The sequence below is a fragment of the Oncorhynchus clarkii genome, chromosome 20 (assembly GCF_045791955.1).
Source record: "Oncorhynchus clarkii lewisi isolate Uvic-CL-2024 chromosome 20, UVic_Ocla_1.0, whole genome shotgun sequence".
NCBI classification, from domain to species: Eukaryota; Metazoa; Chordata; class Actinopteri; order Salmoniformes; family Salmonidae; genus Oncorhynchus; species Oncorhynchus clarkii.
Genome location: NC_092166.1, coordinates 26991905 through 27118600, shown reverse-complemented (window position 1 = coordinate 27118600; position 126696 = coordinate 26991905). Strand labels below are relative to the sequence as shown.

Sequence of the window (126696 nt, the reverse complement as noted above, 5' to 3'; positions counted from 1 at the left end):
TAAATAACTGCAGAAACCATGAACTATCCTTTCGGGTGTAATATGCAGCTAGATTAGGCTGATGCTGGGCATTCCACGGAATAAGCAACATTTGAATGAATTAACTTGTTGCTGTGCTCCTTTCATTGGCCTGTGCCTATGGAGAAATCCATATCAACTTACAATTGACAAATTCGACAGAAGCATAACACCTCACATAATTCCACTAGACATTAAAAAAGAGCTACCACTGGATCATAATGGTTGCGTCTCGGGACGTGTGTCACGTTCTGACCACAGTCGTTGACCTGTCACTATCCTGGCTGTAGCCATCCGGCCCTCCGAATTCAGAAACAACCGAGTCACCATGAGCAAAAAGAACACAATATATCAATTGTCGATAATCAAGCTAAAATTTAAGCCAGCTCTAAAAGAAACACAGAGAACACATTTGATGCACTTTTCAGTTATCACAGTGGTCTGCTGAAAGTGTCACTCCTGGAAAGGAACTTTCTAGATTCTATACATGAGGGTGAAGGAGAGAGAACCTGCAGGCTGTGGAAATTCAGAAATGCTCCATTTGTGACAAGCCGGGAGAACAAAATACAGCCTAGAGGGACTGAAAGTGCAGTTTGATCTAGCCCTACAAGGCCTCAGTGTGTCTCTTAGACTCCGGTGGAACCGCACAGTGAATACAGGGGGTGGATCAGGAAACAACATAGCGTTGGACTTGAACTACAAACACACCATGTGGCCTGCCAATCTTCAGTTTAACATGGCACAGAACATCAGCAGGACCATTGGAGAGCAGACAGACCTCATGCAGCGATTTGATAAAGACTGTGAGATGAAGCCAGAGTCTGGAAAACACTCAATCTCAAGTAGATCTGAGGACATCAACTATATTGTACAGTAAGTGTGCTTGTTGGAAAGAAGGCGTTTGCTTTGACGCCTGGCAGGTACTACCCAAGCTTCCAGAACTTCCAAGTAGACCTGTTGCACAAATTGGACTATGAGGAACTAGTGTTGTGGATCAACAACCACAAACTGAACTTACACCGTGCGAATAACAAACATGGCGAACAAGATGTGGCCTCACACCAGAAGTTTGCAGACCGTATACAGCAGAGCACGGTGCAGTGGAATGCCAAACGCTTGTTTCATATTCTGAAGAAGAGTGCTGATTTTCCTCCTCTTTACCCAGTCTGAGTTTTTTTTGGAAGGGGGTCTCTCAAGCACCTGCAAATAGTCTGCATAGCGCAGGAGGAGAGCATTGGGCATGGGAAGTATGCTGTTAGAGGCTTACCGGTGGAATGTAGTCCCGCAGCCAGCCACTCAATAAAGATGGCGTGTGAAGAATGTGCTTTTTTACCGACACAGGATATTGCTGTACATGTGTTTAACATGCCCCGCTTTCAGAAGCAATGTCAGCCAACCACAACAGTCTGTCAAATCCTAATCCCAGGCAATTTTCCACCGTTTTAAAACGATTTGGATGATTCCGGCTATGGTTTTTAGAATTGCCCCCATTTCCTACTGGAACCACTACTAGCAACTGTTAGAAGATGCAGTGGATAGCAGCCATCTAATGGGCTCCTGACCAATTCTGATATCTTAACTCTTTTTGCACTTAATGGATGTGTCCCAATCCAAAGGCAGCTGCATGCTGCCTACCTGCCTCCAAAGGCACATTACCTTAGTAGGCAGCACTTTAACAGTAGGTAACTACCATTTGGGACGGGATTCGAAGGCAACGTCACTTGACAACGCATTCCACCGAGCAGGAGACATTTGTTTACATTGTAGCCACTGAAGCAGCATGATCAACTAGCGCTAGCAATTCAGTGAACAACTATCCCAAAATTTAAATATTGAATATAAATAACAACTTAACAAGCAACAGAATCGATCTCCACAGTGCCTGTTCATGAATAAAGTTGACACCGACCAGAATAGTTATCCTACAGTATAGCGTCCTCCTCTTGCATGTTGCTTGGTCTGCAGCTCCATCGATGTGGATAGACAAGAAGCCTTGCATGCATGATACAGGATAAACATTTTTGAAATGATTAAATAAGATATTTTACTGATTTTTTAAGAATGATTAATATCCAGAATAGTGGTGTTTTACTGTGAAGCTAATATTGCATTAGAGCTGAAGGGTTTTTCTATGAGTAGGCTTACATTGTGATTAGTTTATACAACTATCATGCCCGTGCATAAATTACCCTGATGATCAGGATCTGAGTTTGGAGGGTGCCAGGAGAACACTACCTGCCCGAATGCCAACTGTAAAGTTTGGTGGAGGAGGGAATAATGATCTGAGGCTGTTTTTCATGATTCGAGCTAGGTCCCATAGTTTCAGTGAAGGGAAATCTTAAATCTACAGCATACAATGACATTCCAGACGATTCTGTGCTTCCAACTTTGTGGTAACAGTTTAGGGAAGGCCCTTTCCTGTTTCAGCATGACAATGACCTGTGCACAAAGCGAGGTCCATAAAGAAATGGTTTGTCGAAATCTGTGTGGAAGAACTGCATAGAGCCCTGACCACAGCTCCATCGAATACCTTTGGAATGAATTGGAACGCCGACTGTGAGCCAGGCCTAATCGCCCAACATCAGTGACCAACCTCACTAATGCTCTTGTGGCTGAATGGAAGCAAGTCCCCGCAGCAATGTCCCAACATCTAATGGAAAGCCTTCCTAAAAGAGTGGAGGCTGTTATAGCAGCAAAGGGGTTACCAACTCCATATTAATGCCCATGATTTTGAAATGAGATGTTCGACGAGCAAGTGTCCACATACTTTTGGTCATGTATTGTATAAATGCATATCAAACAGGAATATATATATATATATATATATATATATATATATATATATATATATATATATACATGTATATATATATATATATATATATATATATATATATATATTATATTTTTGAATACAGCATTGTATACTGAACAAAAATCTAAACGCAACATGCAATAATTTCAACGATTTTACTGAGTTACAGTTCATATAAGGAAATCAGTCAATTGAAATAAATTCATTTGGCCCTAATCTATGTATCTTACATGACTGAGTGCATCAAAAGGCAGCATCCTTGTTGATTGGTACAAAGCCAATGTCTCCACCATCATTTCCCATGGTTGAAAACAGCTTCTGGACATCAGAACAGCAATCACTAACCTACATTTGGAGGAAAATGTAAACTTCAATGAGTCGGCAGCTCTGGATGTTCTGCTTACTCTGGACCAGGCCCTTTTCCTCAGGACTAAAAGGGGAAGCGGTGGCGAAACAGGCAGGCAAGCCGGCATCCTGATAAGTCTACGTCGGCGAGCAAATAGAATGCCATTGCCCTCAGTTCTATTGGCGAACGTGCAATCACTGGAGAACAAACTGGATGAAGTCCGTTCAAGACTATCCTACCAACGGGGACCTGAAAAACTGTCATCCTATGTTGCTCAGAGACATGGCTGAACAAGGACATGGATATACAGTGGGGCAAAAAAAGTATTTAGACAGCCACCAATTGTGCATGTTCTCCCACTTAAAAAGATGAGAGAGGCCTGTAATTTTCATCATAGGTACACTTCAACTATGACAGACAAAATTAGAAAAAACATCCAGAAAATCACATTGTAGAATTTTTAATGAATTTATTTGCAAATGATGGTGTAAAATAAGTCATTGATGTCCCACGAGGTGAGATCTTGCATGGAGCCCCAGACCGAAGGTGATTGACCGTCATCTTGAACTTCTTCCATTTTATAATAATTGCGCCAACAGTTGTTGCCTTCTAACCAAGCTGCTTGCCTATTGTCCTGTAGCCCATCCCAGTCTTGTGCAGGTCTACAATTTTATCCCTGATGTCCTTACACAGCTCTCTGTTCTAGGCCATTGTGGAGAGGTTGGAGTCTGATTCAAACAATGAGTCTTTGAATGGTCCCTGACTCTGCTTGTCTGAAGATACAATATGGACAGTCTTGGAGCGAGTATGGTGCTGTGCTGGGTGCTGAATGGGATTACTGCAGAGACAGTAAAATCCCAGGAATTTGCAAGGTGCGCCAAAGCTCACAGAGAGAAAAGCACATAGTTAAATCAGCTGGAGGTCGACTGAGTCAAACGTGTCTGAGTTTACCCAGGAAAGGGTAGTTTGTGTGTGTGTGTGTGTGTGTGTGTGTGTGTGTGTGTGTGTGTGTGTGTGTGTGTGTGTGTGTGTGTGTGTGTGTGTGTGTGTGTGTGTGTGTGTGTGTGTGTGTGTGTGTGTGTGTGTGGCGGGGGTTGTCCTGCAGAAAGGAGACGGTAGATCACATGACATGTCTGGTACTCTCTGTTTTTCTTTTCCCCTGACCAATCTCGTGACGGTCTCAGACGTAGGATCATTTACTCTGTCTGAGTGCCTTTTAAATTCTCTCTCTTAAGTGAACAAAATGTATATCTCTCTTACAACTGTACAGTACAAAACTGCAGAAGAAGATAGAAACGGTTAATCTAGGTTGATGTGGGCTCATTCCTTGATTCCTACATTCCTACATCATTTGTTATAATGTTACTGTATTTCATTGCAGAGTTTTCATCCAGCCAACCACTCCCTTTCATTTCAATCTCAGACGCACTACTAGTCTCAATATTCAATCATCAGCCCAGTCCGACAACGGTAAACAAACAGACCGACGACATACATCTATTTCTGGAGGCTCTCCCTTCCCTCCCGTCTCGTTTTTGGAGTAGCCCATTTGTGTCGTGCGAGGAACAAGGACCCTGCAAGCCTGCCTGGTCCTGGTGTAGTTACAGTAGTCTGTTGTAGTTGTTCGCCCCTCTAGGAGGCCAGCCCAGGCCCAGGCCAGGATGGAAGACCAGCCCAAGGCTTCAATTAGCCCAGAATGATGGTGGAAGACAGAGGAGAGCATTTGTGTGTGTGTGTGTGTGTGTGTGTGTGTGTGTGTGTGTGTGTGTGTGTGTGTGTGTGTGTGTGTGTGTGTGTGTGTGTGTGTGTGTGTGTGTGTGTGTGTGTGTGTGTGTGTGTGTGTGTGTGTGTGCGTGCGTTTGAGTGTGTGTGAGCGATATGGGAAGACGGGGAATAGAGAGTGCAGCTCTCAGGACCCTACCTGATCGATTGCAGAGCTGCAAGGAAGTGAGCTGAGAGTGGTGCCGACCAGCTGCCCCGTCTTCATATGTACTGTACATGCACCCATGTATGCACACACGTGCACTGAACACTTACAGTAGCCTGGATATGTCGTTTGGCATAAATAATCATACACACTTACAGTATGTGTACTTTGCATGCATGTATGCACACACTCATGCGCACACATACGTATTTTTGCGGGAATAGTCACCTCACGCACACACACACTCATACTAATGCACATGAATTCCTAGCTCCTTGTGCGTAGCCTTCGTTCTGTTGGTGACTTGCAATACACGCAACCACACACGTACAGTTTTCACACAGACACACAAAGACAGTGCTCTGCTGGTGGACAATGACATGTCAGGCCCCATGCAAATCATAGGTGGTGGATGGAATAGCTCCACTTGGCAGTCGTAGGCCAGTCAATGGTTCACTTATTTTAGATGTGTCGGTGGTGTGTGGCTGCGAGATGTGGTGTATTGCCTACGTGGAAAGGAAAGAACCAGAGTTATAGAGTAATCTTAGTGGGGAGCAGAGAGTTTTATAAAGAGAGTTATAATCATCTTTGACAACTTCGGCGATCTGCTAAATTGTTGAGCTTAATTTCTATGAATACTTCTTTGACTTTTGTTTTATTTCGGCATCACACCCTGAAGAAGGCACAGTGATGCCAAAATATTACTGGGAGTTTATATATGGAGTGTGCGACTCTCTTTATTTTAATAGTTTATTCGCTGTTAGTCAGCACCTCCACACAAACACATTTTTCTGGATATACTCATGTTTTTTATGGCTTTTGTTATGTGACATAAACTGCTAAAGCTACTGTAGAAAGGGAACGGTAACTTAGTCAGGAGACAAAGCTTAAACACCAAGGAAACTGTGGAGTTTAGAAAGGGAGGCAGAAGACACAGAGAGAGTGCACATCCAGGTTAAATGGCACAACCACCAAACTACCTCTGATACTAGTGGAGAGTTCTATCCTTTGGGAGGGAGCTAGAATCTCTACACACACACACACACACACACACACACACACTGCTCTGCTATTCCTGCAGTGTCCACTTAATGTAAGCTCAGTCATGGCTGAGCTGATCTATATAATAGTGGCCTGGCCTTGATGTGACCCTGAGGGCAGTCACTCAAGTCCCATACAGGGTTTGTCCCAAATGCACCCTATTCCCTATAGGCCCTGGTGGAAATGAGTGCGCAATGAAGGGAATAGGGTGCCATCTGGGACGCAAAAACAGTGTTGTTGAGGTGGAGTGTGAGTTAGAGCGAGAGACTGGTAGTGATTAGCAGTCTCTGTTGTCTGGCCTGTAACACACTCCCCCATGCATACAGTCAGTCTAAATGGGTCACCTCCTCCACTTTTAGCACAGTCAAGTGTTACACAGCAGCAGGCCTGCAGAACTGCAGAACCTCACCTTCAAATGACCGCAATCCATCAGATACCTTCCCAGCCACCTCCCTCCTTCCTAACCTGCTATATGTTGTAACTGTTGATCCTTGTTGTTCTGTAGGCAGGTCGGCAGGGTACTGATGAAACATCGTATGGGTTTCATATGTAATGGTAAAAAATGTAATCTAGGTCATTTTTAGGGGGGCATGGTTATTGGTTATATATGATTAGTTAAAGCTTCTGATCTCTACACCCTGCCCTTTTACATCCATACAACCTCTAGTATGTAGGGTCATGTATAATCAGACAAGATCAGGACAAAGGATGCAGGTTACCACCAGGTATAGATGGGGCTACTACTAATATACTGTAGCTGCTGCAGAGTAGGGTAAACGGCCTCCAGTAACCCTAACAAGGTATTTACGTAGGCGCTGGGTGACAAAGACGGCCCAAAATCAAACAGTGCGTGGCATTGTGCAGCGATCCCAAAATTGAACTTTCTATTTCTGCGCCACTACCTTTGTTCTTCCTACAAAATGGGATCTCCCCTCCCCTCCCCTCCCTCCTCATCTCCTCCTTTCCTCCCTAATTAAACAACAAGTGAATGGAGGGAGGGAGGAGGGGAGCAGGCAAGAGCAGAGTTCTATAGAGAAGCTTGCCTCTGATGGCCGAAGCCTTTCATTCGAACATTGTTCCTGACACTCTAGTGGCGGGCCAAGGGCCACCACCGGCCAATCCAGACTTGAAGAGCTCCTACTCGAAACAGCCTTGTGTGAACTTGTGAAATTGTTTGGCAGAGCTGAGTTTTTTATTACTGTACGTGTGACAGCCCTAATCAGTGTCTGTTACGGGCCCTTGAGCAGATCAGAAAACATGGGACAATTGCAGCGTTTATGCCCTGCCCTGGTTGAGACTCCCCACATGAAAAAAATACTGTAGTATATTATGGTATAAATACGGTATAAATTATGGTATAAACACAGCAGTGACTACTAGATAGGTCGTTCAGCGGTTCATTCAGCGCTGATGCTGTTTTCTGTAACATTTATGGAGCACAATATGGTCTATACATGGCATGTAGGTTTCTCACTGACGAGTGGCACAAATTGGGATATAGGTGAGGGGAATGTGTATATGCAATTTAAATACTGTAGTATTTACTAAGGTTTTTTTTAAAAGTGTTTTTGCAGACTGTGGTGTTTTGCGAGATAATGCTGTAGTATTTACTATTGTATTCTACAGGATAATACAACATTATATAGTAAGTACTACACATGGTAAAGGGATACTACAGTGTGTAGTATAGTATTATAAAGTATACTGCAATTTAATACAGCATGTGGTGTAGTATTCTATAGTAAACTGTAGTATTTTCTTCATGTGGGTCGTCAGTAGGAATTGGGTTTCTGTTCAGGGTCAGAGTAGTTTCAGAATAGTGGTGGTAGTTGAAGAATTCCTTGTCAGTATCCAGTGCACTCGGAAAAATTATTTTCAATAAATCATTTTTCTAGGATAGTTTTTCCTAGACGTTATTATAATACATGTTATTATTTTTGTACAAGAGACTACAGTATCTAATGAATTTATGTTGAATGCATTTAACCCAATATATTATGGACAACATGCTCAGTAGAGTCTATAGGAGTTATCTCTCTCTTTCTCTCTCTCTCTCTCCAGTTTGTTCTGAGAATTTACTGTCATTATGCTGCATGTTGTTCTGTACAAGAGACTATTGGATCAAATTAATGGTGACGCATTGAACCCTGTGATGGAAAGGTATGGACAACATGCTCAATACAATATCTCACTCTCTCTCTCTCTGTTTGTCTGTTAAATTAAACTTGTCTGATACTTGAAATTTCATAATCTCTTCTCGTAAAATGTATTGCTTCTCTGTACTTTCCCCAATTTCCTTTTTCTCTGTGGGCCAGGGGGTATTGGGACAGGTACACCTGGGCCCATACTTCCATTCTTCCCTCCCTGAGAATTCTTCACTTTCACCATCTGTCCAAGGACAATAGGGGGGAGGGGGTTCCTTCTCCTCCTCTCCTCACACTGCAATTTGTGCCTCAGTCTCATCACCGGACCAGCTAAAGATAGACCTGTCCAGACCTGCACCAACCAGAGAGAGCAGAGGAACATGTCTTGATTTCTCCAAGTGTTACATGACATGTTCCTGGATTGTCTTTAGGGTCCATCAACCAATAAACTGCTTTGTGACATCATCAACATTTGCACAATTTGCTGTCATAGTCATGCCAATCCAGGACCTACACAGAGCACCAGACGATCCAGGACCAACACAGAGCACCAGACGACCCAGGACCGACACAGAGCACCAGACGATCCAGGACCGGCACAGTGCACCAGACGGCCCAGGACCGGCACAGTGCACCAGACGACCCAGGACCGACACAGAGCACCAGACGATCCAGGACCGGCACAGTGCACCAGACGACCCAGGACCGACACAGAGCACCAGACGACCCAGGACCGACACAGAGCACCAGACGACCCAGGACCGACACAGAGCACCAGACGATCCAGGACCGGCACAGTGCACCAGACGACCCAGGACCGACACAGAGCACCAGACGACCCAGGATCGACACAGAGCACCAGACGACCCAGGACCGACACAGTGCACCAGACGACCCAGGACCGACACAGAGCACCAGACGACCCAGGACCGACACAGTGCACCAGACGACCCAGGACCGACACAGTGCACCAGACGATCCAGGACCGACACAGTGCACCAGACGATCCAGGACCGACACAGAGCACCAGACGACCCAGGACCGACACAGTGCACAAGACGACCCAGGACCGACACAGTGCACCAGACGACCCAGGACCGACACAGTGCACCAGACGATCCAGGACCGGCACAGTGCACCAGACGACCCAGGACCGACACAGTGCACCAGACGACCCAGGACCGACACAGTGCACCAGACGACCCAGGACCGACACAGAGCACCAGACGACCCAGGACCGACACAGAGCACCAGACGACCCAGGACCGACACAGAGCACCAGACGACCCAGGACTGACACAGTGCACAAGATGACCCAGGACTGACACAGTGCACAAGACGATCCAGGATCGATCCAGTGCACAGATCATCTTCTCATCAATCATTCTTTTAATATTGATTTTGTGCTGCTGTCATCTACTCTCATAATCGGTCACCTGTTTCATGTGAAGGTTAGCCGACTTGTACTTCACCTTCCAATGCTGGTGTAGAAAATGTGTCCAGACATTACGGTACACATCACCTAGAGCAAGCACAACAACAACCATAGAGCTAGGTCACAAAGGATCTTACAGACATGGATGTGTGTGTTACTAGCACCCTCTTCTGGTTTCCTGGCTGAAAAATAGACATAAATCGTGCATACTGTCGAACTCAACAAATCTCCATCATATTCTCTCGAAAATAAATATAATAATAATAATAATTGTAAGTGGACCAATGACATAATTTTTCCCTTTTGTTTATTCACATTCAACATTGAAAATACCATTTCTCATATACAAATGAACTTTTTATGTCACTTGCTGCAAATCAATATGAAACATAAAAAAATATAATTATTTTTTTCAAACATGAGATAGTAAAGGTATTATGAGGTACAGACTGTAAATCATATTAGTACACCATGAGCAAAATGAAAAAAATAAAAATACAACTAAAATGTACACAAACAGTGAATGTATTGTATATAAACCAAGTGTATTGGAATTAGGTGGTCCCTGCCCTGATTATTTGACATGAAGAAATGTGACCGTGAAAAAGTTCATCTACACAGAGAAGTGATTAAAAAGCTGCACTTCATTGAGCTCGCTCGATGCATTGGGTGGGCGGTGTTGACACTTTTGCACTTTTCCATCGAGTTCAATCGAGCCCCAATGATCGCCTATTGTTCCAACACAATATTTATTTCATAATTCCAAATGAAATATATAATACAAAATGTCCTCTACTGAGTATAAAAACATTAAGGACTCCTGCTCCTTCCATGGACATAGACTGACCAGGTGAATCCAGGTGAAAGCTGATGTCACTTGTTAAATCTACTTCAATCAGTGTAGATGGAGGCGAGGAGACAGGTTAAAGAAGGATTTCTATGCCTTGAGACAATTGAGACATGGATGGTGTACCTGTGCCATTCAGCGGTTGAATGGGCAAGACAAAATATTTAAGTGCCTTTGAACGGGCTATGGAAGTAGGTGCCAGGCGCTCCGGTTTGTGTCAAGAACTGCAACGCTGCTGGGTTATTCACGCTCAACAGTTTCCTGTGTGTATCAAGAATGGTCCACCACTCAAAGGACATCCAGCCAACTTGACAAAACTGTGGGAAGCAGTTGTGAGCAGGAGTCAACATTGGCCAGCATCCCTGTGGAACGCTTTCGACACCTTGTAGAGTCCATGCCCTGACGAATTGAGGCTGTTCTGAGGGCTAAAGGGGAGGGTGCAACTACATTTGAATATTAATCAATACAAATGTTTGGTACACTCAGTGTACTGTATATATTTTAACACTGAGACATTTCAATATATAGTTAGTGCCAATAATATACCACCAAATAGTCCATTTAAACACTTATTTGAGACTAGCCAAAGGAAAAAAATACAGAAATGTATCCATTTTAAAACAATCTTCCAGTACTGAACGAAGTAGTAAATGAGTTCAAAGTACATGTAATTGACAAATGATATAAAGGAATCATAGAATATATTAGGGTTTACATATATAATATTTTTCTGTGGTCTGATTCATTCCAACGCTCCCCTTCCAGATCTTTACATGTATGTGTGTTATTGCTTTGATAGTGGTTTTAATTCGCATGCATATCCAGAGTTGAGCATGATCAAAATTCAAGATAAATGATTGGGATGGTGACACATTAGTTTAGGGAAAATATTTATATTTTTTTGTTCTAACATAAAGTCAATAGACTTTACTTTTCAAATAGTATATGATGCATTTACAAAAATAAAGTTTTTGATAACATAAGGAGAAGTTATGATTTACAGTATTTTTTTTAGTACTGTTTTTAATAGCTGGAATAATGCTTTATATAGTTTATTTATTTTTGGTTAAATATTAAACATGACAAAACCCTTACATGCCAGGCTTCTATGCTTCCCTATAGTATAGTATCACACCATACAGAGCATGTTGAGAATAGGAATATGTAACTAACTTGTAAAGATTTGGGATACATAAAACTGTAAGCCCTTTCGAGACAGAAATGCAAACATCTGTATTAGTTCTACAATGATACATAAAAATGAAATACACATCTTATAACGTAGCTGTTGTATATTCTCTTTTTCCTTCCAGACAAACCCCTAATAATCATCATAAGGAAAGAGTCTGTTAGAAAATGATGGCAAAGGAGTTCGGAGTGTTCATTCGACTCAATGAAAGATCTCAATGAGTCTCCTGTCCTGCTGATGGTCCACAGTTCCCTCTGTGTTATAAGCAGGAGATGACTTGGATAGGTTGTGGAGTTGTAACTTGTAAGTCTTTTCATGCTCGTTGCCAATTGTATAAAGGAGAAGGAGAGCCGCACACTCTAGGAGCTCAGATGCAAAAATATTCATGTCCAACGTTTCGACAGACAAGTGATGGAGTGCTGCCCTGATGAAGACAGCTTGTCTGTCGAAACGTTGGACATAAATATTTTTGCATCTGAGCTCCTAGAGTGTGCGGCTCTCCTTTACTTTTTTTAAGTGTTCCACTCCGCTAGCCAGCACCTCGCCTAAATAGGTGTGCGTTTCTTACGCCTCAAGATTATTGTTATCAATTGTATCCCATTCTTAGGTAGTGTAACCACTGAAATAGTATCTCGCAAAACCCATTCTAGTTCTGTGGATGGAACTCTGTTCCACTGCCTTCATGTCCAAGTCCTGGCTCATAACCTTCAGGTTGAGGGTTGTACGGTTTTAAGTTTTAGAAACAGCCCCACTAGCCAATTAGCTAGCAGCGTTGCAGCGTTACTTGGTCTTCTGGAAGCCAATCATCACCTTGGAGACGAAATTGACGATGGCGCTGGCGGGCTGCTCGGGGTCGTGCTCGGCGAACAGGTGGCACACGTTGTCCTGCCCACTGCCCGTCTTCCTCGCCACAAAACCAAAGATCTTTGCTGAAGTGCAGCCATCTTTTTTCCACCTAAGAATGGATGGGGAATAGAACACAGAAGGAACACACAAGGCATCATACAGACAGTGTAAGCTGATGACATTATTACCACAGTACTTTTATTTCAAATTATGTTAATTCTGGCATATTTTACTCACTTCCGATCTTGAGGGTCCAATGCACAGAAGATGACAGTGGTCACTGCATAATGCCTTCTGAAGAACAACCTGGGAAGAGGAGAAGAGAACCTGGGTAAAAGAGAAATACATAGTACAACTGTGTATATATGCAGTGCCAGTCAAACGTTTGGACACACCTACTCATTCAAGGATTTGTATTTATTTTCTACATTGTAGAATAATAGTGAAGGCATCACCGCTATGAAATAACACACATGGAATCATGTAGTGACCAAAAAAGTGTTAAATCAAAATATGTTTATATTTGAGATTCTTCAAAGTAGCCATCCTTTGCCTTGATGACAGCTTTGCACACTCTTGGCATTCTCTCAACCAGCTTCATGAGGTAGTCAGCTGGAATGCATTTCAATTTACAGGGGTGCATTGTTAAAAGTTAATTTGTGGAATTTCTTTCCTTCTTAATGTGTTTGATCCAATCAGTTGTGTTGTGACAAGGTAGGGGTGGTATACAGAAGATAGCCCTATTTGGTAAAAGACCAAGTCCATATTATGGCAAGAACAGCTTAAGGTGAGGATAAGTTCATTACAGTTACCAGCCTCAGATATTGCAGCCCAAATATATGCTTCACAGAGTTCAAGTAACAGACACATCTCAACATCACTGTTCAGAGGAGACTGTGTGAATCAGGCCTTCATGGTCCAATTGTTGCAAAGAAACCACTACTAAAGGACACCAATAAGAATAAGAGACTTTCTTGGGCCAAGAAACGCGAGCAATAGACATTAGACCGGTGGAAATCTGTCTTTAAGTATAATGAGTCCAAATTTGAGATTTTTGGTTCCAACCGCCGTGTCTTTGTGAGACGCAGAGTAGGTGAACGGATGATCTCCTCCTGTATGGTTCCCACCGTGAAGCATGGAGGGGGAGGTGTGATGGTGTGGGGGTGTTTTGCTGGTGACACTGTCAGTGATTTATTTAGCATTCAAGGCACTCTTAACCAGCATGGCTACCACAGAATTCTGCAGGAATACTCCATCCTATCTGGTTTGTGCTTAGTGGGACTATCATTTGTTTTTCAACATGACAATGACCCAACACCCCTCCAGACTGTGTAAGGGCTATTTGACCAAGAAGGAGAGTGATGGAGTGCTGCATCAGATGACCTGGCCTCCACAATTACCCGACCTCAACTCAATTGAGATGGTTTGGGATGAGTTGGACCACGGAGTGAAGGAAAAGCAGCCAACAAGTGCTTAGTACAAGTGGGAACTCCTTCAAGACTGTTGGAAAAGCATTCCAGGTGAAACTGGTTGAGAGAATGCTAAGAGTGTGTAAAGCTGCATTTGCTTTTATTATGGATCCCCATTACTGGGGTCCAGCAATATTGTCAGTTTATACTATTTTAAAAACATTACAATACATTCACAGACTGTGTGCCCTCAGGTGCCTACTACACATATATATATATATATATTGTGGCAAAGAAGGGGGTCGAGTGATAAATGGCAGATATGTGAGAGCAGAACTAATAAACGGGCTCTGCCCGATCACTAAAATGGCCACCCCTGTCAGAACTACAGATCACAAAATGGCCGACCGCCAAAACTACAAGTCCTAGAAGCAAGGGGAACCCTCAGAAGGTGGAGCCGACACACAGATAAAGGGTCAAGAAAAACCAGGAAGAGAGAGAGAGAGTGCTGGAAGGATCTATGAACAATAGAGAAAGAGACAATAGAGATTGGCTGGATTTACCGTGTATGAGCTGGATTGTTTTGGACTTACCTGTTGGCATTTGGACCTGGACCTACCGAGAACCTGATTCGTGTACCGAACCCTGCTATCCTTGACCTCGCCTACGGCCTGGGTGGACCAGGATGGAGAAACAAACACACAGGTACTGTCCTGTTCGAAAGAACTCTCATTCTTGGGTGATTTGGTGACAGTTTACCACTTAATTTGTGACAAACGCTTCTAACCTTGAAGAAGTTATGCCACAATATATAATACAAAATCCATGTGTACATGTGTATAATGCGTATGTGTGTATGCATATGTCTGTGCCTATGTTTGTGTTGCTTCACAGTCCCCCTGTTCCATAACGTGTTTTTTTTTTATCTGTTTTTAAATCTAATTTTACTGTTGCATGAGTTACTTGTAGACATGGCTGTATTTAGTATTGTGCTCCTTCCATAGTCTGTTCTGGACTTGGGGACTGGGAAAAGACCTCTTGTGGCATTTGTTGTGGGGTATGCATATGTGTCCGAGCTGTGCGCCAGTAGTTCAAACAGACAGCTCGGATCATTCAACATGTCAATACCTCTAGTGATTAAGTCTCTTCCACTTTGAGCCAGGAGAGATTGACATTCATACTATTAATATTAGTGTAGCAGTTTAGCTTCTGTCCCTCTCCTCGCCCTGAACCAGGGACCCTCTGCATACATCAACAACTGACATCCACAAAGCATCATTACCCATCACGCCACAAAAGCCACAGCAGAGCAAGGGGAACAACTACTTCAAGGTCTCAGTGACATCACCAATTGAAACGCTATTAGCGCGCACCACCACTAACTAGCTAGCCATTTCACATCGGTTACACACACCCCTCCTTTTCTGCAGCAACCAGTGATCCGGGTCACGGCACCAATGTAACAGTTTAGCTGTCCCTCTCCTCGCCCCTACCCGGGCTCAAACCAGGGTCCCTCTGCACACATCAACAACAGTCACCCACGAAGCACCGTTACCCATCGCTCCACAAAAGCTGCGGCCCTTGCAGAGCAAGGGGAACAACTACTTCAAGGTCTCAGAGCGAGTGATATCACTGATTGAAATGCTATTAGCGCTCACCACCGCTAACTAGCTAGCCATTTCACATTGGTTACATTAGCTCTCTGTACACATCCAAGGGCCAGCCGTGCTGCCTAGTTCTGAACCAATTGCAATTTTCCTATGTTCTTTTTTGTGGCACCTGACCACACGACTGAACAGTAGTCCAGGTGCAACAAAACTACGGCCTGTAGGACCTGCCTTGTCGACAGTGCTGTCTAGAAGGTAGAGTAGCGCCTTATCATGGGCATACTTCTCCCCATCGTAGCTACTGTTGTATCAATATGTTTTGTCCTTGACAAATTACGATCTAGGGTTACTCCAAGCAGTTTAATCACCTCAACTTGCTCAATTTCCACATTATTTATTACATGATTTAGTTGAGGTTTAGGGTTTAGTGAATGATTTGTCATCAAGGCAAAAGGTGGCTACTTTGAAGAATCTCAAATATAAAATATATTTTGATTTGTTGAACACTTTTTTGGTTACTACATGATTCCATATGTGTTGTTTAATCGTTTTTTATTCTACCATGTATAAAATAGTACAAATAAAGAAAAACCCTTGAATGAGTAGGTGTGTCCAAACTTTTGACTGGTACTGTATTAATTTATATATCATTTTATATTAGCTATACATGCATTACTAATGTGACCATGTAGGTGTGCCTCACTGTCTGCATGTTTGCCTGTCTGTGTATTCTCCATGACTCACTTCCTCTGGTTGTCGGTGAGGGTGATTCCCTGTGAGGAGACTTTCAAATGGACCACGGTGGAGGTGGGCAGGGGGTCTGAGCCCAATGTTACACTGGTGGCCTTCTGCACAGCCTGGTACCCTGTCAGAGACTCCATCTCCACTGAGCCCAGGAACCACACATTACACGCTGCAGAGAAACACATGTTACACACAGATACAAACACACACTACATAATGAACACAGACTTCATCCACACAATACACACTGCAAGGCCACAGGAGAGAGGCGCTAACACAACATGTTATCTACACAATTCCTTAGGAACAGAAGTTGTTGTTGAGGCTTACCCAATACTTATTTAGCCTAAAAATGGTATCCACAAATTCATCAGACTGAAGTAGATAACGGACCACATTGCCAAAATCCCGAAGTATCACTTTAAGCCCTACCTGCTCCTTGTTTAAGGAGCTCCGCAGCAGAGTTGGTGACAGATTGTGTAGCAGTGTTCTCCACCACGTCTTCAAGAGGATCTACCAACATAGGAAAAACATTTTTTTTTTTTTGGTATATGATGTAGAAGTAAGATGTTTGAAATGAAGAATTGGAGGCAGTGACATATCACTGAATTAAAATACATCTGATTAAACTCTCCCTCGATCTCTCCTTCCTCTCTCCATTGACCCTCTGTCACTGATGACATTGGTTTATGGCTACCACGTAAAGGCAATTCATCTACGTTGACATGAGTTGCAGGCACAGGCTTATAAATCACGTCACATAATTCGAAACTGCCCTGCAATTTCCAGCCCTGCCACATTTAGTTACACAGAGAGGAGAGAGACTAGTGTTCGTTAAATTGCTTTGGCAGAGGACACAATTATGTTTTATAAATCTAAACCATGTTTACCTTGTTACTGTAACACAATGTTATGTATAAGGACATTGAGATTTGGCATCTTACCTCTGTCAAGTATGATGAGTTTGCAGGGCAGAGCCAAGGGAGTTATGGAGTGCTGACACACCAACGCAGTTAAACTACCTGTAAAAAAACAAACAAAAAAACAACTGTAACCATCCTATTACTCCAAAGAAGATTTCATATTAGCTATAAACATCATCTTAAGAGCTGAAGCACACTTGCAATCATTATCCAGTAGAGGGCACACAGGAACGTTATGCTTTTTTTATCAGTACAGAGAGTCACCAGCAGGGGTCCCCATTGTGTTATCACTGTCCTCAAGGGTATGACAAAACGTGTGCTACAGAGGAGACACTCACCAAAGTAGGGCTCATTGGGACAGCCCTTCAACCGAACTCCTTTCTGTGTACACTCAATCAGGAAGTGACGGACCAGCTCATTGGACAGATCACCTCCAATCATAGTGAGAGAGAGATAACATTATTATACACAAGAATGCTATAAATGCTCATACATGCCTACAACACATTATAACAGGTTTACCTGTTGACTGTAAGTTAAGTGTTAGCGGAGTCTCAGTTACCTTACCCCTGTTAACTCCCATCCCAAATTCTAAGAGATACATACATCTTATCCAATCACAGCTGAGATTAGCGTTATTATGATTTAACAACAGTGTGCCTGAGGGGCATGACGAGAGTGTGTCTGAGGAATGTCCTACCATAGAAAAGCCTTCTCCTGGAGCTGGGTTGGGTTTCAACCTCTTAAGAAGTCACAATGCTCGGAGAGGGAAAGTGTCATGATGTCCCTACAGGTGAGTGAGGGGGTGAGGGGTGTGAGTGAGGGGGCTCCCGACACCGTGTGGAGGAGAAAGGGAGGGGTTAGGACTTAGTGGGCTGTGCTCTGGGCTGGGCATAAGGACACCAGTGTCTTACAGGAATCCCATTTTTAAAACTTCTTTCCACAAATAAATAATGATTGTGGACTATGGGGGCGGTTGGAGCAGGTAGACAGCTTCAAGTTCCTCAGTGTCCAAATCACTAAAGACTTCAAATGGTCCAAACACACATGCACAGTTGTGAAGAAGGTGCGAAAGTGCCTCTTCCCCCTCACGAGGTTCAAAAAGTTTGGCGTGGTCCCTCAAATCCTCGAAAGGTTTTACAGATGTACCATTAAGAGCATATTGACTGGCTGCATCACTGCTTGGTATGGCAATACCACCGCCCTCGATAGCATGGCTTTACATAGGGTTGTGGGGACAGCCCAATAATTCACTGCGACCGAGCTCCCTGCCATCCAGGACCTCGATATCAGGCGGAAAAGAAGGCCATGGGAAATCTTCAAAGACTCCAACCACCCAAGCCATAGACAATTTCTCCTGCCACACGCCAAGACTGGCATGTCTGACACCAACAGGGTCTTGAACAGCTTCTATCCCCAAGCAATACGACTGATAAATAGCTAACAAAATAGCTCACATACTGAGTTAACCTCGTATCTTTCTTGACCTTTAATTTCAATCTTTGCGGTCTCTATGCACAATCACAGGGCCCTACACACTCACTCACTCCAACACAAAGATTTTTTGCTCACTCACATATACATTTATTCAGACTCTACACACCCACTGAAATACAAGCTGCTGCTACTCTGTTTATCTTATATCATGTTGCCTAGTCACCTTACCCCTATACATATTTACCTCCATCACTTCAGTATCCCTGCACATTGTAAATATGGTATTGGAACTGACTTTTTATACATTTCCTGTATATATTATGATTACTTACTTAATTGTGTATTTCCTATTCTTATTTCTAGAGTTTTTTTTTCCTAATAATACATTGTTGTTGATTATTGCATTGTTGGGTTTTGAGTTTGCATTTCACTGTACTTGTGCATGTGACATTGAAGCTTATACAGCCATACCTCAACTACTCCAGTATCTCTGCACATTGTCAATTTGGTACTGGCTCAGAGTACATGTACATGTACAGAGCATTCAGAAAGTATTCAGACCTCCTTCCCCTTTTCCACATTTTGTTACCTTACAACCTCATTAATCTACACACAATAACCCATAATGACAAAACAAAAACATATTTTTTGAAATTTTTGCAAACGTTCCCATTGATCATCCATGAGATTCTTCTACAACTTGATTGGAGTCCACCTGTGGTAAATTCAATTGATTGTACATGATTTGGAAAGGCACACACCTGTCTATATAAGGTCCCACAGTTGACAGTGCATGTCAGAGCAAAAAGCAAGCCATGAGGTCGAAGGAATTGTCCGTGGAGCTCCAAGATTGTGTCAAGGCGCAGATCTGGGGAAGGGTACCAAAACATTTATGCAGCATTGAAGGTCCCCAAGAACACAGTGGCCTCCATCATTCTTAAATGGAAGAAGTTTGGAACCATCAAGACTCTTCCTAGAGTTGGCCGCCTGGCCAAACTGAACAATCGGGGGAGAAGGGTGTTGGTCAGGGAGGTGACCAATTACTTGATGGTCACTCTGACAGAGCTCCAGAGATCTTCTGTGGAGATAGGAGAACCTTCCAGAAGGACAACCATCTCTGCAGCACTTCAACAAAGTACTGAGTAAAGGGTCTGAATACTTATGTAAATGTGAAATTTCAGTTTTTTGCTTTGTCATTTTGAGGTATTGTGTGTAGATTGAGAAGGAAAAAAACTATTTAATCAATTTTAGAAAAAGGCTGTAATGTAAACAAATTTGGAAAAAGTCAAGGGGTCTGAATTCTTTCCAATTGCACTGTATACACATACGTAGCTTACATTCAAGTTTTTTCTTATTTCTCGTGTTTAGTTTTTACTTATACTATTTTGATATTGAATACTGCCCTGTTGGGAAGGGCTTGCAAGTTAAGCATTTCACTGTACTTGTGAGAAACATAACTTGAAACATAAAACAAGGAATGCCATGAACAAAGCGATGTATTGCTTGCCAGGACATTTCTAAATTGAATAGAGGCTGTGTTTCATGGTGCGTAATAAAACAAGCTGCACTGAATGTCACACAGCGTTACATTACTGTATGTAGGGCAAAAAGCACCCATGGAGAAAGGCCTGAAATCTGTACAGGTTTAGAAAGCCTGCTTATTATATTGTTAGTTTTAAAGCACTAGCTGCTACATCTAAAACTACTTAACAAAGAGCACGCCTGTTTGGTTCTATCACAATGCTGCCCAGAAGAGAGACCCAAAGCTAGGAGCTGTTGAACGAACAGAGAGGGGACTATCATGTTCCCTCCATGGAGTTGAATTCAGAGAGTTGTGACAGTAGAGGGCTTTTATAGCTGTTTGGTTCCCAGGATGCTGTAACTCAGTCAGCCAATTCCGTGATACCCCTGTTCTAAATGGGGCCTTCTGGAGCACGGAAAGGTTCTGGAAATGTGTGGAACCTGCCCGTATGTACAGATCTAGGACCAGCTCCAACAATTCTAACCATGACCATGGATGAACACAAAATTGACCCTAGATAAGCATACACTCCCCTACATATTTATTTAGACAGTGAAGCTAAAACTTTGAATTTGGCTCTAAACTTCAGCATTTTGGATTTAAGATCAAATGTTTTATATGAGGCAACAGTGTGTCATCTTTTAATCGAGGGTATTTTCATACATATCTGTTTTACCACAATTTATGTATCTAAGTATTTGGACAAATTCACTTATTGTGTATAACATTTAGTCAAAAGATTAGCATTTGGTCCCATATTCCTAGCAGGCATAAATATCATACCCACCCCAAAAACGCTAACCTCCCCTGTTATTGGTAATGGTGAGAGGTTAGCATGTTTTGGGGGCATGATCTTTGACCCTCTGTAACTTTCTGTAACATTATTCACGATTCATACATGATTATGCGTAACCATGGTAGCATCCACATTAATGTGGAAGTGTTCAGAAACATATTATATTCTTATTTACGTGACTCCAAAATGGCACAATACATTATTTACCATTTCTATTGGGCACAACATAATCCGAAACACAAGCAAAACAAACTGCAAATGCATCCAACAAGTTTGTTGAGTCAAAAGCTTGATATTGTAGGCTTGGAATATGGGAATAAATACTGAACTTTTGACTTCTTTAATACACTATAAGTGAATTTGGCCAACTACTGAAGACACCTTAAAATGGGGGGACTAGATACATAAAGTGCTTTCATTCCTAAACGGTAAAACAGATATGTATGAAAATACCCTCAAATAAAAGGCGACATTCTGTACTGTCACCTTATATAAACCATTTGACTTCAAATCCAAAATGCTGGAGTATAGAGCCAAATTTAAAGTTGTAGCTTCACTGTCCATATAAATATGTGTAGCCTATATGGGCTTCATCAATCATCATCCTACTCCTATGTCCCACATCAAACAGGAACCGGTCTGAACCTAAAGCTCTGTCCCCTTATCTCTCTCAGCCAATTCCTACCTTTCTTGCTCTGCTGCAGGACTGAGGGAGGGGGTGTGGCCACCTTCATGGCCAGCCCATAGGCTCCTTTGAAGGAGTGGCTGTCCCGTACTATGAAAAATCCGGGCTCCTTGTCCTTCAGGACTGAGATAGCTGAGAGGAGGAGGAAAGGAGAAGAGAAGGACACAGGAATACATTTTAGTGACGATGTCACAGAGGAGTGTGGAAACTGTCGAAATGTTGAAGAGCATTATGGAAATTTGGCAGACAAGATACTCCTGGGAAACAAAACACATATTTCCTCATGTTTTTACCTTGGTCCCTGGAGATATCAGGCTTGTACCAGAATTTCGATGTGTCTTGCACAAAGTTTACAGTCACATGCTTGCTGGCCAGGACATCTGGAAAAACAGTATCACAAACACACCAGAGGTTAGTCAATGCACAAAGACCTCAGGCATTCAATCACTGTAACCAAGTTCAAAAGACATCCATATGTGCCAAATCCGAATTGACCAAGAAAACCCACCTAAAGGATACAGTACATTCAGTCACAAGAAGAAGTATGTGAACCCTTTGGAATTACCTGGATTTCTGCATAAATTTGTCATAAAATTTGATCACAATGGACAAACACAGTGTGCTTAAACTAATAACACACAAAGTATTATGTTTCTTGTCCATATTGAATACATAATTTAAACATTCACAGTGTAGGTTGGAAAAAGTATGTGAACCCCTAGGCTAATGACTTCTCCAAAAGATAATTGGAGTCAGTCAGTTAACCTGGAGTCCGATCAATGAGATGAGATTGGAGATGTTGGTTAGAGATGCCCTGCCCTATAAAAAACTCACAAATGTTGAGTTTGCTAGTCACTAGAAGCATTGCCTGATGTGAACCATGCCTCGAACAAAAGAGATCTCATATGACCTAAGATTAGATTTGTTGACTTGCATAAAGTTGGAATGGATTAGAAAAGTATGTTTAAAAGCCTTGAAGTTCACAGTAAGACAAATTGTCTATAAATGGAGAAAGTTCAGCACTGTTGCTACTCTCCCTAGGAGTGGCTGTCCTGCAAAGATGACTGCAGAATGCTCAATGAGGTTAATAAGAATCTTCGAGTGTCAGCTAAAGACTTACAGAAATCTCTGTAACATGCTAACTAGAGGTCGACCGATTAGGATTTTTCAACGCCGAAACCGATACCGATTATTGGGGGACCAAAAAAAGCCAATACCGATTAATTGTCCGATTTTTTCTATATATATATTTGTAATAATGACAATTACAACAATACTGAATGAACACTTATTTTAACTTTATATAATACATCAATAAAATCTATTTAGTCTCAAATAAATAATGAAACATGTTCAATTTGGTTTAAATAATGCAAAAACACAGTGTTGGAGAAGAAAGTAAAAGTGCAATATGTGCCATGTAAAAATGCTAACGTTTGAGTTCCTTGCTCAGAACATATGAAAGCTGGTGGTTTCTTTTATCATGATTCTTCAATATTCCCAGGTAAGAAGTTTTAGGTTGTAGTTATTATGGACTATTTCTCTCTATACCATTTGTATTTCATATACCTTTGACTATTGGATGGTCTAATAGGTACTTTAGTATTGCCAGCCTACTCTTGGGAGTTGATAGGCTTGAAGTTATAAACAGCGCAATGCTTGAAGCACAGCGAAGAGCTGCTGGCAAATGCAGGAAAGTGCTGTTTGAATGAATGCTTACGAGCCTGCTGCTGCCTACCACCGCTCAGTCAGAGTGCTCTATCAAATCATAGACTTAATTATAATATAATAACACAGAAATATGAGCCTTAGGTCAATAATATGTTCAAATCCAGAAACTATCATTTCGAAAACAAAACATTTATTCTTTCAGTGAAATACGGAACTGTTCCGTATTTTATCTAACGGGTGGCAACCCTAACTCTAAATATTGCTGTTACATTGCACAACCTTCAATGTTATGTCATAATTATGTACAATTCTGGCAAATTAATTACGGTCTTTGTTAGGAAGAATTGGTCTTCACACATACATATACCCTGACTCTGCTTGTACAGAACACAAGAGAAGTGACACAATTTCCCCAGTTAAAATAAATTAATGTTAGCAGGCAATATTAACTAAATATGCAGGTTTAAAAATATATACTTGTGTATTGATTTTAAGAAAGGCATTGCTTGTTAAATCACCCATTTTGGTGAAGTAGGCTATGATTCAATGATAAATTAACAGGCACCGCATCGACAAGCTATATAAACTAGAAATATCATCAACCATGTGTAGTTAACTAGTGATTATGTTAAGATTAATTGTTTTTTATAAGATAAGTTTAATGCTAGCTAGCACCTTACCTTGGCTCCTTGCTGCACTCGCATAACAGGTAGTCAGTCTGCCACGCAGTCTCCTCATGGAGTGCAATGTAATCGATCATAATCGGTGTCCAAAAATGCTGATTACCGTTTGTTATGAAAACTTGAACTCGGCCCCAATTAATCGGCCATTCCGATTAATCGGTCGACCTCTAAGGCTAACATCTCTGTTGACGAGACTACGATACGGAAAACAATAAACAAGAATGGTGTTCATGGGAGGACACCACGGAAGAACCCATTTCTGTCAACAACAACAAAAAAATTGCTGCACGTCTGAAGTTCGCAAAAGAGCACCTGAATGTTTTACAGTGCTACTGGCAAAATATTCTGTGGACAGATTAAATTAAAGTTCATTGGTTTGGAAGGAACACACAACACTATGTGTGGAGAGAAAAAGCCAAAGCACACCAACATCAAAACCTCATCCCAACTGTAAAGTATGGTGGAGGGAGCATCATGGTTTTGGACTGCTTTGCTGCCTCAGGGCCTGGACAGCTTGCTATCATCAACAGAAAAATGAATTCCAAAGTTTATCAAGGCATTTTGCAGGAGAATTTAAGGATATCTGTCCGCCAACTGAAACTCAACAGAAGTTGATCTTCAGGACAACGACCCAAAACACAGAAGTAAATCAACAACAGAACGGCTTCAACAGAAGAAAATATGCCTTCTGGAGTGGCTCAGTCAGAGTCCTGACCTCAACCTGATTGAGATGCTGTGGCATTACCTCAAGAGAGAGGTTCACACCAGACATCCCAAGAATATTGCTGAACTTAAACAGTTTTGTAAAGAGGAATGGTCCAAAATTCCTCCTGACCATTGTGCAGGTCTGATCTGCAACTACAGAAAATGTTTGGTTGAGGTTATTGCTGGCAAAGGAGGGTCAACCAGTTATTAAATCCAAACGTTCAGAAACTTTTTCCACCCTGCACTGTGAATGTTTATACGGTGTGTTCAATGAAGATATGAAAACGTAAAATTGTGTGCGTGTTATTAGTTTAAGCAGACTGTGTTTGTCTATTGTTGTGACTTAGATGAAGATCCGATCAAATTTTATGACCAATTTATGCAGAAATCCAGGTAATTCCAAAGAGTTCACATACTTTTCTTGCCACTGTAGAACAGAACTGATGACCTTCTTTACAGTATTGTACCAACCCAAGCCATTGGCTCAGATAAGAAGTGATTGGCTATTAATTGTTTAAGCAAGGGGGTTACCTGGCAGAGGTGAAGCGGTGCCCGGCATCTGTGCAGAGGCTGAGAGATCAGGCAGGATGTTGGGAAATGGGATACTGAGGGAGCTTCCGCTATGTGGGCTGGAGAATCCGCTAGGGGCTGGGGAGGCTGTGCCCAAGGAGTGCTCCCCGTCCGACTCCCTCCTCTTCTCAGGCAGCAGTGGAGGCAAGGCCCCCTGGGCCTGGAGCTGCTGCAGCTGCCGGATGGTGCCCAGCCCATCCATGGAACCCATACAGGACAGGCCCCTCTCCATGCCTCCATTCCCCAGAAGAGGAGAGGCAGAGGGTGGGCTGTCGACTGCGCCATAGCCCCCCAGGCCTAAGTTGTCTTGCTCGTCGAAGCTGTGCGCAAGGCTGTGGGTGAGGCCATAGTGTGCCATGTGGCTCTGCTGGCTGCCCCGGGGGGAGCTGTGGGCGTTGGGCGCAGGGTGAGTGTGGGGTTGGGGGTGCATGGGAGGGGAGTGGTGGCTGTAGTCCAAGGACATGGAGTGGGGATGGAGGGCTCTGTCCTCTGGCCAGGGCTGACCCATGGAGGGGCTTGAGAGAGGAGGAAGAACACAAAAATTAGAAGATCATGAAAAACACCTCTCTAATGAAACTGTATGACCATAATATATTTTCAGAACATGTAGACTATGACCATAATTAGCATCTGCTTAAATGTAAAATGTACATGTACAGTACCAGTCAAAAGTTTGAACACAACTACTCATATTTTTACTACAGTCGTGGCCAAAAGTTTTGAGAATGACACAAATATTAATTTTGACAAAGTCTGCTGACTCAGTTTGTATGAATGCAATTTGCATATACTCCAGAATGTTTTATGAAGAGTGATCAGATGAATTGCAAAGTCCCTCTTTGCCATGCAAAATTAACTGAATCCCCAAAAAAAACTTTCCACTGCATTTCAGCCCTGCCACAAAAGGACCAGCTAACATCATGTCAGTGATTCTCTCGTTAACACAAGGCTGGAGGTCACTCTGTCATGCTGATTGAGTTCGAACAACAGACTGGAAGCTTCAAAAGGAGGGTGGTGCTTGTCAACCATGGTTACCTGTAAGGGAACACGTGCCGTCATCATTGCTTTGCACAAAAAGGGCTTCACAGGCAAGGATATTGCTGCCAGTAAGATTTCACCTAAATCAACCATTTATCAGATCATCAAGAACTTCAAGGAGAGCGGTTCAATTGTTGTGAAGAAGGTTTCAGGGCGCCCAAGAAAGTCAAGCAAGCGCCAGGACCGTCTCCTAAAGTTGGTTCAGCTGCGGGATCGGGGCAGCACCAGTACAGAGCTTGCTCAGGAATGGCAGCAGGCAGGTGTGAGTGCATCTGCACGCACAGTGAGGCGAAGACTTTTGGAGGATGTGCTGGTGTCAAGAAGGGCAGTAAAGAAGCCACTTCTCTCCAGGAAAAACATCAGGGACAGACTGATATTCTGCAAAAGGTACAGGGATTGGACTGCTGAGGACTGGGGTAAAGTCATTTTCTCTGATGAATCCCCTTTCCGATTGTTTGGGGAATCCAGAAAAAAGCTTGTCTGGAGAAGACAAGGTGAGCGCTACCATCAGTCCTGTGTCATGGCAACAGTAAAGCATCCTGAGACCATTCATGTGTGGGGTTGCTTCTCAGCCAAGAGAGTGGGCTCACTCACAATTATGCCTAAGAACACAGCCATGAATAAAGAATGGTACCAACACATCCTTCGAGAGCAACTACTCCCAACCATCCAGGACCAGTTTGGTGATGAACAATGCCTTTTTCAGCATGATCGAACATCTTGCCATAAGGCAAACGTGATAACTAAGTGGCTCGGGGAACAAAACATCGATATTTTGGGTCCATGGCCAGGAAACTCCCCAGACCTTAATCCCATTGAGAACTTGTGGTCAATCCTCAAGAGGCGGTTGGACAAACAAAACCCCACAAATTCTGACAAACTCCAAGCATTGATTACGCAAGAAAGGGCTGCCATCAGTCAGGATGTGGCCCAGAAGTTAATTGACAACACGCCAGAGCAGATTGCAGAGGTCTTGAAAAAGAAGGATCAACACTGCAAATATTGACTCTTTGCATCAACTTCATGTAATTGTCAATAAAGCCTTTGACACTTGTAATTATACTTCAGTATTCCATAGTAACATCTGACAAAAATATCTAAAGACACTGAAGAAGCAAACTTTGTGGAAATTAATATTTGTGTCATTCTCTCAACTTTTGGCCACGACTGTATGTTCTCCATTGTAGAACAATAGTATAATAATAGTATAGTATAATAATAAGACTATGAAATAACCAAAAAAGTGTTAAACAATTTGAGATTCTTCAAAGTAGCCACTCTTTGATGAAAGTTTTTCACACTCTTGGCATTCTCTCAACCAGCTTCATGGGGTAGACATGTCAAATGCATTTAAATTAACAGGTGTGCATTGTTAATAGGTTTATTTGTGGAAGTTAATTTGTTCATTCTTAATGTGTTTGAGCCAATCAGATGTGCTGTGAAAAGGTAGGGGTGGTATACAGAAGATAGCCCTATTTGGTGAAATACGAAGTCCATATTATGGCAAGAACAGCTCAAATAAGCAAAGAGAAATGACAGTCCATCATTACTTTAAGACATGAAGTCAGTCAATCAGGAACATTTCAAGAACTTTGAAAGTTTCTTTAAGTGCAGTCGCAAACTGCACTTAAAGAGGACTGCCACAGGAAAGGAATGAGGACTGCCAAATGAAAGGAAGACGCAGAGTTACCTCTGCTACAGAGGATAAGTTCATTAGAGTTACCAGACTCATAAATTGCGGCCCAAATAAATGCTTCACAGAGTCCAAGTAACAGACACATCTCAACATCAACTGTTCAGAGGAGGCAGTGTGATTCAGGCCTTCATGGTCCAATTGCTGCAAAGAAACCACTACTAAAGGACATCAATAAGAAGAAGATACTTGCTTGGGCCAAGAAACACGAGCAATGGACATTAGACCAGTGGAAATCTGTCTTTGGTCTGATGAGTCCAAATGTTAGATTTTTTTGTTCCAACCACCGTGTCTTTGCGAGACCCAGAGTTGGCGAACGGATGACTATCACAATCACAATCACCCGACCTCAACCCAATTGAGATGTTTTGAAATGAGGTGGACCGCAGCGTGAAGGAAAGCATCCAACAAATGCTCCGCATATGTGGAAACTTCTTCAAGACTGTTGGAAAAGCATTCCTCATGAAGCTGGTTGAGAGAATGCCAAGAGCCTGCAAAGCTGTCATCAAGGCAAAGAGTGGCTACTTTGAAGTATCCAAAACATAAAATATATTTAGATTTTATTAATACTTTTTTGTTTACTACATGATTCCATATGTGTTATTTCATAGTTTCATGTCTTAACTATTATTATACAATGTGAAAAATAGTACAAATAAATGAAAACCCTTGAATGAGTAGGTTTGACTGGTACTGTACATTTTGAATAAACATGAGCTGGGCTTCTAATAATTGTGCGAAAGGGTTGTATTTGATTGGCTGTACCTGTCTGTCCGTTGTGGCATCCCACTAATGAACGCCGAGCGAGAGGAGCTGAAGGACCTATGGCAGCTGGGGGAAGAGTCTGGAAGGCCCTCTTCTGCGGACTGGGGAACATGACCAATCATCTCTAAGTAACCTCTGGGCTCTGTGGGGGTGTGAGAGGGCATATATATTACAAATTACACATATAGGTTATTACATTCAAGGAGTAGGGATAGAATGCACTAAACCTAAGTCTGTTGACAGACACTCCAAAATATATCGAAATTCATCCAGTTTCTCCAAAACATCTGGATATTACATGAACAGAAACGGAGCAGAAATGTCTCATCTGTTAACCATAACTTTAAGAATTTCAGTCACATAAATGTGCTGTCCCCCCAGGTGAGACATATTTAGAGTACATCCAATAGTAAAGAGAGCAGTCAGCAGTGGAGTTAAATGATTCTCCAGTCAGTCTGCTGCTGGCTCAACAGTACAGCAGCCATCCATCGCTCTGTTCAGTACAAAGCCGATTACTCTGCCTAGCAGAGCCCCCCAACATAATTGAATAAATCTTGTATCAATGACATGGAGGCCCTGACAGGTGCCTGCCCCCAAAACCTGAAACCACATGTTTCCAGTCCACGTATTCCACACAGTTTAGTGACTGACGGATGTTTCCATGGGTTACCAGTTATCTCGATGGGAATGTGGAGGGCAAGGCAGACAAAGAGACTAGAGAGAGGGGGACTGGTATCTTTTTGTCCCTCGCCCCTTCTATTGACACTAGCACTTTCACCAAGGAAATGTAAAAAAAATGGTGGGCCACCCGATTTTTCGACCCGCTGTAACCATGGCACGGCTGAATGCGGTGATTCGATATGCAGTGCGTTCTTGGGTGAAGTGGGCACAGTGGGGGAACAGATCAGTCTGGGGATGCTGTCACTCTCACAACCCCTCTGACACAGATCACTATGGCACTATGACAACAGTCACTGTGTGTGTGAGTATAACCCCAGACATCATCACTGCCATTCCTCACCAATGACCCACAGTCACGACAGGGCGGCACAACTCTGTCAACTACTCAACTGAATTTGGAACAAAAACCCTCTTCGTGACTGTTATCAGAGGAAGGGAACCACAGAAGGTACTTATGGCATGTCTGATTATGTCTCTACACTCTAAACTATTGTTTAATAAAATGGGCAAAAGCGAATTAATGCTCCTGAGGCAATTGTAAGTTATATTCTCTGATAATGAATCAGTATATACAAGTAATTTAAAAGTCCAATAATGGATTCAGCAACTGCAGATGGTGCCTTTAAGATATATGCCAGTAAATGATAAATCTCTACATCAGCAAACAGTTCACTTTCATTGCAGCTACATGAAAACAGCATGATCACTTTTCTCATTGTATATATCATTCCTTCTCACAACTATCTATGCGGTCTCCTCCTCTCACCTTTTCCCTTCTCTTGTGGACTTCAGTACACAAAACATCAGCCATTGATGTCAAATTGTGATTGAGAGACTGATGAAGTGTGTGCAGCCTGCTTTCCATTCTAAGAGGATGGTCTCTCAAAAAGGGAAATTCTGGTTGGTTTTTCTTTGGATTTTCTCCTACCATATCAATTGTGTTGTAGTCTCATAAATTTTTTAAAACCTTTCCACAAACTTCAATGTGTTTTCTCTCCAATGGTACCAATTATATGCATATCCTGGCTTCTGGGCCTGAGTAACAGGCAGTTTGACTTAGGGCACGTCAGTCAGGCAGAAATTGCGGAAAAAGGACCCCAGCCTGAAAATCGCTCAACACAGAATAGCCGCATGTGCACACTTTCTTGGAAATCGTTTTGAGAAAATGTATTTTCTATTTTATTCATGCTAAATGTGTTTATGTTAATTAACAGTAAATTACCATGAGACCGGCAGTTGTTTGCTTCACAGTCAACGGCTGTGACTGCCACAGCCCTTATTTATGTCAACTTCTGAAGGACGTCCTCCAACCTATCAGAGCTCTTGCAGCGTGAACTGACGTATTGTCCACCCAATCAAAAGCTCATAGAATTAATCTAGTACTGAAAGCATATGCTACAGCTATCACTGCCATGCATAAAAGGTGGTGAGTAGTTTACTCAAAGAGAAAAAGACAATAGTTGATCCGTTTTGAACAATTTAATTTCTTCCAAAATCAAGGAGAAGCAAGAGAGAGAGAGAGAGATAGTTGCTTGTATTTTTTTTTAAACTTTCACTTAGCTAGCAAATGCAGCTAGCTGGTTTAGCCTACTCAAACAGAGAGGGATGCTATGTTAGCTTGCTGGCTATGGATATCCAACACCGGAACTATGCCAAGTTAAGCTAAGCTTTTGGGTTTATAAATGTATTATAAATTCTTTGGTAGTGCAAACACACAATTTCATCAGCTGTCGGGTGACTGGTCTCAGACGATCCCGCAGGTGAAGAAGCAGGATGTGGAGGTCCTGGTCTGGTATGGTTACACGTGGTCTGCGGTTGTGAGGCCAATTTGATATACTGATATAAAAACAATGTTGGAGGTGGCCTATGGAAGAGAAATGCTCCTCTGACTCACATGGCTCTCTCAGATATCTCAATTCTTATTAGCCAATGCACATCACTTGATGTCTGGGCCTTCTCACAGCTAAGAAGTAGGCTACAAGTGAAGACAGATACATCGGGGACACAAATGCGTGTGTCCCTCTTATCGAATTCCGAGGCGCATATTGATGTTAGAAGAACTGTCCACAATTAGCCTCCTTTTTGTCAGCCAACAAAACGAGTCGGCCAAACTAACAGCAAAAGCACTAGCCTTTGTCAATCAACTATCCCACATGGTACATTGACCTTTTCTATTGGTCAACTTGTCCTTCTGTGCAAGAAATAAATATTCCAAACATTCTCCGGGACAGTTGTGGGATGCGATAGATCCCAAATTCATGCTACTACTCGCATCAAAAACCTTTTTTAAAGCAATGAGGCTGATGCAACACATCAGAACGTTTAGCTTAAAATGTTGATAAACTATTAGGCTATATCTTCACATAATAAACACAGCAATGTGCACACGGCAGTAGGCTAAAAGCGCCAATGTTCCAAAACGCAATCAACTAGCTGGAAAACACTGTTCTCAAAAGTGACCGCAAATGTGATTATGCAGGTAATACTTTATTTTAAAGTTGCATTGTTATGGTGAAAATCATCTCCCCCAAAGTTGAAACTCAAACGCCGCCTATGTATGACTCTTGGGCTCCACACCCGTTGTAAAGCGGATTAATGTGCTTAATTCACTGAGGAGGATGGTCCTCCCCTTTCTCCTCTGAGGAGCCTCCACTGATACAGATGAAGGATCTTAATTTGAGCACCCTTATGCAGGACAACTTTGCTGCAATGCAGGACATTTTAAACATGTATTATACTTTAGGTTTAAAATGGCTTCTGAAGTTTGTAATTTCCACTTTGAAATTTCAGACTTGAAATGTATCAACCCCTACAAACATGTCTATTCATTATAATCAACATAGCAATTCACAATTCCTGTTGCTGCAGAATTATTTTCCTGCTGAAGCAGATTGGCTCACATTAAGAGCCTCCATCTGTATAACTGGGTGAGAAACATCTAAGACCACAACAAAACTTCTACGGTCAAACAAAAAATTTAACTGTTTCAGGCACTGAAGGCTTTGACACAATGTGCTATAAAAGACTAACTTTTCAGGACTGAAACCACACAGACGTTCTCCAAACCAACCATGGGAGGAGAGAGTCTGGTATGGAACCCCCAGGGAAGGGAGGCACTCCCTGGCTTTGTTTAGTGCACTGCCTCCAACCAACACAATGTTCTCAGACATTAGTCATGGAATGTGACCAGCACTGGGTCCCTCTCTGTCTCCTAGAGCTCCTTCTCTCACTCACTATCTTTCTCCATCACCCACTCTCTGTTGTTAATTAAGTGAGAGATTAAGTAAAGAGGGAGAGGGGGGTGAGAGGGAGAATGAGTGGAATAGACTCCATCACTTCCAATGTGTACACCTCCCTACATAGAACACTTACTGTCAATTGTTTCACTGCCCCATGGTCTGGCTCCTTCAATCAAATGGCTTTGTCAAAGGTCAAGTGCCACATTATCTATTCACCTCACAATGGCCTGACATTTCAATATTTCTATTCACTTTATTTACAGACTAGTGGTATTTCTACGAATAATTCTATACTCTAAAAATATAAGTATTTTTTGAGTAACAGCTGTAATCCATTGTGTTAAAGAATATATTTCAACATTTATCTCACTTCATCTGAATTAATGAGAATGTCAGTGTGCTGTGATACACACACAGCTTAGAGCCTACATTCTCCAGAGGTACAGTACACATTGCCACAATGACCTACCGTGCTCCGTCCTGTAAGCTCCAAATGATTGCATGCTGGGAGATGGAGTTTGCCTCAGGTGAGTGAATTCCGCCATGTTTTTCACTATGGAAGCATAGAAGACGAGATGAGGTTTAAAATCCAGTAATTCAGCAACGATCACGAGAGCCATCATATGAACACACACACAAACCCCTGGAAAAGGACACAAGACAATAACGGATGCTCTTACCATAAGGTGTAGGGGGAGAGATGGGGAAGGCAGGAGTAGGAGTCATGTCACCACCAGCCTCCACTCCACTGTCCATCTTTGGACCCTGAGCTCTGTAGTCCACACTGTCACTCCTGAACAGCATTCCATGCTGTAACACAAAACACACAGACGGAAATACACACACACACACACACACACACACACACACAGGAAAAACATGTGTGTAAACATCACCTCATTGTACCCAGCAAAAACAGTACACAGCAAAACCCGGCACGAACACACAAAATAGGGCACACCATGACAAACAAGATAACGACACGGTATTGACAGACATTGGGAGTCAGTGAGACATGGTTTCAGTATGTTCCTGTACCTGGGAGTGAGGTACGCAGGGTGAGTAGGTCTGTGTGCTCTTGTACTCCTCCTGCACGCCCCAGCGTGAGCCACCGAATCCTGGGTGATCTGTGACATCACTGTCTTGCCGACTCTGTCTGGAGTCCACTCTGACGTCACCAACGGACAATGGGGCAGCTGAACAAACACACAAACACGGAGACGGAGAGGAGGGTGAGAACTGGCCATTAACGTTGAACATACCAGAAAGCCCTACCACCACAAATCTATAGGAAATACACGCGTCTGAAGAATGTCAACCCGTTAAGCCATGTTAGTGAAATGCAATGTGTGAAGCAATAGCATACCAAAGACTTCTGGCTCTAACTTCTTCACTACAATCTCTACTAGGAGTCATTATACCACTCCAATAACTTCAGTACTAGTGTCTGTGTTGTTGTGAGTGGACAGGTGAGGAATGCAGCGGGGGCTGAGAGGAATGTGAGGTGGGGGTCAGGATTGTGAATGACTGGCGTGGGGTGACCGTCCACTTGGCACGGGGTGCTAATTTAAGGCCTCCCGGTGTGTGTGTGTGTGTGTGTGTGTGTGTGTGTGTGTGTGTGTGTGTGTGTGTGTTATTTTGGACTTCATTTGTTGTGTTTTTCTCTATCAGCATCTTTTCTTTTGAGTGTGTGTCTGTTTTTTCTCGAAACCTGTATGTTTCAGTCTGGCTAGGCACACTTGTTTGTACATTAACATTTACATTTGAAACATTTACAGAGGTAGGATCTTAATTTGATCACTCTTTTGTTGCTTTTCCTGCAAATTAGTAAATGCAAACTTGTAGTGGATTTGAGCTTGAAAAAGGCTTCTAAAGTTTGTCATTTGAAATGTCCGACTTGACAAAAGAGGTTTTCAACCCCTACAAAAAATGTCTATTGATTATAATGCACACAATAATTCACGTTTCCTGTTGCTACTTAAAATTTGTGCATTCATCTTAAGATGTATATAAATATCACAGTCGTAGTAAATACACTTTCCCTCAGTAAAGAAGTTATCAGCAAAGTCAGTGCAAGTAGGAAAAGACAAGAGCAGGCTGTTTTTTTCTGGGGGCGTGGGATTTATTTCCTCTAGTCTTTGGAGAAGTAGAGTTTCAGACCTTTTCGGGAGATGGACAGGGACTCCACTGTCTTGACGTTAGGGGGAAACTTGTTCATCCATTGGGGTGCCAGGACAGAGAAGAGCTTTGATTACGCTGAGCGGAAGATGACCCATGTATGGGTGGAAGGGCCAAAAGACCATAGGTGACATAACAGAGAGCTCTGATTGGGGGTTTGAGCATAGTCTGAAGGTAAGGAGGGGCAGTTCTCCTTGCAGATCCATAGGCAAGTACCATGGTCTTGAAGTGGATGCGAGCTTCAACTAAAAGTTTGTCTCTGTTGTGGGTTGGAGGCATCATGGGGAGTTGAGCTCATTGAAGGGGATCTGAATGAATGGCCATCTCATTACCATGTGATAGACAAACACTGCAACGACTCACTAACACCTCTCGAACTGATGATCTCAGGGGGGGGATCTCGTCCTTGTCCTTTAGCTTGTAAACACAGTCATTTTTGGGATGTTGCTATCTTTTTCTGTTTTTGGGAGACCTCACTTTGTAGAGATATCATATACTGTATTCCTAAGATTATATCATGATTTGGGTTAAGATTATGTTAGTCACTCAGCAAACATAAGCACGACAGTACTTCGCCTATTTCCATGAAGGAAAGGAGACACTACACAACCCGGAAATTCACTTATAAATTGGGCTTGACATGTACACAACAGTGTCAAAGGCGTGTTGTTGAGCGAGTTTGCTTGTAATGTTCAGGATGTTTAATGTGAAGTGTTTACTGTTTATGAGTTTGGCAGTGTTTGTGCATGTCTTCTATACAGCTGCTCTACACATGGGAACTATGGCTATTGTCTGTCCGTCCGTCCGTCCGTCCGTCCGTCCGTCCGTAACAAGTTGACCGAGGTCCTAGTTTTGTCCTCACAAAACTTTTTTTGATTCACCTTTTTCACCGTGGAGGCTTTATCTGGACATAGATCTGCCGGACCTCCTCCGGACGAAAACAAGCTACTGTTGTCCTGCCTGCTCCCGCTCCCCGTCCCTGGTGCTCGAGTGTGCCAGGCTACCCTTCTTTACACGCACCTGTTACCATCATGACGCCAGCAGCGCTCATTGGACTCACCTGGACTCCTTCACGTTGTTGATTACCCCCTGTATCTGTCTGTTCCTCGGTGGTGTTCTCTGTGTCCGCATTCATTGTTGTTATATGTTCCTGTCCAGACGCTGTTCCTGTTCCGCTTCATGTCCGTCAGCTATTAAACCTTCATTCCCTGTACCTGCTTCTCCTGCGTCGCTCCATAGAGAATGTGGACACCATTACAAGAAGCATCAGGGAGTTTTTTAGGGTTTTGTTTCGTTGGAGACAGACCCGGGGGCCGCCGCCGATGAAACCGGGGGTGCCTAAGCTGGCTCTTCAGGCTGTCACGCCCAAGCTGGCTCAAGAGATTTCCTTGCCTCGGTTGGCTCGGTAGGTTCCCATATCACGTCATGCTTCAGCCGGCCCATCGGACTTCTCCGTCGCAGCGGGATCGTCAGGCTTTCACACCTCAGCGCGATTGTCAGGCTTTTACACCTCAGCGCGATTGTCAGGCTTTCACACCTCAGCGCGATTGTCAGGCTTCCACACCTCAGCGGGATTGTCAGGCTTTCACACTTCAGCGGGATTGTCAGGCTTTCACACCTCAGCGCGATTGTCAGGCTTTCACACCTCAGCGCGATTGTCAGGATTTCACACCTCAACCGGCTCCCCAGGCTCGCCCAGGTGGGACGCCGGGTGGCGCTCCTAGAAGGGGGTGGGAGGGTATTGTCACACCTGCTCCCGCTCCCCCTCCCTGGCGCACGAGGGCGCTAGGCTACCCTTCATTATAAGCACCTGTCACCATCATTCCGCGTGGGCAGTGCTCATTGGACTCACCTGGACTCCTTCACCTTGTTGATTACCCCCCCCCCCCCACCGTATATCTGTCTGTTCCTCTGTGGTGTTCTCTGTGTCCGCCTTAGTTAAGTTTTTCCTGTCCAGACGCTGTTCCTGTCCGTTTCATGTCTGCTATTAAACCTTCACTCCCTGTACCTGCTTCTCATCTCCAACATCGCTCCTTACAACTGCAACATTATGCCTTCTCATTGCAGTCGCTGTACTCTTAATATAAAGGCGAACTATCACCTTATGGTGAGGACAGCCGAGTTGCAAGCTTGGCTTCAGACGCAATCGTTAGGCAAGGACAATTTAAGTGTAGGAAAGGATGATACAGTGTCTGTGCCACCAGTAAATACAGGTAGTAGTGTTAGTCCCAGACAATTTTCTTATGGCTACTGGAAATAAATGCTTTTAGCATGCTCAACTGGTGTCGCTCATTCAGCCGCTATAAACTTTCAAGCGGTTTTCCACACAAAGCAACGAATCAGAGCCCAAGCCTTCTCAGGTCTCTCCTCCACCGGTCACTGGATCTGAGCCGCCGAAGCCTCCCGCCATTACCTCTGACAAATTGAAAACCCTAGTCGTTGGCGACTCCATTGTCCGCAATATTAGAATCATCCAACGATCATACATCGTCTACCAGAGGGCAGGGCTACCCACATAAAAGCTCATCTGAGGATGGTGCTGGCTGAGGCTAAAACTGGTGAGTGTAAATAGTATAGGGATATTGTTATCCACGTTGGCACCAACGATGTCAGGATGAAACAGTCAGACGTCACCAAGCGCAACATCAACTTCAGCGTGTAATTTAGCTAGGAAGATATGTTGGCATCGAGTAATTGTCTCTGGCCCCCTTCCAGTTAGAGGGGAGTGCACTTGCACAACTCAATCGCTGGTTGAAAACGTTTCCCCTCCCAAAATATAGAATTTGTAGATTACAGTCCCTCTTTCTGGGACTCCCCCACAAACAGGACCAAGCATGGCCTGCTGAGGAGTGATGGACTCTCATCTTACCTACCAAGATAGGCAGGGCTCTAACTCCTCTAGCTCCACAATGGGATAGCCAGCCTGACAGCTTAGTGAAGTCTACCAATAGCACAGTCAGTGTAGTCAGCTCAGCTTTCCCCATTTTTAACAATGTGTATGTGACCAATACAATTTGATTTGATTTGAGACCATGTCTGTGCCTCGATCTAGGCCGGGCTAAATTAAACATTGCAGTGTTCGCCTGAGCAATCTCACTGGAATAAAGACATCCTCCATTCCTGTCGTTATTGAAAGAGATTGTGATAATATCTCACACCTCAAAATAGGACTACTTAATGTTAGTTCCCTCACTTCCAAGGCAGTCGTAGTCAATGAACTAAGCACCGGTCTTAACCTTGATGTGATTGGCCTGCCTGAAACATGGCTCAAGCCTTATGAATTTACTGTTTTAAATAAGGCCTTTCCCCGCACATCCCGCAAAGGTGCTGGTAACATTTACGACAGCAAATTTCAATATATATATGTACAGTTGAAGTCGGAAGTTTACATACACCTTAGCCAATTACATTTAAAATCAGTTTTTCACAATTCCTGATATTTAATCCTAGTAAAAATTCCCTGTCTTAGGTCAATTAGGATCACCACTTTATTTTAAGAATGTGAAATGTCAGAATAATAGAGAGAAATATTTCAGCTTTTATTTCCTTCATCACATTTCCAGTGGGTCAGAGGTTTACACACACTCAATTAGTGTTTGATAGCATTGCCTTTAAATTGTTTACTTTGGGTCAAACGTTTCGAGCAGCCTTCCACAAGCTTCCCACAATAAGTTGGGTGAATTTTGGGCCATTCCTCCTGACAGAGCTGGTGTGACTGAGTCAGTTGAAGTCGGAAGTTTATGTACACTTAGGTTGGAGTCATTAAAACTCGTTTTTCAACCACTCCACAAATCTCTTGTTAAGAAACCATAGTTTTGGCAAGTCAGTTAGGACATCTACTTTGTGCATGACAAAAGTAATTGTTCCAACAATTGTTTCCAGACAGATTATTTAACTTCTAATTCACTGTATCACCATTCCAGTGGGTCAGAAGTTTACATACACTAAGTTGACTGAGCCTTTAAACAGCTTGGAAAATTCCAGAAAATGATGTCATGGCTTTAGACATCATTTGAGTCAATTGGAGGTGTAACTGTGGATGTATTTCAAGGCCTACCTTCAAACTCAGTGCCTCTGCTTGACATCATGGGAAAATCAAAAGAAATTTGCCAAGACATCAGAAAAAAAATTGTAGACCTCCACAAGTCTGGTTCATCCTTTTCAGCAATTTCCAAATGCCTGAAGGTACCACGTTCATCTGTACAAACAATAGTACGCAACTATAAACACCATGGGACCACGCAGCCATCATACCGTTCAGGAAGGAGCCGCATTCTGTCTCCTAGAGATGAGCGTACTATGGTGAGAAAAGTCCAAATCAATCCCAGAATAACAGCAAAGGACCTTGTGAAGATGCTGGAGGAAACAGGTACAAAAGTATCTATATTCACAGTTAAACGAGTCTTATATTGACATAACCTGAAAGGCCGCTCAGCAAGGAAGAAGCCACTGCTCCAAACCTGCCATAAAAACGCCAGACAATGGTTTGCAACTGCACATGGGGACAAAGATCGTACTTTTTGGAGAAATGTCCTTTGGTCTGATGAAAGAAAAATATAACTGTTTGTTTGGAGGAACAAGGGGGAGGCTTAAAAGCCGAAGACACCATCCCAACCGTGAAGTATGGGGGTGGCAGCATCATGTTGTAGGGGTGCTTTGCTGCAGGAGGGACTGGTGCACTTCACAAAACAGATGGCATCATGAGGAGGAAAATATGTGGATATATTGAAGCAACATCTCAAGACATGAGTCAGGAAGTTAAAACTTGGTTGCAAATGGGTCTTCCAAATGAACAATGACCCCAAGCATTACTTACAAAGTTGTGGAAAATGGGTTAAGGAAACGCATTGGTGTGGCCATCACAAAGCCTTGACCTCAATCCTATAGAACATTTGTGGGCAGAACTGAAAAAGCATGTGCGAGCAAGGATCCTACAAACCTGACTCAGTTACACCAGCTCTGTCAGGAGGAACGGGCCAAAATTCACCCAATTTATTGTGGGAAGCTTGTGGAAGGCTACCCGAAACGTTTGACGCAAGTTAAGCAATTATAAGTCAATGCTACCAAATACTAACGGAGTGTATGTAAACTTCTGACCCACTGGGAATGTGATGAAAGTATTAAAAACTGAAATACATAATTCTTTCTGCTATTATTCTGACATTTCACATTCTTAAAATAAAGTGGTGATCCTAACTGACCTAAAACAGGGAAGTTTTACTAGGATTAAATGTCAGGAATTGTGAAATACTGAGTTTAAATGTATTTGCCTAAGGTGTATGTAAACTGATTTCAACTGTACATATATTTTTTTTTAAGTATTTTGAACTTCTAGTCATAAAATCTATGCAGCCTACTCAATTAGCTTTTCTAGCGACTGTTTACAGGCCTCCTGGGCCATATACAGTGTTCCTCACTGAGTTCCCTGAATTCCTATCAGATCTCGTCATCATGGCAAATATTCAAATTTTTGGTAACTTAAAAAATTCTCTGGAAAATTCCACAGAACCGCTCCAAAAGGCTTTTGGTGCCATCTTTGACTCCGAGCTTTGGACTAGTAACCGAAAGGTTGCAAGTTCGAATACCCGAGCTGACAAGGTACAAATCTGTCGTTCTGCCCCTGAACAGACAGCTAACCCACTGTTCCTAGGCTGTCATTGAAAATAAGAATTTGTTCTTAACTGACTCACCTAGTTAAATAGAGGTCAAATAAAAAATAAATAAATAAAGTGGGTTTTGTCCAACATGTCTCCGCACCTACGCTTTGCCACATTCATACCCTGTGACTAGTTTTGTCCTGTGGAATAAATATTGTGGATCTAAATGTTTTCCTCATTATCCTCAATTGCAACAAATAATCTGATCAGACTCCAACAAAGAATTATCAAAAGCCAAACTATAAATTCTTGGACAACCCAGATTTCTAGATGTCCTTCCAGACTCCCTCCACCTACCCAAGGACATCGGAGTACAAAAATCAGTTAACCACCTCACTAAGGATCTAAATTTAACATTGAGAAATATTGTACCCTAGATGCAGTAGCCAAAAACATTTGTCACAAGAAATTAGCTCCCTGGTACACAGAAAATACCAGAGCCCTGAAGCAAGCTTCCAGAAAATTGGAACGGAATTGGTATCTTCCGACTATCTTGGAACGACAGTACAGTTCAACATCGAAGAGCCCTCACGTCTGCTCGAGGAAACCTACTTTTCCAACATAATTGAGGAGATTAAAATCAATCCAAAATGTATTTTGATACTGTCGCAAATATAACTAATAAGCAGCATTCCCCAAGTGAGGATGGCCTTCACTTCAGCAGTGATGAATTCATTAACTTCTTCGACAAAAAGATCCTGATCATTAGAAAGGAAATTACGGAGACCTATTTAAGTCTTCGTATTTCTCCAAAACTCAGTTGTCCTAAATCTGCACAGAACTGCCAGGACCAAGGATCAATAGAGACACTCAAGTTGTTTAATCCTGTATCTCTCGACACATTCACGAAAACAGTCATGGCCTCTAAACCTTACCCTATTTCAACTAAACTACTGAAAGAGCTACTTCCTGTGCTTGGCCCTCCTATGTTGAACATAATAAACGGCTCCTATTCTCAGGGTCTGTACCAAACTCACTAAAATTGGCAGTAATAAAGCCTTTCCTAATCAGTCTTTATCGAATCTCCCTTTCCTCACAGTTTTTGGGGAAAAAGCTGTTGCACTTCAACTGACTTCCTGAAGACAAATCATTTATACAGTCTGGTTTTAGACCCCATCATACTAATGAGACTGCGCTCGCGAAGGTGTTAAATTACCTTTTAATGGCATCAGTCCAAGGCTCTGCATCTTTCATCGTGCTCCTAGACCTTAGTGTTGCTTTTGACACTATCGATCACCACAATTTTTGGAGAGATTAGAAACCCTATTTGGTCTACACGGACAAGTTCTTGGCTGGTTTAGGTCTTATCTGTCTGAAAGATATCAGTTGGTCTCTGTGGATGGTTTATCAATGACAAGTTTCGGTGTTCCTCAAGGTTTCGTTTTAGAACCAAAATGGTTTTCACTATAAACTACCCCTTGGTGATGTAATTTGGAACATACAATGTCAACTTTCACTGCTATGCGGACAACACACAGCTGTACAATTCGATGAAACATGGTGAAGGCCCAAAATTGCCTACCCTGGAAGCCTGTATTTCAGACATAAGGAAGTGGATGGCAGCAAATATTTTACTTTTAAACTAGGGCAGAACAGAGATGCTAATTATATGTCCCAAGAAACAAAGAGATCTGCTGTTTGAGCTGACAATTATACTAGGTGGTTGTACAGTCGTCTCAAATAAAACTGTGAAGGACCTCAGCGTTACTATGAACCCTGATCTAATTTTTGATGAACATTTCAAGAAAATTTCAAGGCCAGCTTTTTTCCATCTTCGTAATTTTTTGTCCCAAAATTATGCATAAAAGCTAATCCATGCTTTTGTCACTTCTAGATTAGACTACTGCAATGCTCTACTCTCTGGCTACCCGGATAAAGCACTAAATAAACTTAAGTTAGTGCTGAATACGGCTGCTAGAATATTGACTAGAACAAAAAAAAATCATTATGTGCTAGCCCCTCTACAATGGCTTACTGTTAAGTCTAGGGCTGATTTCAAGGCTTTACTGCTAACCTACAAAGGATTTCATGGACTCTCCAATCTGGTTCTGCCGTACATACCTACACATACTCTACGGTCACAAGACGCGGCCTTCTTATTGTCCCTAGAATTTCTAAGCAAACAGCTGGAGGCAGGGCTTCACCTATAGAGCTACATTTTTATGGAATGGTCTGCTTATCTATGTGAGACACGCAGACTAGGTCTCAACCTTTAAGTCTTTACTGAAGACTCATCTCTTCAGTAGATCCTATGATTGAGTGTAGTCTGACCCAGGGGTTCGAAGGTGAATTGCAAGGCACTAGAGACACCCTTGCTGTCTCTGCCTGGTCGGCTCCACTCTCTCCACTGGGGTTTTCTGCCTCTGACCCAATTACGGGGGCTGGCTTACTAGTGCTCATCCATGCCATCACGTCGTTCCAGTTTTTTTTTCGCTATACTCGACTTGAGTGGGTTTAGTCACTGACGTGATCTTCCTGTCCGGTTTTGCACCTCCCTCGAGCTCATGAGGTGGAGGAGATCTTCGTGGGCTATACTCAGCCTTGTCTCTGGGTAGTAAGTTGGTGGTCTGTTGATATCCCTCTAGTGGTGTGGAGGCTGTGCTTTGGTAAAGTGGGTGGGGTTTAATCCTGCCTGGTTGGCTCTTTCCGGGTGTATCGTCGGACAGGGCTACAGTGTCCCCCTATCACCCCTGTCTCAGCCTCTAGTAGCTAAGCTTCAAAAGTTGGGGTGCTAGGGTCAGTCTGACCTATCTGGTGAAATTCTACTGTCTTATCTGATGTCCTGTGTGAACTTAAGTATGCTTCCTCTAATTCTCCCATCTCTCTCTCACTCACCTGCTGTCTCGACCTCTGAATGCTCGGCAATGAAAAGCCAACTGACATTTACTGCTGAGGTCATGCCTTTCTAGTTTTTCCTAGCCACATCTGCATGGCTTTCTATTTGGGGTTTTAGGCTGGGTTTCTGTATAAGCTCTTTGTGACATCTGCTGTAAGCTCTTTGTGACAAGGGCCTTATAAATACATTTGATTTGATGCTCAACCCCTACACCCAAACCGAGCATTCTGATCTGCCACCTCTGGTCTCTTGGCCCTCCCACCCTTAAGTGGTGGGAGAGTTCTTCTCTGACCTGGCACCCCAATGGTGGAACCAGGACAGCAGAGACCCTGTCCATCTTCCCAAAAAATCTGAAACCCTACCTCTTCAAACTTAAACTTACACTTGACCCCTTCCCACTTACTAGCTTAGACTTTGCTATTTTATTGAGGAAAAATGAACTTACTATGGCTGTAATATGTGGTTGTCCCACCTAGATATCTTAAGATGAATGCACTAACAGTGAGTCGCTAAAAGCTGTACACACCTGGATTTTACAATATTTGCACGTTGTTATAAAAACAAACCCTCAAGCTTTGTCACGTTGGTTGTTGATCATTGTTAGACAGCCATTTTCAAGTCTTGCCATTGATTTTCAAGCAGATTTAAGTCAACACTGCAATTAGGCCACTCAGGAACATTCAATGTCATCTTGGTATGCAACTCCAGTGTATATTTGGCCTTGTGTTTTAGGTTATTGTCCTGCTGAAAAGTGAATTTGTCTCCCAGTGTCTGTAGGAAAGCAGACTGAACCAGGTTTTCCTGTAGGATTTTGCCTGTGCTTATATCTATTATGTTTATTTTATTTATTTTTATCCTGGGGTGGCAGGGTAGCCTAGTGGTTAGAGCGTTGGACTAGTAACTGGAAGGTTGCAAGTTCAAACCCCTGAGCTGACAAGGTACAAATCTGTCATTCTGTCACTGTTCCTAGGCTGTCATTGAAAATAAGAATTTGCTCTTAACTGACTTGCCTAGTTAAATAAAGGTAAATAAAACTCAGATGGCATTATTTAAACACCATCATGCTTGAAAATATGGAGAGTGGAACTCAGTAATGTGTTGTGTAGGATTTGCCCCAAACATAACACTTTGTGTTCAGGACATAAAGAGTATTTATTTGCAACATTTTTTGCAGTTTTACTTTAGGATGCATCATTTGGAATATTTTTGTTCTGTACATGCTTTATTCATGTAGGTAAGTATTGTGTAGTAACTACAATGTTGTTGATCCATTCTCAGTTTTCTCCTATCACAGGAATTAAACTCTAACTGTTTTAAAGTCACCATTGGCTTTAGGGTGAAATCCTCGAGGGGTTTCCTTCCTCTCCTGCAACTGAGTTGGGAAGGACACCTGTATCTTTGTAGTGACTGGGTGTATTGACTGGGTGTACTGACTGGGTGTATTGACTGGGTGTAGTGACTGGGTGTAGTGACTGGGTGTAGTGACTGGGTGTAGTGACTGGGTGTAGTGACTGGGTGTATTGACTGGGTGTAGTGACTGGGTGTAGTGACTGGGTGCATTGACTGGGTGTATTGACTGGGTGTATTGCCATAACAAAGGGGCTCTGAAATGACTCAAGACATTTCAGCTTTTGATTTGTAATGGTCTAAAAACATGATTCCCCTTTGACATGTTGGGCTATTGTGTATAGGACAGTGACACAAAATCTGAATTTAATCGATTTTAAGTTCTGTCTGTAACACAACAAAATATGGAAAAGTCAAAGGCTTTGAATACTTTCTGAAGCCACTGTATATGGCCATTTATCGTAGATTGCATTTTTGTAAATAAACTAAACACAGAGTGTTCCTGTACTATACTGTGCTGTGTGTCTAGGCTTTCTAGAGTATGTAGCCAATATGCACAGACAGGTACAAGTATCTGGAATCAGATGGAAAATGCAATGCCTCAAGGCACACTTGTTCCTTGCTTGGAAATTCCTTGGTCCTCCTCCCGGCACTGTGCTCACCTCTTTCTGTTCCCACTGGCTGCTCCAGGTAAATATCTTAAAGTGATTCACACTCTACTGACGGCCAGACCACACTCGCACACTCCAGTTAGAAACAAAATGGTGGACCACAGTTCCAGTGTCAATGAATGCACTGCTGTCCTTGAGTCAACAACATTCACAAGTTTAACAACTTAAGATACAGCTACGTTTGGTGAAATGAAAAATTACAGAAAATTTGTGGTTTTAGTAAGAGTGTAAGATTGCATATGCACATTTGAATAGCGAGCTGTAAGATACGTATTGCTGATAGTGGGAAACAAACAAAAGTGAGATAGTGAAATTAGCTGATTTCAGATTACAGACCAAAACACTGTGAATGGCTAAGGTCCAAAGCTGGTGGGAGACCTAGGCAACTTTTCAGTCACTGATAAGTACTTAACATTCCTAGGATTCTTTGGCACATTGTTTCAGTCTGTGTCCAATGGCATAATATCAGTCAGGCCAATATCCAGAGGAAATGCCATATTCGTCCACTTTTTGGGGTTTTCTATTCTGTTAGATGGACAACATGTAAGGGGACCTGCTGACATTGACTCCAACAGCTGTAATATTCCCTTTAAGATACTGTCTTCTGAAAGCAAGACACGTCAAGCTGGCGTCTCTACTGATAAAAGTGGCTTCAGTGAGCACCTGAGCTGAGAGCTGTGAGCCTAGATCTACAGAGCTGATGACAGTCATCTCTCTCGATCTCGCTCTCCGAGTGAGACAGTTGTACACAGACAAGCCTCGACAACGGCCTATTCCTCAGAAACGCGCAGAAATCGTCTGAAAAGCTGGCAGGAAGCCTGCTATTTTTCATTGGCTAACAGCTCTCAAGGTAGGAGAGAGCAACGGTGTGTTTGGGAAAAGTTAACACTGTGTTGTAAGAGAAGTGAGGATTTGAAAAGAAACATCACCAATGCTTCAATCGTCTCATTGATTTCTTACCACCACCATTTTTTTCATGATGCTCTGCTGTGTGCAGATGTTGGATCACATTTCCACCACCACCACTAACATTACTACCACCAGTACTATTGTAAAACATCTCCATTATTACAACCACCACCACTCATATCACCACCGCCACCAATCACCAATCACTACACCCAGAACTTGCTGTCTTACCTGACGGCTGTGTGCTTTGCAGTGCGGCTGTACTGTTTTCTGTGACTCTGGGACTGACTCCGTTGGGGCACCCGGTGGAGGTGGTGAAGGTGGCGTTTGTGGTGGCTGAGCCATTCACATGCTCCCCGCCGTTCCTCTTGACCGAGCTGGAGCGTGTGGGGACAGGCACAAACGTGGGGTCCAGGTCCATGATCAACTGGTTGAGCTGGTCGATGGAGTTATCAATGTCCACAGTCAAAGAGTTGAACTCTTCGTCTCGGCTGTTGTTGTTATTGTTGACGACTGCAGGAGGCTGCTCGTTGTGTGTCTGTGGTGCCACCACCGTTCTCAAGGCAGCAGTGTTCATACTCAGCACGGGTCCTTGTTGTGACACTGTAGGGGTTGGAGGTTTGGGTGGGCTTCCCCCTTGTGGTTTGTTGTCCCCTAGGTACCTCTCCCTCTCCTCACCCTCCTCGGCCTGCAGGTAGGCGTACTGATGGGCTGCTACCATCTGCTGTTGGCGCACCCAGGTGTGTGTGGAGTAGCTGCCCTGCCGGTAGACCTGCTGCTTGGGCATCGGCATGGCGGTGGCGGGGGTGGAGACCGAGGCACTCCTCTGGCCAAAGCAGCTCCTCCGGGCCTCTGCGTAGGCTCTCTCGTACTCCTCCATTGTGGCCGGGGCTGGGTGGTGGTGCTGGGGTTGGTGGTGGTGGAGCTGGTGCTCCTCTCCCCCAGGGCTACCGAAGCCATCTGAAAGCAAGGAGTTCTGGCTGCTCTTGTGGCAGGAGGACGACAGGGTCCCGAGGCTGTCCACGCTGCGCAGGTCGTGACCCGACAGGAGGACCTCATCATCCAGGATGTCCGTCTCCCTCTCCCTGGGGGGCCGCAGGTCCCCGTTGCCATGCACCTGGGCTGGGGCCCGTTTCTGTATGGTCATCACTCCTGGCCCCCCTCCTCCGCACTCGGACATCTCCTCCAGGCCGAACCCGCTCAGTAGGCGCTTCAGCTGGGCCTTCTCCTGACGGCTGGGGCCTTGCTGGGGCCTGGAGCTGGTGGTTGTGGTGATGGGGGCTGGGGGTTTGTCAGTCCACAGAGAGGTGCTGGACAGGCCTGAGTCGCTGCTGGCTGACAGGGCGTGGTCGCTGTGGTCGGGACTGCTGGTGGTAGAAGTGGCTTGGTGGGCTCCACGGGCCAGGGTCACGGTGGTGGATCCTTCCCCGTTAGGGCTCCTTTTGGATGGGGAGGCTTTGTCCTGGGCCAGTCCCTGAGAGCGGGGCACTGGAACAACAAGAGATGCAGCGGCTTCAAGCAGTCAGCTGGTACGGAGACACACACAGACATCACCACTCACAAACACATGGACACACATATGTACAGGTAGATGACCACAAAGACGCTCACATGACCACAAAAGACAATCATTTTTTCACATAGACAAATAAGTTCACTGAACAACAAGTACAGCTGTCTGATAAAAACAAACAGGGTTACACAAACGTACAAAGACACAAATGAACACACACATCAACTGAGAGGTATGAAAATAAGTGAGACATTCTTCTCTCATGACACATTTACAGAGCTGGTGGACAATGAGTAGACTACAGGTTGTAAGAATAGCAAAGCATGGGAACGATCAGCACTTCTCACTGAACACAACAAGAGCGTTCTCCCAGACAACTGTGCACCACTGAATAGTTTCCCGTCAATCTCAAACCAAAACGACACAAACGGCAAAACTAATCATGGAGTCTAACCATTCTAATGAAATAAAAGCATAAAACTTGCACTTTAACTCTTATCAAGCACTATAACTCTCGTTCGTACCTTGTGCTGCACGTTAGACAAAGGTGTTCCTTGTGTTCAGGTTATATAAGCAACTGGTAATGAAAGCCAAGCACCCATCCAACTGTCTGCCTGTGAGCTGATATCCGGCAGTCAAGGTACTGTTGAGTCCGTGGCCAGTCAGCCACTATGTTTGACCTCTGCATTCCTCACCGTGGCGTGATTTACCTACCGTTCCCCGCCGCCCTCTGACCCTGCAACATACTGTATGTTCGACCCTCAGCAGAAAAAGTTAACTACAGTCAGAGGTCAAATGGAAAGCAGCACAGTAAAATCCACGAGTATGAAGAGGTGCGCCCTCTCTCAGGACTCGGATAAATTACTCTGGGAAAAACAAAAGACTTTGAGTTAGCTAACAGGACAAGGAGCCTGGTCAGTGCTTACCGAATCGAGTTCAATGTACATATTTCAAGTGCAACCAAAAGCTGTGGTAAAGTCGAGGTTAAAAGCACCATTCCATAATCAGTGTCACTCGCCTGTAGTTCAACAAAGGACATGCCTTTGTCTCAATCTAGTGGTGTGAATTACTTCCCTTTCCTGAAGCAAACAGGGCTGTAGTAGGATCCGAATACTAGACACGCATGATAAATTATACCCTCCCCCTCAACACACACACACACACACACACACACACACACACACACACACACACACACACACACACACGGTTCTCTGGAACTCACATCTGGCTCTCTACAGCATGTCTCAGGCCTCCTCACCAGGCTACAGTCCAGCTCCAAACTCTGAGGAGTAGTCCAACAGATCCCTCTACAACAATCCAACTGGCAAGGTGGTAACACTTCTGAAGACATATGTCATCCCTCCACTCTCTCCCTCAGTATGTCACCCTCCCACTTCTCTCTCCCCCTCCCCCCCTCCTACTCTTCTTTCACAATCCCCTTTCTCATTCAAGAAAGTAATGCAGCCACAGCTCTAACCTTCTCATTCAAGAAAGCAATGCAGCCACAGCTCTAACCTTCTCATTCAAGAAAGCAATGCAGCCACAGCTCTAACCTTCTCATTCAAGAAAGCAATGCAGCCACAGCTCTAACCTTCTTCAAGAAAGTAATGCAGCCACAGCTCTAACCTTCTCCTTCACCGACTGCAGGTAAATAAGTGCACCAGACAACCACCATCTCCCGCATACCAATATGGAGAAACAGAGAGATGATATGGAGAGGAGGATGGGAAATGAAGAGTAGGAAGTTTAGCTGAGAGATAGTGACCAGGATCAGAAACCCACAGAGGTCTTCCACCACATACACTGGCTCTACTCTCCCTCTCTCCTAGCAGTGAGAAGGAAGGTGAGGGTGTTTTCACTCCACACAATGGGGGACCTTGAGTTCTCCAAATATGGACAGAAGAATGTAAACAAGTCGGGAGGGGCAAGGGGGTGGGGGCAGGGGGGTGGGGCTGGGCCCTGGGGTGAGCTGTAATCCGACCTCATGCCCTGGCTGCATCAGGGTACTACTCTGCCAGGAGGGAGGAAGAGAGGGACACAGAGAGAACGAGAGGCAGAGAGGGTCTGAGAATGAAAACAACATTCCTTTCCATCTCTTCCATCCCTCTTTCTTTCACACCGTAAAGACAGACTTTTTAAGTAGAGCAAGCCTACCTTCTAGTTGGGCGCTCTCTGCCGGTTTATGAAACCCCTGGGATAGCCAGGTTGTTTTTCTTTCGCTCTCGTGTATCATGAAATGACATGCCTGGCGTCCGTACAACACCAGCATGGAAACAGATGTGCCCTAACCTCAATTATGGGGTTCAACAATTGTTTTTACAGTTTTTTTTCTATTAGAAGACACACATTGGCAAGACTGAGGTCCATAGATGGTTAACCAAGTATGGCCCCATCAGGTGGTCTTCATCTTTGAACCATTTCATCTATCCTAAATCTATATTTTATGTCGGAATTTATCAAACAACTTTTTGTTCTAAATTGTCCATTTTCTTAGGTTATTATGTTGTTAAAAAAACACTTGACACTCTGTAAACACAAGGCAAATGGAAATGTGGCAGCAAAACTGTTGCTCCGACTCCCAACTATTCTTTACCCCACAGAGGAATTGTTGTTGCTACACCTCCGAAATGACCCTGCTGTCAGTCCTGCTCCATTCACATCCGTGTTATTACCATCTACCATCCCTCCTCCTCCTCTCATACTGTATGCCAGGCCTGTGAGTCATAAAGCTTATTTAACCATCATCATCACCATCCCCATTTCCTTCACCCCTGGCCTGCGTGGCTTGGCCTAGCTTCCGTTTGGGCTCCCGTTTGGGGTCCAGCCAGACGGCCCTCAGCTAACACATTCCTCGTTAATCCAGCAGTCAAACCAGGGCCCTGTTCCATGGCTCTGGTTTGACTCACTCTCTTACTGGGAGCTAGATGCAGTAACAGAGGGGAGAGAGAGGGGAGCCCTCGGTACAGGACAAGCCTGTTGTGGCCTAGACTTTCTCTTGTAATTGGCTCAAATGGGGTTATGTCGATGTTGACATACATTGATTGCTTGGACATCCTCTGATGCACTTGTTTAAAAAAATATTAAAAAAACACACATTGGCTGGATTTGTTTCTATTGATGGGGAGGAAATCGATCCCGGAAAGAGTAGAGCAGTTTCCGCGATGTTGTGTGAGGTAAAGCATTATATCCCTCAATAAAGAACAACCCATAATCAAACACAATACTTAATTCACACTAGTGGATAAACCCACATTTTGAATGGGGGGAAGGGGAATTTAAAAAGCCATTGAAGTAAATGATGTTGTCCTTCCACATACCTAACACTGAAGTGGTAAGCTGTCTTTAAGCTGATTGACAGGCAGTCAGAGGGACACTGGGAGCTGCCAAATCAAACAGACTGGTAAGTAGCTGCTGAATTCCAGTAGAGCTCCCAGTCTTTCGTCTCTAGTCTAGAGTTTACATGAGAAAACAAGGCTGTAAATATTCCACAGGAATGCCTCACTGACTCAATGAAAAGGAGAAAGTGAAAAATAGTTTTTTAGGCTGTTGTTTGCCTTTAATTCATCTTTTCACATCCAATGTTTGCTCTTTCATTACATGCCCAGAGACTCTTGATCTAGCACTTCAAACATAAAAGCTGACCTCACTTTAAGATTGTGTAGTAGTTTCTCAAATAAAGCAACTATAACTAGTTGTCTTTATTATCAAATGGCTTATATTGGTATTGTATATAAAATGCTTATTGTATAACAGGCCTGGGTGGATTCATGTTTTAATGTCACCATATTTCTCTATTCTGGTGAGTTGTTGTGAATTCACCGGCTGAGAGGAAAGATTTGGCAGAGCAGCAAGGGATGCCCTGACAGTGTGTGTGTGAGAGTGAGTGAGTGAGTGAGTGAGTGAGTGAGTGAGTGAGTGAGTGAGTGAGTGAGTGAGTGAGTGAGTGAGTGAGTGAGTGAGTGAGTGAGTGAGTGAGTGAGTGAGAGAGAGAGAGAGAGATCACACCCGCATCTGTGTAACTGGGTTGGTCGAAGCACGCCCATTCATTTGATAAAACAATTATAATAATCTCTAGGGAACTACTTTTCCAGTGCTTCCATATTCCCTATGGTACTAACACTGCAAAGAGCATCCAGAAACTACCTGCAAACAGGCACTGTGAAGGATATACTGCTTTCTCAGGAACAGGCCAAAATCCACATCATTTGCGTGAAGAAAATGAAAAAGGGGGCAGAGGTCGGGCTGCCTTCTGAGAATTCATAGTTAGATATTCCAGGACGTGTACTCAAAGCATCCGCGGACCAACTGGCAAGTGTCTTCACTGACATTTTCAACCTCTCCCTGACCGAGTTTGTAATACCTACATGTTTCAAGGAAGCGAAGATAACCTGCCTAAATGACTACCGCCCCTTAGCACTCACGTTGGTAGCCATGAAGTGCTTTGAAAGGCTGGTCATGGCTCACATCAACAGCATCATCCTGTATACCCTTAACCCACTCCAATTCGCATACCGCCCCAAAAGATCCACAAATGATGCAATCTCAATCGCACTCCACAATGCCCTTTCCCACCTGGACAAAAGGAACACTTATGTGAGAATGCTGTTCATTGACTACAGCTCAGCATTCAACACCATAGGGCCCACAAAGCTCATCACTAAGCTAAAGACCCTGGGACACCTCCCTCTGCAACTAGATCCTGGACTTCCTGACAGGCTGCCCCCAGGTGGTAACGTATGCCACGCTGATTCTCAACACGGGGGCCCCTCAGGGGTGCGTGCTTAGTCCCCTCCTGTACTCCTTGTTCACCCACGACCGCATGGCCAAACATGACTCCAACACCATTATTAAGTTTGCTGATGACACAACAGTGGTAGGCCTGATCACCGACAACGATGAGACAGCCTCTAGGGAGTAGGTCAGAGACCTGGCAGTGTGGTGCCAGGACAGCAACCTCTCCCTCAATGTGAGCAAGACAAAGGAGCTGATCGTGGACTACAGGAAAAGGTGGCCGAACAGGCCCCCATTAACATCGACGGGCTGTTTAGGAGTGGGTCGAGAGTGTCAAGTTCCTTGGTGTCCACATCACCAACGAACTATCATGGTCCAAACAAACCAAGACAGTCGTGAAGAGGGCACAACAACACATTTTCCCCTTCAGGAGGCTGAAAAGATTCGGCATGGGTACTCAGATCCTCAAAAGGTTCTACAGCTGCACCATCTAGAGCATGGTTGAATCACCACCTGGTATGGCAACTGCTCGGCATCTGACCAGAAGGCGCTATAGAGGGTAGTGCGTACGGCCTAATACATCACTGGGGCCAAGCTTCCTGCCATCCAGGACCTATATATTGTCAGAGGAAAGCCCCCAAAAATGTTAGACTCCAGTCACACAAGTCATAGACTGTTCTCTCTGTTACCACACGGCAAGCGGTACTGGAGCGCCAAGTCTTGGACAAAAAGGCTCCTTAACAGCTTCTACCCCCAAGCCATAAGACTGCTGAACAATTAATCAAATGGCCACCCGGACTATTTACATTGACACCCCCCCCCCGCCCATAGTCACTTCACCCCTACCTACATGTACAAATGACCTCGACTAACCTGTAACCCTGCACATTGACTTGGTATATAGCCTTGTTATTGTTATTTATTGTGTTACTATTTAATAAAATAAAAAAATATTTTATTTGGTCAATATTTTCTTAACTCTTTCTTGAACTGCACTGTAGGTTAAAGGCTTGTAATTAACCCTCCTGTTGTGTTCGTTGCATGTTGTGTCCCGGTCCAAAATGACCTCCCCATTATAGCTGATTATAAATCCATAATATTATATATATTATCACCTAATGTTGTGTTACATCTTTTTTTATCAACTTAAGTTATTGTGAACATTACAAGTTTTGAACTTCTATTTGCTTTTTATGGCCTGAAGACCTCATTGACCTGAGCTCATAAAACTCGTTTTGAGTAAAAAAAAGCACAATGTTGGATTATTTTGACTATAACAAATACTCATATGAAACATTGTGCTATTTATCACAGACTACTTTGTGTCAAAGTTTAACAAGGACTCTCCTCCTCACCACTGTCATGATCAAAGATATGATCAAGAGCCTCACATACAGTATATCGTTTGGTCATTGTGCTGCCACAGAATTAATTGTGAGCAAGCCCTCAAAAAAGCTTTATGTACCAGAGCTGTGAGAAAAGTTCTATATTATTGAAACAATGTAGCGATTGTTTGTGAGAATGCCAACAGGTGTGGTTCTCGTGGAGGAAAGATTCTATTGCAGAAAGGTTCCTGTGGGGGTTGCCATGGAAGCCAAGAAGGGGAGTGAGGTGTGTGTGTGTGTGTCTGTGTGCTCAAACACACATGCATGTGGGGGTCTGGATGAGGAAGTGTGTCCATCTGATGGATGGGCATGTGCCTGAACTCAATTTTATACACTAATTGTAGACTCACCCATTCATTTCTAATGACCGGTCATTTTAGACTGGGAACACCACAGGTTTAATAAAACACACAAAATGTTATGAAAATCATCAACATGTATCTTGTGTGTTCAGACGCCCTTTGTGGACAAAGTCATGGAACCTTATGACAATCTGATTAAATTAACTATGTTTTGTGAATTGGTCCAATTCGACCGGAACACAGCAGGAGGGTTAAGCATTTCACGGTAAGGTCTACTACACCTGTTTAGGCGAATGTTTAGGCGAATGTGACAAATAAAGTTTGATTTGAATCTTCTGCATTTGGTACACCAAGGGAAAGATACTATCTTTCATTTACTCTGTTTACCATTGTAAATAAAGAATGTTTCCATAAGAATTGCCCTGGTACAAGTAAAGCCACATAAACCAAGCAGGTGGAGACTGACTACGTTAATGGTTTTACTTAATGGTAATGGGTGCGTTCATAAATTCACTCTGGCTATCTACTCCGATTTCGGAGCACTCTCGTCTGAATGTGCCAGAGTGCAGAATAACTGATGAATTTAGCAACGCTCAACAGTGTGCGCTCTGAATTTACGAACGAACAATCTGACAACACTCTGAATTTACAAACACCCAGAGAGCACACGGAGCGCACTCTGGCACTCCAATTTGAATTTACAAACACACCCCTAACAACGCGCAGTCAAGCACCCATGCTAACTGGCTAACGTTGGCAAGCTTGCTACCTACTTCCAGACACAAATGAGATAACAGCTCACTCTGAACATTTTACTCGCCCTTGCAAAGCTGGTTAGGCTATTTTCATTTTATCCAGAGCATTGGTGACTAACTATACTGCTGGCAACATTTTAATTACGCTTTCTTTCCAATGTTTACTGACATCGGCCATATTCAACTGGTGTTAAGCGATCTTAAATTCACCAGTTATTCTGGGCTCTGGCACACAGATGAGAGTGCTCTGAAATCGGAGTAGATGGCCAGAGGGAATTTACAAATGCACCCCAAAATATATCATGCTCTGCAGTACTGAGACTAACATGAGGTTTACAGGATTGCTGTGAGATCTGTCTCGCTGGAAGCTCTGCATTGAAAAAAATACTGTAGTTGTCACTTGGCCCTCTAAGGAAGGATCTGCATTTATTTAGAAAGCAGACATTGACTGACCCAGATTTGTTTGGTTTTAATGGGTGTACATGGACCTGTGTTGTTAAAAATGTAGCATGTAGCTAGGATCGAGAATTGTTCCTGACAGAGAGAGCCTAGATATGGCCCAGAGATTTTACTCATCAAGTAATGCGGTCAGATAAAACTCCTGGCACTATTGGTCAATGTAAGTGCATGATCCACAGATATTGCTTGGTTTATCTTGATGAACTTGGTTGTTAGTTATGGTGGACAATATGATATTAATGCAGAGTGACTGGAAGCTTTATGTTTCACATTGTAATGAGGAGAAGAAAGTCCAAGTGAATGCTGTTACCTTCCGCATCAATTATGTTCTGGTAGGAGTCCCATCGTGTCAGAGGGTCGGCTGTGTTGTAGTCCACACTTATGTCTGCCCCGTTCTGCCAGCGCTCTGCACCTACAGGATACCATTTAAAAGCAATGTGACGCTCTTATTTGGTCCAATCAACATCAAGGAATAAGTGGGACATTCTTGTAGGGTTCAATCAACAACAAGGGATCAGTGGGACATTCTTCTAGGTTTAAACTTTCTGTGGACAAGAGCCATTTTTGTTCATTTTCTGTAAGTGATTTGTGGCCAGAGTGTTTTCATCTTGCAACTAAGAGTTGAAGGAATGTCACATTTTATGAGTTGTTTAGAGCACATATATGCACGCAAAGACACACACAGCACACACAACACACACACTCCCTCCTGTGGGGCTGGGAGGAAGGGCATGCTGTGCTCCTTTACCTCTCTGTCAGCACACACTTCACACTACATTTCCCCTCTACGGATTTCCACATCCTCATCTCAGCAGGGGGTCGAGGGGAAAAGAGGGGTGATCGAGGGGGAAGCTGGGTGGTGAAAGGACCATGTGTCTGAAGGTTTTCAAACCCTCCTGCTTTTCTAACTGAGTTATAGGAGTTTAGAAAAATACCTGGGATTTTCTCCGGGCCCTCAGAGAACACCAGCTCCACTTTCCCGTAAGCCAGAAATCTGCGATCTGCAGAGGAAACACAAAGGAATGAAGTGAGTGGCTGCATTGGAATGCCACAGAAAGATGAATGATTCTGTATATGACTGAGATTCTCCCAGAAAGCCATAATACATTACAGTCTATGGGAACACATGATTGGTTTTTACTAATGGATGAGCCAAACCCAAAGGAAGTCCAGTTGTTGTTTTTTTATCCTGTGACGGCAATGTGTGTAGACCTTTATTGGCAGTCTCCATGTCTTCTTTCTCGAACACCAGGTTGTAGCCCTGCACTGCTCCTGTGTGGAACTGGAGCCGGAAGATCGCCTCGCGCTCCAAAGTAACATCACTCTTATGGTAACACTTCACCTGCAGGAACATGGAAAGACTGGCTGTTGTAACAGCTGTTTGTGTGTGTGTTCATGTGACCTTACAACAAAAAACTTTCTCACTATTTTATGTGTGTAAGTCTAATCGGTCATAACTTGTATCTTTCTTCTTGTATGGTATACCCAGTACATTCTGTAGGATATGTTATGTGATGCTATGAGACGTTATTCTTACCATGATGTCTCCCTTTAACATCTGAGCAGGTTCCAGACTGATACATATCCTGTCTCTGTGTCCAGGCCCAATGTGACTGGGTAATAGAGACAAACAACCAATCAGAGAGAACATGCTATGATGGCCAGGTTTCCCTGGTGGGCAGATGGCTCAGATGGACAGAGTTTGCACCATAGACATTAAAACCAGTAGATAGTGATAGCGCTGACGTTATCCACGTATTTCAATGGAAAACTCCCAATGGCTCATGAAGGCGGAAGTATTTACATTTGAAGCTCGCCATATTGTTGAATGAGGCTGAATGGCACCCAGAAATAGCTAAAGATCATGGTGAAAATGGCCGTAACTAACAAAGGATCAACATTATAGTCTTTTTCATCCTGCCTGAGAGAGTTAACCCAACACTGCTAGATGACGTCGGCATTAATACCAGAAGACTTGGACATAAACAGCCAAGAAGCGTGTGCATGAGTGATCGGTCTATCTCAACATGTGGTCCTGCGTGATGACAAATATAGTAGTCAGAAGGGATCACTATTTAATTAAATATATCTTGATTTGTAGCGAACTTTTAAATAATTCGCTGTGGGGATTAAACCTGATCATAATAAGCACATTTTAGAGCCCAAAACGTCCGTCTACATTTTTTGAGGTTGGCCGTTCTTGTGATCGTAATTTGCTACATAGTGTAGTCTATCAGACCAGGGTTTTTGGCACCGCTAGGTTGCTACCAGTGGAGGCTGCTGATAATAATGGCTGGAACAGAGCGAATGGAATGGTATCAAACACATGGAAACCATGTTTGATGTATTTGATACCATTCCACTGATGCCGCTCCAGTCATTACCACGAGCCCGTCCTCTCCAATTAAGGTGCCACGAACTCCTGCGGTTGCTACGTAGTAACCGATCAGCAGAGCTCGTGACGCCTCACTCCAGACTGGACACTGGGGGCCTGGTTTGCACCAGGTGAAAAGTGATTGCATTCGTTTTGAAACAGGGCTGCCTCCCGGTGCGAGCCGGGCTCCCCGTTCAAAGCCAAAGTCGGCTCAATCCAAACTGACGTATGTCAAGCACCTGGAGTAATGACTGATTCTGAGTATTCATATGCCAAAGTTGTGTTTAGTCTTGATAAAAACGCACACGTGCTTCATCTGCTGCATTATAACTATTATAAAAATGTGTGCACATCTTATGGAAAAGACTTGTATTTCTGAATGATGCACCATGCTGCCTTGTTGACATAGGTTGCCTTCCCCTGCTCAGACGTTGCATGCATAAACCAAAGGTTGCGTGCCACGTCATCGACGGTGCCGTCAGGCACCAGATTGCTGTAACATATGATGTGGTTAGCTGATACTTGTCTATCCAGGCGTTGTAAGATCTGGAATACGTCAGAAACGCCTGGGCAGAGGAACGCACCCAATATGACCGGGCGGCACAGAGTACTGCTCCATTTACGTAGTCCACTCCTGCCATCTCCACTTTAGCCCAGTCACGAATCATGGGCACATGTGACGGCCTATAGCCAGAGTCTAACTCCCTCAGTGACACTCACAGAGAGCTGGCAAATTAGAACAACAAATTGTTATTAAAAAATAAAATGTGTCACTTATTGTCAAACAGAATTGGAAACTTAAACGAGTGCTTACTAGACCCCTGAGGAGTAGACAGCTTGCATTCCCTGGTAGACTTTCAGATATGGCCGACACACTGGGGAAAAAATGATTGTATTATGAGAAGAGAAATATAGTACTGCGAGATCAATTTTGTTGTGGCAAAAGTGTGGAATAAAAATTATTTGAATATTATTCTTATCAATAAATTGCATCGTAAGATTTGTGTATTATCAAGCATTGATTCAGGTTGGTTTCAATTCACAATACGTGCCAACAAAATGGCATAAAAACTTTCCCTCAAGCATCTTGTGGGCTATTACAGATGAATGGTGAATGCTCCATTCTAGTTATTTTGGATCTCAGTTTGATACTAATTATCACAACATCCTTGTTCAGGTCATATCTATGTGGCATACGTTTCTCAGTAAGCATCGGGGGTTCAGTATCTTCCCCGGCACCTATTCACTATGGCAGGTATCCTCAACTAGATTCAGCCAAGTGCCAATTTATTTTTGAGCGGATGGTTGGGGGGCAGGAACATTCTAAAAAAAATATTTATAGACTGCAAATTGACTGCAAGAAGCCCAAACAGATATAACATTCAGTTTCACTGCTTTGCGGATGACACACAGCTTTATTTACCAATCAGACCCGGTGACCAAGCTAGCATAGCTGCCCTTCACAAATTTCTCCAGCTCAATGACAAGAAATCAGAGGTTGATTTATTTGGTTGTATTATTTGCCACCTTGCAAAAAACCACCCACTGGGCACAGAAGTCATTTCAACGTCTAGTTTTTATTTACATTTGGTTGAATTGTCAACTAACGTAAATTCAAAGTGAAATCAACAACAAAAAATCTCCATGTTATTGGCAGACAAAAAAATGTTAGTTATTCTGTGGTGCGTGTTCATGTATGTGCATGTGCGTGTGCGTGCATACACGTGTGTCAGTCCGAGGGAAAGGACAGGTTCATTTAGCATGTAAGCTTTCCAAAATGCCAATTTCTTTCTAGATAAGCACATAGGGATTTTATTGGTAGTTATTTGTCAGACTTCTAGCTTCTCAGTGAGTGGAATGTTTTTATTTCTTTATCCTAGTGGGCCGATATGTGAACAAAAGCAGGCAGTAAGTTACCTCCTGCAGTGTCAAAGTTTGGTATCCCACGTAGAATGATGCAATGCAGGAACAGTGGAGAGGCGTTGATTTTCATCGACCCACTCAGGAGACTGTTCAGGATCCAAACGTACCTGGCATGGCAGAATAGTAGAGATACAGTAATCCACACAATAGCTAGCAAGAGGATCCTCACTAGCTAATCCCCCTCTGCATATACTGTAGGTTAACGTAAACAACAACAGATCACTTACAACAATTACATTAATGGCTGGGTCCAACCATGACAAGTATAACAGAGATACTGTAGCACACATGGGAATGTTACTTTTCTGAAGATCCATTGAGGTTGTGTGTTTGTGATGGGGACATTCTTACAAAGGCGCCCAGGGTATGACTGAGTCACAGTGATTCAGTGTGATGCAGCAGGATAAGATTACACCAGGTCACCACGGGATCCCATTCTGTTTCAATTACTCACAATGGCATGATTATCACGGCCCTTTTCTAAGGGAATGAATTAACAAGACCAAGACACGCAAAAGGTTTTCTATTGGCTCAGGTGGGACAGGGACCTGAAGTTGCCCTAAGGTGGGCGGAGAGGGATATGTGTGTGGGGGTGTGTGTGTGTTAGGTGTGGGGAAAACACCTTTACCTCACCGTCCTGATCACACAATGGGCATTCTCTCAATACTAAAAGACTAGATTCATATTACGCCTGAGAAGAGGTCTTACCTTTTCTGAGAGGGTGTCATTAATGCTGAGACCTTGTCGTCATAGTACTTCCTCATTGCAAAGCGGTCCAGGGCCTGATCAGCACTATGCAAGACAGACACAGACATGATTTAGGCTTAAACACTGAGAGTGAATTAAACTGAACTGAGTGTAAGTCATCTGACTATTACCAGAAACACTCCTGAATGACTGAGTGGAGTGACACACTGTAAACAAACATTTGCAGATATTCAACACATTTAGAGGGACCGTTCCTCCATACAGAACCTTTCCAGATTCTTGATATCCTTCGTCTGCACCTATGGACTGCCCTCTTCAATTCAAACCACAGGTTTCTAATCAGAGCATCATGCACCCCAAAACTCTGAGGGGGCACAAAGTACGTGAGGATGGCTGGGGGTTGGTCCATAGGGGGGCCAGGCCCCCATCCATAAGTTGGAGAATGTATACTTTTTCAAACGCCTGACACAGCTTTTTCCTACAATCTAGAGCCACAATTTCATTAGTTAATGTTACTCTACGCTATATGCAAAAAACAAAAAACACAAAAAAAACACAATGTTTCCAATACGTTTTGAAACATGGTAACAGCTATTTTTTATAACAGCAACAATAAAAGAATACCCCAGCCTAAAATAAAAGCCCCACGTTCAAATGATGACAACATCAGTAGCCTAAACATGATTATAAGTGGCCTTGATGAATAGTAAATCTCAGCACAAAAGCAATGATGTATTCAGACCCCTTCACCTTTTCCACATTTTTTTTTACATGACAGTCTTATTCTAAAATGGATATCAATCTACATCCATCTACACACACTACCCCATAATGACAAAGCAAAAGCAGGTTTTTAGATTTTTTTGGGAAATGTATTAAAATTAAAAAACAGAAATACCTTATATACATTAGCATTCAGACCCTTTGCTATGAAACTCGAAATTGAACTCAGGTGCATCCTGTTTCCATTGATCATCCATGAGATTATTCTACAACTTGATTGGAGTCCACCTGTGGAAAATTCAATTGAATGGACATTATTTGGAAAGGCGCACACCTGTCTATATAAGGTTCCACAGATGACAGTCCATGTCAGAGCAAAAACCAGGCCATAAGGTCAAAGGAATTGTCTGTAGAGCTCCAAGACAGGGTTGTGTCAAGGCAGCATTGAAGGTCCCCACGAACACAGTGACCTCCATCATTCTCAAATGGAAGAAGTTTGAAACCACCAAGACTCTTCCTAGAGTTTGCCGCCCGGCCAAACTAAGCAATCGGGGGAGAAGGGCCTTGGTCAGGGAGGTGACCAAGAACCCGATGGTCACTCTGACAGAGCTCCAGAGTTCCTCTGTGGAGATGGGAGAACCTTCCAGAAGGACAACCATCTCTGCAGCACTCCACCAATCAGGTCTTTATAGTAGAGTGGAAAGAAAGTAGCCACTCCTCAGTAAAAGCTACAAGACAACTGCCTGGAGTTTGCCAAAAGATTATCTGGTCTGACGAAACCAAGATTGAACTCTTTGGCCTGAATGCCAAGCATCACGTCTGAAGGAAACCAGGCACCGCTCATCACCTGGCCAATACCATCCTTATGGTGAGGCATGGTGGTGGCAGTATCATGCTGTAAGGATTTTTATTAGCAGCAGGAACAGGGAGACTAGTCAGAATTGAGGGAAAGATGAACGGAGCAAAGTACAGAGAGATCCTTGATGAAAACTTGCTCCAGAACGCTCAAGACATCCAACCTTCCAACAGGGCAACGACCCTTAGAACACAGCCAAGTCAATGCAGGATTGGCTTCGGGACAAGTCTCTGAATGTCCTTGAGTGGCCCAGCCAGAGCCCGGACTTGAACCTGATTGAACATCCCTGGAGAGACCTGAAAATAGCTGTGTAGCGATGCTCCCCATCCAACCTGACAGAGCTTGAGAGGATCTGCAGAGAAGAATGGGAGAAACTCCCCAAATACAGGTGTGCCAAGCTTGTAGAGTCATACCCAAGAAGACTCGAGGCTGTAATCGCTGCCAAAGGTGCTTCAACAAAGTACTGAGTAAAGGGTCTAAATACTTATTTACTTATTTTTGTAAAATTCTAAAAACAATGACAGTGTTATGGAAATGTTTATGTTTGTGCGTCTCTATTAACCAATGTATGTGTTCTGTTTGTGCGTCTCTATAATCCAATTTATGTGTTCATGCAAGTGACTGATTGAACGAGTCCTCACTATCAGAATCTCCAATTTGGCATTACGTCCAGAACCTTGTTTAAAGAAAGGGATATCTCAGTTTCAAGGTCTCAGCTTAGAGAGAGGAAGCCTTATGAGGTATTTGTCTGTCACATACTGTACATGACCCAGTATTGGTCATTACATGTATGAAGCAAACATTAATTGTGAATGATGAATAAGCTAAATCATGCAAATATAGCTTGTCAATATATAAGGGAACAAACGGGACTGCCCTGTTAGATCTCCTGACAGACGTTCACCATGGTGCATGCATTTTGTTGGAATCTCTCCAGTTCACTGTTAATAAACAATGATTAATTTAAGATTGACTTTGAGTGTCCCTGTGTACGAATTTCCACGGCAACAGCATTTAAAATTAGTAAATTATTGTCAGCTTTTGCTTGTGTGCGTCTTCACGCAATGGATTTCATTTAGCTGTTATCCCTTGTCCTAACAGAAGACACAATTTTCGAAACTTTCACTTGCTTGACACTCTTTGACATATACTCTTTGAAAAAATGCTTCCAAAAGGGTTATTCAGCTGTCCCCATAGGAGAACCCTTTAAGGTTCCATGTAGAACCCTCTGTGGAAAGGGTTCTATATGGAACCCGAAAGGGTTTCATCTGGAAGCAAAAACGGTTCTTCAAAGGGATCTCCTATTCTAGATAGAACCTTTTTTTCTAAGAGTGTACCTTTGTTTGGTTGTATTGTGTAATAGTCTCCAGTTTTCTCTTTATTGTGTCCTGTCTTTTTTTCATTCTTCAGCCCTGTTGCATGATGTCTGTGCCGGTGCCTTATTTTGCGCAGAGCAAGCTCCCTTCTCACTTTGTTCATGGTGCCGGCCAGACTTGTTTTCTTTTCAAGCAACTTGTTCACCAATGACAGTGAAGTGAATAAATTGTCCATGGTGACATTTCTCCCCTTGCCAATGAAAGGTTGCGCAAGCCTCATCACCACATTCTCCGAAACTCGCTCACCTGCTGCCCAATGTGGATATTTTCCCAGACATTAAAAGCTTTTTTGCATGTACAATTACGCACGCTCTCAATGTGTAGCCTATTCCAAGTAGACCAGAGTAACCTAATAAGATGCTTTGATTCTGTGGACTGATACAGGGTACATTACATTTTTAGATTAGAATTCTACTGGATCAAAACAATAGAATGGCATGCCCTGTTCTTCATTCACAGTTGGGGATTACATACATTTGCATTGTTCGATTTCTATGATCAACTCACCCATTCTCCCCCGTTCTCCCCATCAGTCTTTACATCAATTATTTAATTTGTTGTTATATGTGTGAAAATAGTTTTGGTATAGTTTTGGTTCAGTTTCGAGTGAATTGTAGGGGTGATTTTCAGCTGGGCATTGCACTTTCAACTGTCAAAGAAGGAGCAGAGCAGGCCCTACAGTTGGGAGAAGGAGGGGCAACAGGGAAAACCATAAAAAAACGACATACCCTACTAAAACTGGTTATAACTCCAGTTCTGTTTGTGGTATTAATATTCTAACAACGACAGTGTCTTATATAGACTTATTTAGGAAAAGTCAAGGACAGAGGGTGACATGACTTTAAAAATATGGGAGAGTAATAAAAATGACTTCTTTAGCAGTTATAGTGTTAAATGGGACAAATCTGAGTGACATGTGCCTCTGTGCCCCCTATGGGCATGATACCTCTGTTTCCAATCAGGTGCCAATGCCATTTAGCAAACTGTAGGCGGTGCTATGTTCTGATTACATGCAAATATAGCTCTTTGGCCACTCACACCAGTGGCATAAAAAATGGAAGCATGTGTAGAAAAGTACCTCATACTTACTCTTAAATATAGTGGTGGATCTATAGGGCTATTTTGCTTCCACTGGTTCTGCGGCCCTTGTTAAGGTCATGAACTTTACCTAATTACCAGGACATTTTAGCCAAAAACCTGGTTGCCTCTGCCAGGAGGCTGAAACTTGACCACAGGTGGAGCTTCCAGCAAGACAATAACCCCAAGCACACATCAAATTTAAAATTTAAAAAATTCAATGGCCATCCCAGTCTCCTGGCTTGAACCCCATTGAAAACCTATGGTTTGAATTGAAGAGGGCAGTCCATAAACACATCATCTGGAAGGATTCTGTATGGAAGAATGGTCTAAGATCCCTCCCAATATGTTCTCAATATGTTCTCTCATAAAACATTTAAGAAAAAAGCTCATTGTCATTATCCTCACATTGGGAGGGTGCTCAAGTTTTGAAAACAGGGGTGCCAATTATTTTTACCCCTATCCTTTTTTAGATGTTTTATTACTTGTTAAACCCTCTGATCTCTGATCAATTGTATTACTTACTATAACATAATAGAATTTGCCCATTTTTTAGCAATCAATATAGTATTTGTATTATTTAATTTATACTGTCTCTTTTGCTCCTCCTTATCAAGAGTGTCAGTAATTTGGGTCCTGAATGTATATTCTGTTTCTCTCTGACACAAAAGCACACACACATGCACGTACATATGCAAGCATGCACACACATACACACACACAAACAACACTTCCCTTGACCTTATAACCCGCTTTCTGCCTTAATGTGTGCTGTCAGTTGATGACTTTAGGGATTACCCTAGCTGCAGCTCCTCTGAATAGACTTTCAGACTGGAAATGACCATGTGTTAATATCGTTCATCTCCGTTTGTGTAGCTTCATCCAATGATTTTGAACTCAAGTGCCTTACTGAAACTCACATTTCATTACTAAATTAATTTCCACGTCCATTCAGGAAAAATTACATTGACCTTTGTGCTAAATGACAAATGCTGTTACACTCTGTTATCATTAATGTCTCATGTGTTTATGTTGATTTAGAGTGTGTAAATACTGTAAGCGTTACTCATGACTTATGGCTTTCCTTTGATCCCATATCCATAACTATTGTTTGACTCACGCTCTGACACAGTGAAAGGGCTGAGTAGGCCAGTAGTGGTCAGGCACTGTGAAAGATTATACTTGTGTCTATATTTATCTGAGACGTGGTTGTAGTTGATGAGGATATAAGGGTTTGAGCAAAGTCACATAAATTAATTGAAGGAAAAGCCATGGAAGCTGCCATTGGTTGCAGCAGTTAGCCTACCTGGCAGATATGTCGGTGAAATGCACAAATGATGAGATGACCACTCCAATTCGGCCTTTCCCACCCTGAAATACAAGAGAGAGAGGAGAAAGAAAGATAGAGAGAGCATTAGCCTACATTACTTTGAGAATGTAACAAGATAAGTCATATTTTGCCACTGCGTAATCATTTTAAAAAGCATTACATTCTGAATAAACAGCTAATGTTTATTCAGCAAACAAATAGCAATAGTTTTAGAACTCCCCGGAACCATTACCCATGAACCCCATCGCAAAACGGAAGTAGCTCCCGCTAATTAAACAAATTTGCACTACCGCGGTGGAAAGTCCTTCGAACCCTAGACACGTTTCACTGCATTTCACAATGTTCGGTTAAACAAGGTACTTCAATAAACATGTGAAACAATGGTAAAACATTAGCAGGGAAATCTAACCTGTTGGCTAAGTTGCTAACCTCTTAGGGCTAGGGGGCAGTGTTCGGAAGTTTGGATGAATGACACGCCCAAAGTAAATTGCCTGTTACTCAGGCCCAGAAGCTAGGATTTGCATATAAAAAACACTTTAAAGTTTCTAAAACTGTTAAAATAACAGAACTGATACGGCAGGTGAAAATCCAAGGAAAAGCCATCCAGATTTTTTTTTTTTGAGGTCACAGTCCATTTCAATGATTGTCTATGGGATATTCAAAGGAATTCCTCCCAGATTGCAGTTCCTATGGCTTCCACTAGATGTCAACAGTCTTTAGAAAGGGTTTCAGGCTTGTTTTTTGAAAAATGATTGAGTTCTAGTTTTTCCAAGGTGTCTCTCATTAGAAATGTAGTCTTGTTGCGTGCATGAATGAGGTGCGCGCTCTTCGTTATTTATCTTCCCTACTCTTCCGGCGCCGACAGAGATGGCCGCCTCGCTTCGCGTTCCTAGGAAACTATGCAGTTTTTTGTTTTTTTACGTGTTATTTCTTACATTAGTACCCCAGGTCATCTTAGGTTTCATTACATACAGTCGAGAAGAACTACTGAATATAAGATCAGCATCAACTCACCATCAGTACGACCAAGAATATGTTTTTCGCGACGCGGATCCTGTGTTCTGCCTTACAAACAGGACAACGGAGTGGATCCTATGCAGCGACCCAAAAAAACGACTCCGAAAGAGAGGGAAACGAGGCGGTCTTCTGGTCCGACTCCGGAGACGGGCACAGCGCGCACCACTCCCTAGCATTCTTCTTGCCAATGTCCAGTCTCTTGACAACAAGGTTGATGAAATCCGAGCAAGGGTAGCATTCCAGAGGGACATCAGAGACTGTAACGTTCTTTGCTTCACGGAAACGTGGCTTACTGGAGAGACGCAATCCGAAGCGGTGCAGCCAACAGGTTTCTCCACGCATCGCGCAGACAGGAAAAAACATCTTTCTGGTAAAAAGAGGGGCGGGGGCGTATGCCTTATGACTAACGTGACATGGTGCGATGAAAGAAACATACAGGAACTCAAATCCTTCTGTTCACCTGATTTAGAATTCCTCACAATCAAATGTAGACCGCATTATCTACCAAGAGAATTCTCTTCGATTATAATCACAGCCGTATATATCCCCCCCCAAGCAGACACATCGATGGCTCTGAACGAACTTTATTTAACTCTCTGCAAACTGGAAACAATTTATCCGGAGGCTGCATTCATTGTAGCTGGGGATTTTAACAAGGCTAATCTGAAAACAAGACTCCCCAAATTTTACCAGCATATCGATTGCGCAACCAGGGGAGGAAAGACCTTGGACCATTGTTACTCTAACTTCCGCGACGCATATAAGGCCCTGCCCCGCCCCCCTTTCGGAAAAGCTGACCACGACTCCATTTTGTTGATCCCTGCCTACAGACAGAAACTAAAACAAGAGGCTCCCACGCTGAGGTCTGTCCAACGCTGGTCCGACCAAGCTGACTCCACACTCCAAGACTGCTTCCATCACGTGGACTGGGAGATGTTTCGTATTGCGTCAGATAACAACATTGACGAATACGCTGATTCGGTGTGCGAGTTCATTAGAACGTGCGTTGAAGATGTCGTTCCCATAGCAACGATTAAAACATTCCCTAACCAGAAACCGTGGATTGATGGCAGCATTCGTGTGAAACTGAAAGCGCGAACCACTGCTTTTAATCAGGGCAAGGTGTCTGGTAACATGACCGAATACAAACAGTGCAGCTATTCCCTCCGCAAGGCTATCAAACAAGCTAAGCGCCAGTACAGAGACAAAGTAGAATCTCAATTCAACGGCTCAGACACAAGAGGCATGTGGCAGGGTCTACAGTCAATCACGGACTACAGGAAGAAACCCAGCCCAGTCACGGACCAGGATGTCTTGCTCCCAGGCAGACTAAATAACTTTTTTGCCCGCTTTGAGGACAATACAGTGCCACTGACACGGCCTGCAACGAAAACATGCGGTCTCTCCTTCACTGCAGCCGAGGTGAGTAAGACATTTAAACGTGTTAACCCTCGCAAGGCTGCAGGCCCAGATGGCATCCCCAGCCGCGCCCTCAGAGCATGCGCAGACCAGCTGGCCGGTGTGTTTACGGACATATTCAATCAATCCCTATACCAGTCTGCTGTTCCCACATGCTTCAAGAGGGCCACCATTGTTCCTGTTCCCAAGAAAGCTAAGGTAACTGAGCTAAATGACTACCGCCCCGTAGCACTCACATCCGTCATCATGAAGTGCTTTGAGAGACTAGTCAAGGACCATATCACCTCCACCCTACCTGACACCCTAGACCCACTCCAATTTGCTTACCGCCCAAATAGGTCCACAGACGATGCAATCTCAACCACACTGCACACTGCCCTAACCCATCTGGACAAGAGGAATACCTATGTGAGAATGCTGTTCATCGACTACAGCTCGGCATTCAACACCATAGTACCCTCCAAGCTCGTCATCAAGCTCGAGACCCTGGGTCTCGACCCCGCCCTGTGCAACTGGGTACTGGACTTCCTGACGGGCCGCCCCCAGGTGGTGAGGGTAGGCAACAACATCTCCTCCCCGCTGATCCTCAACACTGGGGCCCCACAAGGTTGCGTTCTGAGCCCTCTCCTGTACTCCCTGTTCACCCACGACTGCGTGGCCACGCACGCCTCCAACTCAATCATCAAGTTTGCGGACGACACAACAGTGGTAGGCTTGATTACCAACAACGATGAGACGGCCTACAGGGAGGAGGTGAGGGCCCTCGGAGTGTGGTGTCAGGAAAACAACCTCACACTCAACGTCAACAAAACTAAGGAGATGATTGTGGACTTCAGGAAACAGCAGAGGGAACACCCCCCTATCCACATCGATGGAACAGTAGTGGAGAGGGTAGCAAGTTTTAAGTTCCTCGGCATACACATCACAGACAAACTGAATTGGTCCACTCACACAGACAGCATCGTGAAGAAGGCGCAGCAGCGCCTCTTCAACCTCAGGAGGCTGAAGAAATTCGGCTTGTCACCAAAAGCACTCACAAACTTCTACAGATGCACAATCGAGAGCATCCTGGCGGGCTGTATCACCGCCTGGTATGGCAACTGCACCGCCCTCAACCGTAAGGCTCTCCAGAGGGTAGTGAGGTCTGCACAACGCATCACCGGGGGCAAACTACCTGCCCTCCAGGACACCTACACCACCCGATGTCACAGGAAGGCCATAAAGATCATCAAGGACATCAACCACCCGAGCCACTGCCTGTTCACCCCGCTATCATCCAGAAGGCGAGGTCAGTACAGGTGCATCAAAGCTGGGACCGAGAGACTGAAAAACAGCTTCTATCTCAAGGCCATCAGACTGTTAAACAGCCACCACTAACACTGAGTGGCTGCTGCCAACACACTGACACTGACTCAACTCCAGCCACTTTAATAATGGGAATTGATGGGAAATGATGTAAATATATCACTAGCCACTTTAAACAATGCTACCTTATATAAATGTTACTTACCCTACATTATTCATCTCATACGCATACGTATATACTGTACTCTATATCATCGACGGTATCCTTATGTAATACATGTATCACTAGCCACTTTATACTATACTATGCCACTTTGTTTACATACTCATCTCATTTGTACATACTGTACCCGATACCATCTACTGTATCTTGCCTATGCTGCTCTGTACCATCACTCATTCATATATCCTTATGTACATATTCTTTATCCCCTTACACTGTGTACAAGACAGTAGTTTTGGAATTGTTAGTTAGATTACTTGTTATTACTGCATTGTCGGAACTAGAAGCACAAGCATTTCGCTACACTCGCATTAACATCTGCTAACCATGTGTATGTGACAAATAACATTTGATTTGATTTGATTTACTGAACATACTATTCTCCGTTGTAAATTGTGTCATTTAATTAGATATTAGAGTACCTGAGGATTGATTAGAAACATCGTTTGACTTGTTTGGATGTACTTTACTGGTAACTTTTTGGATTTGTTTGAATGCATGTTGAAAGAGTGGATTACTGAATCAAGCACGCCAACTAAACTGATATTTTTGGGATATAAAGAAGGACTTTGCCAAACAAAATGACAATTTGTTGCGTAGCTGGGACCCTTGGGATTGCAAACAGAGGAAGATCTTCAAAGGTAAGGGATTTATTTTATCACTATTTGTTACTTTTGTGATGCCTGTGCTGGTTTGGAAAAGTATTTTGGTGTGGGGGCGCAGTCCTCAGATAATCGCATGGTATGCTTTCGCCGTGAAGCCTTTTTGGAATCTGACAAAGCGGCTGGATTAACAAGAAGTTAAGCTTTTAAATGATGTAGGACACTTGTATGTTCATGAATGTTTAATATATTTGTCATTTGAATTTGGCGTGCTCCAGCTTCACCGGATGTTGTTGATTTTGATCCCGTTAACGGGATCCGTGCGCTTCCCGCAAAGATGTTCTATTACAGTTGAAGTCGGAAGTTTACATACACTTAGGTTGGAGTCATTATAACTTGATATTCAACCACTCCACAAATTTCTTGTTAACAAACTATAGTTTTGGCAAGTCGGTTAGGAAATCAACTTTGTGCACGACACAAGTTCTTTGACATCTTGGGAAAATCAAAAGAATTCAGCTAAGACCTTAGAAAACAAATTGTAGACCTCCACAAGTCTGGTTCATCCTTTGGAGCAATTCCCAAATGCCTGAAGGTACCACGTTCATCTGTACAAACAATAGTACGCAAGTATAAACACCAAGGGACCACACAGCCGTCATACCGCTCATGAAGGAGACGAATTCTGTCTCCTAGAGATGAACGAACTTTGGTGCGAAAAGTGCAAATCAATCCCAGAACAAGGACCTTGTGAAGATGCTGGAGGAAACAGGTACAAAAGCATCTATTTCCACAGTAAAACGAGTCCCCTATATCGACATGACCTGAAAGGCTGCTCAGCAAGGAAGAAGCCACTATTCCAAAACCACCATAAAAATGCCAGACTACGGTTTGCGACTGCACATAGGGACAAAGATTGTACTTTTTGGAGAAATGTCCTCTGGTCTGATGAAACAAAAATATAACTGTTTGGCCATAATGACCATCATTATGTTTGGAGGAAAATTGGGGAGGCTTGCAAGCCGAAGAACACCATTCCAACCGTGATGCACGGAGGTGTCAGCATCATGTTGTGGGGTGCTTTGCTGCAGGAGGGACTGGTGCACTTCACAAAATAGATGGCATCATGAGGAAGGTAAATTATGTGGATATATTGAAGCAACATCTCAAGATCAGTCAGGAAGTTAAAGCTTGATCGTAAATGCGTCTTCCAAATGGACAATGACGCCAAGCATATTTCCAATGTTGTGGCAAAATGGCTTAAGGACAACAAAGTCAAGGTATTGGAGGGGCCATCACAATGACCTGACCTCAATCCTATAGAAAATGTGTGAGCAGAACTGAAAAAGCATGCGCGAGCAAGGAGGCCTTCAAACCAGACTCAGTTACACCAGCTCTGTCAGGAGGAATGGGCCAAAATTCACCCAACTTATTGTGGGAAGCTTGTGGAAGTCTACCAGAAACGTTTTACCCAAGTTAAACAATTTAAAGGAAATGCTACCAAATACGAATTGAGTGTATGTAAACTTCTGACCCACTGGGAATGTGATAAAATACATAAAAGCTGAAATAAATAAAAGTGGAAGTAAAGTGGTGATCCTAACTGACCCAAGACAGGGAATTTGTACTAGGATTAAATGTCAGGAATTGTGAAAACTGAGTTTAAATGTATTTGGCTAAGGTGTATGTAAACTTCCGACTTCAACCGTATATTGACAAGCTAGTCGAGTGTCCGCTCTAAAATTGGAAACACAAGTCCGCAAAGATGGAAGGCGGGTGGGATGCGGCGAGATCAGGTGAGACCATTTAAGCCAATGAGTGGGCAGATACACATGTGAACAACTCCGATATAAAGTATTTTTTTTTAAAGTTGCTGAAATGCCACATGCGTGAGTGCATCCGTAACAACCTAACCATTAGGAAACTTGTATTAGATCAAATGATCCTCTCGTAGCAAATTAGCATTATTTTTTAAACCAAATTTGACACCCTCTCGTTGACTTACATACAGAAATTATTTTCTTGGGAAAACACTAGCTTCACCTCGCTACTTCCCGTCTAATCTCGTTCCGAGATACTTCCACCTGAATGTGCTGAGCGCAATGGCATGGGGACGAGGCAATGACTGCCCCCTCTCATGGAAGTCATGGAAGTTTAAGGCGGACCGTGGTACTGCAGGCATTGTTAGCAGAAAACAGGATCCCCCGTTATAGTGAATGGAAAAATGGTCATCATTGTGGTTATCATTGTGTAAAAAGTTCATAACTCAAATACAGTCATGATACCAATAATTGCTTTGCACACACAAGAAGAAGTTATAAGCACAATTAAGTTACTAATGGCAGCCTGCAGTATCCCGGTTGGCCTTAAACTTCAGTTACTAAATGAGAGGGGGCAGCACTGGGCTAGCATGCAAAGTCACTTTCTGTAGTAGCTCAAACTGCGCAGGTTATTTCTCCATGAGACGCCATCTTAAACGACTTCATTTGGCTTCAATGTGCTGTTGAGTCTTCACATAGGAACGAATAGTGTCAATTGATCGATTGTTTTGTCCATTCATAGATACAGTCATTGGGATACTTCCCTGCTAGCTGCTAGCAGAAAGGAAGAGGCAACCATCTTTGCTGCTAGCCAGCTATCCCCATGCGGACATCTTCGCCACAGTGCTCCCTCCTGCACTGTCTTGATGGATGTGTTCCAAAAATCAGCTTTGAATAGATAAGTCAACGCAAAGTGAAACAAATGAGGCCAGAAGAAGAATGAGAGATAATGAAATGGTGACGATGACAGGGTGATGAGGATGCTGCTCACCCTGCAGTGTATGACCACCACGTGTAGAGGGTCAGCATTGAGCCAGTTTTCCATGGCCTTACAGATGGTACAGATCTTATCCAGAGGAGGAGCATGCAGGTCAGGCCAGCCCGTGTCCAGAGTCTGCAAACACACACAAGGTAAGTCACACATAGACATACGCACTTTGTAACAGATAATGCTCATCTAATCAACCTCTATACAATATATATGTTAATCTAATTAGCATGGGCAGAGTCTCCAGAAATCCTAGAGATAGCCTTCCGGAATTAAAGGGTTATCTAGTGATACATTTGTTCAAATGGATGGGTCATCCACGAAACGAGTGCCTTTGGCGTCCCAAGTTGACGCCCAAGTGACAGAATCTTTAAAATGAGGTGAAATCAAACCAAGTTATACATCTCGAAAGGTGCCGAATTGGTGGAACGACCCGGATACGGTTGAGATCCTTGTTACCATTGATATTCATTGATTAATGGAAAATACAGCTTAGTCGATCTGCGGCTTGTTGATACCTGTATGTCTTCGTGTCCTGCCCAAGGATTTGTTTGTGCGCTACATTTGGAAAAATACAGTATGGTTGCTTTACCTTAGGGTTCATTTTAGAGAGATCATGTCTCTTCTCCGACAGGTTGATAATCTAGAAAGAAAAAGTATACAGGTATGTATGCATGAATACATTCATTTGTTTCGCTATTTAATTCTATGCCTTTATATTACTATCTTATTCAAATGTAACGATTTCAACTGTTTTCACTCTTTCCAATATTAACTAAAAAAGGCTTCTGTGCTTCACACTATACCACACTAAAAGGTGGTTGTGCTGAGGTTAAAGTAGGCTATTTTCCTGTTATCATCACTTCTATAAAAAAAAAAATGTGTCAATGATACAGGGTCACTTGATTAATAACAGTCACAATTGAAACTTTTCCAAATCAAGAAAACAAACAACCCAGTAATAGAGGACTAGGCTTTTAAGTTTGAAATGACTAGGTATCAGTGAGATGAAGGATGGTGTGAGACACATGGACGCGACTAGTGTTAACTGACCAGGTAGTTATCAGCGTGCTTGGACTTGAGCATCCGTGTGACATCCTTCAGGTTGTGAAAGTAGATCTCCTCTGAGCATGCCCGGGGGAAGGACACAGCGATAATGCGCTCCGTCACGTAAGTCAGGTCAAGTTCGTATCCCTCCTCCATCTTCACATCTGGGTCTTCTTCCTTTTGAGGAGAGAGAAAGAGAGATGCCTCAGGCCCTGTGATGGAATTTCCTCTGCCCATTGGAAGTATGCATGTTTTTTTGTTTTACTGTAGTCAGTGATTGATGAGCAAAGTCCTTGGTGTCAGCAATTGTGACCGGCCACCCCGCTGATACTTTTAGAATAGGAACACAGGCCTACTGTAGGTTGTATAACAAAGAAGGTCGCCTGTTTACATTCAACTGTCTGTCTGCACAGGTGCCACACTGACTTCCATTATGCCTCATGGATATGTTGATGAAACAATATTTCCACTATTATGTTTATTTTAAGTGTATTCCTAATTTCTATTAACTCCATGTAAAAAAGTAACTGTTGTTGAATAGGAAAACAATGAAATAGTCATCAACACACAGTAAAAACAAGACAGACCGCAACAATGAAGCAAAAAAAAATTCTGAAGACTGTAAGAATTCCGGATGAAACCAGTCGTGTGCAGTGTGCCGTGTAGCCCTGAAACATGGCGTGTTCCTGTGACCTCATGGCCATGAACTTCCTGTGTAGCAGAGAGAGAGAGAGAGAGAGAGAGAGAGAGAGAGAGAGAGAGAGAGAGAGAGAGAGAGAGAGAGAGAGAGAGAGAGAGAGAGAGAGAGAGAGAGAGAGAGAGAGAGAGAGAGAGAGAGAGAGAGAGAGAGAGAGAGAGAGAGAGAGAGAGAGAGAGAGAGAGAGAGAGAGAGAGAGAGAGACTTCCCCCACACATCTCTTATCTAGCCTATCCATTGTAATCTGTGTTCTAGACTTCTGGCCCAGCGCTCTGTCTTGCCTGTCAGCTGGGAAGTGATTATTTAAACAACAGGCAAGCTGTTAGCTGGCATCCCTACAAAGATAATCCATCAAAAATACCACAATACAAATCTCAGTGTGAATATTTCTTGGAATCATTTTTTACATCAGAATCATATTCTATTTCTATGCCATTCTATCAGTTTCCCAATTTCACTGACAACGACAAGAATCAAACTAAGGAATCAAACTTAATAAAGTTTGATGAGTTCTCAAACAGTATTGATTTCAAGGTAGTTCCCCAACAGGGCATGGCTCTGTAAAAAATAAAATAACAAAACAACAAAACTCTCAACATGTACATGTAAATCTATGTCATGCCTGTTCTCCTTCCAATCTAGACCAACACGATGGCGACAAATAGTCAGCTTGGAATTTTCTGTTCACAGCCCAACACCACACACACATGTAGGCCTATAGAAAGGCTAATGAATCAAAATGTGGTGTTCCAGTCGAGTCACCTGCTTATTTGTTGTGATTAACAGTGAAAAGGCCTTGGTCTGTCCCATTGGGGAATGTGCCTGTTAATTAAGTCTGAAGTGACTGCAGGCTAAAGTCAAACACTTTGAATGACTCTGGAAAGAAGGGCCAGGGTTGTAAACCAGGGAGCCGCGGCCTACTGCACCCAGGGGACTTAAACCACCCCTCAGAGTGGAATAAAAGGGGGCTTGTGTGTGTGTGTGTGCATGTGTGAGAGGGTCATCGCTAGGGGAAACGGACTGGGGGTAGTGGAGGGTGTGTGTGTGTGTGTGTGCGTATGTGCGTGTGTGTGTGTAAGGGGTGGTCACACACAGTTGGTGTTAATAGTGGGGTTAGTCTATTTCCCTCAGGAGCTGCAGGAAAAACTGTTGGCTAATGAGAATTTAATGAACAGGTCGACCGGTCAACACTTGAGAGTTGTGTTTTCAGTGGTGAAGGGGACTGTGTGAGAGGGAGGCTGGACTGGACTGTGTTTTAGAAAGTGTCTGAGCATGGTGACAGAGAGAGGGGTTCTGGAAACCACCACTACTTAACCTCTGAATGACTCTAAGGTGTTATAGAATGTTGTTTCAATAAAGTTATTAAAACGCTGAAGTTAAAGATCTGTTTGTGTTTAATAGTCTACCCTCGCAGAGGTGTTTGAAAGAATCAATGTGCGCAAAGTCTTCCCTTATCCCATGAAGTTCTACGGAGGGAGGGTAGGCCTAAATCATAGTAAAGTTGAATTACTTTGTTAACAGGCTATCCTACTTTCATTCAATTGAGACATTTTAATTTCCAAAACATAGGTCTATTCGATACATCGAAACATATGTCAGTCTACTTGATGACAAATGTGCATTTCAATGTGAGCACAGACATGTGAAAGAAGTTATGGTAGCCCACTCCTGGGTTACATTTCATCCTGAAACTCCTTCATTTTATACTCAATTACATATCAATATAAATCATCCAGACATACGCTATGCTGCGGTAGTGCTTTTCAAGTAGGCCCCTCTCTCCGATAGTCCCATTCTGCCTCTCATCACTCAAGTCAGGCAAACAGCAGCGACTTGCCCCAGCACGCACTACAGATAATTGCTCTTTAATTTACACAGAGTGCTTTTGTTCCTGGTTCGGGGCATGGTGCTCGGCCACAACAACACAACACAACAACCGACCAAGGCAGCCGTGCCAAGGATCGCAAAGTTCAGCCCACAGCCCACCCATGGCACAATGACTGGGAGTAGACAGTTCAGCAACTGCAGAAGAAAAAGGGTAGTAGAGCTAAGCTATGTGTTGATTGAAAAAGTAGGTTGCCAGCAGACTCCATAGAGAACAAGCTGAAACAGGGCTGCTCGGTTAGGATGCTAGGGATTTAGGTGTTACTCTGGATTCCCTGGCTGACACAGCCCCTGGAGGTATGGGTAAAAGCTGGGCTGGGCTGGGGTGCGTGGGCGCTGTCAACAGGACTGAGATGAGCATAGAGCACTCAGCACTGAGACCTGGGACTGCATCTCAATAGTCTGCAATGGCTTCGTTTCTTCCCGCCATCCTGAAGGAGAGGATGGAGGTAAAGAGAGGTGCCACCTCAGAGTATTGACACACAGCCCTGATCTCTCCTGGGAACCACACCCCTCACCTGGTTGTAGCTGACACAGCATGGAATCTCAAATCATAAACTGCAGGGGAGGCAACAGAAGAAACACTGAGCGCTGTTGGCAGGCTGGGGATAAAATCCACCCACTGATAATCCATGTTGGTCAGCCTCTGAGAATTGAAGCATGGTCCAATCATGTGAACATTGATGGTTGTTTACATTTTTGATCACATTGTGGTGACAACATTTGCCAAAAACCCAGCATTCTGGACCGTCACAAATAATAAAGTAATCTAAGGGACTGTTCAAAAATTACTTGGGTGGTGGGGTGGGGTCCAAAATAGGAGAGGGGGTGTAACTTTTTCTTTTGCTTTGGGGAGGGTTGTATGTATTTTGTCTTGGGCACAGAGGAGGGGAGTGCATTTTCTCCAAGGTTTACATTCAGTATTTTGCAGGTTTTCCTATATAGGCCTAATTTTTTCCATCCTAGTCACATTTCCTCATCTGCTTGCATGTGCCTCCCTAATCAAGGTGTTTTGGTACTTCCCCAGCCTACGCTTTTCCGCTTGCTAACTATACCACAAGTCAATATAGTCTACCAGTCTTACTGTCTATCCTGCCCTCTATTCACCATTCATAGTGAAAATAGTGGTAGGTGGATCGATTGCCAAGATCTGCAATAGGCTAACTAGCAATCATACCACACATCAAATCATTCAAAGCTGCACCAACATGTTCAATATACAGTACCAGTCAAAAGTTTGGACACACCTACTCATTCAAGGGTTTTTCTTAATTTCTATTTTCTACATTGTAGAATAACAGTAAAGACATCAAAACTATGAAATAACACATATAGAATAATGTCGTAACCAAAAAAGTGTTAAACAAATCAAAATATATTTTACATTTGAGATTCTTGAAAATAGCCACCCTTTGCCTTGATGACAGCTTGCACACTCTTGGCATTCTCTCAACCAGCTTCATGAGGCAGTCACCTGGAATGCAGTACAACTAACAGGTGTGCCTTGTTAAAAGTACATTTGTGGAATTTCTTTTCTTCTTAATGTGTTTGAGCCAATCAGTTCAAATCAAAGTTTAATTTGTCACGTGCGCTGACTACAACAGGTGTAGTAGTCCTTACAGTGAAATGCTTACTTACAGGCTCTAACCAATAGTGCAAACAAGGTATTAGGTGAACAATAGGTAGATAAAGAAATAAAACAACAGTAAAAAGACAGGCTGTAAACAGTAGCGAGGCTATAAAAGTAGCGAGGCTACATACAGACACCGGATAGTCAGGCTGATTGAGGTAGTGTGTACATGTAGAAATGGTTAAAGTGACTATGCATATATGATGAACAGAAAGTAGCAATAGCGTAAAAGATGGGTTGGGGGGGGGGAACACAATGCAAATAGTCTGGGTAATAATTTGATTACCTGTTCAGGAGTCTTATGGCTTAGGGGTAAAAACTGTTGAGAATACTTTTTGTCCTAGACTTGGCACTCAGTTGTGTTGTGACAAGGTAGGGGTGGTATACAGAAGATAGCCCTACTTGGTAAAAGACAAAGTCCATATAATGACAAGAACAGCTCAAATAAGCAAAGAAAAAGGACTGTCCATCATTACTTTAAGACATGAAGGTCAGTCAATGCGGAAAATTTCAATAACTTTGAAAGTTTCTTCAAGTGCAGTCGCTTAAACCATCAAGCTCTATGATGAAACTGACTCTCATGAGGACCACCACAGCAATGGATGACCCAGAGATACCTCTGCTGCAGAGGATAAATTCATTATAGTTACCAGTCTCAGAAATGGGCAATTAACTGCACCTCAGATTGCAGCCCAAATCAATGCTTCACAGAGTTCAAGTAACAGACACATATCAACATCAACTGTTCAAAGGAGACTGAGTGAATCAGGCCTTTATGGTCGAATTGCTGCAAAGAAACCACTACTAAAGGACACCAATAAGAAGAAGAGACTTGCTTGGGCCAAGAAACATGATCAATGGACATTAGACTGGTGGAAATCTATCCTTTTGCCTGATGAGTCGAAATTTTAGATTTTTGGTTCCAACCGCAATGTCTTTGTGAGACGCAGAGTAGGTGAACTGATGATGTCCGCACATGTGTTTCCCACAGTGAAGCATGGAGGAGGAGGTGTGATGGTGTGTGTGTTTGTGGGGGGGGGGGGGGCTATGCTGGTGACACTGTCGGTGATTTATTTAGAATTCAAGGCACACTTAACCAGCATGGCTACCATAGCATTCTGCAGCGATACACAATCCCATCTGGTTTGCGCTTTATGGGACTATCATTTGTTTTTCAACGGGATGGTGTTCTGCATCAGATGACGTGGCCTCCACAATCACCCAACCTCAACCCAATTGAGATGGTTTGGGATGAGTTGGACCGCAGAGTGAAGGAAAAGCAGCCAACAAGTGCTCAGCATATGTGGAAACTCCTTCAAGACTGTTGTAAAAGTATTCCAGGTGAAGCTGGTTGAGAGAATGCCAAAAGTGTGCAAAGCTGTCATCAAGGCAAAGGTTGGCTACTTTGAAGAATCTCAAATCTACCCTTGAATGAGTAGGTGTGTCCAAACCTTTGACTGGTACTGTACATTTGGAGGCGGCAGGTAGCGTAGTGGTTAGAGTGTTGGACTAGTAACCAACCGAAAGGTTGCAAGATTGAATCCCTGAGCTGACAAGGAGAAAATCTGTCGTTCTGCCTCTGAACAAGGCAGTTAACCCACTGTTCCTAGGCTGTCATTGAAAATAAAAATTTGTTCTTAACTGACTTGCCTAGTTAAACAAATGTATAAAAAAAAATCTACTAAAGAAAGCGTGTCTTATTATCAGAAGTAAAAATACAGCCAGAAAGGCCGGCTAATGTGCCTTCCTAGACCGTATAAACTGTTGACAGTAGACCCACAACTGATCCAAATGGTTTCCTAGGCTAGATGCATTCTTTAGTGGATCATCAATCTCCTAAATTGTCCTAAAGTAATGTGGCCACATATGCTCCCAGCAGGGCCAGTTATTCAGGAAACCTTAACACGCTCTCTGCCTCCTATTTGATCTGAGTGGCTTTCCCTCATGCTTCTAGAACCTAATTCTTCAATATAGCCTTAATATTTGTCATTTCACTTTTAAAGTGTATTACGTTTTATGTGTGGCATGAACACAACAAGTCACAATGTTTTAATCTGAATAGGCTACTTCATAAGTCTCCTGTAGGCTGCCTCCGCAAGTTTATCCACTAATATACTGCGATTCCAGCATCCAAACAGGGCACTGTGCGCCTCCCATTTGATGAATGGAAAGAGAAATCTCCCACTGGGCACACCACCAGTGGGGTGTCCAGAACATTTTGAATGGGGTGGCTAAGGTGGGGCACAGACCCAGTTTAGGGGGGCCATAACATTTTGAACCTTAATCATGGGAAGGTGGATTTTTTTCAAAAGAATTATGATGGTTCAGCACATTACATTCTTCAGCTTTGGTTTGGTATATTTCCCTGTTCAAATAAATCAGCAATCAATTCCAAAAGTCTTGTTACAGTGTTTGCATCAGGGACATCAATTGGATGTGGCTGGTAGCTTAACACCAACAATTTAAAATACATTTTAGTCATTTAGCATACACTCTTCTCCAGAGCGACTTACAGGAGCAATTCGAGTTAAGTGCCTTGCCCAAGGGCACATCAACAAATGATTAACCTACGGTTTTGAACCAGTGACCTTTTGGTTACTGGCCCAATGTGCTTAACCACTAGGCTACTAAAATAATTCCAATCCCTACTTAAAGGCAAATGCAGTTTAGTGGTATGAAAGGACTAACTTTAAGACCATGGGGACACCTGGCCATTGGAAGGGAAGGCTGTTTGTATGGCTGGCTTTATGGACAGCCAGTCCATTCAGCTGCAGTGCAGAAGTAAAGATGGCTGTAGTAGATGGCTTTGGCTAGGTAACTGCTTGCGTGTGCACACATTTTTTATGGGCTTTATAGTACATGTAATTTAACTGTAAAAATGTCCCTTTAAATGTGTCAGGAACCCAAAGAGTCATTATGTTTTCATCTGATTGTCAAAGAAATCACTTCAAACCTTAGGTTAAGTTTGCCTACTCCACAATAAGTCCAGCATCCGAACAGTGTACTGTGCACCCGCAATTTGAATGGAAAGGGACATCTATTACAAACACCATAAGTGTAATGACATTCAGCCTACAAAGTGGTGTGTATTCCTAAAAAAATATATATACAATAACAAAAGAAACAAACTTCTAAAATAATTTCTCATTCATGTCTATCCATGTTTCATAATTTGATCTATTTCACCAAAGAAAGCATCCGGGCAAGGCAAACAGTGGCACTCTGTCTTAGTATTTGTAGCCCATGTATCTGATGCTGTCTGGCCAAAAATAATATGACATGTCCAGTCAGCATCAGATACATGGGCTACACATACTAAGATAGAGGGGCTCTGTTTCGCTCGCTCTGATGCTTTCTCTTCTAGGCAGAGTTGCAAAGAGAAAGCCATATCTCAGACTGGCCAATAAAATGAAAAGATTAAGATGGGCAAAAGAACACAGACACTGGACAGAGGAACTCTGCCTAGAACACCAGCATCCCGGAATCACCTCTTCACTGTTGACGTTGAGACTGGTGATTTGCGGGTACTATTTAATGAAGCTGCCAGTTGAGGACTAGTTTCTCAAACTAGACACTCTAATGTACTTGTCCTCTTGCTCAGTTGTGCACCGGGGCCTCCAACTCCTCTTTCTATTCTGTTTAGGGCCAGTTTGCTCTGTTCTGTGAAGGGAGTAGTACACAGCGTTGTACAAGATCTTTGGATCCTTGGCAATTTCTCGCATTGAATAGCCTTCATTTCTCAGAACAAGAATACCCTGATGAGTTTCAGAAGAAAGTTATTTGTTTCTGGCCATTTTGAGCCTGTAATCAAACCCACAAATGCTGATGCTCCAGATACTCAACTAGTCTAAAAAAAGGCCAGTTTTAATTGCTTCTTTAACCAGAACAACAGTTTTCAGCTGTGTTAACATAATATCAAAAGGGTTTTCTGATGATCAATTAGCCTTTAAAAATGATAAACTTGGATTAGCTAACACAACGTGTCATCAGAACACAGGAGTGATGCTTGCTGATAATGGGCCTCTGTACGCATATGTAGAAATTCCATAAGAAATCTGTAATTTCCAGCTACAATATTCATTTACAACATTAACAATGTATACACTGTATTTCTGATCAATTTGATGTTATTTGAATGGACAAAAAATGTGCTTTTCTTTCAAAAAGTGACCCCAAACTTTTGAACGGTAGTGTAATATTGAATTATGTTTGGTTGACAATACAACCAAATATCAACATTTAAATGTGATGTATCTATTGCTTGGGTAGATTAATCTGTACCACTGACTTAGTCTGGCTTTAATTCCATTTAGTCTACAAATTAATAATTGATATGTTGGATTCACATCTCCATCGCACCCAAAAATCAGAAAACAAAAAAATACAATTAAAATAAAGTTTGAATTAGTCCAATTCTTTAACTTAGATTTTTGGGTCGATACAGCTATTGTTATTTGTGGTCGTAATCATTATTTAGAGTTAATTTAATGAGTGGGGAGGGTGTGCATTTGTTACAGTACAAGGGGACGGTCATGTGAACATATTGTTTATGTTGTGGAGGGGGGGGGGGTGTATTTTTTTTATGACACCTCGAGTGCTTTCGAAGGTTACCTAATCATATTGGAGGGTTGGACCACAGCAACTGAGTCCAATTACGACGTCCACATTTTGTTTGTACATTATTTGGTTGCATTTTCCATTAAAAAAACACATTGTGGTATATATGGACGGAAATAGACGAGGAGCTGAGATGTGGATACAACTCAAGAGAAGTGAAACAAGCAAGACATATGAATGGTAAAGGGAAGGGAAAAAGAGAGGGAGTCCTGTGTTTAGAGGGAAAATGAGGAGCACGTGAAACAGTTTAAGGTGAGAGAAGCAGTATAATCCTTTAAAGCCAGTGTCTAAAACCACACAGATGGGATTTAACTCACTATGCAGCCATAAAGTCCTCAGTCCTTACTTCCACAGATGACCATCTTTAGAAGCTCTAATAATATATTTATTGGTTAATGTCATATATCCTGACTTACCAAGCAAGCACCATTTCAACAGCACTGTCTGGCCAGAAACCATTACAATAACTGCCATAATAGTCCATAGACTAGATATGGGATGGTTTGATACTGGGAAGGAATGTAGTGAACAAAGTACATGATTTAAAGATCACTGGGAAAGTAGTTGGCATCAAATAGGCCCCATTCTACTAAATAATTTGACTGCACCGGGGTCGCCCAACATTCATTTATTAGGTTATATTGGCCACATGCAGGGGCGGATTGACTATCTGCCAATTCTGGAAAATGCCAGATGGGCTGGACCATTTTTTTTGTTGGGTGGGTTGGTCGAAATTGACACACATATTTTTGAGAGCACACTCTACACTGTCACCTCACTTCAAAGCATTCCATTAGACGGTTAAAACCATGATTTGGTCAAATAGTAATGTGCATTATGCTCATGATTCCTATACGAAGGTGTCAGCCCTGTCCCTGTGCTTGTGCCCTCACTGGGGCCTGCCACTGTGATGAGTGAGCTACTCTCTTCTCCCCCATGCACACAGAGGAACAGTTATAGTGGTGAGTTGTATCTCCACACAGAGCAACAGTTATAGTGGTGAGTTGTATCTCCAGAGGAACAGTTGTAGTGGTGAGTTGTATCTCCACACAGAGGAACAGTTATAGTGGTGAGTTGTATCTCCACACAGAGGAACAGTTGTAGTGGTGAGTTGTATCTCCACACAGAGGAACAGTTATAGTGGTGAGTTGTATCTCCACACAGAGGAACAGTTATAGTGGTGAGTTGTATCTCCAGACAGAGGAACAGTTATAGTGGTGAGTTGTATCTCCACACAGAGGAACAGTTATAGTGGTGAGTTGTATCTCCAGACAGAGGAACAGTTATGGTGGTGAGTTGTATCTCTAGAGGAACAGTTATAGTGGTGAGTTGTATCTCCACACAGAGGAACAGTTATAGTGGTGAGTTGTATCTCCAGAGGAACAGTTGTAGTGGTAAGTTGTATCTCCACACAGAGGAACAGTTATAGTGGTGAGTTGTATCTCCACACAGAGGAAACGTTATAGTGGTGAGTTGTATCTCCAGAGGAACAGTTATAGTGGTGAGTTGTATCTCCACACAGAGGAACAGTTATAGTGGTGAGTTGTATCTCTAGAGGAACCGTTATAGTGGTGAGTTGTATCTCCACACAGAGGAACAGTTATAGTGGTGAGTTGTATCTCCAGAGGAACAGTTATAGTGGTGAGTTGTATCTCCAGACAGAGGAAACGTTATAGTGGTGAGTTGTATCTCCAGAGGAACAGTTATAGTGGTGAGTTGTATCTCTAGAGGAACAGTTATAGTGGTGAGTTGTATCTCCACACAGAGGAACAGTTATAGTGTTGAGTTGTATCTCCACACAGAGGAACAGTTATAGTGGTGAGTTGTATCTCCAGAGGAACAGTTATAGTGTTGAGTTGTATTTCCAGACAGAGGGACAGTTATAGTGGTGAGTTGTATCTCCAGACAGAGGAACAGTTATAGTGGTGAGTTGTATCTCCAGACAGAGGAACAGTTATAGTGGTGAGTTGTATCTCCAGACAGAGGAACAGTTATAGTGGTGAGTTGTATCTCTAGAGGAACAGTTATAGTGGTGAATTGTATCTCCACACAGAGGAACAGTTATAGTGTTGAGTTGTATCTCCACACAGAGGAACAGTTATAGTGGTGAGTTGTATCTCCAGAGGAACAGTTATAGTGGTGAGTTGTATCTCCAGAGGAACAGTTATAGTGGTGAGTTGTATCTCCACACAGAGGAACAGTTATAGTGGTGAGTTGTATCTCCAGAGGAACAGTTGTAGTAGTGGTAAGTTGTATCTCCACACAGAGGAACAGTTATAGTGGTGAGTTGTATCTCCAGTGGTGTTTTTAATTATTGTATTTGTTTTAAATATCAGCTGGTTAAAAAAAAGAGGAGGTCCAAGACTCGCCAGTCACTGGTACAGAAATGGTTCAGAAATGGTGTACTGTAGTGCCAATGTTATGTGTCAGTGCTACTGCCTGTGTAGGGTGTATCGGGTGTGTGTGAGTTGGCGTCACACTGCGATGTGGGCTGGTGTGGATAAAATGCCAGGGCTGAATTCTTGTCCCAGTCCACCCCTGGCAACCTGATGGCCAACAACCTCCCCCCCATTCTTGGCTCAAAACATCAAACTTAGAACTGTTCTTATTGGCTGGTCTTGGTTCATGATTGACACCTTTACAAAAAAATATTGCAGTTTTAAAACTGCAGTAAAAGTGCAGTAGCTGCAGTCGACTGTGGTATTTTGGATGCAGTAATAGCAGAATGACTGCATTGTACTGCAGTTATACTGCACTCTGACTGCAATATTTTTTGTAAGGGTAGTTTGTGGCAATGCCGTCCATTTTGGGGTTAGTTAGAATTCACCATGGTCACATTAAACCAGACATATGTTCCAGTGGTGAAAAGGAGAGCAGTCAATGTAAGCAACACTCCAAAAAAGAAACCTCCCAGTTCTCTCTTAACCAAACATTGACAGAGCCCAAATCTATAGTCAATAAAGTACAAAGTCAGCCTTTCCACCATGGCCTAAGGTTAGTATGTTATGAATGAGTCAAACGTGCCATACTTCTATTAAAAAAGAAATAGGGAAACTAATGTGATATTGCTGCAGGGGGGATATGGCTCAGTACAGCTCAGCATGGGAGGACTTGGCCATGCTGTGGACCAATGTATTAACCAGCCACACGGAGCCTACTGTCTCTCTGGGAGTCAGTGTGCTTGGCCCGGCAGCCAGGTGCTATATTTACATTTTAACTGCTGGCACGGCCCCAAAGCTTGGGCCTTAAACTTATCTTTGTACTCATCCCCATTAATGGGTGCTGGGGTCCTGTTTAGAGGCCCCTTTGTTTATACATTTCTTGCCCGCTATATATACATATTAGTAGTTATATTATGTTGAGGCCCTCCGGTCGTCTGCCGATTTCATTGAGGTTTTTAGTTCCCTTTTCTTGTATTGTATTGAGTTTGTTTGCCCACGTTCCACTATCTTCCGGGGCTTGTCTCTAGGAGAGTCATAGTTACTCCCGCCGTTTACCCGTGCTTCATTGAATTTCTTCACTTTGACATTCAGAGCACTGGGCAGAAATCACATCGCGTCATCACCCACCTTGGGCCTTCGCGATGCTTTGTTTTAATTAAACAGTCGGATTCCCCTGGTCCGCACCAGTTCTAAGTCAGCTGCTAGGCGCCGGCCGAGGCAACCCCCCGGAGACCCCGCGTAAACGAGGCCAACGAGCACCGTAGCTGGGGAGATAGTTGTGAATGGATGAAGTTCATCTTTTCAACTCAGCACTGCATGTTCTTTGCTTGTGGTGCAGTAGATCAATTATCCTTCCTATGGCTAGTTTGCAGAGACTGTGGGACCCTGAAGGTATTTAGCATTCAATCTGGACACCATCTAATAACCCTCCCTGATTCCCATCAGTCACTCAGACAACTTGGCATGGATAGAAAGCAGCAGCACGCTTCAAACAGTAGTAGGGATAACATCTCCCACCATGACATGACAGGCTGGGTGGATGAAGTAGCTTTGGGGAGAAGAGAATAGGCCACAGTTTGTTCTGTCCGTTTCCTGTCTCGCTCGATAGGTTTACACTGTGGCTTTGATGCCCATTCAACACCAAAGAACCGAAATAAACAAAACCGAGGAATCTGTTGCAAAAAAAAAAAGCTGCACTGTGGCTTTGACCCTCATTCAACACAGAAGAACCAGAAAAGAAAAGATAGAACAAATATTACAACAAATGTTATGGTTAAAATCAAATATTTTGATTAATAAAAAAATTCTAGTTTAAAAATTCTATTATATTTATTAATGATATTATGAATAGAAATGGAGGAGTTATGTCACATGTGCAGTTATCAAAAATAATTGGGAATATCTGCTCAATCCAAATTTACAATCAACTGATTGCAGCACTATCACAAAAATGGAGGAGGCAAGTGGAAAAGGGAGAAGGTAGGGAACTTGTTATTCTGCCATATATTAAAGATTAAAGACAAATAGTCTGAAAGGAACAGGCATAAATAGAAAAATGTACCAGTTTCATCTGAGGACAAAAAGGTTGACAGCTGCACCATACAAGTTGCAAGGTAAATTGGATGAGATTTTTGATGTACCAATTCCATAGCATATGGTTTATGAACTGGTACAAAAAAACTACACTTGACTCAACAATTAGAGTTATTCAACATACATTATTATATACAATTCTTGCCACCAACAGAATGCTATATGTTTGGGGCATACAACAATCTCGGCTCTGTAGGTTTTGCTGTGAAGAGACAGAATCAATAGGTAATTTATTCTGGTATTGCCCCTATGTAGCTTGTTTCTGGTCATAGGTTCAGGAATGGTTAAAAAATCACAACATGAACCTTACAAATAGCAGTGTTGGGCAAATCTGGAAAGCCATAGTCAGTCAATAAATAATATAATAATACTCGTAGGAAAGGTTTTCTTCTTTAGCTCTGGATAATATACGATTAGAACGATTCAAAAATGTTGTAAATAATCCCAGCACAATTGAAAAATATATGGCACATGGAAACCAAACAAGGGCGGTCTATGGTGATAAGTGGGATGGGCTGAGAGTGGCTGAGGGTTGGTCTATGGTAATAGGTGGGATGGGCTGAGAGTGGCTGAGGGTTGGTCTATGGTGATAGGTGAGATGGGCTGAGAGTGGCTGAGGGTTGGTCTATGGTGACAGGGGGGATGGGCTGAGAGTGGCTGAGGGTTGGTCTATGGTGATAGGTGAGATGGGCTGAGAGTGGCTGAGGGTTGGTCTATGGTGATAGGGGGGATGGGCTGAGAGTGGCTGAGGGTTGGGATTAAAGAGTTTGTTTAGTAATGTATTATTGTTATATATAAAAGTACCATGTATTTGAAATGGATATGTTAAAAGAGTATGTCAAATGTATAGGTAAAATGTATGTACAGTGGGGAGAACAAGTATTTGATACACTGCCGATGTTGCAGGTTTTCCTACTTACAAAGCATGTGGAGGTCTGTAATTTTTATCATAGGTACACTTCAACTGTGCGAGACGGAATCAAAAAATCCAGAAAATCACATTGTATGATTTCTAAGTAATTAATTAGCATGTTATTGTATGACATAAGTATTTGATACATCAGAAAAGCAGAACTTAATTTTTGGTACAGAAACCTTTGTTCGCAATTACAGAGATCATACGTTTCCTGTAGTTCTTGACCAGGTTTGCACACACCGCAGCAGGGATTTTGGCCCACTCCTCCATACAGACCTTCTCCAGATCCTTCAGGTTTCGGGGTATTACGGACTTTCAGCTCCCTCAAAAGATTTTCTATTGGGTTCAGGTCTGGAGACTGGCTAGGCCACTCCAGGACCTTGAGATGCTTCTTACAGAGCCACTCCTTAGTTGCCCTGGCTGTGTGTTTCGGGTCGTTGTCATGCTGGAAGACCCAGCCACGACCCATCTTCAATGCTCTTACTGAGGGAAGGAGGTTGTTGGCCAAGATCTTGCGATACAAGGCCCCATCCATCCTCCCCTCAATATGGTGGGGATCCCTAAAGAATGATATTTCCACCTCCATGCTTCACAGTTTGGATGGTGTTCTTGTGGTTGTACTCATTCTTCTTCTTCCTCCAAACACGGCGAGTGGAGTTTAGACCAAAAAGCTCTATTTTTGTCTCATCAGACCACATGACCTTCTCTCAATCCTCCTCTGGATCATCCAGATGGTCATTGGCAACCTTCAGACGGGCCTGGACATGCGCTGGCTTGAGCAGGGGACCTTGCGTGCGCTGCAGGATTTTTATCCATGACGGCGTAGTGTGTTACTAATGGTTTTCTTTGAGACTGTGGTCCCAGCTCTCTACAGGTCATTGACCAGGTCCTGCCGTTTAGTTCTGGTCTGATCCCTCACCTTCCTCAGGATCATTGATGCCCCACGAGGTGAGATCTTGCATGGAGCCCCAGACCGAGGGTGATTGACCGTCATCTTGAAATTCTTCCATTTTCTAATAATTGCCTTCTCAGTTGTTGCCTTCTCACCAAGCTGCTTGCCTATTGTCCTGTAGCCCATCCCAGCCTTGGGCAGGTCTACAATTTTATCCCTGATGTCCTTACACATCTCCCTGGTCTTGGCCATTGTGGAGAGGTTGGAGTCTGTTTGATTGAGTGTGTGGAAAGGTGTCTTTTATGCAGGTAATGAGTTCAAACAGGTGCATTTAATACAGGCAATGAGTGGAGAACAGGAGGACTTCTTAAAGAAAAACTAACAGGTCTGTGAGAGCCGGAATTCTTACTGGTTGGTAGGTGATCAAATACATATGTCATGCAATAAAATGCAAATGAATTACTTACAAATCATACAATGTGATTTTCTGGATTTTTCTAGAAATTTAGATTCCGGCTCTCACAGTTGAAGTGTACCTGTGATAACAATTACAGACCTCTACATGCTTTGTAAGTAGGAAAACCTGCAAAATCGGCAGTGTATCAAATACTTGTTCTCTCCCCACTGTATATGTAGCAAAAAAGCAACAACAAAAAAAAACTACGATATTTGTCCTCCGAAGAGGGAGGGGTTAACTAACATAGCAATTTAAAAAAAATTATATTTAAAAAACCCCACAGAAGAACCTAAATAAATAATTCAGTGGAATCTGTGTGTGACAGCAGCACCCACCAGGCTCCTAAAGCACCACCTAATTACCGCCTTCGTTCCCAAGGTCATAGAGGAATGTGTTCCAAAATGAATTACACTCCCACTTTATCTCTCCTCCCTCTATTTCTCTCTCTCTCTATCCCTCTCTTTCACTTACTTTCTCTCTTTCTCTCTCTCCTTCTCTTCGCTCTAGCTAATGGCTTACATATGTGTGCTGTGTGGCTACAAAAGAGATAGCTTTCATTTCTGTGACACACAATACTGCCCCAGCAGCCCTCAGACCGACAGTCAGTCTGTGCCGTGTGAAGAACAGAATGCCCTGTTAAGCTTAGCTTGCTGTACACACACACCAGCCATTTGCCAACCCACCTGTCCAAACCACGAGGTCCTACTAATCCATTTTTGTAATTGCCGCCTATTTATCAAAGGAATGAGAGAGACAGAGAAGATAAGAGAACTCGTGTGTTTTCTAACTTCTTTCTACACTCGTTTCACATTTCACACCTGATAGTTGAAAAAACATCTTGATGTGTGTGTATAACGGATGTGAAACGGCTAGCTAGTTAGCGGTGGTTCTAGTGTAACGGATGGGAAACGGCTAGCTAGTTAGCGGTGGTGCGCGCTAAATGGCGTTTCAATCGGTGACGTCACTTGCTCTGAGACCTTGAAGTAGTGGTTCCCCATGCACTGCAAGGGCTTTTGTGGAGCGATGGGTAACGATGCTTCGTGGGTGACTGTTGTTGATGTGTGCAGAGGGTCCCTGGTTCGTGCCCGGGTATGGGCGAGGGGACGGTCTAAAGTTATACTGTTACATGTGTTCTAATGTGTGTTCACGATGCATTAGAGCTTTTCTTCTGAATGTTTTATAGATACGAAGGTGTAAATGCAGGTGTGTGTGTGTCTGGATCCAGACTTTTAAGGAGATAAAGGGGAGGGATCTAAACACCGGTAAGGAGGCAGGGTGTAGCCTATGTGAGGTAAGAGGGACTCTTGTACATGTCATCAACAATGGGCCTGAGGCCTCGAATACCACACAGCAGCTGTGGCTTGAAGAGTTGAACTTGTTTTTTTTCTCTCTTTCACTCTCTCTCTCTGTCTCTCCCCATATTTTTCTTTTCCCAGCAGACCAGCCATTCAACAAAAGAGGTTGAAAAAAAGGTGTTTTTAAATGCAAGACTCATAGAGCTATGTGAGGCCTATGCTACCTCTGGAATGGCCCCATATGTTTCACATTATAAAGGTCTCCAGCACAGCAAAGCCCCAAAAAGCATGGAGACCCAAACCAATGCAAAAGACGGCTCAACAAATAGGACATGTACAGTTGTGCAATTCTCTCACTGTGTGAAAAGCTGCAGCCAAAGCTTGATGAGGAGATCATGGTTTTTAATGAACTACACTCACTGTCGAATTCAAACAAATCACAACCACACTGCTTGTAGTTTGAATGACACCGGTAATAACCCACTTCTCTCTCTATCCTGAATCCCGCCTGGTATTTTGAATCAATTCCCCGAAGCGAAATGTGCCTGAACCACAGGTTAAAACTTCCCCAGACTCCATGAAACTACTCCACTTACTTTGATGAACTAGTGCAACACTGAAACCAGCTCCCCTGCAAGTATAGCACTACAAACAACTTCAAAACACCAAACCTTACCGTTTTAGAAGCAAAGAAAGTCACTTTTATTTTCCTCCTTTCTTTAAAATCCTTCGTCAGTCAGACACTGCTAGGGAGAGGTGGGTAAAGTCCAGTCCAGGTGAAGACGAGTAAAATAGCTCTCTGCCCGTCACACAGGCTTAGAGGAAGTTGACTGGCTCTCCTCTGCTGGAATGCGGTGATTAGAGGCACTTCTTCTGTGAGCTCACTTTGTTCAGGCTCTGCTGCCCCCACTACTGCTCCCTCCCAGGCTGTTGCTGCTGGCTCCTACTACTGGCTGTTGCTGCTGGCTCCTACTACTGGCTGTTGCTGATGGCTCCTACTACTGGCTGTTGCTGCTCCCTTCCAGGCTGTTTCTGCAGGCTCCTACTACTGGCTGTTGCTGCTCCCTTCCAGGCTGTTGATGCTGGCTCCTACTACTGGCTGTTGCTGCTCCCTCCCAGGCTGTTGCTGCAGGCTCCTACTACTGGCTGTTGCTGCTGGCTCCTACTACTGGCTGTTGCTGCTGGCTCCTACTACTGGCTGTTGGCTGCTGCAGGCCGTGTTAAAATGGAAGCTCTGCTCCCATCAACCCTCAACACACTTCCTCCAGTCAGAAGAGGCTGCTAGCTGCTGCAGCCGCCACAAGTTCTGGCACGGGATAGTCCTCCCACTGTGTTGCTGCCTCCCTCCCTGATCCCTCCCTCCTCCACTTTCCCTCCCTTCCCTTCCCCTCCCTTTCCACACACACACACTTTCCACGCACACACACACACACGCACACACACACACACACACACACACACACACACACACACACACACACACACACACACACACACACACACACACACACACACACAAACACACACACACACACACACACACACACACATACACCAGTGGTGGAAAAAGTACTACTCAATAGTCATACTTGAGTAAAAGTAAAGGTACCTTAATAGATAATGACTGAAGTGAAAGTCACCCAGTAAAATACTACTTGGGTAAAAGCCTAAAAGTATTTGTTTTATCAACAACAACAAAAAACACACTACCTACTCATTCAAGGGTTTTTCTTTATTTTTACTAGTTTCTACATTGTAAAATAATATTAAAATGGAAGCTCTGCTCTGTGCCTGAACTGCTGCTCTGCTCCCATCAACCCTCAACACACTTCCTCCAGTCAGACGAGGCTGCTAGCCGCTGCAGCCGCCACAAGTTCTGGCACGGGATAGTCCTCCCACTGTGTTGCTGCCTCCCTCCTTGATCCCTCCCTCCTCCACTTTCCCTCCCTTCCCCTCCCTTTCCACACACACACACTTTCCACGCACACACACACACACACACACACACACACACACACACACACACACACACACACACACACACACACACACACACACACACACACACATATACACCAGTGGTGGAAAAAGTACTCAATAGTCATACTTGAGTAAAAGTAAAGATACCTTAATAGAAAATGACTAAAATAAAAGTGAAAGTCACCCAGTAAAATACGACTTGGGTTAAAGTCTAAAAGTATTTGTTTTTATCAACAACAACAAAAAACATACTACATACTCATTCAAGGGTTTTTCTCTATTTTTACTAGTTTCTACATTGTAAAATAATATTGAAGACATCAAAACGGTGAAATAACACATATGGAATCAAGTTTTCAACAATTAAAACACAATTTATATTTGAGATTCTTCATATAGCCACCCTTGCCTTCATAACAGGTTTGCACACTCTTGGCATTCTGGCTCATGAGGACCGCCACAGGAAAGGAAGACCCAGAGTTACCTCTACCCAGAGTTACCCTTGAATGAGTAGGTGTTCTAAAACGTTTGACCTCTAGTGTACTTAAGTATCAAAAGTAAATGGAATTGCTCAAATGTACTTAAGGATCAAAAGTAAAAGTATAAACAATTTCAAATTCCTTCTATTATTAAGCAAACCAGACAGCAAAATCTTTTTTTTTTTTTTATTTTTTTTTTTTTACTCATATTCAGGGGCCAGACATAATTTACAAACAAAGCATTTGTGTTTAGTGAGTCTGCCATATCAGAGGCAGAAGGGATGACCAGTGATATCATTTTGATAAGTGTATGAATTGGACCATTTTCTTGTCAAAATGTAACGGGTACTTTTGGGTGTCAAGGGAAATGTATGGAGTAAAAATTACATTATTTTCTTTCGGAATGTAGTGCAGTTAAAGTAAAAGTTGGCAAAAATATAAAGTAGTAAAGTAAAGTACAGATACCCAAAAAACTACATAAGTAGTACTTTACGCCACTGATATACACACACACACACACTGTTACGATCGTTATAAGGAGTGGACCAAGATGCAGCGTGGTATGTTTCCATCCTCTTTATTAGGAAAAGAAACTCAAAGAAAAAAACAAATAAAGCGTAAACGAAACGTGAAGCTCAATGAAGTGCTCGCAGGCAACTATATCTAGACAAGATCCCACAAAGCACAATGGGGAAATGACTGCCTAAATATGATCCCCAATCAGAGACAATGAAAAACAGCTGCTTCTGATTGGGAACCATACCAGGCCAACATAGATCATAAGTCACCAAGATAACCCACCCTAGTCACTGTCACGCACCAACCAACATAGAGAATAAACAGCTCTCTATGGTCAGGGCGTGACAGTACCCCCCCACCCCCCAAAGGTGCGGACTCCGACCGCAAAACCTGACTCAATAGGGGAGGGTCCGGGTGGGCATCTACCGTCGGGGGCGGCTCCGGTTGCGGGGCGAAGTAACCACTCCGCTCGCAGATACGTCATCTTCCATTGCGGCTCTGGTGCGAGGATCGTCGCTGGAGGAACCGAACCGTGGGTCGTCACCGGACCGTGGACCGTCGCCGGGGGCTCTGGAACGTGGATCGTCGCCGGAGGAACCAGACAGTGGATCGTCGCCGGAAGCTCCGGACCGTGGATCGTCGCCGGAGGCTCTGGACCGTGGATCGTCGCCGGGTGCTCCAGACTGGGAACACTCGCAGGAGGCTTTGGACTGGGAACCCACGCTGGAGGCTCTGGACCGCAGACTGTCACTGGAGGCTCTGGACTGCCGACCATCGCCGGAGGTTCTGAACTAGGAACCCTCGCAAACACGATGAGTTGAGTTTTTACCAAAAAGTTATATTTTGGTTTCATCTGACCATATGACATTCTCCCAATCATCTTCTGGATCATCCAAATGCTCTCTAGCAAACTTCAGACGGGCCTGGGCATGTACTGGCTTAAGCAGGGGGACACGTCTGGCACTGCACGTCTGGCGGCGTATTGTGTTACTGATGGTAGACTTTGTTACTTTGGTCCCAGCTCTCTGCAGGTCATTCACTAGGTCACCCCGTGTGGTTCTGGGATTTTGTGATCATTTTGTGCCTCTTGTGATCATTTTGACCCCACGGGGTGAGATCTTGCGTGGAGCCCCAGATCGAGGGAGATTATCAGTGGTCTTGTATGTCTTCCATTTCCTAATAATTGCTCCCACAGTTGATTTCTTCAAACCAAGCTGATTACCTATTGCAGATTCAGTCTTCCCAGCCTGGTGCAGGTCTACAATTTTGTTTCTGGTGTCCTTTGACAGCTCTTTGGACTTGGCCATAGTGGGGTTTGGAGTGTGACTGTTTGAGGTTGTGGACAAGTGTCTTTTATACTGATAACAAGTTCAAACAGGTGCCATTAATACAGGTAACGAGTGGAGGACAGAGGAGCCTCATAAAGAAGAAGTTACAGGTCTGTGAGAGCCAGAAATCTTGCTTGTTTGTAGGTGACCAAATACTTATTTTCCACCATAATTTGCAAATAAATAAATACAAAATCCTACAATGTGATTTTCTGGATTTTTTTCTTCTCATTTTGTCTGTCATAGTTGAAGTGTACCTATGATGAAAATTACAGGCCTCTCTCATCTTTTTAAGAACTTGCACAATTGGTGGCTGACTAAATACTTTTTTGCCCCACTGTATCCGTCCCAAACCCACTGGCTCTATAAGTCTTTGCTAGGTAAAGCCCCGCCTTATCTCATCTCACTGGTCACCATAGCTGCGCTCCAGCAGGTATATTTCACTGGTCATCCCCAAAGCCAACACCTCCTTTGGCCGCCTTTCCTTCCAGTTCTCTGCTGCCAATGACTGGAACGAATTGCAAAATTCACTGAAGCTGGAGACTTACATCTCCCTCACTAACTATAAGCATCAGCTGTCAGAGCAGCTTACCGATCACCGCTCCTGTACACAGCCCATCTGTAAATAGTCCACCAAACCACCTCATCCCCATACTGTTATTCTTTTGCTCTTATGCACCCCAGTATCTCTACTCGCACATCATCATCTGCACATCTATCACTCCAGTGTTAATGCTACATTTGAATTATTTTGCCACTATAAGTGCTCACTGGCAAGTACACATAAACAAGATCCCACAAAAAAACAGTGGGGAAATGGCTGCCGAAATATGATCCTCAATAAGAGACATCGATAAACAGCTGCCTCTGATTGGGAACCATACCAGGCCAACCTAGAAATAAACAACCTAGAGTACCCACCCTAGTCACACCCCGACCTAACCAAAATAGAGGATAAAAAGCCTCTCTGTGGTCAGGGCGTGACAAGTGTGCTGGCCTTTCTGTCTTTTTCAAGCTTTAATCCTGCAATTTTTTTAAAGGAAAGTTAAATGATTATTATGGATTTAATATGATATTGGCCAGCTTGCATATGCTTTGTATCTATAGCAGTCTTAATAACATGAAACCAGTGCTGGCAAACCTAAAAGCCTTCAAACTTATTTTGCTAACTTAAGTGTCTGGCGCCCTCAAGGAAATAGCTCCTTCAAGGGTTCCCTTCACTCTCATTTAAATGTTTATTCACAACATACATCTGGTATAAATTAATAAAGATAGGACCACCATCAAAATTTGATTTGTGAATGGAAGTATTGTATGTAGCACATTAGAGGTATTCTCTCACCAGCAATATTTATTTGTATTTGTTTTATGATAATACATTTTTATTTTTATTTTACGTGAAATATTTAGCTTTGTCTGAAGCAGAAAAAGGCAGGAAATTCAAAAGATCATTTGACCTATGCACTAACAAGTTGTGAAGCTGCGTATGCTAAAAAAGCTAGGTCAAATTAGCTTTGGATTTTTTTTGTCTTTTTCGGCTTCAGACATATACTACATTTTTCACTTAAAATGTAGTTTTAAAATTAATTATCAGGGGGGATTCCTAGAAGCTGTGATAACAGGGACAACAGTGCAATTGTGACACCCATTTTACTGTGATAGCACTGTACACAGTTGTCAGTTTATATTCTATCTATGTATGTTCTTTACATACAGTATGTCGGCGTGAGACAGATTTTCCACAGATAACAGCCCACAATAAGAGCAATCAGCAAAGAGCAATGAGGACCCTGGGTGTATTTACCTTTTATCTGTTGTGTAATGTTGTAGCTACCTTAACTAGATATACGTAGGGGACACTGTACCATTAGTAAGCTAGCTAGCTAGTTAGTTAGTTGCCATCGGCAAAAAGCTGGTTTTCAAGGGAAAAGGAAGAGACCCTGTGAACGACCTCTGATTTTGGACGCGTGCCTCGCTGTTTACAGTGAAATTTATTCTACGCCTGCTACGTTAGGTTGACGTAACATGGACATCATTAACAACTGTAGGCTTGCTAGTTAGCCTCACTTCTTCCTGCTAGAATGTCAGCAAACGTTAACTAGCATTAAGGGTTGAAACATTAGCTAGCTCGCCAGTTATTTAGCAATTTTTTTGACGTACCTAGTTATATATTGCTTTGACCTACTTAGCCAACGTTATCAACGAGAGAGACATTCAGCTCATAAGAATCCAAGCTTGTTGTCTTACGTTAACGTTAGCTGTAACCAGGCACCTGAGTTGACTTACTATTTCTACAGACAGGGGGAGGCCAGGGTGCTGTAACCCCAGATAAAGCGGCGATAAAAGTTGGCAAACCCCAGGAAGCATTGCAGCTGCTCCCTGGATGTAGGCTGAGGCTAATCCACCACCACTCTCACCTTCTCGGGATCCATCTGGACACTCCCATCAGAGATGATGTGGTCCAGAAAGGGAATGATGGAGCGATGGAACTTGCACTTTTCCACCTTAACAAACAACTGGTTCTCCAGAAGGTGCTGAAGAACCTGTTGGACGTGGTGCATGTGTTCTTGTGGGGGAGCGGGAGAAGATGAGGATGTCATCAATGTAGACGAAGACAAACCAGTTCACCATGTCACAGAGAACATCATTCACCAGAGCCTGGAACATAGCAGGGGCGTTGGTGAGGCCAAAGGGCATGAACAGATATTCGTAGTGGCCGCTGGCCGTGTTGAAGGCGGTCTTTCACTCGTCCCCTTCTCGTAACCGCACCAGATGGTAGGCGTGTTGTAGATCCAGCTTGAAGAAAACAGTGGCCCCCTGGAGCAGCTTGAAGGCCGAGGAAGTGAGTGTTAGCGGATATCGGTTCTTCACAGTAAAGTAGTCCCCGTTAGTCAATGCACGGATGCAGGGTCTTGTCCTTTTTCTCCACGAAGAAGAAACTTGCGCCAGCGGGAGAGGAAGAGGGATGGATAAATCCTGTAGCTAGGGAGTCCCCAATGTAGATCTCCATAGCCTTGGTCTCTGGTCCCGGCAGAGAGTACAGACATACCCGAGGTGGAATGTAAATCCCGCCGTCATAGGGGCAGTGCGGCGGAAGGGAAGTGGCCCGGGAATTTCTGAACACCTCACGGAGGTCCTGGTAATCCGCGGGAATGGTGGAGAGGTCCGGAGCAACTTCCAAGCCCCCAGGAAGACGTCCCGGGGCAAGTTGCGCCGACTTCTGACAATGGACAATTGCAGAACGGACTGCAGCCCATGATAGCACCCATACACCAGTTGATGAGGGGATTGTGTCGCTGGAGACAGGAGAATCCCAAAACCATGGGAATCTGGGAGGTCTTAATGAGCAGGAATTGAATGGTCTCGCTGTTATTCCCAGACACAGGTAGGTTGATGGGAGTGGTGTTATGAGTGACCTGATCAATAGAGCGCCCGTCCAGTGCTCTAACATCCATGGGAATGGAGAGGGGCTGAGTGGGGATGTTCAGCTCGGAAGCCAGTGTGTCGTCCAAAAAGCTCTCATCGGCCCCAGAGTCAATGAGGACCCAGAGAGATTTGGACTGATTTCCCCACAGCAGAATGACATGAGTTATAAGTTAGGGTTTTATCTAACATTAGGATGATAACATCTCTACATTCAGAAATGTGTTTTAAATTAAATATCCTTGAAATGTTATCCTACCATTCACTAAAATGTTGTGCACAACCTTTTTTATTTTATTCCACCTTTATTTAACCAGTTAGGCCAGTTGAGAGCAAGTTTTCATTTACAACTGCGACCTGGCCAAGATAAAGCAAAGCAGTGCGACAAAAACAACAACACAGAGCTACACATAAACAACCGTACAGTCAATAACACAAAATAAAGAAAAATAGAAAGATCTATGTACAGTGTGTGCAAATGTAGAAGAGTAGGGAGGTAGGCAATAAATAGGCCCTAGAGGTGAAAATAATTACAATTTAGCATTAATACTGGATTGATAGATGTGCAAGTAGAGATACTGGGGTGCAGAAGAGCAAGAGAGTAAGTAATAATATGGGGATGAGGTAGTCTTAACCCCCTCAGGAATTGTTTCCCAACTCCATCCCTCAAGTACCCCCAACAGAACACATTTGTGTTGTAGCCCCGGACAAAGCCACCTGATTCAACTCATTGAGGGCCTGACGATTAGTTGACAAGTTGAATCAGGTGTGCTTGTCTGGGGCTACAAGAAAAATGAGGAAGAGGCAAAGCGAGAGGGATAACTGGGCCCAAAATTGGTCTCCTCCAGCAGGTGGCTTTTTTTGTTTCACTCACCAAGCAAGGAGTTTTTGCATGGAAGTCAATGAGTTAACAACAAAAAAATGTAATGGCTTATTAGCTACACGTGGCTTATTTGATCGAATAGAAGTTCTGTGATGCTTAGGATGTTACGAGTGTACAGGGAATAATCCCGACAACTTTGAGAAAAAAAAAACACTTTATATCGGAGTTGTGCCTGTTATTCACATCTGCCATTTTATTGGCTAGAATGGTCCCACCTGATCTTGCCTTCATTTTTAAGACATTTATTGTAATCGTTAGAGCGGCCACTTGAGTATCTGGTCAATATAATGGGCAATCTGTGCTGTTGGGGGTACACTGGAATTGGAAAACATTGCCCTAGGCTATGTGACATGGTATGGCAGAAAGCAAAGAAAGTGCATGAGCTGAAACTTGGGAGGGATACGTACATGTAATATGAGTCGTGACAATAAGTTGTAAGGACAGGTCATTTCTATAGAGTAAGTTAGTCACTTTCAGTCACCATAGGGTTTCAGAAGCACACATTTCAACACCATTGGAGGACAGTGACTGTACCTCGTATTGTGAAGTAGTACAAAGGTACATGATGATTCAATTGTTTGGCACCTGACATAAGGACAGCGGAATCCGGCTTATATAACAGCACTTTGTGAGTGGTGGACCTTGGTTACTGAAGGAGTGACCTGCTTAATGATTGACTCTGTCCAAACTAAAGCCAGGCATTAGCGCACACACACACTGATATTCCTGTGTTGCTGGCCTCTAAGTCAACTTTCTGTTACTATATCATCTCATGAAATGATTGTGTTAATTTTCATTATATTGCTAATTTGCAGTTGTACCGTTATGTCAGTTATGATTGTGTGTGGTAAATGTACACAGTAAAAATGCTTTAGAACAGTGTGAACGATATTGGACATGGTCTTCAACGACCCCATTGAGTGTGTGAGAGCGCAAGCTTCGACAAACCGTCAGTGAGTGAACCCACTATTGCATTATCATCATAGTTGAGGGCATGTTCTCCCTATTTTCATGCTTCTTAAAGCTCCATAGACTAATGATGGACTTTAAACCATCTCTACATGACACTTACAAAATACAGTGTTGGGAAATTAACTTTTATTTTTCAATTGTTTGGAATACAAAATATATCATTACATAAAATCTATTCATAATGGTTTATTACTTGTTTTGTAATTCAGTACCATTGGGACATTGTGTTGTAAGGCGCAAGTCATTGTCAAGTACATTCATTGTTACTTCAAAGGATTGCTTGAAAACCAAAATCAGATCAGCAAATGTTTGCCAGTGATTGAGTGATATTAAAGCAAAATTAAAAGTCAGATAAATTAATATTGTAGACATTGTAGATTAGATGCTGTGAGTCAAGGACATTGAAGCAGTAAGATATTCCCTTTACATAACAACAAAACATTTGGTAAAACGTTATATATTTCAATACTACATTTATTTTCAAGTTTAAAAAAAAATCTAAACATCTACATGGATTTTAGATTTCATTCTAACAAACTGTTATCCATCAAATGGTTGAACATATTCAATCTTTATACCCCCAAACCAGATTTAGCTAACAGCACAAAACAAACTAAACACAATCAATCAATGAAAGATATAACGCATCACAAATTCTACCCTATCTAATCCACTTTCCCTCTCCTCAACCATAGCAAATGTGCCACATCACATCTACCCCTATCTACTCCACACTAGAGTTGTCATTTTCAGCCCAAACCCGACCGCTGGACATGGAGTTCTGAGAATTTATTCGGGCCGGATGGGGTTCAGATTTGCTGCACTGTCTAAAATACATTTTTGGACCGTGATTGTCTTCGTGACTACTAGCGTACCTTGGCTTCTACTACTGCTCTCTCTCTAAAAATCTCTCTCCCCCTCCCTCTACTAGGCTTAATGATGAAGGAGAACAGGGAGGGTAGGGACCGAGCGCTGCGTGCGTATTTGTGTGCCAAACAGGTGTTAGATTAAAAATGGTTTAATTTCTAGACTTATTGTTTAATTATTCAAGGCTCCCTTTGTTATTTCATTTTCAAAATAAAATGCCTGATTGTATTTAAGGCCATGAATGACTTGTATGCTGTGTAATGACATGAATGAATGACTGAGATTAAATATTGATGTAAATTTCGCTAAAACAGCTAAAACAGGACGTGCTCTCATCTCGATGGTGAATAGATTATATACGTTTACTACAGCCTACCAGGCCTGATAATGATGATGATAATAATAAGAATAATAACACTTAGTTCATTCATCATGATTCCAATAGAAAATAATAGCAATATCAATATCAATATTTTCAAAAGCATGTGAGTCTCGTGTTCATATTTCCATAACCTCTGCAGGCTTTTGGAGTTGCCTATACAGAGTCAAGTGCAAAATATGAACTTGATTTAGGCTACATTATTGCATGCAAAATGCTGCTGATCGGTGACAAGATGAGCAAACTAATAAATGAGCTACCACCTCCACTTATTTGCCAAGCCACAGATCAACCAATTATACAGACTCAGTGAAACAAAATAACATTGATTGATTATCAGACAAGTCACAGGGTTTAGGTTACTACGGGAGTGAAGAGTAAAATCCACGTGTTAAGCTGTATAACAGGCTCATGAGCACTCACCTCAACTTTTTGTTGAGCCAGCCTAATTGTAAACACATATCCAAACGGAGATTCAGTGAAAACAAATCCCCACGCTTGTCTAAAAGCAGCGCGAAGGCACTGTCCCAATCAAAACGGTGCTGAAAATATCATCAAGGTTGACCACCCATAGCTATTGCTTTAAATGTATTATAGGCTAACGGTTGGATATGACTTTGGGAGTTTCCATAAGCAAAAATGTGATACATGCCTTCAATTGCATTAGCCTATAGCCTACTTAATTCCAATATTTTCGTAATTCAGTTGATCATAACTAGGCCTAAAGTGAGTTTTCCTCTCTCCTCGCTTTTCTAAGACAAGGGCTGTTTCCACGTCTCTTCACTCCGCTGCCTACCGCATCCACCTCATCGTTCTCAGTTTAAATCAATATGCTGTCTTCTAGAAATCTAGCTGTTTATGGGGGTTTGGGTTCATCACATTTCTATGATGTCGGACCGGGCCTGAGCTCGGGCTTCAGCTCATCGGGCTTGGGTAAGACCAGGCTTTAATTTTCAGACCCCAAAACAACTCTACTCCACACCCTCCTTCCCCATATGTGTGTTTTAATATTAGAACTTTGAGTTGACGCTTAAGGTGTTGGAGGCAGAAGTGGTGAAGGTGCTGTAGCTGGAGGAGTAATCCACACTGCCCCTGCGGGAGCCACTCCTGGACCCGGTACGAGAGGTAGCCAGTGAGCCAGCCCTGGAGCCCGAACGGGAGCCTGGGTTGGACACGTTGTAAGGGCTGCTAATGCCCTTGCTGGACATGGAGGAAGCCTGGAGCATCTTCATGCCATTGCCTTCCTCCACCATGCAGCTGTCCATGGCCTCCTTGTAGGAGATCTTCAGCTTGGTCTTGGGGCAGGTCAGGTTCTTGGTATGGCTCCTTGTGTCCTGAAGCTTCTGTGCTCCTTTCCCATCCAGCCAGCCCCTCCGGATGGCCGTCTCAATGCTGGTCTTCTGTCCCTTGCCGGGTTCTAAAAGCCCTCCTGTCAGATACTGGAACTCCATGAACCTTGTGCCAGCCTCGTAAGGCAGCCATTTCTCCTTCATGGCCTCGACCACAGACATCTTCCTCTTAGTCTTCACATCCTCGAAGCCCATGAAGGCTTTCTGGGCTGGCTTCAGCTTGATGGCCATGTCATCATCGATGAGGCCTTGGTGGACGGCATCCTGCAGGTTAAGCCGCTGGCCATTGGTGGGGTTGATGATGCCTCCAGTACAGGCCTGGGCCTCCAAAAGCTTCTGAGCTGTAATGGCATCAACTATGCCTCTCCGTAGAGCCTCTGGAATGGTGATCTTCTCCATTGTCTCCATGTCAAAGATGGCCGCTATGGGGCTCCCTTCATCAAACTCATCTGTTGGGGAGAAGGTGATGGATATGCTGTTGAAGCGCTTGCGTACGGTGGGGGAAGAAGGGCAGGCCTGGGTGGGACTGGTGCAGGTGGCCACATCTTCCATATTGCTGGCGGTGATTGACAGCTCGCTCAGGCTGCTCTTGCTGGTGATGAGGTCGGCAAACTTGGTCAGAGTCAGGGTTCCTAAACGATACTGATCTAGGGAGGTCTGGTCGATGATGCCGCGGTCCAGGGAGTCCTGGATGTCATACTGTGTGCCTGTCTTCCTGTCCACCACAACCATACGGGCTGAACCATCAGAAGCTCTGATGGTGATCTCCTCCCACTCACACTCCTGCTCTGAGAGATCCAGAAAGGTGTCATAGTCGATGAGCTCCTTATGGTAGGCTTCCCTCACGGTCATCTCTTTTCCAGTGTCAGGGTCTACGATCACTACCCTCCTCTTACGGAGGATGTTCTTCTGGCTGCTCTGCTGAACCATCTGCTGAGGATTGGTCTTGTCCCTCAAAGGCAGAAGAACCAGACCAGTCTTGGGGTCGGTGATACACCTCTCCTTCAGCTGCAGATAGGTCAGGTTCTCCTGGGTGTTGGGGTCAAAGAAGCCCTTGGTGTCGTCTCCTTCGTAGGTCAGGATCTCATTCATTTCCTCATCAAAGTAGCCCCTCTTGTAGGCAATGTCTACATCGATACGGTGGCTCTCCTTGGGGTCGATGATGCCACCACTGGCGATCTGAGCCTCTAGAAGCCTGATCCCATGGCCCTTCTCAATCAGATCCTTCTCGATGGCTTGGAAGAGGGAGATGGTGTTGCCAGTGTGGGGGTCTTTGTATCCAGTGACTGCTTTCTCTGCAGACATCAGCTTGTCTTTGAACTCTTTGCCCACAAGGCCTCTCTTCCAGGCCTCCTCCACATTCATGCAGACATTGTTGATAGGGTCGATCACAAAGCCGGAGGCAGCCTGGGCTTCCAGAAGTTCCAGGGTGGTTCCTCGTCTGAGCAGACCTTCCTTCATGGCCTGGTAGATGGTCATGATCCTGTTGTTTGCCTCATCATAGATCCCCGCAATACAGGTAGAACCATGCAGGTAGTTTTTGAGCTTGTCCTCAATTTCCTTGCTGCTGAGCTTTCCCTGGTTCAGCTTCTGCACATCGGTCTCAGACAGCAGGTTGGAGTTGATCAGCTCTGTGACAGACACCTCTCCCCTGAGACCCTGCACGGTCATGGGCTTCTCTGGGACTGGAAGGAGCAGCAGGCCAGAGGCGGGCTCCATCCTACACTTCAGCCTCAGATCACTGTAGCTGATCTTCTCCTCAGTGATTGGGTCCAGATAGCAGGCAGGTTTCTTGTTCAGAGCCCTGTAGAGGTCTTCGTCGATCAGGTTGCGATCAAGCGCAAGGTCTTTAGGCAGGAACACGCTCAGAACGGGGTCCAGGATGCCGCCAACGGACTCCTGAGCCTGCAGCAAACGGAGGGCTGTCTTCTTGTCCAGACGGTTTTGCTTTAGAGCCTGTCCGATGGACAGCAGCTTTCCGGTGTATGGGTCTTTGAAGCCTGTGCCGGCTGCTTCAGCTGTCATCAGGGTGTCTCTATCGTCTGTGTCCACCACCCCTCTGGAGCAGGCAGCATCAACGGACATCTTCTCGTTGAATTTGGGGTCCATGATGTGGCCGGTGGCAGCTTGGGCCTCCAGTAGCATGATGGCGCTCTCTTGGCTGAGCAGGTTCTTGGTCTTGGCTTCAGTGATGGACATCCTGCCCTGGGGGCCTCTGACCATCCCTGCAATGACGCCTGTTCCCTTGAGGCTGAGCTGGATGTCCACTGCCACATCCTCCACGGTCCTCTTTCCCTTCAGCAACTGCTCCAGTGTGGCCTTGCTGATGATGCCACAATCACACAGCTGGTGGGCGGTGACCTTTCGGCGAACCCCATCGAACACCAGCTTGGACGGATCCACAGTGACCACTTTCTCGTCCGTCTGGGTCTGGATGCTCATGGAGTCAGGCCTCTGCTGCAGCCTCCTTAGCTCCCTCTCCAGGGAATCTCTCTTCAGGGCCAGATCCGACACTTCCCCCTGTGAGCTTTGCAGCCTGCCCTTATACCTCTCCTCCACAGTCCTCAGCTCCACCATCATACGCTCCAAATCGCTCTTCAGGGAGAGCCTCTCCCTCTCCATCTTGTCCTTGTCTGAGTCACATTGCCTCATCTGCCCCTCCTTCAGTTCATACTGGCTCTTCCAGTATGTAAAGTCCTTGTGGATCTTGTCTCTTTCTTCCTGGAGACGCTGTTTGTTGCGGAGCTCAGTCTCAAGGGAGACCTTGACGCGGTTCAGTTCCTCTTCGTAGCGACCCTGGCGAGTCTTGTCCTGTTCCAGCTGCTTCAACTTGATCAGAAGGGTGTCCCTCTCAGACAGGATCTCAGTGTAGTGGTTCTGAGACTGCTGCACCATCATGGAGGTCTGGAAGAGAAAGAGAAAATAAGACATATTGGTCAACACTCCCATTTAAAAAAAAAACTGTATGGATAAAGACTGTATAAATCATTACACATTAAAAAAAGTTACCCTCTTCCCTTCTGGTAAAAATATTGAGGGAAGAAAGATGAACACTATTGTTAGCAGATTGTTAGCAAATTTCCAACAACCAGCGAATGTATAGCCTTAATTTACTGTAGATATCGTGAGTGCAGTGCAAACCATGGAAGCAGTCAGGTGGTGAACATTGGTCCTCTGAGAAAACAATTAAGTTATCGATGAAATACTTATAGAATTTAGCCAGTTAGTTTAGGAATTATTAATAATTAATGAATATTTCATAGTTGAGTAATAGTTATTAATTGTTAACAACAATACAATTGTTATTTGAGTGAACAAAAGGAAAACCATTTTCTCATGCAAAAGTTTGAGAAAAAAACAAACAGAATAATAGAAAACATTAATTTATCATGTAAATAATTTGAACTTGATCCTCCTAGTGCCAGTCATTCATGCAGAGTTGTTAGAAATAGTTGGAATTATTTGGAATTGGCCCCTCAGATCAATCAAAATACCTCAAATGATTGCTTTTGGACTTTGTCTAAATCCGATTTGAGTTTTTCCCTCTCCTTGGTCATGTCCTTGATGAGCGCTTGAAGTTCCAGTGTCATCTTGCTGCTGCTCTGGAGCTGGACATGCAGGGAAGAGATCTGGGATGTATCTCTGTCAAGTTTCAGTTGCTCTTTCTCCTGCTTTACTCCTCTCATTTCCTCCTCCAGCCTCAGCCTCTCCTTGGTCAGCTTCTGGGTCAGGCACTGGAGTTTCTCGATTTCTGAGGTGGCATCATTGAGCAGCCGGCTCTTCTCCTCAATGGTTTTGTAGAGGCTCTCGTTGCGGAGATTGACCTCACGGACCTTCGCATGCTCCTGTAGGAGCTGCTGTTGGAGTGCCTTTAGCTCTGCGGATACCTGACCCAGGCGATCTGTGGTAGCTGTGTGCACACGCAGGCTCTTGTCCAGAGCCTCCTGGAGAGGCCGGAGCTCCTGATCATACTTCCTTTCTGAGGTGGACACCTCTTCCTGCCTGGCCTGGAGGGTGTTGATGGTGGTGGTGTGTTCTCTGCAGCTCTGTGTCATCTTCTTCAGCTCAGACTCTATCCTCTTCCTGCGGGTGAACTCATCCTGGGTGGTTCTCTTCTGCTTTTCCACCTCCGCTTCTAGACTGTTCACCATGACCTGCACGTCCCGGATGCGGCTCTGAAGACTGGCGGACGTCATCTCAGCCTTGGTCCTCTCATTGGTCTGCTTTTCGAGCTCCACTCGGACCAGGTGTATCTCCTGTTCTGAGCTTTTGAGCTTGTTGATGACCTCCCGAGAGGTGGTCTTACTGGTCTGCAGCTCAGTGTAGGACTGCCTCAGCTTGATGACCTCTATCTCCAGGGCACTCCTACTCTTGCCCTCCTCATCTAGGTTGTATGTGAGCAGGCTGATCTGCCTGCTCTTTTCATGGCTGCTCTTGGTGGCCTCGGCCAATGCTTCTTTCTGCCTTAGCTCCTCTTCTCCTCTCTGGGTGACCAGGGTCTGGAGCTGTATCTCCAGCTCTCTCCTCCTCCTCGACTCCTCCGTCCCCTTAGACCTCTGCTGGTGGGCCTCCTCCTCTGCCTTCCTCCTCATATCCTCAGTCTGAGTCACAGATAGTCTCAAACTCCTCAGCTCCTCTTCAAGACCACTCTTATCAGCTTCTAGTCTTTCACACTGCAGTTTGAGCTCGGCCATGTCCTCTTGTTTCTGCTGAGAAGCCTTGAGGATGGTGGTCTTGGTGACACGTATCTCCGACTCATAGTTTTGCTTAAGGTTACTAATCTCCTGGTTGCAGTGCGTTCTTACCTTAGAGATATCCTGCTCCGCCCCGCGCCTCCTTGTGGCCTCCTCTTCCAGCTGCATCCTGAGCCTCTCCAGCTCACGCTCCTTGTCCTTCACCGCTTTCTCCAGGTCAATCTTGGACCAGTTGACCTCGTCCAGCTCCTTCTGGCGCCGGCGCACGGCTGCCTCGTACTCTTCCTGCTGGCTCGTATAGCGCTCCTCGGCCAGCCTCCTCTTCCTCTTCTCCTCATCCAGCTGGTAGGTGAGGCGGGCCAGCTTGTCACTGAGCTCAGTCAGCTGGCTGCTGGTGGTGTCCAGGCTCTCCCTGGCCACACTGGCCTGCATGGCTGTGGTCCTCTTCACCTCCTCCATGGAGATGAGCTGTTCTTTAGACTGTGAGAGCTCTAGCTTATAGCTGGACAGGGCATCCTCTAAGGAACGGTTCTTCTCGCTGCGGTCCTGGATGTTATCCTTCAGACGCCTCAGCTCTTCCTCCAGAAGCTCGATCTTGGTGTTCCTTATCTGAGGGGGGGAAATAGAAGAGTCACAATGAGATAATAGTCACAATGAAAAGTAGTTGCCCTTAAAAACTAGGATCAGATTAACCTAACTCTATCATAACCAAGGAAAGTCATATCAATTCCAGAAATTAATAATTTGGAGGAAACTCATATGCTACATATGGCAAACACATTATTTTTATGATTCTGCCATTACGCCCTTACCTTCAGTTCCTCCATGTTTTTCAACATCTCCCCCAGGAACTTGTAATAATCACTGGAGCGGGTCAGGAGCTCAATGTATCGAGACTGGAGGTCAGTTGCCTAGTGGGGTACAGTTAGATTAAATAGATAAACAAGCAGTCGTAGACTCTCTCTCTCTAAAACATTATAATAGAGGAACTGCTATGTACACTTAGAAAAAAGGGTTCCAAAAGGGTTCTATGGCTGTCCCCATAGGAGCACCCTTTTTAGTTCCATGTAGAACCCTCTGTGGAAAGGGTTTTACATTGAAGGCATACCTGGAACCAAAAGGGTTCTAGCTGGAACCAAAAAGGGTTCTTCAAAGGGTTCTCCTATGGGGACAGCCGAAGAACCCTTTAAGGTTCCAGATAGCACCTTTTTTAATAGAGCCAAATAGCAAATCAATCCAAAAAACAAGGATTACCACACTGGGATTCAAATCACTGTAATACCTGTAGGGTATTATGACTGGCATTATGCCACCTTAGGTTTCATGAACTCCTTTATCCACATTACCAGGGTGATTACCAGGGTGATGAAGAATGTGTTTGTTTTCTATGATGATAGTGGATTGTATTCCTGCTTTGCATTTCACATGTGTACTTGATGTGCATCTTTGTAATTACAGGGCTCATTTGAAAAAGAAAATAAAAAAGACCATGCCCTGCATAAAACATAACAACCCCCCCCTCCACACACACACACACACACACACACACACACACACACACACACACACACACACACACACACACACACACACACACACACACACACACACACACACACACACACACACACACACACACACACACACACACACACACACACACACTGCTCTAAACAGCAAAACTGATCCTACTCTGAGATGCTTTATATATACGGGCCCTGAAATCTTTATAACACTGTATACTGCCCCCTGTTGGACAGGCTGGTTCATTACCTCTTCTCTGACCACAGTGGCAGGGGACTGGAGCACGGTTCTCTTAATGGGGATGTTCAGCAGAGTCTCCAGTCCAGCACTGTAGGAGGCCAGCTGCAGCTCATAGTCCTGGAATGATGTAGAACCACGTATGAACACAAGCATTTCGTTTTTATTTCATTCTACATGCTACAGTATGATACGGTTTTAGTTGGCGGTGTGATATGCAAACTGGCACGATACTTTTAGTGACAACCAAATTCAGGGTGTTGAGAGAGGTTGTGAAAGGTTGACCTTCACCTTGATGGAGGCAGCGCAGGTGTCCGCATCCTTCTGTATAACCTCCACCTTCTCCTTCTTCCCTTTGATCTCACTGTGCAGCACCTGTCCAGCAAACATATCGTGTCATGAGCGTGTTCAAATCTATCAATCATACCCAAAACAACCAGTTAGTCGCTGTACTGTACAGAATTGTACGGCAGCATTTTGGGAGGAGTAAAAAAAAAGACCTTCTGTCTGTTGAGGTGCTCCATGAGGTTCTGGATGTCGCTGAACTTGGCTGCCTGCAGGGTGTCCTGGCGCTGTTTAGCATTGTCTATCCACTGGTCTACCACTCCACTGCTCTGCTGGAAATGTCTTAGCTGTTTCTCCTGCTTCTCCAGGTCCCACACTCTTATTAGAGGGATGGAGAAAAGGAGGGAGGGAGAGAGGGAGGGAGAACGAAAAAGGAGAGTCAGTCCCATGGTCAATTGAGTTGCTGACTACCAGCAAAAAGAAGACTGTGGAATGCCAGGAGGCTGAGTGTGATGGATCCCCTACTAGTACATAGAAGCAATTATTATGAAACGTCAGACCTGGATTTGAGAGTGATTTCATGCACAGCAAACTGGCCAGTCTTACCTTGCTTGATTTCTCAGTGTAACATGTTGAGTGTTGATTCAGAAGTGAAATGAACACTCAGTGGTGTAAAAGTACCCCAGTGTTGGTGTTAATAACTAGTGTTGAGTGTGATTGAGACATTTTTACTCTGTGGAGAGTGAAACACTCCCGTCAAAACCACGGCCATCTTTATCTTTATTTTCCAGCATGCTCTACTGCAGCTCCATTGTTTTGGGATTGTTTTTAATATGTGTTTTTGCATATACATCGATTGATTCATCTTATGGTACACAAAGATAAATAACGAACATTTTACTAGGTTAGAATTAGTGCACCAGTTGAAATGGTTAAGGTTGTCTCCTTTATCAAAGTTCCCAAAGACTGACAGTCATTCTGAATGCAGGTCGCGGGTGAATCAAAATGTTGCATTTTGCAAGCCAGCATAATGTGACTGGGAGGCCTGATGTGGTTCGCGATGGGGAAACAAAGCTTCCTGAAGCATTTAGCATTTCTGGCCAATTGTGTCGAAAATAGGTTCATTACGCGAAGCTATGATCAACACCTTGTACACTAGTGGCACTTGCTGGTCAAAATAATTTAGAACGGACAAATGAGTATAGATGATGCCGTAGCGCGTTGTGCGTGCGCACAGTACCAATTTTGCCTTCTACCGAAACCAATACCAAACCAATCAGGTGGTTGTTTGACAAAACAAAGCCTTGGGCGTCATTGATCACGTGCTTCTGATAAAGTGATACAAGCATCGCACTGCTTCAAAGCAAACTGCTTAGCGATTTTGGCGCATGCCTCGGAGCTCCGGTATCAAACATTACATCACTAAATGTGGCCTGTAAACCAGTAGATTGCTAACACCACTGTGTTAGGGTAAAACATGGCCTTCAAAGTAAGGCCTTATGATATACTGTATGTAATGTATTTTTATAAACAGTTACATTTTTATGATAACATACAGTAGAAACTCAATTGGTAAAGTCCACAGAACAAAAATGTTTCTAATTTAACCACCATGTCTCTGTCACTAACAAATATAGTCATGGGTGGTAACTCTACAAATCACTCAAGAAGTTAAGGCACACTGGGAATTTATATTCGAGGCATGGCTTAGTGGCAACATGGCTTCCAATTCGTTATTTTTGGCCACCGGTGAGTGGAAGTGCCTTTCTAGGGAGTTGTTCCTAGCCACCATGCTTCTACAGCTGCATTGCTTGCTGTTTAGGCTTTTAGTTTAGTTTTCTGCTCATGTAAAAAGGGCTTTATAAACACATTGAATTGATTGATTGAAGTATTGTACCGTTTGTGGTCTATGGTTATGTTCATTTAAGTTTGAGAATGTCTGCTGCCAGTTTTGAAGTCTATAAATGCTCATGAGCATGTTGCAGTAAAGACTAGTAAGTATTATATTATAGTATTTCCTTAACCCAACACAGATCTCTTGCTGTGATGGTTAAAAATAGTATGAGGTGTGATTGCATAACACCATTGGTACAAACTATATACACTTCCTAGTGTTAAAAAATACTATATAAGGTGTTATTGCATAACACTGAAAGTGTTAATTACCTAACATCAGCACTAAGCTGATCAGCACATCAGCACTAAGCACTGTGTTCATTTAACACTCTAAAGTGTGGACCCGTATAGACACTGGGCCAGTGTTAAATTGAACACTGTCCGTGTTGATTTAACACTGGAGAATTTGCTGTGTGTGTTTAGAAGAGTCTGTAAGAGTGTATGTGAGAAGTGTATGTTTAGAGATCTAAGTGACCCTCACCTGCTGTCAATCTGGGTCTGGATGCGTCGCCAGCGGTCAGACATCTGACCCACCAGGTCAGCGTACTTGGACAGGTCCACATCACACTTGTGGAAGGAGGCTGAGATCTGACTGTTCACGTGCACTGCATTGACCAGGTCACTCTCCATGGCCTTCAGCAAGTCTCTCTTATGTTCCAGTTCAGACTTCATTTGCTGCAGGGGCAGACAACAGACAGACAAGCCTCAGGAAAAACACAATCTTCTAGTTGAAATACACTCCCCTTTGCAATGCCATCACTGACATAGCCATTGTGCAGCAGACCACACAACAACCCAGAAGCATCGTATATTTGTTTATATTAGGCCGTTCAGAGTCAAACAGTCCCAGCACTCCATAATGTACACACTAAACATGGATTCAAAGATATGAATTGACAGCAGTTGTAACTCATGGTTTATCTGACCTTGAGGGAGGATCTGTAGTTCTCCACCTCGTTGAGATCCAGGGAGGTGGTCTCCTTCTCAGTCAGACGGGCCTCGTGGACCTTGATGACATCCTCAGCCTGGAGGAGGCTCTGTAGCAAGTTCCGCAGATATGACAGTCTACACAGAGAAAGCAGACACACGCACCACGTTACAACACCATGTCAGCAAACGACGTTTCAACAGTGAAACATGAAACAACACCACAACAAACTATAACCATTTCACAGAGGTGACACATACCCCCAACAAACATTTGCTAACCAGTAAGTTTCCGCAACCATTTCTTAACATAGGAAGAAGACTAGAAGGTGGGAGCTCCCGTGAGAGCCGTACCTCTGGAGGTAGGCAGAGGACAGTCCCTGCAGATCTCCCAGTTTCTGGTTGAGGAGGTCCAGCTCTTTCCTGAGGAACTTGGCCTGCTCTGAGTCTGCTGCTGTCCCTTCCAGCTGCCTGAGGACCCTCTCCCTTAGCCTCAGGTACTCATCACACACCCCGTCCAGATCATGGCGTATGCCCTGAGAACCAGGATCAAGGGTTAGTCCATCATGTACAGTAGGTTGCGTTGAGGACTATCAAGATTATTCAAAGAGAAATACACAATTGGATAGGATTGACCACACAGGTTCCCTTCGTTGCTATCGCCTATCCAGTCATGTTATCTCAGATACATTGAAGACAGGAGGAAGAGTTGCAAAGTTTGTAAAAGTTTTCACAGGCCCATTTTGTCTATCGAACGTCTTTGTCGTTGATGTGGTTGCATACCTCCAGCTTTAGGAGACGCTGTGAGCACTCCTGCACACTGTTCTCCCCCAGGGGCACATGGAGGTGGTGGCTAAGGCCGGACTCGGCCAGCTCCAGCCTGCGTCTGAGGGCGTGGAGGTCACTAAGCAGGGTCAGGCTGAGGGTAGAGCCCTGCAAGGTATTGGTTGTCTCCGCCTTGATGGGCGGCTCATGCTGGACCACCAGCTTGACCACCTCCTGCTTGACCACGTCCACTTTGGATTGATCTGTGAAATGAAATGGAACCAATTTGAATTTAGTGCACTGGCATCAAATCCAGTAGCATAACATATTAATGTAGTAACCTATATCCAACATAATATGAGTGATTTCTTTGCAAACATCTGTAGCAATTGGGGTCACAGTGTCCTATTTCAATGACTAAATTCATTCTCTTAACCTCCCTGACTCTACGATTTCTATTGAACTGATGTGGTTTGCAGTGTAGACAGGGAAGGAGTTCAGCCATCTAAGAAGCTCCACTGGGTAGACTAGGTGCCCTAGGACTCACTGTATGTAGGCAGCCCTATGACCAGTGTGTCGTAGTGGGTCTGGGCTCCAGAATACTGGCCCTCCATCTTCTTCTTCTCATCCTCTCCAAACATCTCGGAGCCTTGGCTGCTGCGGAGGAACTCCTGGTAGTGAGTCTCCAGACTCTTTATGATGTTACGGTACTCCTCAGGACGCATCTGGGACAGCTAGGAGAGAGAGTGACAGAGAGGAAGGAAGAGTGAGATTTACAACTACTGTGGGCTAAGAAGCCTACTCTGAAAGACCACCAAGGGTAGAGAGAACGCTTACTAAACATACCGTTGAAGTCGGAAGTTTACATACACTTAGGTTGGAGTCATTAAAACTCGTTTTTCAACCACTCCACAAATTTCTTGTTAACAAACTATAGTTTAGTAGGAAAACCTGCAAAATCGGCAGTGTATCAAATACTTGTTCTCCCCACTGTATTTCAAGGCCTACCTTCAAACTCAGTGCCTCTTTGCTTGACATCATGGGAAAATCTAAAGAAATCAGCCAAGACCTCAGACAAAAAATGGTAGACCTCCACAAGTCTGGTTCATGCTTGGCAGCAATTTCCAAACGCCTGAAGGTACCACGTTAATCTGTACAAACAATAGTACACAAGTATAAACACCATGGGACCACACAGCCGCCATACCGCTCAGGAAGGATACGCGTTCTGTCTCCTAGAGATGAACGTACTTTGGTGCGAAAAGTGCAAATCAATCCCAGAACAACAGCAAAAGACCTTGTAAAGATGCTGGAGGAAACAGGTACAAAAGTATCTATATCCACAGTAAAATGAGTCCTATTTCGACATAACCTTAAAGGCTGCTCCGCAAGGAAGAAGCAACTGCTCCAAAACCGCCATAAAAAAGCCAGACTACGGTTTGCAATTGCACATGGGCACAAAATCGCACATTTCAGAGAAAAGTCCTCTGGTCTGATGAAACAAAAAAAGAACTGTTTGGCCATAGTGACCATCGTTATGTTTGGAGGAAAAAGGGGGAGGCTTACAAGCCGAAGAACACCATCCCAACCGTGAAGCACGGGGGTGGCAGCATCATGTTGTGGGGGTGCTTTGCTGCAGGAGGGACTGGATGGCTTCATGAGGAAGGTAAATTATGTGGATATATTGAAGCAATATCTCAAGCTTGGTTGCAAATGGGTCTTCCAAATGGACAATGACCCCAAGCATACTTCCAAAGTTGTGGCAAAATGACTTAAGGACAACAAAGTCAAGGTATTGGCCATCACAAAGCCCTGACCTCAATCCTATAGAAAATTTGTGGGCAGAACTGAAAAAGTGTGTGTGAGCATGGAGGCCTACAAACCTGACTCAGTTCCACCAGCTCTGTCAGGAGGAATGGGCCAAAATTCACCCAACTTATTGTGGGAAGCTTGTGGAAGGCTACCCGAAACGTTTGACCCAAGTTAAACAATTTAAAGGCAATGCTACCAAATACTAACTGAGTGTACGTAAACTTCAGACCCACTGGGAATGTGATGAAAGAAATAAAAGCTGAAATAAATCACTCTTTCTACTACTATTCTGACATTTCACATTCTTAAAATAAAATGGTGATCCTAACTGACATAAGACAGGGAATTTTTACTAGGATTAAATGTCAGTAATTGTGAAAAACTGAGTTTAAATGTATTTGGCTACGGTGTAAGTAAACTTCCGACTCCAACTGTACTTACTTCTTGTTGTGGATGAAAAATATTGAGATGTTAGAGTTAAACAATAATGTATGAATAAGACCAACACTTGACATTTCTAAAACACAAGTTAATAGATCTTATCTCCAAATGGTAATGTAGGATATTTGCTTCCTAAAACCTTTGTTCCCTGTTCATATTGTGAGTACAGTACTGTTGTATTGTGTGACAGATGCTGTGTAGTACATCTAGCAGATGAGGGCCGCTGTGTAAGTGGTAGTCTTGCGTAAGGCCTTACCATGGTGATGGTGAGAGAGTTAATGTGGTTGATGTCTTTAACACAGTACTGCCAGGAGATGAGGCTCTTGATGTTGATGTAGAGCTGATTCCAGATGCCCATGATGGCCTCGTAGTACTGCTCATTCCTGCAATACACAACATAGGATCAGTTACTAATCAATGATCTGTTTGTGTCATAATAGTAGGAAGTCAGTTGATCTAGTCTGACACCAGCTTTAATGAGCTTTTAATATGTATTGTAATGTCATTTTTATGGCAGAGTTATTGAAATGGCAGTAATGTCAGAGAGCCAGACAGCGTGGATGTTTAGGGAGTCTTACTTGTTGGCCAGTCCGATGCTGAGGGGGTTGGGAGGGGGGATGAGGAGGCACACAGATGGGATCAGCATGTCCAGACCTCCAGGACCCGTCACGTGCCACTTACTGCGCTGGGTGTTGTCCGTCAGGATGCCCTCGTCCCCCTTGAAGATCCCTTTCTGATGGACACAAAGAACACATGCTAAACAGTGTAAACTCGCTATTGTTCCAGTTCTTCTCTGCAAATATTGTACGTGTGTGTTGGTGGTGGTAGTGGTAGTATACAAGCATTGTAGTATACAAGCATTTACACAAAAATGTGCATGTGCTACATAAGATCATGGGTTAACAATTTAGAATCCGTGTTTTTTCTTATCTGTGTGCGTGTTGTGTTGTGTTGTGTGTGTGTGTGTGTGTGTGTGTCTGTCTGACCTGGTCTTGCTTGAAGTCACACAGGGCCTGTACTATAACAGGACTAGGACTACTACTCTTCTCCTCAGGGTTACGTGGTCTCAGCCTCACGATGCTCTTGGACTTGTTGACCAGGTTTTTGACCTGCCTCTTATTCTCCATGATCGTCTCCTTCTCTCTCTGGGGACAAACACACATGTCATAGAAAGGTCACGGAGACAGGTCCAATAGTCCTATAGTTATCCCTAGAGCTACTAGTTCTCCCATTGAAAAAATTCCAACTAGTTTTATATCCGCAACTTTCTCACCAACAATAATTCAGTTACATATCAATCGTGTCTTGTGACACATGAACCACCCTAAACAATTGCAATATAACTGTATGTCATTTGCATTCTGTTGCGCACATGCAAAAAAAATTAAACAAGCCAGAGCGGTTTGCCTTGCTAACATATGAGGGAAGGAGTTACCCTCAACAACACACAGATATCGGATCTTAATTTGAGCCAGTTTGAAACAGCAGGAAAATAATCCTGCAGCAACAGGAAATGTGAATTATTATGTGGATTATAATTAATGGACATTTTTGTAGGGTTTGACACATTTTTCGTTTGGAACTTCAGAAGCCTTTTTAAACCTCAAATACACTGAACGTTTCACATTTCCTGGATTGCAAGTAAATTCACCTGCAACAGGGGGATCAACTTAAGATCCTGCATCTGTATGAGTAGTAAGGAGGGTTGTCTAATATACAGCAAAGATGCTCACTCCATGTCCATCATACTCATGTCAATTATTTGTTGATATTATGATAGTTGTGGGAGAGATCCTGTAAAAACATTCCCAGGTGTCTGTCAATTTTAGGTACCTCAAGGTTCTTGAGGAGCTCAGTGAGGTTCTCCAGAGATGTTCCTTTATCACAGGTGAACTTCTTACGGATGTTCTCATGTTCCTTCTGCAGCTTGCTGTAGGTCTCATTGGCCTCCTTGAAGAACTGAAGTGGAGCAGGAAGTTTAGTAAAAAATGACCTATGGTAGCTTTTAAGCAGCATCGTGTGTGTGTGTGTGTGTGTGGCGTGTGTGTGCGTGCGTGCGTGCGTGTGCGTGTCTGTGCACTTGTGTGTTCACCTGACTGTAGGCAGCGTTCTCCTTCAGATGGACATGAATGCACTTGGTGATCTGGAGCAGCCAGCTCCACTGGGTCTGCAGAGTGTCCATGTAGGCCTAGGGAACAAACACTGCCTTTTAGCTAGCAGCACCTCCATAAATAGTGTAGAACAAACTGATGTTTCCACTTCACTACTTATGGGAGGCTAAGGGTAGGGTTGCATAATGCCGGTAACTTTCCCCAAATTCCCAGGTTTTCCTGTGTTTACCCGTCTGATTCCAGGAATCTTCCAACCTGAATTTCTAGAAAACCTGTGGATTTTGGGAACGTTGGGGAAATGTTCAACCCTAGCTAAGGGTAAAGCGACTCTCACCTCGATCTTGTCTGAGGCTGGGTGATTGTTCTTCAGGAGGCCATCGACTTTTTGCTTCAGTTTGTTTAGCTCCTTCTCCTTTACCTCCAGGGCACTCATCAGTTTCTGGAAAGAGACAGCGCGATGACCTTCAAAAAGGCTACTACAGCATAGGAATCTAGGCGTGTCTCCTCATGGTTACCAGTGCAAGGACTTTGATGTCCATTGTTCCCATGCTAGTTTGTAAATAGATAGCAAAGTGAAAACGAAACTAGGAAGTGTAACATGAGACCAATGAGTGTTCAGAACTGATATTATGTCAGTGTAAAGCCTTACGGAGTAGCTCTCCTGTTTCTTGGGGATGTAGACGTCGATGTTCTTGTCTCCCCAGTTGAACACCAGCTCCTCCTCCTCTCTCTCGTTGACCCACATGATGGCCCTGGAGATCTCCTCGATCATGTTCTGCAGCTCTCTCAGCTGGCCCGTACGAACAAATGACATTTTCTGACAGAGGAGAAGAGTTCAATGTTAATACACTAATCATAACTCTGAAGAAATGAATGATCAAATCATTGTATTTTGTTCAATTGATTGTTGTTTAATATGGACTCATACCTGAAGACTGTCCCATTCTTGCTGCAGGGAATGGAGGCCACCCTTGTCATCATTTTGGGCCTGAGTAAAGACACAGACGATCAGTAGGTTATATGTGAACCATGTGACCTGACCAGGGGCAACTCTGGGCCCAAGTTACAGTCAACTCTACAGTACGTACCAGCTCATCTCTGGCACGTTCCACCTCTTGGCTCCTCTGTATAGAGCTGTGGAACTTGTTCTGGTTCAGGATCTGTTGCTCGATGGCGGCTGCGTCCTCACCCCACGGGGACGTCTCGATCAGACGCTGCATACAGACAGACACACAGGAGAGATACAGCTTACTTTACCACAGCGACACTGCGAAACAGCATGCCACCAAAAGATGAATTACATTATTATTACTGAATAACAAAAGTACCGTTTGGTGTCACTTAGTTGCAATTCTATTGAATATTTCCATATAAGCTGTAGGACAGTGACAACGTGCTACTGAAACCCCATCTGTTTGTATGAAAGCCTAAATAAATGTGTTTCCTAACTCCATCCTCTAGATGGTAGTAAATCATAATTAACTGTTCCCACTGTCAGTGTGTCTGGCATCAGCAGGAAACTATTCCACCTATTCCCCCTGTAGAGAGTTCACTTCACTCCACTCATCTTTGATAATAAAAAGGGTGAGTGCTGTGCTCAGTAGAAACTATCTGGGATGGTTGGCCACCCCACCACCCCCAGACAGTTTCTACAGAACTGCACTCCCTTTTTCTTCTCTCTCTCCTTCCTTTTGTTTTCTTTCCCCACCCTTTTTTAAAATGCATTCATGTTTGTAAGTTGGTATGCACAAATGTCTATTCGGTGAGCTACACTGTCACAGTGAATATAGAGGTAGGAGAGGGATATGTGGGTGGGGAGAGAGGGTATGTGGGTGGGGAGAGAGGGTATGTGGGTGGGGAGAGAGGGTATGTGGGGGGGGAGAGAGGGATATGTGGGTGGGGAGAGAGGGTATGTGGGTGGGGAGAGAGGGTATGTGGGTGGGGAGAGAGGGTATGTGGGTGGGGAGAGAGGGTATGTGGGTGGGGAGAGAGGGTATGTGGGTGGGGAGAGAGGGTATGTGGGTGGGGAGAGAGGGTATGTGGGTGGGGAGAGAGGGATATGTGGGTGGGGAGAGAGGGTATGTGGGTGGGGAGAGAGGGATATGTGGGTGGGGAGAGAGGGATATGTGGGTGGGGAGAGAGGGTATGTGGGTGGGGAGAGAGGGTATGTGGGTGGGGAGAGAGGGTATGTGGGTGAGGAGAGAGGGATATGTGGGTGGGGAGAGAGGGTATGTGGGTGGGGAGAGAGAGATATGTGGGTGGGGAGAGAGGGTATGTGGGTGGGGAGAGAGGGTATGTGGGTGGGGAGAGAGGGTATGTGGGTGGGGAGAGAGGGTATGTGGGTGGGGAGAGAGGGTATGTGGGTGGGGAGAGAGGGATATGTGGGTGGGGAGAGAGGGTATGTGGGTGGGGAGAGAGGGTATGTGGGTGAGGAGAGAGGGATATGTGGGTGGGGAGAGAGGGTATGTGGGTGGAGAGAGAGGGTATGTGGGTGGGGAGAGAGGGTATGTGGGTGGGGAGAGAGGGTATGTGGGTGGGGAGAGAGGGATATGTGGGTGGGGAGAGAGGGTATGTGGGTGGGGAGAGAGGGTATGTGGGTGAGGAGAGAGGGATATGTGGGTGGGGAGAGAGGGTATGTGGGTGGAGAGAGAGGGTATGTGGGTGGGGAGAGAGGGTATGTGGGTGGGGAGAGAGGGTATGTGGGTGGGGGGAGAGGGTATGTGGGTGGGGAGAGAGGGATATGTGGGTGGGGAGAGAGGGATATGTGGGTGGGGAGAGGGGATATGTGGGTGGGGAGAGAGGGTATGTGGGTGGGGAGAGATGGATATGTGGGTGGGGAGAGAGGGATAGGTGGGTGGGGAGAGAGGGTATGTGGGTGGGGAGAGAGGGTATGTGGGTGGGGAGAGAGGGATATGTGGGTGGGGAGAGAGGGTATGTGGGTGGGGAGAGAGGGTATGTGGGTGGGGAGAGAGGGTATGTGGGTGGGGAGAGAGGGTATGTGGGTGGGGAGAGAGAGGTTATGTGGGTGGGGAGAGAGGGTATGTGGGTGGGGAGAGAGGGTATGTGGGTGGGGAGAGAGAGGTTATGTGGGTGGGGAGAGAGAGTATGTGACGGCTCAAATAGGGTCACGACAGAGAAACGTTTTCATTGTTGCAGTTTTACTGTTGCCAATACTTCTGTCAACTTGACAGAAGGAGAGAGTGTACACAACACAACACAGTGACAAAGTCAGAAGGACAGACATCTGTCTGGGAAAGAAAAACATCTGAGATAATGATAGGTAAGGAGTGAGACATAGGGATGTCATTTACCTAGTCAAGTCGGTTAAGAACAAATTCTTATTTACAATGACGGCGTAGGAGCAGTGGGTTAACTGCCTTGTTCAGGCGTCAGCTCGGGGATTCGATCCAGCAACCTTTCAGTTACTGGCCCAACTAGCCTACCTGCCGCATCCAAATAGGGAGAGGTAGGGGAGTGGTGTGTGTGTGTGACTGAGCTGATTTAGTTGGAAGCAAGGCGTGCAGGGTGTGTTCACATAGGCATGTAAGTCATCAGTCTAACAGTCATGTTCCACAACACTGTCAGTAGTGAGTGTTAGATTTCACATTCCTCTCCTTCTTTTGCCCCTTTTTCACTCTCTACTGCTCAATCTCTCTCTCTCTCTCTGGTATGTGTTCTCTCCCCCTTGTTTGTCGTTTCTCTTTCATCACTCTCCCTCTCCCTCTCTCTCTTTTCCCTCCCCCCTTCATTCGCTATCTGTCTGTCCCCACCCTCTCTCTCTCTCTCTCTCTCTTTCTGAGCAGCTTATGTTTTTGCATCGTAGTGGTTTGAGTTTCAGCAGGCCAGAATCTGTGATAAGATTGGTGTCATGCTCCAACCTCCCTGCACACACACACGCACACACTCAAACTATCTATCCTACTGCTCTAAACCGGTTTGGAGCTTCGAGAGAAGGATGGCATGTTTAGGGGGTGAGTTCCAGAGTGATGCAGTCATCTATTTCAACCTTTGCAATCACCTTGAGGGGGAATCGGTAGATAAATTATGCAGGTTTAATTGCAGGTTTCCAACCTTCTGTTGGCCGATCCAAGACATGGCATCAGTGTAGGTCCTCCCCCTCTCTTCCCAGCCAATGCTGCCCCTGCTCTTCCTCTGGGTCGAGCCACTGATGGAGGAGGTGATCCCACTCTGCATGTTCTGGAGATGCTGTATGCTGTAGGGAGGGTGAGACAGCAAATGTCAGACATGAAAGATGAGAGTGGATTCGTCCCATCTGTTTTTGAGCACAAATGTAAATGCAAACACATATGCAAATGAATGTATCAAACACACACAATCTCTCTCTCTCTCTCTCTCTCTCTCTTTCACACACACAAACACATGAGCACACTCTCACTAGCTCTCCCTTCCTCTGTCTCTCAATCTCTTTCTCTGTTTTACCTCTTGATGATGTTGTCTTTGGGTTGTTTCATGTGCTGCAGCTCCATGGCACATCCCTTCAGCTGGTCTATAACCTCAGAAGACATACTCATTAGCTTGTCCACCTCCCCCGCTGGACCACCCTGGGGGAGGACAATCATATGGTCAGTACAACAATACACACACAAACACAGTCAACACAGTACTGTCAATACACCCACACTGTCCACAAGACTGCCCAGTAAGCTACTATGTCAACATGGTAAGCACACCAAAACAGCCAACAAGACAACCGCCTAACACCTGAACATGGCAACACAGTACACACCAGTGGAGGCTTCTGAGGGGAGGACGGCTGGAACGAAGCAACATCGAACACATGGAAACCATCCCACTCAATCAGCTCCAGCTATTACCACGGGCCCGTCCTCCCTAATTAAGGTGCCACCAACCTGCTGTGGTACACACTACACCAGCATTTCCCAAACTCTGCCCTAGGGACCCCAAAGGGAGCACCCCCCCCCCCCCCCCAGCACTACACAGCTGATCCAAATAATTAGCAATTCATGAAGCTTTGATCATTTGAATCAGCTGTGGAGTTTTTTTAAAATTTTGTAACCTTTATTTAACTAGACAAGTCAGTTAAGAACAAATTCTTATTTACAATGACAACCTACAGAGGAAAAGTGGGTTAACTGCCTTGTTCAGGGGCAGAAAGGCAGATTTTTACCTTGTCAGCTCAGGGATTTGATCCCGCAACCTTTGTTTACTGGGCCAACGCTCTAACAACTAGGTTGCCTGTCACCCCAGTGCTAGGGCAAAAAAACGAAACGCGCACCCCTTGGGGACATGAGGACCGAGTTTGGGAAACGCTGCACTAAACTGTCAAAAAGACAACCAGGAAGACCAACAAGGTCAAAAAGACCACACCATTATGACCCATAATGGCTGAAAACACTTCAGGGAGGGGAGATAATAATGGACCATTCATGGACGAGAAGGCAAACAGCACTTTTCAGGACAGTAATTCTAGAGGAGTGCAATATTATCAGTACAGCTGAAGACAGCTGCTACCAATGTTGCATCAACACGGAAAAAAACAGCATTGCAAAATCCTCCTGTTTACATAGAAACATCCTGGATAATTAAAAAAATATGACTTTATATTTTGTAAGTGGAAGATGAATTATTATGCTAAAGCTAAACCCATTTTAATGCTGCTATTCCACAACCAAACATGCTTGTGTGTGGGCGTGTGCATTTCTATCCATAATTGCCCCTTGTAAGGTACTTACTGCCTGGAGAATCTGCTGTACTCTCTGCAGGTACTCCTGACACTGGTTTTGCAGGAAGAAAGCTTTGTGTTGGATGCTCTGCACACTAAACATGACAAAACAAAGAACACACCATCAGCGTTTGCAATATTGCAACACAAAACATCCATTATATTGGCATTATACTAATATTAACAATAACAACAAGGTACGCGACATCGTGAGGTGACATCACGTTCTGGGGGAGGATCAAGTTCAGGGGTATGTGTGTGTATGTCGTGTGTTGCAAGTTTCCAACACTTTTCACTCTTGAACACAGTCAAATATCGATCTCAGATTTCAATCTATCGACTTTGACCCAGAATATGTGTTGAGTTGAGTAATCTATGATTGTATTCTGGATAATGTAGCCTAGGCTATTGAAGCCCTGTATAGAATCAGGGCAATGACCACTATTGTGAGTGTAGTTTTTTCATTTAATACATAATGTAAAACAGTACTTTGTATAATGCTAATCATAATGTAATAATGTAATTCCTAATATCAAAGATAGGCCTAGTTTCAATGTAATATGATGTATCTTAATTAAGTCTAAACAGTGTATTTCTTCAGTATTTAATATTCCAAAATACCATAAAGATCAATGTATCAAAATAAACTACAAAATACTTGTATTTTGTAATGTATTTAATTAAAATACATGTATTTTGTATTATAGAATACAAAAATACATTTTCAAATAGCCAGCCTAACAACGTTCTCAGTAACATATTACATAAATGTTGACAGTGACTGTGATATGTTGTTGTTTATCTATCTTAGTTGAATACTCTGACTGTAAGTCACGCTGGATAAGTGTCTGCTAAATGATCATTATGTAAATATATATGTGAAAATGAACATTCCTAAATGAGCTGCAAAGCACACTGGGTATTATTATTGGCCTTGTTTCAGGGCGAAGCTTATTAGAATAATACTAAGCATGCTTTGCAATCATATACTTTTTATTTAGTTCATTTAGAAGACGCTCTTATCACACCATAGTGCCTTCAGAACTCTGATACCAATGCAGAGCGAAAGTACAAATTACAGCTCTCGAAAGTATCTTGTTACAAAATACACTAGAGTGTAGTTCAGGCCAATGTATTTCAAATGACGAAATACTCAGAAGTAATTGAAATATATATTTCAAATACTTACAACAGAAATACTGCCCATTTCTGCTCAAGGGGCGCCACAACCGGTACGCGAACCCTGGTCCAGCTACTGTCAAACCAACACCTAGCCACCTAAACGCGTGATTCGGACCTCTTGGCCTAACGATTAAGGTGTTGGCTAGACAGTTGCTGGAACCCGGTTCGACTTCTGGTCGGGGATAATCCCCGAATTCACTATGATGAAAAATGCTGATCCAATGTTGGATTTATGTATTTGACAAAAAAAGTTAGATTTTTTTTTCACTGTCTATATACAATGCATTTATTCATCAGATTCACAATAAACTAGTCATTAACTACTGGTCCAATTTGTATCCTCTCCTTAATCAACCTTTAGCCTAATTCTGAATGCAAGGTGCACATACCTTGCCCCCCCTCCGTAGCCCCCACCACCTCCACCACCTCCCCCCATGGACGTTTTGGAGAAAGTTTGTGAATAGTTGTATCCGTCTCCATATTCCTGTTGATAGCCGTTTCCACCAACGACGAACTGAGTGCCGCTTGTCAGGTCTGGTCGAGAATTAGTCCTCCGACTCATTGTCGGAAGTCTATTTTGAGAGCCGTACATACTCATTTCAAGTACAGTTTCTGATTTACAATGTTGTTTTAAAAAAAAAGGTATATGGTCTTGAAAGAAGTGTAGTCCTAAACATCGGAGGAGTTCGTCCCTACGCCCACCCTCTCCGACGTCTCCTGTCGCGCAGATATTGTAGTTACTAGTGTGAGAACACGGAGGAGTGTCGTTTTTGGACAGACCACTCCTAGCGCCAAAGTGTCTTAAACGAAGACAGACAGTAGGCTGCTGTAACGCCCTTTTGTTCATTATATTTGGGGGTAACTTTTTTCTGCTGGGAATATGACGGATAGCTGTGCAAAGAATCTATCACGCTCTTCACAAGCAAGATTCTTGAGGTCGGGAAGGGTATATTCGAATGAGGACGAATGAGTATAATAATATTGTCTCACTTTTTTCCAAACTAAATGCTCAAATGGACAAGTGATTATTATACAATAAATTCGTTGGTACAATTATATTTTCTGTCTACAACATAAAAAAAAATACTTTAATATGGGAATTGGTTTTATTAGGTTGAATAAATTAGATTTAGACACACATAGCGGACAGGTGTGTCTGAGCAGCAGGCTTTAAAGGGAAATGAGGATAGAGTAATGGAGGAGAGAGGGGAGTACACACACCCAGTCTGAGGCAGAGGTTAAGCTCTGCTCCAGTATGGGAGAATTGGAACACCTACGACGTGTATGTGCAGACAATAAGTGAGCATTAGGCTATATCAGTGGTATTCAAACTTCTTCAGCGGGGACCCCATTTTTTCCGCCAGAATTTCTGGGGACCAATTTCTTTCCACAATAATTTCTCTTGACCCCACCCCAAATATAATGACACAACCTTAACATCTGACATTTTTACATCAACAAATAACCCTCAATTCTCTTATTAAAAGAAAATAAACCAATACATACGTTTACACAATAAAATTGGATTTTTCAAATGATCTTTCTCAAAAACATGTGTATATTGTCCCATACAATAATCTGTAATCTTAATCTTCTGTTCCTTTTTGGTGACCCCATTGCAGTCCCTCCGTGACCCCGATTTGAATACCATTGGGCTAATCATAGCGTTAACACAAGACAGCAACGTCGTCACACACAAGCGAATA

At 43.7% G+C, this 126696-nt stretch overlaps 2 protein-coding genes across 2 annotated transcripts; both read right to left on the bottom strand.

The window, feature by feature from the left end:
• Positions 1 to 10019: 10019 nt before the first annotated feature.
• Positions 10020 to 92093, bottom strand: LOC139376142 (tensin-3-like). Its single transcript, XM_071118383.1, has 27 exons — positions 91910 to 92093; positions 74317 to 74487; positions 73856 to 73906; positions 73267 to 73389; positions 65866 to 65930; positions 60528 to 60611; positions 59814 to 59926; positions 58711 to 58771; positions 57060 to 57135; positions 56735 to 56864; positions 56458 to 56523; positions 55833 to 55934; positions 46606 to 47862; positions 33815 to 33972; positions 33457 to 33586; positions 33246 to 33329; positions 28857 to 28998; positions 25322 to 25875; positions 22025 to 22111; positions 21732 to 21863; positions 17630 to 17722; positions 17313 to 17390; positions 16801 to 16881; positions 16369 to 16537; positions 12846 to 12914; positions 12331 to 12717; positions 10020 to 12237 (listed from the first exon to the last, which is right to left on the bottom strand). The coding sequence occupies exons 2-26, from the start codon at positions 74464 to 74466 to the stop codon at positions 12543 to 12545; spliced, it is 4230 nt and encodes a 1409-aa protein (XP_070974484.1). The 5' UTR covers positions 74467 to 74487; positions 91910 to 92093; the 3' UTR covers positions 10020 to 12237; positions 12331 to 12542.
• Positions 92094 to 100928: 8835 nt separating this feature from the next.
• LOC139376141 (desmoplakin-A-like) lies at positions 100929 to 125760 on the bottom strand. The gene is made up of 24 exons (XM_071118382.1): positions 125380 to 125760; positions 123819 to 123903; positions 122545 to 122666; positions 122176 to 122317; positions 119193 to 119318; positions 119033 to 119092; positions 118754 to 118921; positions 118439 to 118543; positions 118086 to 118181; positions 117827 to 117952; positions 116980 to 117138; positions 116572 to 116726; positions 116250 to 116376; positions 114288 to 114474; positions 113759 to 114003; positions 113330 to 113511; positions 112975 to 113113; positions 112530 to 112723; positions 110368 to 110530; positions 110159 to 110242; positions 109880 to 109987; positions 108919 to 109017; positions 106907 to 108715; positions 100929 to 106316 (listed from the first exon to the last, which is right to left on the bottom strand). The coding sequence occupies exons 1-24, from the start codon at positions 125586 to 125588 to the stop codon at positions 103074 to 103076; spliced, it is 8133 nt and encodes a 2710-aa protein (XP_070974483.1). The 5' UTR covers positions 125589 to 125760; the 3' UTR covers positions 100929 to 103073.
• Between the last annotated feature and the right edge of the window lie 936 nt (positions 125761 to 126696).

Bases quoted from the DNA above. Each gene is read 5' to 3' on its own strand.
- LOC139376141 (XM_071118382.1), bottom strand. From the start codon at position 125,588: ATGAGTATGTACGGCTCTCAAAATAGACTTCCGACAATGAGTCGGAGG. The intron at 109,988-110,158 runs GTGAAGGTCAAC...ACATCATTCCAG, and splicing joins CCTGCGCTGCCTCCATCAAG to GACTATGAGCTGCAGCTGGC. The intron at 108,716-108,918 runs GTAAGGGCGTAA...TCCCCCCCTCAG, and splicing joins AAAACATGGAGGAACTGAAG to ATAAGGAACACCAAGATCGA.
- LOC139376142 (XM_071118383.1), bottom strand. From the start codon at position 74,466: ATGGAGGAGGGATACGAACTTGACCTGACTTACGTGACGGAGCGCATT. The intron at 59,927-60,527 runs GTAAGACCTCTT...CTGCCATGCCAG, and splicing joins ATGACACCCTCTCAGAAAAG to GTACGTTTGGATCCTGAACA. The intron at 58,772-59,813 runs GTAACTTACTGC...TTTTTTCCCCAG, and splicing joins AAACTTTGACACTGCAGGAG to TGTGTCGGCCATATCTGAAA.